We start from the raw sequence: 144,179 nt of genomic DNA, 5'->3' as shown, positions 1-144,179 counted from the left end.
TTCTTTCTACGTTTCTATTTCATCCTCAAACTCACTATACTTGAGACAGTATGAGCATTTTAGTATTGGTACTTCTAACTAAAATGGAACAAAACAGACTTAGGGTTAGTTGAGCACTGGTTGACAGAGGAAGAAGGGTCAGAAGCTAAAGGAACAGTGAGAAGGTCAGCGTGAAGTCAGCACACCCTTCACTCAAAAACCTCGAAGCCTCCGCTGAGCATCTGCATCCAGGGTCGCCCCATCCCAAACCCTCCTCTGGGCACAGGCACTGGCCAGCACCACGTTCATGGGACACTGAAATAAAGTTGACTAGTTTAGAATCTCATCTTCTTCTTTTTTTTTTTAATTTTTATTAGTGAAACACCATGAAGTACAGTTGTAGACTTACAAATTTTTGTGCGTGGGCTTCAATTATACAATGATCGAGTACCACTACTTCAGGAAATAAAAGAGGACACGCGAAAATGGAAAGATATCCCCTGATCATGGATCAGGAGAATTAACATTATCAAAATGGCAATACTTCCCAAAGCACTGTACAAATTCAATGTGATCCCTATAAAGATACCCATGACATTCTTCAAAGAAATGGAACAAACACTCCTGAAATTCATATGGAACAATAAGCCCCCACGAACAGCTAAAGCAATTCTTGGGAAAAAAAGAAAATGGGAGGAATCAACCTCCCTAATTTCAAACTCTACTACAAAGAGTCATAATTAAAACAGCATGGTACTGGAACAAAGGCCGAGCTGCAGACCAATGGAACAGGGTTGAATATACTGACATCTCCCCCCCAAACATATGATCATCTAATCTTTGACAAGGGAGCAAGAAATGTGAAGTGGACCCAGGAAAGCCTCTTTAACAAATTGTGCTGGCAAAACTGGATGGCTACATGCAAAAAAAGTGGGCTCAGATCTTTGCCTAACACCATGAAAGTAAAATCAAAATGGATTAAAGACCTCAACATCAGACCGGAATCCATAAGGTCCATTGAAGATAAAATCTCACCTTCAATTAGTAGAAAAAGCACACGGCTGCAATGATCATCTGCCACATTCTGTGCTTCAGAACCAACAAGCAAAATGAGCACTGCTGGGTCCCCACTGCTTCTTCAGTTTGTTTAGCAGGGGGCAGGGCCGTCTCAGGAACACTTTATATTTCACTGTGGCGGGGTGGTGGGCACCTCAAACAGTAGTCAGTGCTTATTCCCCCAGTGCCCTGGGAAGCATATGCAGTCTCCAGCTCAAGGGATACAATATTTTTAAGTCATATTGTATCTCCTCCCATCCCTTTAAACACTGTTTTACAAAGATGTTCATGATGTACTTGTTACAGGCATTCAATATTCCAATCCAATGCCACCACCACCGTCACCTTCTTTCCCAACCACCCCTCGAGCTTGCCCCCATAAGCAGGCCCAAAAATAACTTATTTCATATTGCTTGTTACCACTAAGTAGCTAATGGAATTATCAAAAAAAAAAAACTTCCAGTAAAAGAAAACTTGTGAAAATTAATTTCACCAAGGGTAAACATTAGGCCCCTGTCTGAGGGTTTACTAAGCTATTGTTGCTAGCTGAGATTCTAGTTTTTGTTTATTGAAGTTAGTTTGCTTCTGTGTTACATTTGGAGATGCTGGGCTGTCCAGAAAATCCAGAATATTTAACTGGGCAGTCAGCTTACATGGCAGTGGTGGTGGAATGTGCCAGGGCTTCCTGAGGACCCCAACCCAACTCCAAGAAGGTCTGGCATTCTCAGCCCAACAAACCAGTGTACCCAAAACTTTAGGCAATTGACATCTCTGTGGAGCTCTGTTGTGAGGTGGAGTCCCGCCATAGGCTTGGTGACAGCTGTTGTGCCATTCAGTCTTTTCTTTTTGGGTTTTGGAGTCACACGTGGCAGTGCTCAGGGGATGTGAACCAGGGTTCCGGCTGCTGTAGTTGTATGCAAGGTCTTTACCATTCTCACCAGGCCAGATTTTAATATTTGATTAAATCACTTCATCATTCGGGGATAGGGTGCCTTCAGCAGGTCAATCTGTACCTGTGTGCCAAGTGCATCAGCAGCCTGATGGCGCCTTCAGACTTCCAGATACCTCAAAATTGCTGATGTGCCTTTGGCCAGACCCCAAAAACTTGGGGCAAAATTTACCAAGAAAGTAAATGGCCAAAAATTAGGTATGTGGGAGACACACTCACAAGTCACCTCGGGAACAGTTATATAATTGGAGGCACGGCCTCTCTGGTTCCTGATTGAACTGCTTAATGGCCATGATCCCAGAGACTCAGAAACAAATCTCGATACCCAATGGTTTTTAGCAGAAATGCATCCAGTCCCTACAGTAGGTTACTGGCACTGAGCTAACCCAGGTGGGAATAGGTTTCGTGCCTTGGCCTATTCCCCCTGGCGGCCCGGATGGCCGCCATCCTCCAGAGGCCACTGGACAGTCATGTTTGGTTGCTCAGTGATAAGACACATGAGGCCTCACGGGATGGGGGTGGAGCTGGCCCTTTCCTCCCCACCCCAAAGAGACCCCGAGTTACCACCCATGAACAGCCTCTCTGGCTCCTGATCAAGCTGCTTAACGGCCATGATCCCAGAAACTCAGAAACAAATCTCAGAACCCAGTGGCTTTTGGAAGAAATGCATCCGGAACCCACAGTCAGTTACTGTCATCGGGCCACCCCAGGGGGAAAGGGTGTTGTCCCTCTGCCTGCTCCCTCTAGGCGGCTCAGTGGCCACCATCCTCCAGAGGCCACTAGACAGTCAGGTTTGGGCCCTCAGTGACAAGACACATGGGGCCTCACGGGATGGGGGTGGAATCAGCCCTTTCCTCCCCACCCCAACGAGACCACGAGTCGCCGCCCATGAACAGCCTCTCTGGCTCCTGATCAAGCTGCTTAATGGCCATGATCCCAGAGACTCAGGAACTAATCTTGGAACCCAGCAGGTTTTGGCAGAAATCCCTCCAGATTTAAGTGTTTAAATTTCAGAATTTCAAAATCGCGCAGCCACTACTGCAGCCACGCGACATCATGTTATTCTTAACCAGCAATAGAAAACAAATTGTCTACTGTTGCCTTTTCAGCAGATCTGAGTGTTGGGGTAAAATTCCAAGTAATAATGGTGGGTCTGGTGTCAAACTATTGAATGTGATCAAAGTAGAGAGAGAGTAATGTGAAAATCATCTGCTCCACAGGCAGGGGGAGGGTGTGGGATGGGGGAACACTGAAGTTTTTGGTGGTGGAGAATGGGCACTTGTGAAATACGGATGTTTTATTGTATGACCGAGACTTAAACCCGAAAGCTTTCTAACTGCTCTCATGGTGATTAAATAAATAAAATTATAAAAAATGAAAAAAAAAGTAAGGTGGAGTTCATGCCCAATTCAATCAGTGGCTGAATAAATAGCAGTACTCCTACATTAAAAAAAAAATCACTTCGTCATTGTGTTTGAGTAATTGTGTTTGCTGGGTCAGAATTCCCCAACAGAAGGCTTCAGAGTTAATGAGATCACCCCACAGGTAAGATCCTAAGATAAGAAAAGTCTGTTCCAAGAAATGGCATTTATGAGCCCCTCGAAGCTAAGACATGAAAAAAACCCTGCTCAAGCCTTCATAAATTATAGGAATTGGCCGAGACAGGCAAGTTCAAATTCCAGCTCTGCCACCAAGCAGCTGGGCGACCGTGGGCAGACCTCAGAGGTCATCTGAGGAAAAACGGCAAGAATGAGCGCCAGCGACATGGTTCCGTGCTGGGATGCATGCCTGGCATATGGAGGTGCCGAGTCTGATCTCCAACACTGAATGGCCTCCCGCGTGTTGCTTGGTAGAGTCTCCCCAGAAAGAACAGAAAATGATGTGGCCAGAGCCACAGCATAGCAGGTAGGGTGTTTTCCTTCCACGTGGCTGACCCGGGTTCAATCCCCAGACCCTCTATGATCCCCCAAGAGGCAATAAGTGATCCCTGAATGCACAGGCAGAAGCCCTGAGCATAGGCAGGTGTGGTCTTTCCCCACCTCCAACAAGAAAGAATGAGGTGTAACCCCCAGGCAGAGAACACTACCACCAGAACTCATAGCATGTGTCCAGTACAACAAGGATGCAGAGCCTGTGGTGAGCACTGGGGCTGAGTACATACACTCTGACCTGATATGTGACCCCAGTGAGCACCATAGTAAGGCAAGTGTGTTCAGGGCTTATTCCTTACACACCACATATGGTGTTCGCATCCCAGCCAGGAGTAAGCCCTGAGCAGTTCAGAAGGCTACATACTTCAGTATGAACAACTCTCTTGGGCTGGTGAGATAGTGCAGCAGGTAAGGCTCTTGCAGCCAACCTGGATTCGATCCCTGGCATCCCACATGGTCACCTGAGCCTACCAGGAATGATCCCTGAACAGAGCCACACTTCAACAATTACAGGGAGGGAGGCAAATTAAAAAAAAAAAAATATATATATATATATATAAGAAACTTTGTATTATACCTCTCCCCTCAAAAAATTTTTTTTTCCTTTTTGGGTCACACCCACCAATGCTCAGGGGTTACTCCTGGCTCTCCACTCAGGAATTACTCCTGGCAGTGCTCTATGTGTCATATCGAATGCTGAGGATAAAACCAGGTTAGCTGCATGCAAGGCGAACATCCTCCCCACTATATTATCACTCCAGTCTCCTCCCTGCAAAATCTTAAGAGGGCTTTCCATTCCCCCTTCCCTTCCCATTCGGTGGGGTTTTATTGGTATGTTTTTGAGTCACATCCAGTAGGCCTCAGGGCTTACTCCTGGCTCTGTGTTCAGGGATCACATGTGGTGGGACCTGCGTGACCATATGAGATGCTGGGGGTTGAACCCAAGGTGGCTGTGTGCAAGGCTGCTGTACTATCTCTAGTCCTCCCCATCCCCCTCCTTGTGATATCAGAGGTCATACACTTGTTCTGTGCTAGGGATTGCCCACCTTATTGCAGCATTAGGGACCCTAATGGCAGTGCTACCTGGATCACATTTGGCACGTGAGACAATGCAGCGGATGGAAATTGTGGCTTCATGCAGCCCCAGGCCCCCAGGAAGCACAAAAGGAGGATACAGAAGAGCAACTCTTTGAATGGTCTCCCGAGTGATGCTTGGAACACATACTGGGAGCTATCAACCAGCACATGATACAGGGATAAAGAAATCTCTAGATTTCCGGCCTGAAGAGACAGTACAGCGGTAGGGCATCTACTTTGATTGACCCGGATTCAATCCCCAGCACCACATATGGTGTCCTCATCCCTGCCAGGAGTAAGCTCTGAGCAGTCCAGAAGACTAGATACTTCAGTAGAACCCACTCTCTTGGACCAGTGTAGTGTAGCTGGTAAGGTTCTTGGAGCCAACCTGGGTTTGATCCCCAGCATCCCACATGGTCACCCGAGCATACCAGGAATGACCCCTGAACACAGAGCCAGGAGTAAACCCTAAGCACAGTCGAGTATGGCCAATCCCCACCTTTACATCTCCCTCCCCCAATAATCACTCTCTCAAGACACAAATTTTCAGTACTTTGTATTGTATAATAGAATGACAATAAATTCCACATAAACCTTCTGTTTTAATAAATAAAGCATATTTGTGGCTTAGATTTTTAAATCACATTTAGACAGGAAAAGGTCTAGGCCCAAAAGTTAACAGTGAAGCTACTATACTCCATGCATTTTAAGCCTTTAAGGACAGAGAAAACCACAAACCTCGATCGCTAGACTGGAAAACAGGAAGCAGAGAAAGAGTAGACAAACTGGTGAGGTTCATGCAACCACCACCGAACCACCACCCGACCACCCCCTCCATGAGAGAGGGTCACTGAAAGCCATGTCGCTTCTTTAAATAAGCTAGTGGTAGTGTTCCTGATTAGAGTAAATGAAACTTCCTCCCACTGTTGACATTTCAGGCAAGAGTATGAGCAACAGAAGGGTAGCTACTGATAAATACAGAATATCAGAACAGGAAAGAAGAAGCTATCTATATAGCTTGGTTTTTTCAAACATCAGAAACTTCCATTATCTCTGAAGTAGGACAACAGAGAATGCCACCTCCCAGCTTAGTCCAAAAACTTCCTGTTGGCATTTGCACCGAACAAGGCTCCCCGTACCTCTGGCATCATCTGCAAAGAAATAAAATTCTTTAGTAAATAAGCTCTTTTTTTTGGGGGGGGTGGGGGGGGCGGGTGGGTAAGGCGGGGGCAGGCAGCATGCCCAGAAGATTTGTTGGGGACTCTATGCAGTTCTGTGATCAAACTGGAGTTAGCCGCGTGCAAGACAAGTGTCTTAACGCCTGCCTGTACTATCTCTCTAGCCCAGGAAGAATTCTCAGTTGGAGAACTTGAAGAGAACTATACTTGGGGGGCCAGAGCAATAGTACAGCGGGTAAGGCGGTTTGCCTTGACGTGGATAACCGGATCAATCCCCAGAATTCCATGTCCCCAGAGCACCTACAGGACTAATTCCTAAGTGCAGAGTCAGAGAGCCACAGCCCTGAGCATCACTGGGTGTGACCCAAGAAGCAAAAACAAAAACAAAAAACCCCCAAAACACCTCCCCCCCACACACAAAAAATCCAACCAACCAACCAACCAAACACACCAGAACTATACTTGGTAGCCATTGGTGGCCAGCTATTAACCCCTATAAGGCCAGCAAAGCTAAACACATATCGAGACTAGAAGGGGTTACTGTGCTTGCCTTGCATGTGGCTGGCCCCATCTGATCCCTGATACTGCATGGTCCTCTGAGAAATGCTGAAGCAACTGGGCAACTGTGTGTGTCCCAAACCTCCTGTCTAGCCCCATCTCCCTGCTCCTCCCCTGAAAAGTCCTAAAGTCATGCTCAAGGGCTTCTGCTGCACTGTGAGGCAGGAAGAAAGGGCCCTTACCAGAAGGGACTGGAGCACATGTGGGGCCCCTGGGTTCAAACCTCAGCATCACACCCCTATCTGCTCCGATCTGTAACACTGGGATTATCTCCTAAGCTCCATCAGGTGAGGAGCCCCTAAATTAATTTTGAAACTTAAAAAAAAAAACACTTTAAAAAATGGGGTGGGAGGGGCTGGAGCAATAGCACAGCGGGTAGGGCGTTTGCCTTGCACACAGCGAACCTGGGTTTGATTCCCAGCACCCCACATGGTCCCCCGAGCACCGTCAGGAGTGATTCCTGAGTGCGAAGCCAGGAGTAACCCCTGAGCATTGCCGGGTGTGACCCAAAAAAGAAAAAAAATGGAGTGGGAGCCATACACCATCAAGAATAATTCCAGAGGATAGCTGGATGTGGCTCAAAAAGCTGAAAGTGGGGTATGGGACAAGGAATGTGGCTCAGTGTTAGAACACAAGCCTTTCACTTTAGAAGTTCTGAGTTTGATGCCCAGTATTATGGACCCTTAAGAATGTTGGAAGTAGCCCCCGTTCACCCCAAGCAATTTTTAGAAGTATATTTCCTTTAGGACCAGAGAGATAGTACAGGAAGGTAGCATGCAGCTGACCCTGATTTGATCCCAGCACCACAATCCCCCAAGCACAGGAGTGACCCCTGAGCACAGAGTCAAGTATCAGCTCTGAACACCCAGATGTGGTCCAAACCCATCACGACCCCCCAAGTGTATTTAGTTGCCATAATTCTTTCTGGAGCTGGAGCTGGAGCGATAGCACAGCAGGTAGAGCGTTCGCCTTACAAGTGGCCAACATGGCCGACCCGAGTTCGATTCCTCCGCCCCTCTCGGAGAGCCCGGCAAGCTACCGAGAGTATTCGATATGCCAGACACAGTAACACCAAAGTCTCCAATGGAGACGTTACTGGGCCCGCTCGAGCAAATCAACGATCAACGGGAGGGTCTTTAATTTAAATTTTAAATAATTCTTTCTAGAGAAAGAATTCTGGTCAACATCTCAACCTGTAGGAAAATGCAAATATTAAAAAACAAAAACCAAACGAACCAAAACATAAGCATTAGAATGTGTATAAACCCAACTCCGGTCCTGATCCCAAATCCTCCCTTCATGTAACACTGTCACCTAAGTAAATGCCGCTAGGTAAGAAAATGTCCAAACTGGAAAGAACAAACCTCAAAAAACAATGAGTGGACACAATATGTTCTCTGTTTTTCTTTTTGGGCCACACCCAGTGATGCACAGGGGTTACTCCTGGCTCCGCACTCAGGAATTACTCTGGCAGTGCTCGGGGGACCATATGGGAAGCTGGGGATTGAACCTGGGTCAGCCGCGTGCAAGGCAAACACCCTAACTGCTGTGCTATGGGAGAGTGTCCAGCCCCTCTCTGTATAACTTGATAGTAGAACAGACTAATGAGAAGTATTCTCTTACTCACCTGCTGGGCTATGAGGTCCAGCCGACTTTCCAGAGTATTGGAAACCTTTATTTTACGATCCCCGTTATAGATCTCAACTCCACCAGCTCTACAATGAACACAACAAAAGGCAATTTTTATAGATTTGAAAAAGACAAAAACACATGGAACCTTTTATTTATTTATTTATTTATTGGTAGGAGTACTGCTATTTATTCAGCCACTGATTAGCTGATTGAATTGGGCATGAACTCACCTTAATTTATTTATTTATTTATTTTCTTTTTATATTTATTTATTGAATCACTCTGGGAAAAGTTACTAAGCTTTCAGGTTTAAGTCTCGGTCATACAATGATCAAACACCTTTCCCTTCACCAGTATTCATTTTTCACCACCAAGAACCCCAGTATACCCCCCCACCACCCCTCCAAAAGCCTGTGAGGCAGATGATTTCTACTTGACTCTTCTCTACATTGATTACATTCATTATTTTGACAAAAGATGCACCATTATTGTTTAAAATTTCCCCCCAAACAATCAGAATTGCTAAAAAGGCATTGTGAATATTTTGTTTTCTATAGCTGGGAAACTTTCTTTTAGTTCATTATGACAAAAGCAGTTTTAATGTATGGAGTATCTATAGAATGGATCAAGAGGCACAAGCTATAAACTTGAGATTCAGAAAACTTCTGAATAGTAAGGGGAGTACGGCATTAGCCTTGCGCATGATCAACTGTTGGTTTAATTCCTGGCACTACATATGGTCTCCTGAGCACTGCAAGGAGCCCTGAGTACCACTGGCTGTGACCCCCAAAACAAAAAAAAACTATAAAAACACTGAAGTATGCATGCTGATAATTACCACTCAGTGAATGATAACCTAATTTTGTTACAGTATCATCTAATTTAATCCTATCAGCCTGTCCCAACAAAATAAAAAGAGGAAGAAACATCAACTAAATGTGTCTTAAAGGTCGATCCTGCTAATAATCAGGCGGGACTCACTATGTGTCAAATAAAAGGAACCATCTGCAAGCTGATACTCAAAAAAGAGAAAGAGGGAAAGAGGTGAGGAAAGGAGAGGAGAGAGATGGGGGTGGGGGAGGCGGGGGGGGGGGTTGGAGGGGGCGGAGAGAGAGGGGGAGGAGTGAGGAAGAGAGAGAGAGAGAGGAGGGAAGGGGAGAGAGAGAGAGAGAAGAAAAGTGCCTGCTATAGAGACAGAGTGGGGTGGGGAGATGGAAGGAGGGAAATTGGGGACATGGGTAGTGGGACAGGTATTGGAACACTGTATGGCCGAAACCCAACCATGAACGACTTTGAAAAAGGTCTCGAGCTGGGGCCAGAGCAATAATACAGGGGGTAGGGTATCTGCATCTAGTAAGCCTGGGTCTGATGCTCAGCACTCCATATGGTCCCCCAATCCCTGCCAGGTTTGATTCCTGAATGGAGAACTAGGAGTAAGCCCTGAGCCCTGCTGGGTATGGCTAAAACAACAACAAAACAACCACAAAAACTGCAAAAAAAACCCTCAAAAACAAAAAGCTGAACTGACCTCCAGTCATTCTGGCAGCAAATGATTAGCAAATCTTGGGCTGAAGAGATAGTACAGTGGGTAAGGCACTTGCCTTGCACACAATCTGGGTCTGATCCCCAGAATCTCATATGGTCCCCCAAATACTGCCAGGAGAAATTCCTGAGTGCGAGCCAGAGCCAGGAGTAACACCCTGAGCATCACTTGGGTGTGACCCCTCCCGCCCCCCAACATGCACACACAAAAGAGAGAGACTAGCAAATCTTTTTTGTGGGGCTGCTGGGGATTGACCTCAGGTTCAGTCACATGCAAGATAAATGCCCTACCCACTGTACTAGCATTCTGGCCCAGCAAATCTTCATGTACTTATCCCTCATGATGTGAATGAGTATTCCTATGTTGCCATTCAGAAATATCAATACCCCAGACCACAAAGTAAATATGGTGTGTACACACATACATACACATACTTTATGGTAAAATAAATAAAAATGGTATATTTATTTTATTACTTTACTAGTCACTGAAATTCAAGTATCTGGCACCAAAGACACGAGGAAATGACAGAAAACTTCCCATACTTCCAACCTTATGTTTCACATTCCACTTGATTTCTACAACAATGATCACCACACAGAGAGGCTATGGATGTGCAAGCCTGAGCCAGCCCAGGCACTGGGATACATCTATGAATGCTGTGAGGGGACGCTGCCAACCTAACTTAGGATGAGAAAATCAAAGTGCAGTGAGATTTAAAGTCACGACCCAAACCAAGTCTAGCGCTTTCAGTAAGTTCAAATGTCCCAAGGACGCTGCTCTCTGAAGGTCAATGGGGTGCCAAGGAAACCTCACAATGTGCGAGAAAATTACAGGAGTTCCCAGTGCCCTTCTCAATGGCACAAGTTTAGCAGGAAGCTGAGGAAACCTCTCACATGCTGTCACGGTCAGCAGAGGTACCACTGGTACGATAATTCTCTATCTAATGAAACTGGGCGGCTGACTTGGGTTTTTCTAATAGGAAGGCCAGTGGATTATTTAGTGAGGAAAAAGATAATCAAGGGAGTGCTCTGATGCTGAAATTATACATGACCCTTATCTTTGATAATGACAGAGATAGAATTTATCTTCCTCCACATCTGACAGAGACCAGGAACCACTCTGACATTTGGATATGGAAATAGGGCTACCTCTTGTGGGATGAAAGAGTGGACAAAAGCAGGTTTGTAAGAACGGAAGACACTCCAGGACACTGAAGCTGAAAGCACCTTCAAGGATGCAACACCAGTGATCAAGCAAGTGGAAACAAACATAAACAAATGGGACTATATCAAATTAAGAAGCTTCTGAACTTTAAAAGAGACAGTGACCAGAATGGGCACTGGTGGAGGGATGGGTACTTGAACACTGTTTGACTGAAACGTAATCACGAAAATATGTAAGTCTGTAACTGTATCTCATGATGATTCACTTAAATAAAAAAAAAGTTATCCTATAATATAACTAAGATGGGCTATAAAAACTGGAAAGAAAGAAAGAAAGAAAGAAAGAAAGAAAGAAAGAAAGAAAGGTAGGTGGCCAGAATACAGAGAGAGCCCACAGAATGGAAAAGAATATTTACCCAATACCCATATGGGCTGGAGCGATAGCACAGCGGGTAGGGCGTTCGCCTTACAAGCGGCCAACATGGCCGACCCGAGTTCGATTCCTCTGCCCCTCTCGGAGAGCCCGGCAAGCTACCGAGAGTATTCGATATGCCAGACACAGTAACAACAAAGTCTCCAATGGAGACGTTACTGGGCCCGCTCGAGCAAATCGACGATCAACGGGAGGGCCTTTACCTTTACCTTTACCCATATGATAAGGGATTAATATACAGAATATACAGGACACTAGTAAAACTGTACAAGGAAAAAACTTCAACCCCATCAAAAAATGGGGAGACGAAATGAACAGAAGCTTCCTCAAAAAAGAAATACAAATGGCTAAAAGGCACATGAAAAAATGTGCCACTTCGCTAATCATCAGGGAGATGCAAATCAAAACAACAAATCAAAACAACAACTAGGGGCTGGAGCAATAGCACAGCGGGTAGGGCGTTTGCCTTACACGCAGCCAACATGGCCGATCCAGGTTCAATTCCCAGCATCCCATATGGTCCCCCGAGCACCGCCAGGAGTAATTCCTGAGTGCATGAGCCAGGAGTAACCCCTGAGCATCACTGGGTGTGGCCCAAAAAGGGAAAAAAAAAAAAACAACTAACTACAGAGACTGGCACACATCCAAAAGAACAAAAGCAACCAGTGCTGGCATAGATGTGGGGAAAAAGGGACACTCTTTCGCTGCTTGGTGGAAATGCCAACTGCTCCAGCCTTTCTGGAAAACAATATGGATATTCCTTCAAAATCTAGAAATTGAGGGACTGGACCGATAGCACAGCAGATAGGGCATTTGCCTTGCACGTGGCTGACCCGGGTTCGATTCCCAGCATCCCACATGGTCCCCCAAGCACCACCAGGAGTAATTTCTCAGTGCAGAGCCAGGAATAACCCTGAGCATCGCTTGGGTGTGACCCAAACAAAGCATAAATAAATAAACAACCAAACCCAAAAATCTAGAAATTGAGCTTCCATATGACCCCGCAACACCACTCTTGGGAATATATCCCGAGGGTGAAAAAAAGCACAGTAGAAATGACATCTACACCTATATGTTACAGCACTGTTCACAATAGCCAGAACCTGGAAACAACCTGAGTGCCCGAGAACAGACGACTGGTTAAAGAAACTTTGGTACATCTACACAATGCAATACTATGCAGCTGTTAGGAGAGACTAAGTCATGAGATTTGCTTCTAAGTGAATGGACATGAAAAGTATCATGAAATGAGTCAGAAAGAGAGGGACAGACATAGAAGGACTGCACTCATTTGTGGAATATAAAATAACATAATATGAGATGGACACCTTGGACAGCAGACACAAGGGTCAGGAACACTGCCCCATAGTTGGAAGCCCGCCTCATGAGCTGGGGGAGAAGCAGCTGGGATAAAGAAGGGATCACTAAGTCAATGATGGTTGGAGGAATCGTTCGGGATGGGAGATGTGTGCTGAAAGTAGATAAAGGACCAAACATGATAACCTCTCGGTATCTGTATTGTAAACCATAATGCCCCAAAGTAGAGAAAGAGTATGGGGGAAATTGTCTGCCATGGTGGAGGCAGGGGGAGGATGGAAAGCGGGGGGATACTGGGGAGATTGGTGGTGGGGAATGTGCACTGGTGGAGGGATTGATCATTGTATGACTGAAACTCAAACATGAAAGTTTTGTAACTGTATCTCACGGTGATTCAGTGATACAAAATTTAAAAATTTTTAAAAAAATAAAAAAATAAGACATGCAGAGAATGCAAAAGCTGCAAGTAGAAGAGAGCCGTACCTCTGTCTCTATGGCTAAAAGTGCCATTGAGAAAAATCCGATTTTCAAAGATCCAGATTAAAGGCAATTCGAGCTCTCAGACAAAAATGTTAAGAACACGAGCAAGAACACTTACATTTCCTCAGGCAGGTAGGCCTCCTGATCAATCTGAACATCCACATCTTTTTTGGTGGCTATTTTGTACATAGGGATTGCTTTCTGCACAGCAGCCTGGAGAAATAGAAAACAATGACAAGCAGAAACTAGAGAAAGGCTTGATTTTTCAATGAGCAACAAACTATACAAGCGAGAATATACTCCTATTTATTTCAAATAGATCATAGATAATAGGTATTGTAACAAAAATAGCTATATTATTGGCAGGAATGTAAAATGATGCAGCCACTGTTGTAAATGTTAAATGGGACAGCAGTTCTTCAAACCATTCAACACAGGGGCTGCAGAGCTGGCTGGAGCACCCAATTCCCAGCATTTCAAGGTCCCTGAGCACCACTGGGTTTGGCCTCAAAACAAAATAGTGTGAGGGGAGAGATAGGAGATAACGTGCTTGCCTTACATGCAGCCAGACCCAGTTCAATCCCTAGTATCACACCATGGTCCACCAAACTGCTAGGACTAGCCCCCGAGCACAGAGCCAGAAGTGGTCCCTGGACATTGCCAGGTGTGACTACCTCCCATAAAAAAGAAATGGAACACGAGCAAGAATACTCACATTTCCTCAGGCAGGTAGGCCTCCTGATCAATCTGAACATCAACATCTTTCTTGGTGGCTATTTTGTACATAGGGATTGCTTTTTGCACAGCAAAAAAAATCCCCCATCCCCCAAAAAAAACATTTTTTTTTTAAAAAGCAAGAGGGGGGTGGGGGAGAAGAGACTGTGGTAGAGGGATCTTGTAAACTATGGTACCACAAAACAAGACAAATTAACCCAAAAATAATGCAGAGGAGAAAATGGAAACTAGACTTTTGGCAGTGATCAGAATACAGTATATGTAAATGCTGAATTAAAATGCTGTGCATATAAAGCTAATATGATATTTAAATCAGTGCTACTTTAATAAATAATCATAATAAAAAGTGAAGCACAGAATTATAGGGCTACTAGCATTCTTATATGGTAACATTGTATCCCCCAAACAAATAAATATTTGTATTCTTGTAAGCTAATGTTACCTTGATAAATTAGTAATAAATATGTACTTTTAAAAAAAGAGTGGATATACCCAGAAGTGGTCAGAAATTATTTTTGGCTGCGTTCACGACTGATTCCTGTTGATGCTTGAGAGACCATATGCGTTGCCTGGGATTCAAGCCACGGCAGACTGCATGCAAGGCTTTGGGGCTGGAACAATTCTATAGTGGGTAGGGTGCTTGCTTTGTACCAATTCAGGTCCAATCCCTGGCACAATATGGTCCCCCTAGCCCAGCCAGGGGTAAAGCCCTGAGTACTGTTCAGTGGGGTCCCCAAAACAAAACATTAAAAAATAAAAAAGCGTCTTACCTGTTGTACTCTCTCCAGCCACAATAAATGAACATTGACTATCTACAATTGTTAGCACTCATTCAATCGTCATGGTTAAGCTGTTATCTGCTGGAGAATTCATCCTAACATTTCGATTGGGCTTTGGGTTTTGTTTCCTGAGTTTTGGCCACACCAAGCTGTGCTCAGGGGCTTCTCACAGCAGTGACAAACAGGGGATATTCCTGGCTCTGTGGTGGGGTCATATACAGACCGGGAAGCCTTCTTTACTCTAAGCTCTTTTACTCTTTCTTCCTAGTCCTTTTGAACTATCTCCCCGGCCTAACATTTCTTTTCTCTTTCTTTCTTTTTCTTCTTTTTCTTTTTTTTTTTTCTTTTGGTGTTTGGGCCATACAAGGCGATATTCAGGAGTTACTCCTGAACATTCAAGAACTGTTCCTGGCAGTCCTTGGGGGACCATACAGGATGCAAGGGATCAAACCCAGATTGGCCATGTGTACGGCAAGCACTATACCTGCTGTACTCTCACTCTAGCCCCAGATTTCTATTGGGTATTTTTTTGCGTGTTAATTCGGGAGCCACGCCCAGAAGTGCTCAGGGGACCATAGGGATACCGGGGAACAAACCTGGGGTTGGGTGCATGCATGGTAAGCACCTTACCCGCTGTACTATCTCTACAGCATCAACGTTTCCAATGTTGAAAAAGAAAGATTACTTCTATAAGCTCTTTACCTTTACCAGAGGGAAATCCTGTTTTCTGCAACGTACAATCATTCGGGGCTCTAACAACTGGTATAAACCCTGTAAAACACAATTAGAAGCAATCAGTATTAAACAGAATAGCCTTTGCTTGAAAATAAAGCTACAGCAAAATGTTTTCATTTATCTAGTTTGGGGAAATGTCTCTTTGTGTGTTGAAGTGATAGGACAATGGGTAAGACACATGCCTCGCACATGGCCAGTCCGGTTCGATCCCTGACATCCCATACGATCCCTCAAATTCCATCCGAGTGCAGAGCCAGGAGTAAGCTCTGAGCACCACCAGTGTGGCAAAAACAAAACAAGTCTCCTTATTTCCCTCAAACACAGCATACATAGTACAAGAACATAGAACCATGACAGTACTGCAGGCAGGGTGCCTTCCTTACACATGGCCAACAGAGATTCAATCCCCAGCATCTCATATGATTCCCCAAACACTGCCAAGAGTGATTCCTGAGCCCAGAGCCAGGAGTGATCCCTGAATATCACCAAAAACAAAAACAAAACAAACAAAACCAAAATCTTTTCATAAAACACTGTCCTCCCATTGTTCATCGATTTGCTCGAGCGGGCCCAGTAACATCTCCATTGTGAGACTTCTTGTTACTGTGTTTGGCATATTGAATACTCTCAGTAGCTTGTCAGGCTCTCCAAGAGGGGCGGAGGAATCGAACCTGGCTTGGCCAGGCTGGCTGCATGCAAGGCAAACGCCCTACTGCTGAAACACTCTTGTAGAAGAACTCAATTTACATGGCTGTCTTTCTTGGTGCTTAAAAATATCTTCAAATTTTGGGAGGTTCTAGGTCTACACCAGCAGTTCTCAGGAATTACTCCAGGTTCTGTGCTCCAGGCCTACTCCCGGCAGTGCTCAGAAGACCAGACGTGGTGCCTGTGATCAAATCAGGATCAGCTGCATGCAAGACCTTAACAGTTGTACTATCTCTCTGACGTCTCACAGGAACAAAGCTTAAAGACAAATATAAGGACCTAATGCCAAAAATCAGTAACAATGGTGGGTCTCATTCTTCTGACCCTGAAAGAGCCTCGAATGTGGCACTTTCTAAAATCTCAGGGCTAGGATAAAGGAGACGTTACTGGTGCCTGCTCAAGGAAATCGATGAACAACAGGATGAAATTGATACAGTGATAAGGACCTAATAGCTAATCTTCAATCAAAATGTACATAGTATTTGTCTGGATGCCAATATCTAAAACAACTATCTTAGGGGTCTGATCAAATTAGGAGGGCTGAAAGCTGGAGGTTCCAAGGAAATATGGACCCTGGATGTAAAACCTAGATCAAAGAGTGGGAAACCTGGATGATCTGAGGAATCATTTATTACTATTCCCCCAGGCAGTCCACATTTCTCTATGGGACAAGGAAAATACCAAGATGATAACAGCCAAGATTAGAAAATGGGGAAAATAAAGCTCATGTATCTTTCACTTTTCTAAGAACAGGTAGATCTGACTGCTAAAGGTACCTGGAGGACCAGTCCATCCAGCAGCACTTGGTACTTGTTTGTATCTTTTACCACCTTGCTGAGTCTTTGTTTTGCTTCAGCCAGTAAGTCCTACAAAAAAGAAAGAAAAATGTTACCTGTACATCTGGATAGTCAGCCGGGAAGTCACCCGGTCCTAGCACATGCCTGATCATGGCACATTCTATTGCTGTTTTCAATCAAGACACACTCTAATTTAAACCTGTTGCTTATTTTATTCAAAAATAGTTTGAACCACAGTGAGCTACAAAGTCACGAGGTTGTCCATGATTGAATTTTAGCTGCATAATGTTCCAGCACCACAATATCCACTCCCTCCACCAATGTCTCCAATTTCCCACGGTCTCCAGCGTGCCTCTGTGGCACTTTTTTTTTTCCTTTAGGCATTGTGGTTTGCAGTATAGTAACTGAAAGGGTATCATGAGTATCATTTTATCTCCTTTCTGCAACAAAACCAGTTGCTTCCATGCTAAGGATTCTAGGAAGCACAAGGCATCATCACAGTCCCAGGGCGCATCAGTTCAGAAACCTCTAATTTCTGTTACAGCTGTGTGACTGACAAGGGAAAGATCGACGTGATTTGATAAAAATCTACTATGCAACATGATCCTTTTTTGGGTTTTCTTTTGTCTGCCTTTGGGGGCCACTTCTGGTGATACTTAGGGCTTACTTCTGGCTCTGCTCTCAGGGATCACTTCTGGACAAGATGCTCCCTTTGTTTAAGTCACAAGAACACCAGCATGACCCCAAAATGAAAGAAAAAAAAATTGAGTGCTGGAGAGAGACTACAGCAGATAGATCACTTGCCTTACACACAGCTCCTCTGGACTCGATCCCTGTCATCCCATATGATCCCCTGAGCACCACCAGGAGTAATTCCTGAGGGCAGAGCCAGGAGTAACCCCTAAGCACCACCGGGTATGGCCCCCAACCCAACTCTGCACCCTCCCTTCTAATTTCCGTGGTCCCTATCACCTTTAGATCTAAGGGAGTCTTATATTCTGTCAATCAGAGAGTCTCCAAAGGTAGACATGGGTTGCATTTTTTTTTTGAGGGGGATTTTGGGCCACACTAGGGGGGGACAATTCCTGCTTAGTGCTTGGGGGTCACTTAGTAGTGGTGCTTGGGGACCAGGTGATGCCGGGAATTAAACCTCCAGGCCTCCTGCATGCAAACTATGAGCTTTAGGCCTTCGCGCTCTCTCTCCAATCCCTCATTTTTATATTTATTATAACATCTAAATCGTAATTTGCTAATCAAATGTTTTCTCCCTGAAAAAGCTAATCAACCCCTTAGTAAGTTAAACTGAATTCTCAATATGTAAATAAAGAAACATAAATTTTACAACTAGTAGGAATTACTCACTGTAATGAGGTCATCTCTTGCTCTGAGGACTTTGAGTCTTGCTTGATTCATCAAATTGGACATCTGGCTAAAAACGGTATCAAAAATAGTATTAGAATACATAAAAACCAAAAACTTAGAGAAAGAATACAACTGTAATGAACGAATATACAGTTTCTTGTTATGTATAAAAAGTTTTCTGGGGCTGGAGCGATAGCACAGCAGGTAGGGCGTTTGCCTTGCACGCAGCCAACATGGCCGACCCAGGTTCGATTCCCAGCATCCCATATGGTCCCCCGAGCACCGCCAGGAGTAATTCCTGAGTGCATGAGCCAGGAGTAACCCCTGAGCATCGCCGGGTGTGACCCAAAAAGCAAAAAAAAAAAAAGTTTTCTTCCTGGGGCTGGAGCGATAGCACAGCGGTTAGGGTGTCTGCCTTGCACGCGGCCGACCAGGGTACGATCATCCCATCATCCATCTGGTTCCCCAAGCACCGCCAGAAGTAACCCCTGAGTGCATGAGCCAGGAGTAACCCCTGTGCATCGATTGCCAGGTGTGACGCAAAAGCAAAAAAAAAAAAAAAGTTTTCTTCCTAATGACCAAAAGAAACCCATTGATATAACCCACTGGTTTCACTGTCTTTTTTTTCAAAGGGTGCCTGTCAAGTAGCAAGTACTTTCCTATCAGTTACTCTAATTTAATCTTCCGGTAACCCTGTGAGATTTCCATTTGAGTTGGGGAAGACCCTAGCCCAAGAGGCTGACAGAAAACCCGGATTCCATCCCCAGCACTGGAAAAAAAAAAATGAAAGAAAAGAAGTTGGAGTTGTGGGGGCTGGAGCAAGAGCACAGCGGGTAGGGCATCTGCCTTGCACATGGCCGACCCGGGTTCGATTCCCAGCATCCCATATTGTCCACCAGGAGTAATTCCTGAGTGCAGAGCCAGGAGTAGCCCCTGTGCATCGCCGGGTGTGACCCAAAAAGCAAAAAAAAAAAAAAAAAAAAGTTGGAGTTGGTTCATACCAGTCTGACTTCAATACATGCTCTGCTCTTGTCCCATAACATTTTTGTGTGTGACTACTAGAAGAGTCCACATCTGCACATCTACGGGAATCAAGCGGTGCAAAGGATCAAGCCTAAGGCTTCTGCTTCAAGGCATATACTCCAGCCCTTTGGCCACCTCTGACTTTTTTTTGGAGGGCAGAGGAGGGATGGAACTACACATAGGGATGCTCAGGGGCTACTCCTGACAAGGCAAGCACCCTAAGGCTTGCACTGTCTCCCTGGCCTCTCTAAACCTTTCTTAGATTAATTCTACAGCCAAAATCAACTTACATTTTCTTCTGCTGTTCAATCTGCTTTTCTTTCTTCTCATAGTATTCCATAATTTTTAGTCTTTGGGTCTGCACCAGACGGCCTTTCTCAATGTTGAACTCTTCTTCTGCCTACAGGGAATTAGTTAATATTGATTCATTATACCAGATCTTAATAATCAGTTTTATTTCAAGCAGCTGGTGATTTGAAATACTTGTGAGCTCCTTTTTCTATATATAAAGATATCTATTATGACTCAGTTTTTCTTGGGGGGGGGGGAATTTTTGAGCCACATGTGACAACATGCAGGGGCTATTTCTGGCTCTGTGCTCAGGAATGCCCCGGCAATGATCAGGACACTATATAAGGCATTTGGATCCAATCAGGGCTCTGCCACAGTGGCTAAAATCAAGCAAACTCTGAGAGCCACTGGGTGTGGCATGTGTGTCCTGCCATGGACACACACAGACACGAAAACACACACTCACACTCACACTCACCAATTGGTTAAGTGGGGACCCAAAGACAGCTCTGTGGTACTGCACCTGCTTTGCAAGCATGAAGCCTTAAGTTCAATTCCTGACATGGTCCATGTGCCTGAATGAGATTCCTATTTGGGAACCATGAAGCTTGTGCTTGAGACCAAAACAAAGTGCAGGTCTCAAGCACACTGCAAACAAGTGCGAAGTGTGTGTGAGCACAACTAAGGCGTGACAACTTTCGGTTATCACAGCATCAAAAAGGAAAAGGAAGAGGGAGAGGAAAATTTTAAATAAGGATTATATAATCTGTCTCGGAAATGGAATAAATACAATAAATCTAACAGTCCTTTAAATATTCTAGCTTAGGGGCTGGAGATGTAGTACAGCAGGCAAGGTTTCTGCCTTGCCCATAGCCGATGTGGGTTTGATTCCTGGCACCCCACAAAATCTCCCAAGCACCTGAGTGCAGAGTCAGGAGTAAGCCCTGAGCTTCACTGGGTGTGGCCCCCCAAAAAAGAAATCATAACTTGTAAGTTACGGAACTGGAGAGCTAGCTCAAAACCCTTAAAGCACCATAAGGACCAACCCCAAGCACCTACATGGTGTGGTAACCCCCACAAAACAAATACATTATATGTATAAGTTGTCAGCTTTATTTTGCAAATTATTAGCTTGTTTACTTTGGGGTTACCCACCCCCTCGCAGTACTCAGGAGATCACGAGGTTCTGGAGATGAAACACAAGACTCCAAACACAAAGCTAGCCCTTTCTTTGAGCCGTCCATACACAGTGGTGCTGAGGGGCTATTCCCAGCACTGTGCTTGAGGGTCACTCAGGTAGTGTTCAGGGAACCATGTGATATCAAGGTCTGCATGTGATATCAAGGTCTGCCAAGTGCAAGGGCATGTATCCCTCTCTAGCCCTCTTACCTTTTTTTTTTTGCCCTCTTACTATCCTAAATAATTAAATCTTTATTGAGATAACACTAGCTTTGTAACAATATATGTTTAAGGTAATCCACAGAGCCAGAAAGCCAGGAGTAAGCCCAACCACTGCCCAGTATGGCCCACAAACAAGCAAACAAAACACACACACACACACAAATCCAAACCCAGGTCGGTTGTACACAAGGCCGCTGGGGCTCCAGTTTCAATGAAGCTTTTTTTTTTTTTTAATTTTGCTTTTTGGGTCACACCCAGCTATGCTCAGGGATACTCCTGGCTCTGCACTCAGGAATTACTCCTGGGGACCATATGGGATGCCAAGGATTGAACCCGGGTTGGCCACGTGCAAGGCAAACGCCCTACCCACTGTACTATCGCTCCGGCCCCTCAATGAAACTATTTTAAAAATTTACTTTTAATAATAGTGTATTGAGGACTGAATACTGAGAGAGAATACTGGCTAAGGAACTTGCCCTGCACATGGCCAACCTCAGTTTAATTCTCAGCATGCCACATAGCTCCCCAAATCCCACTAGGAGTGATCCCTGAGTGCAGAGCCAGGTGTAAGCACAGAGCACTACAGGGTATGGTCAAAAAACAAACCAAAACAAAAACAGTGTATCAGATTCCTGTGATTTTTCAAGCAGTAATAAATTATGATTTTTGAATAGTTTAAGCTGACAATTTACATGTCTAATAACTTGGGTATCTGACCTTTCATATTCTAAATAATAATAAATGCCTAACCGCTATTTCTATGCCTATCATAAGAAGTAAGTACAATAGAAGGTGCTGGACAAATTATAAGGCTACTTAATTTTTCACTTTTTTTCTTGAGTCTCACCAGCAGTGCTCTGGAGCTTAGTGCGGAGGATCACTCTTGGTGATGTTTGGGAGAACACGGGGTGCTAGGAGCCTGGTCTAACACATACAAGGCTCCAGCCCCAAATTAAGACAATTTAAAACAGAAAGTATTTCCCAGCTGAAATAATTCTATATTTGTTGCAGGGAGAAATAAAGAACTAGTACATATAAGAAACTGCAGTCCTTGGGGGCCAGAGTGATAGCACAGCGGGTAGGGCATTTGCCTTGCATGCGGCCGACCCGGGTTCAATCCCCGGCATCCCATATGGTCCCCCGAGCACCGCCAGGAGTAATTCCTGAGTGCAAAGCCAGGAGTAACCCCTGAGAATTGCTGGTTGCGACCCAAAAAGCAAAAAAAAAAAGAAAGAAACTGAAGTGCTCATGTAGTCATCAACATAATATTAAGCAATACCAACTATCATATATTAGAAGCAGACAAAACAATCTTTATGAGATGTTCAAAGCTTCAGGGAGTTTTAGTTCTAGAATACCTAGGCACAAAAGTTTCAGGCTATAGTGGCAACATGCAGTGACAATCAAACTGGACAAATGAGCATATATAATTTTTTTTTTGTTTGTTTTCTGGGTCACACCTGGCGATGCACAGGGCTTACTCCTGGCTCTGCACTCAGGAGTTACTCCTGGCGGTACTCAGGGGACCATATGGGATACTGGGAATCAAACCTGGGTCGGCTGCATGCAAGGCAAACACCCTGCCCGCTGTGCTATTTCTCCAGCCCCGCATATATTAATTTTAAAAAAGCAAAATAACACAAAATTCCACCATTAATCAACCATTAATCATAGTCACCAATGCAAAATGTGTGGATTTTCTATTTGCTACTATAAAATTTTAGGGTACTTATTGGTAATCAGAATATTTAGGGCCAGAGAGCTAGTACAGCAATGAAGGCTTGTACACAACAGACCCAGATTAGATCCCTGCATCCGATAGGGCCCCCTGAGCACCACCAGGGGTGAGGCCTCAGTACAGAGCCAGGAGTAACCCCTGAACATCAGTGGCTGTGGCCAAAAAAACCCAAAAACCAAAAAACCAACCCAGAAAGTTCAGAAAGAATCTGGAGAGATAGTATAATAGTATAAGGGCCTTGGATCCTGCCAAACCAGTTTTAACCCCCAGCTATGCAGATGGTCCCTGAGCACCACTAAGGTCCCAAAACCAAAAACCAAAACATGACTAAAGAAAAAGAATGTTTAGAAAGCAAATTTTATTTTTAGTATGAATAGTTCCATGCATTGCACTAAAAGATTTTCCTAAGTACTAGTAAAGATTTTCCTAACTGGGGCTGGACCCAGATTTGATCCTCAGCATGCCAAGAGAAAGCCTGGGTGAGTCCCAAACATACACACACACAAAAACCCTTTTATTAAAAGAAACTAATTTATTACTTAACAAAATACAAAAATTGGAGATACAGTATAAGTAGTACAACACTTGCATGTCAAATCCTGGGTACCACATATGGTCCCCTAAGCACAGAGATAAGAATCACACCTAATAACTAAATACTATATGAAAATCTGATAATGTTTTGGGTTTTTTTTTTTACTTTTTGGGTCACACCCGGCGATGCACAGGAGTTACCCCTGGCTCATGCACTCAGGGATTACTCCTGGCGATGCTCAGGGGACCATAGGGGATGCTGGGAATCAAACCTGGGTTGGCCGCATGCAAAGCAAAGGCCCTACTCACTATGCTATCACTCCAGACCCCTGATAATGTCTTAAGCCCAGAAAATGTAATCTCACCTTTGCATCAATTTCTTCTGCTTTCTCATTGGCTTCTTGTTCAATGAAAGCCATCATATGCTTTATCTGTAAGAAAAAAAGAAAAGAGTTTCTCATTTTTTAATATAACAAAAGATATTAATATATTTATCTTTTGGAATCATTTAAATCAATCTTTTTTTTCATAATTTTATTTATTTATTTTTCCTCTTATATTTATTGAATCACCGTGGGAAAAGTTACTAAGCTTTGAGGTTTAAGTCTCAGTCATACAATAATCAAATACCTCTCCCTTCACCAGTACTCATTTTTCACCACCAAAAACCCCAATATACCCGCCTCCCTCCCCTCCCATCTGTGAGGCAGATGAAATCAATCTTTTTTTCTTCCTTTTTGGGTCACACCCGGCAATGCACAAGAGTTACGCCTGGCTCTGCACTCAGGAATTACTCCTGGCGGTGCTCAGGGGACCATATGGGATGCTGGGAATTGAACCCGGGTTGGCTGCGTGCAAGGCAAACGCCCTACCTGCTGTGTTACCGCTCCAGTCCCTCAATCAATCTTTTATTGACTGTATATTATGGGCCACATACTGTCTGAAAGAATAAATGAGATCATTTCTATTCTCAGAATTTTCTAGTTAATGGGACCAGTAACACAGGGCCAGTAATAGGACTTGGGCTATCATTAACAGTATTGTAGGGGCTGGAGCAATAGCACATACCCAAAGGCCAAATGTTGCCCCACTCCAACATCTGAATCTTACAGAACTGGGAGAATAGTATAATAGTTCATAATATACTGAGAATAGAAATGATCTCATTTATTCTTTCAGACAGTATGTGGCCCATAATATACAGTCAATAAAAGACTGATTTAGGGACTGGGGCGATAGCACAGCGGTAGGGCATTTGCCTTGCACGCAGCCAACCCGGGTTCAATTCCCAGCATCCCATATGGTCCCTATACTCCAGTATAGCTAGTGTGAGGCCACAAAACAAAACAGGGGCCCGAGGGATAGTTCAGGGATAAGGGCTTTGCTTTGCAGGCAGCCAAATAGAAATGCTCCTATGCGCCTCATAGGCATTGCATTGCTGGGATGATTTCTGAGTGCAGAGACAGGAGAAAACCCTGAGCATAACCAGGTGTGGCTCAAAAACCAAACAAACAAACAAACAACAACAAAAAAACCCACCAAAAAACCAGACAAACAAAATAGTTATGATGGTAAAAGTTAATAAAAATTCAACCTTGGCTCAGCCTTTAACAACATGTTAGTAATTTCTTATAGAAGGGCTTAATGGCCCCTGGGTCAACTACAACCATCTTCTCACTCTTTCCTCTAAGGATACTATTTTGTTACATTTTCAGCAGTTTTTCAATCAAACAATACAAAATATATTTTGGTTCTGCTTTGGGGCAGGGATTGTTATTTTGGATGGAAACATCCAAAATATGGTGGTGGGAAGGTATAATGGTGGTGCGATTGGTGTTTGAATATTAAATGCAATCAAATATTGTGAACTACTTTATAAAGTAAAAAAAAAATTTTAAAAAATTCAACCTTGGGTTCTGGAGAGATATCTCAAAAGCCTTGGGCCATATGCCTCGTATAAGGAATCCCCAGATTTGATTCCCACTACTTGCACCCATGCCCTGGTGGTCCCCAGTACTGTGAGCTAAAGTACAACATTGTGCTTAGGGGCACCATGGTGCTGCCAGGTACGTGGCTTAGTGGTAGAAAGAATGTTTTACATGTGTAAGGCCATGGGTTTAATTCCCAGCACAAGGGAAAAAATATATCTATATCTTAGACACTACCTTACTCTTTAGGAGCCAAAACATTTCACGCAAATCAGAGCCTACTTGATTTCTCAAAGGGTGAGCACATGCTTTGCATGGGGAATACTGGGTGCAATCTTTGGCACGTCATGGTCCCCTAAGCACCACTGAGAATGACCCCCAAGTGCTGTGTGTGCGCGCATGTACAAGTGTATTCGCCAAAAGAATGGTAGCATCACCTCAAGCTCAATTTGAAGCTTCACCTAATTCAGGCTGAAGTTCCTGGCTCTGCACTCAGGAATTACTCCTGGCGGTGCTCAAGGGACCATAAGGGATGCTGGAAATCGAACCCGGGTCGGCCGCATGCAAGGCAAACGCCCTACCCGCTGTGCTATTGCTCCAACCCGACTTATTTTCTTTTGGGGGGTGAGGGGGCACAGCACACTTGGCAGTGCTCAGGGGACCAGATGGGGTCCCAGGGATTGAACTGAGCTTGGCTGTGCAAGGCAAAAAGCCTTACCCAATGTACTGTCGCTCCAGCCCCCAAATTTTGCCATTCTTTTTTGTTCAGTTTTGAAGCAACACCGGGGGCATTCCGGAGTCATGGTTCTGCACTCAGGGAGCCATTGTGTGAGGTTTCACTCCCACTTCTGGTGGGGTCTGGGAACCATATGGAATGCAGGAGATGGAACCTGGATGAATGAGCAAGGCAAATGCCTTGCCCTCTAGACTATCTCTCAGGCCTCCGGGCTGGAATTTTAAAAGGAGTTTATCCCTAAACTAAATACAGTAACCAAAACAGGTATTTATAAATGCTACAGAACTTCTGGCCTTCACTGGAAAACCCTGACTCAAACCTGCATTACCTACTTTATCACTAACTAGACCTTTTGCTACCAGATTTGACTAGATGATACAGCCTGGAGCAAAAAGCACTAATTTTAACTCAGGTCAGAACTCTATTTGCTATCAACACAACTGTTCTCTATAAGAGATTCCTTAAGGACAGTCAATCCCTTAAGGACACATAACTCCACCCCTAAGGCAGAAAACTCTGACCTTTAAAAAGATTTTCTTCCTAATAACTCAGTAATTAAGTTTTTAGAGTCAGATTCCTCTCCAAATCTGATATATAGTGAATTAAGTCACTATATATCTAGGACTGGGGAGATGGATCAAAGGGCTGGAGTGAATTCTTTGCACTAGGGTCTCCCCAGCACTGCCAAAAGTGCATCCCATCGTCGTGCCTGAGAACAGTCCTACTGGTCACACACCCCTCAAAACCAAAAATATATGCAAATATTTTAATAAATTGGGGAAGGAATCAGGGAATAAAGGCTTCATTAAACACCTACTATGGGGCTGGAGCAATAGCACAGCGGGTAGGGCGTTTGCCTTACACGCGGCCGACCCGGGTTCGATTCCCAGCATCCCATATGGTCCCCGAGCACCGTCAGGAGTGATTCCTGAGCGCATGAACCAGGAGTAACCCCTGTGCATCTCTAGGTGTGACCCAAAAAACCAAACCAAACCAAAACAAAACACAAAAACACCTACTATGAGTTGAGAGAGAGTACGGGTGTTAGGTGCCTGCCTACCACACAGCCAAGACCTGGCACCACATATGGTCCCCAAGCAAGGCCAGGAGTAACCCTGAGCACTGCCGTATGTGGCCCCCAGGCCCCCAAAATAAACACCTATAGCCATTATCCTAGATACTGCTAAGAATAGTTAATAAAACACAATGTTCTACAAATATATACTCCTGGCTCTATACACAGGGATCACTCCTATCAGTGCTCAGGAGACCACTTATTGAACCCAGATCAGCTACATGAAAAGCTAGTGCTTACCTGCTTTAAATATCTCTTCAGTCCCAGAAATATATTTTTTAGAAATTCATTGTTCTGGGGCCAGAGAGATAATGGCTCAACGAGCTAAGAACATACACTGTGTACAGGAGGTCCAGGGTTGGATGCTTGGTCCCTAGAGTACTACCAGGTGACCCATGAGCACCACACTGGGAGAGACACCTCTACTTCCCCAGCACCACCAGTTGTGCATGCGATCGACCTGGTTTCAATCCTCGACATCCCATATGGTCCCTGAGAACCGCCAGAAGTGATTCCTGAGTGCAGAGCCTTGAGTAACCCCTGGGCATCTCCAGATGTGACCCAAAAAGAAAAAAAAAAATCACTATTGTTTTATAAGAATAGTTTAAGACTGATTTTGTTTTGTGGTACCTGGGATCAAATACAGGGCCTCCCACATATAAGTCATGTATTCTACCACTGAGCAACCTTCCCAGCCTAGAATAAATCTTTTGTTTTGGTTTGGTTTTGGGTCACACCAGGCAGCGCTCAGGACTTACTTGTGGCTCTGTGCTCAGGGCTCCGTCTGAGATGCGGAGGATAGAACCTGGGTCAGCTGCATATAAGGCAAGCGTCAATACTGCGAGAGTTCTTAAACTGCTCTGTGGATGCTATTTTTGTTATCCTACTTCCCTTTCGTGATCAGTCCAAGAACTCCACTCATCTTGGGTTAAAAATAAAACAAAAGGTCTCTTCTCATGAAAATGGAACTATCCAAGGAAAAAACATCTGATTACTCATCTAAGAAAACTAACAAGCTGTTGAGTGTGCTTTAGTCAGAGAATTTTCCTAGAACTTAGAAGCAAACTGGGACTGGAGCAATAGTACAGCAGGCAGGCACTTGCCTTGCAAGCAGCCAACCGGGTTCAATCCCCAACATCCCATATAGTCCCCCATGGGGAGGAGTGATTCCTGAGGGCAGAGCTAGGAGTAACCCGAAAGCATCACCAAGTGTTGTGGCCCCAAAACAAACAAACAAACAACAAAACAAAAAACCCAAGTACACTTAGTTCTCTAAACCAGTGTTTCTCAACCTTTCCCCAACAGTTCTCCTTCTGACCTTGTTTTTTCCAGTAATCCTCATCCTACTGTATGCCCCCTTAATCTTGTGCTGTGCCTCCCTCGTTTACATGATTTTCTCCTGGGGCCCCTTTAGACTATCCTGGGGACCCATTCGGAGCCACAAAACCCCTGCTCTAAATCATGTAGAGATTTAAGTTTCAGCTGAAGCTTCCTTCTCTGAGAAACCTGCTCATGTTAGACTACTAAATGCAAACTTCCAGTGTAGGAATATCTGCAGGACAAATGGAAATTTTTCAAGTCCAGGTTTCTGCTGGGAAAATTTTACGTAACATTTCTAAAGACAACAAAGAGAAGATAGGGCAGATTAAAAGCGACCAAACAAATTAGTATCCCAGGGCCAGATAAAAGTGTGCAGAGGGTAAGGAGTTTGGCATGTAGCTGACCCCAGTTTGCGGTGGGAGTGTCGTACCGCAGGTAGGACCTTCCACGCCTCATATGCAGAAGACCTAGGTTCCATACCTGGCACCCCAAAGCCCTGCCAGGAGTGCTTCCTAAGTGAAGAGCCCGAAGAAGGCAAACAAACAAAAAGAGACCCCAGTTTAATCATGGGCACAGCTGGTAGTGGCCCAAACTACCTCCCCCGGAAAAAAGATCCCCCAAAAAACCCTAGTTTCCCATATATATGCAAAATTGATCCTGGATCATGAGTGTCATAGCAATTTTTTCCATGAACCTTGACTCCTCTACTTTGTACCAAGTACTGTTAGGAATTGAGGTTTATAAATATTATTGTGTTTTGGTTTTTTTTTTTTGCTTTTTTGGGTCACACCCGGCGATGCACAGAGGTTACTCCTGGCTCATGCACTCAGGTATTACTCCTGGTGGTGCTTGGGGGACCATACGGAATGCTGGAAATCGAACCGGGGTTGGCCGCGTGCAAGGCAAACGCCCTACCCGCTGTGCTATTGCTCCAGCCCCCAATACTGTTTTTTAAAGGAGCGCATCTGCTAAATATTTATCTCCAGTGCTCTACTTGGGGGTACACCCTCACATCTACAGCATTTCACCCTGGGCTTGTTCATGTCCACCCTTTGGGCACAAATTTGCTTTACTTTTGACCTCACTGTTTCCCTCTGGAGAATTTCACATTCTCCTTAGAATTAGTATCCTTCTTGTTCTATCGCCTTAGAATTAAAACTGGGGTTCGGTCCCCAACCCCAGTGTCTCACAAGGTTCCCCGGGCACCGCCAGGAGTAATTCCGAGTGCAGTCAGGACTAATCACCCCTGGCACCCCCCAAAATAATTAGTATCTTCTCACAATGAGCATATTTACTTAATAAATGAAGAATGTTAACTAACCTAGAGACTAGGAGGAGAGCAGCCATTTGAATTCAGAGGCTGCTCCTGCCATAATTAACATCCTCAAATGCTTGAATAACTGCAAAAGAACACAGTGGCAGCACTCTCACCTTACCATTCTTTCAGATAGTAAAACCTCAGGATCACCTTAACGGGGCCGAGCATTTGCTTTGCAGGCAGCCCACCCGGGTTGGAGCCCCCCGCATCCCATTTGGTGGCCCAAGCCTGCTAGGAGTGATTTCCTGAGTGCAGAACCAGAAGATAGGGCCGGCCAATTTTGCATGCAGCTAACCCGGTTCAATCCCGGGGCATCTCATAGGGTCCCAGAGCACGGCCAGGAGTGATTCCTGAGCGCAGAGCCTGAAGTAACCCCTGAGCATCACCGGGTGTGACCCAAAAGGAAAAAAAAAAAGAACTAGAAAATATTCCTGCGCATCACTGGGTGTGGCCCTCAACCGAAACAAACCTCAGGCGTAAAAATCAAGTGAAGAGCAATTCACATTTCAAACGCGTTGTTTTCTTTTCTTTCGCCCGGGGTGGGGGGGTGTCTGCTGGCTAGGGGCACATCCTGAGACTTGCCTGTGGTCCTGGCAACCAGGCGGGCCCAAGTCACGGTGTTAGGAAGCCCCTGAGGTGCCAGGAATCGAAGTGCAGGCCCGCCGTGCAAGGCATGAGCCGGACCCAAATGCAGATCTTCTTGGATCCTTCTTGTTTTCTGCGTGCTGGGAATCGAATCCAAGGCCTCACACAACAGAGGCAAGTGCTCCAGAGTGGAGGGACATTCCTGACAAACCTGTTTTCAGCTCTCGGGTCCACCACGCACAGCAAGTATAGCACTGCACTGCACTGCACTGGCCTCCCGTTGTTCACCGATTTGCTCGAGGGGGCCCCAGTAACATCTCCATTGTGAGACCTGTTGTTACTGTGTTTGGCAGATCGAATACGCCCCGGGGAACTTGCCAGGCTTTGCCCTGCGGGCGAGATACTCTCGGTGGCACAGCAAGTATTCTGGGGACACAGGGGCGGTCACGATTGGAATCAGGACATTCAAGGGGACGGCACGCCACCAGCTAGAAACGCGCAGGATCCGAGCAGCAACGCCCGGAGCTCAGCGAGTGTCCCTTCTGCACAGCTCCTCAGGACCCAGGGTTTGAGGAACTGGACGCTGCGAGTCGCCTCTGGGCCGCCCAAGGCCTCGCTCCCCCCGCGCAGGGCTCCAGCGCCCCACCCAGGAGGGGCACCGCGGCTCTCAAAGACCCCATCCCGGCCCCTCACCTGCTTTTGCACGTCAGCATCGCTGAGGGCCATAGCGAAAGGGACGGTAGGCGAGCGGGCAACCGGCTCGAGTCACGGCCTAAGCAACGGGCAGCAGTGAGAAGGAAAAACGAGACGCAGGGCTCAGCTTCCTCAGCTTTATAACCCCGCTTCCGGTTCCTGACAGGTGATCGCGCAACCCCGCCCCGTGAGTCTTCTCAGCCAATGGGAAGACAGATACTCGCCCCAGTCGCCCGGAAGTTCCGCCCTTTCCCCGCCCCCTCTGGGGGAGGGCGCCTGCATGGGCCGGCCTCCCTTAGTTCTGCGCCTGCGTGCCTTTGCTTATTTACGTTGCGGGCGCGTGACTTCTGGCTTCTTTGTAGGAATAGGCACTTTCTTTTCTGTTCTTGTAATTCTGTCTTAAGTTCTGCTATAAAGCAAAGAGCTACATAGACCAAATTGCATTCTCGTAGTTTTTTAACTGAATTTTGTTGATGTATATATCATCGTTGATATGTACAGTTATAAAATTATTCATGATTGGGTTTCAGACATACAATGTTCTAACACCCGACCCTTTACCAATATACGTTCCCCACGACTGGTGTCCCCAGTTTTCTGATCTTCACCTCCCACCCCTCCACATCCCCGCCCCAGCCAATCTCTATGGCATATTCCTGTCTCTGTCTCTCTGTCTCTCTCCCCTCTTTTTCTCTCTCTCCCTTCCTCCCTCCCTCTATTTTCTTTTGCGTGGTATGGTTTGCAATACAGATTTGAAAAGTTATCATGTATCTCCTTTTACCTATTATCAGCACTCTTTTGTTGTCCAGAGTGATCAAGTCCAACTACCATCGACCATGGTGGTCCCTCCTCTGGCCTAACTGCCCTCTCTCCCACCCCAACTTGTGTCAAGCTTCCAACTGTGAACCAGTCCTCCTGATCCCTGTTTCCACAGTCCTTGAGTATTAGTTTCATACAATTTTTTAATATTCCACAAATGAGTGCAATAAGTCTGTATCTGTCCCTCTCCCTCTAACTCATCTCAGCATGATTCTCTCCATGTTCATCCATTTGTAAGCAACTTTTATAACATTTTTCCTGGAGGTGGAATAGTATTCCATGTATGCACCATAGTTTCTTATTCACCCATCTGCTCTCAGGCACTATGGTTATTTCCAGATTCTGGCTATTGTAAATAGTGTTGCAATGAGCATAAAAATGCAGATGACATCTCTGCGGTATGTTTTTTGGCCCGTAGGGTATATTACCAGGAGTGGTATAGCTGGATCATATGGAGACTCAATTTTTAATTTTTCTGAGGAATGCCCATATAATTTTCTAGTAAGGCTGGACCACATTACTACCAACAATGAATAAAAATTCCTTACTCTCCACATTTGCACATTGGTTGCATTGGTTGTTCCTGTTCTTCTTGATGTGTGCCAGTCTCAGTGGTATGAAATGATATCTCATTTTTGTTTTCACTTGCATCTCCCTAATGATTAGTTATATAGAGCATTTTTCCTTTTTTTTTTTTTGCTATTTGTATTTCTTTGAGGAAATTTCTATTGATTTCTCTCCCCAGTTTTTGATGGGGTTGGATTTTTTCCTTGTAAAGTTCTACCAGTGCCTTATATATCTTTGATATTAACTCTCATCAGATGGGTACTGGGTAAGTAATTTTTCCCAAACTGTAGAGACTATCTTTGTATCTTAGTCACTGTTTCCTTTGAGGTGGAGAAGCTTCTTTATTATTTATTTATTTATTTATTTTTGCTTTTTGGGTCACACCCGGCGATGCTCAGGGGTTACTCCTGGTTCATGCACTCAGGAATCACTCCTGGTGGTGCTCGGGGGACCATATGGGATGCTGGGAATCGAACCTGGGTCGGCCATGTTGGCTGTGTGCAAGGCAAATGCCCTACCCGCTGTGCTATCGCTCCAGCCCCGAAGCTTCTTTATTTTTAAAATTTTTTATTTTAATGAATCATCATGAGGTACAGTTACAGACTTATAAAATTGTGTGACTACATTTCAATCATACAGTGTTCGAGTACCCATCCTTCCACCCGTGTCCGTTCTCTACCAGCAATGTTCCCAGTATACCTCCCACCACCACCACCCCTTCCCCTGCCGACCCCCTCCCCCCCGTGGCAGGCACATTCCCTCTTACTCTCTCTTCCCTTTTGGGTGTTATGGTTTGGTTTGCAATACATTTACTTAGTGGCCATCATGTTTGGTCCATAGTTTGTTTTCAGTGAGGTGCAGAAGCTTCTTTGTCTACTGTAGTCCCATTTGTTTATCGTCACTTCTGTTTACTGGGTCAGTGGTGTTTCATGTTTAAAAATGACTTTAGGGAAGGAACAATAGTATAGCAGGTAGGGCGTTTGCCTTGCACATGGCCAGTCCAAGTTCGATCCCCAGCATCCCACATATGGTCCCCTGAGCACCACCAGAAGGAATTCCTGAGTACAGAGCCAGGAGTAACCGCAGTGTGACCCAAACTGCAGCAAGAGGAGGAGGAGGAGGAGGGAGGAGGAGGAGGAGGAGGAAAATGACTTTAATTTCAATGTCATGGAGCGTTCTGCCTATGTTTTCCTCTATGTACCTTATGGATTAATTCTGATATTAACATTTCTAATCCATTTTGATCTGACTTTCATGCATGGCACTAGATAGAGATCTGAGGGGTCTTTTATTGATGTAGCTGCCCAGTTTTCCCAATACCACTTGTTGAAGATGCTTTCCTTGTGCCACTTCATATTTCTTGCTCCTTTATTAGAGATTAAATGATCATATTTTTATATCTGTTAGGACATTCAAGTCTATTACATTGATCTGAAGATCTGTCTTTATTCAAACACCAGACTGTCTTAATACTAGAGCTTTGTAACACAATTTGAAGTTGGGGAAGGTGATCCCCTCCCATCTTCTTTTTCCCAAGAATTGCTTTAACTATTCATGAAAATTTATTATTCCATATGAATTTCAGGAGTATTTAATAGATTTGTTTGAAAAGTGCCATGGGCATCCTTGTAGAGACTGCCTTGAATCTGTATAAACTTTGGGAACTATTGCCATTTTTGTGATGTCAATCCTTCCAGTCCATGAACAGTGAATGTGTCTTCCATCTCCTTGTGTCCTCTTATTTCTTGAAGTAGTGTTTTGTAGTTTTCTCTGTATAAGTCCTTCAACTCTTTAGTTAAGCTGATTCAAAGGTTCTTGATTTTCTGATGAGAGATTGAACAGCAGGCAGGGCACTTGCCTTGCATGTGGCTGACCCAGGTTCAATCCCTGACAGCGCAAATAGTCCCTTAAGTCCTGCCAATAATGCTCCCCTGAGCACAGCCAAGTGTGCCCTACCGATACCTCCCCACCAAAAGCCAAACAAAACCTCACTCAAACAAAAAGAAGGTTGGAATGATAGTTCAAAGGGCTAAGTTCATGCTTTATATGTGGAAGGTCGAGTTCAATCTGTGCTGTGAAACTATGTGGTCTCACAGCGCTACCATGAGCAACTCCTCAGCACAGAGCTGGGAGTAGTCCTTAGCGCCATTGGGTGAGACTTCAAGACAAAAAACAAAGAAAAATTAACAAACTAGCCAGCATTTTGTCACTCTCCAGTTTAGTTCTCTAGAGCAATGGTTCTCAGCAGCAAGTCTTCACATTAGTGCAGCTCTGCAAGTGTGGAAAAGACTGAAAACCATTCAACTACAGCTTTGGTTGTAATTGCTGGTTCATGGACAGGTGCTGGTCCATAGGAATAAACTGGCAGAAGGGGTCATGTGTTTCCCTATGGGCCCCAGGATATTTCAAAGGGCTCCCCAGTGAAAGTTGTGTAAATGGGCAGTCAATGGCAATCTATAGGATAGGGGGTCCAAAGGAAAGAAATCAGGTCAGTAAGGGACCATGGTCAGAAAAAGGTTAAAAACACTGTTGTTCTGGATGCTTCCATGTGACCCTTACAGATGCCCTCTGTATGATGTCCTACACCAGCCTGCCTACTTATTCGACCTAATCCTAATAATCTTCTTTGCTCACCACCTTGAACTTTACTAGTTTAGTTTCAGTTCCCATTAAACACAACCTTACTAACCTGTAAAGAAAATCTTATTGTACTCCACTTTTATTAGCTTGATTTTCATTCTTTAAATCTCAATAAAAATGTTCCATCTTTGGAGAGAGATTTGTGAATACCGTTTTCTTTATTTACCATTCAAACCCTTTGTCTACTTTCGAACAAGCCACAACTTTTTATTTTATTTTATTTTATTTATTTATTTTTTGCTTTTCGGGTTACACCTGGCGATGCTCAGGGGTTACTCCTGGCTTTGCACTCAGGAATCACTCCTGGCGGTGCTCGGAGGACCATATGGGTTGCTGGGAATCGAACCTGGGTTGGCCGCATGCAAGGCAAACGCCCTACCCGTTGTGCTATTGCTCCAGCCCCAAGCCACAACTTTAAAGTTATTTTCCTTTTTAAAAATTTTTTAAAGATTGAATATTCGTGAGATAGACCATTACAAAGCTGTTCATAATTGGGTTTCAGTCATACAATGATCCAGCGCGCATCCCTCCACTAGTGTACATTTCCCACCACCAGTGTCCCCTGTTTCCCTACCACCCCCCCACACCCCATCTCCCCACCCCCAGCCTCCTTCTGTGGGAGGCACTTTCCTTCTTGCTCTCGCTCCTTTTCCTTTTTTTGTGCACTATGGTTTGCAATTCAGATGCTAAGAGGTCATGGTGTTTGTTTAAGGCATTTGGTATTTTTATAGGGAAGTTAAGGCTGGAGTAGCTTATTAACCGGGTGATAGCTTTGGGGTATGGATGTGGCTGCAGAGGCTTCCAGAACTATAGGAAGGTGGGGAAAGTTAGCCAATCCCAACCCTGAGAAAGCCTGGAGATTTCAGTTACAAAATCTGCACACCAAAATTTTTAGCAGATTATATCTTGGTGAGGTCCCTCCTGAGATTATGGCGTTAGGCCAGGGGTATGGTGGTGATTTTAGATTGTGGAAACAAGCAGCTGCTGAGGACTCTGCTTGGGCAGGCACCAGGCCAACCTGAAACCCCTCCAACTTACCCCAGTCTGTTCAGCCATGTGCAGATTTGAGATTAACTTCGGCTTTTGATGTCTTTCGAGATTTGTTTATGGGCCTCTTGTTTATGAAGCAAGGTCGGCATTAGAGTTTACATGGTGGCACTGGATTTGGTTCGTGGGGCTGACTGCCAGTGCTTCCAGGACTATTGGGAAGTGGGGGAAGGTAGCCCATCCACATTCTGATAAAGCCCGGAGATTTCAGTCACAAAACCCGAATACCCAAATTTTCAGCAGATTATATCTTGGTGAGGTCCATCCTGAGATGGTGGTGTCAGGCCAGGGAGTATGGTGACTGTTTTGAATCATGGAAGCAAGCTGCTTCTGGGGACTTTGCTTGGACAAGCACCAGCCTAACCCACCCTGCTCCACGATTTACCCTGGTCTGTTCAGCCTTGCGTGGGTCCGAGATTAACTGTGACTTTTGATCTCTTTCGAGATTTATTTATGGGTCTCTGAAATAAAGCCAAATAAGGCTTGTATAGCTGAGCTGGAGGTGGTTTGTGCTGTGGCTCCCACATATCTAACTTTTGGCCATTTAATTTCTTGGTAATCTTGGCCCCAAGTTGTTGGGATATGGCAAAAGGCACAGCGGCAATTTTGGGGTATCAAGAAGCCTGAAGGCACCATCAGGCCGCTGATACACTCACCCCCAGATACAGGTTGACCTGCTGGCAGCACCATACCCCAGTTATTTTCCTTTTTAGGACCACAGTATGACTCAATAGTAGAGTGTCTGCCTTGCATGTGTGAGATTCTGGTTTTGATCCCCCGAGCATCACCAAGAGTGACCCCCCAGGAACCATCAAGACCGCTGTGCTGGGAATATGCCTGAGTATGCTGAGGCCCTCAAACAAAAGAAACAGAATATGGGTCAAGGAAATGGTTCAAATGGATGGAGCACATGCTTTCCCCTGGGAGGTCATCCTAGGTTTGATCCCTGATCCTACATGGCACGCTGAGATCCCCCACGACGCACCCCCTGAAAACCAAACTGCTCTATGTGGGGCACTGACCTCAATCTCTGCCACATTGTAAAGGAAGGAAGGAAGGGAGAGAGCGGGGAGGGAGGGAGGGAAGGAAGGGAACAGCAAAGTCTAAAACAAAAAACAATCCTGAAATGAACCTGATCTTGTTTCAAATTGGAACCGTAACTATACAGAATTAATTCACTGGCTTCAAGGCCACACCTACTGATGCTCAGAGGTCCTAATCAGCAGTGTTGAGAAGACCCCAGGTTGGACCCAGGACTACTCCAGCATATAAAGCATGTGTTTAGTCCTCTGGTCCCACAGAATATTTCGTCTTTCTTTGGAGCGATAGCACAGCGGTAGGGCGTTTGCCTTGCATGCAGCCACCATGGCCGACCCGAGTTCGGTTCCTCCGCCCCTCTCGGAGAGCCCGGCAAGCTACCGAGAGTATCTCGCCCGCACGGCAGAGCCTGGCAAGCTCCCCGTGACGTATTAGATATGCCAAACACAGTAACAACAAAGTCTCCAATGGAGACGTTATTGGGCCCGCTCGAGCAACTCGATAACAACTGGAGGACAGTGACAGTGACAGTGACAGTGTAATTTACACAGTGAATTGCACACCTTAAAACAGTACTATTAGGTGAGTTCTGATGAGGAGTACTGACTCTCCCTGATCACCAACCCAATCAAGATATGTAGCATTTCCATCACTCTATAATGAAAGTTCCCTTAATAGCCCTTTTTAGCATTCTTCAACCACAGGTTACAGGGTGCTGATTTCAATCTCCATGGGCTGGTTTTGACTATTTTTGAAAAGAATGTAAATGAACTCACATAGTATGTACAATTTTATGTGTGACTTATTTCACTTAAAACGATTTTTTTTTCTTTTTGGGTCACACCTGGTGAAGCACAGGGTTACTCCTGGCTCTGGACTGAGGAGTTACTCCTGGCGGTGCTCAGGGGACCATATGGGATGCTGGGAATTGAACCCGGGTTGGCTGCATGCAAGGCAAACACCCTACCCGCTGTGCTATCTCTCCAGCCCCTTAACACGATTTTTTGAGATTGATTCATATGCCTATGAGATTAATCAGATATATTGTTGGTTCATTTCTGTTTTATAGCTGAGAAGTAGTTATTGTTATTAATATTTTATTTTGTTATTAATTTTTTGGTCTTTGGGCCACAACTGGCAATTCTCAGAGGTTACTCCTGGCTCTGATCTCAGGAATCATTCCTGGCATGCTCAGGGATGTTGACAATGGAACCTGGGTCAGCTGTGTGCAAGGCAAATGCCCTACTGCTCAATTATCTCTCTAGCCCTTATTTTAATAAAAGTAAATGTTAAAAAATAAGTCTAGGAGGCCAAAGTGATAATATTGTAGGTAGGCTCTTTTATTGCACACTGTTAGCCCATGTTCTTTCCTGCACTTCATATGGGCTGGAGCGATAGTACAGCGGGTAGGGCATTTGCCTTGCACGCGGCCGACCCAGGTTCGATTCTTCCGCCCCTCTTGGAGAGTCCAGCAAGCTATCAAGAGTATCCCGCCCGCACGGCAAAGTCTGGCAAGTTACCCATGACATATTTGATATGCCAAAAAAGTAACAACAGGGAGCTTGAGGGATAGCACAGCGGGTAGGGCGTTTGCCTTGCACGTGGCCGACCGGGGTTCAATTCCCAGCATCCCATATGGTCCCCTGAGCACCGCCAGGAGTAACTCCTGAGTGCAGAGCCAGAAGCAACCCCTGTGCATCGCCAGGTGTGACCCAAAAAGCAAAAAAACAAACAAAAAAAGTAACAAATCTCACAATGGAGACATTACTGGTGCCCGCTTGAGCAAATCAATGAACAATGGGAGGACAGTGCTACAGTGCTACTTCATATGGTCACCCATGCCTGCCTGCGTGATCCCTGAGTGCAAAACCAGGAGTAAGTCCTAGGCACTGCCAGGAGTGGCCCCCAAACCAAACCAAACCAAATCAAAGTCTAGTAAACTTTCAGAAGATATAACAAGGTGACCTGGGAGATCATAGGACCAAAGTGCATGGGTTGCATGTGTTTAATCCTTTAGTTCAATCCCGGCCCCACACAACCCATTGTATCACCACAAAGTGTAGTTAGTCCTGGTGTCCCCCAGCACTGCGGGTCCAAGTACCAAATCCTCCGGCCCACACTCCTATGATGAATGTTGCCAGGAATTGTCCCTGGACTTCCTCCTGCTCCCACAAAATGAAGAAAATTAAAAAAAATTATTTGGACAATTGTGAAAATTATATATGGGCTAGTAACTAATACCAGGTTATTAGGGGCATGTGATAATTTTCTTAGCTCACTAAATTTTTCCTTGGCAAATCTCCATGTAATTTCCACTAATGTAATTTCCACCAGTTTTTTATGTCAGATAGGCTAATGTTGCCTATGAAAGCAGCTCGAACTTTTTAATTTTACATTCTGTCATTAATAGCCCTAATAGCTCACTTTCTTAATAACCCTATTGTGATATAATACACACCATATAATACTCCCTGTGGGTTAAGGGGGCCATATTGCCAGCGATAGCACAGCGGTAGGGTGTTTGCCTTGCGCACAGCCAGCCCGGCCAAGCCGGGTTCAATTCCTCCGCCTCACTCAGAGAGCCCGGCAAGCTACCGAGAGTATCTCACCCACACACAAAGCCTGGCAAGCTACCTGTGATGTATTCAATATATGGCAAACACAATAACAAGTCTCAAAATGGAGACATTTCTGGGCCTGCTCAAGCAAATCGATGAACAACGGGAGGACGGTGCAGTGCTATTGCCAGGGATTGAACCTGGGTTGACTGGGTACAAGGCAAGCACCCTGTCTGCTGTACTATTTCTCCAGCCCTCACCTAAAATATTTTTTTAATTTTTTTATTAGTGAAACACCATGAGGTACAGTTATAGACTTATAAATTTTTGTGCTTGGGTTTCAGTTATACAATGATCAAGTACCCATCCCTCCACCAGCGCCCATCCTCCACCACCACGGGTCCCAGCATCCCTCCCACCCCCCATCCACCCCGACCCACCCTGCCTCTGTGGCAGGGCATTCCCCCTTGTTCTCTCTCTTCTTTTGGGTACTTCACCTAAAATTTTTAATTATATTTAATTATATGGGCTGGAGCGATAGCACAACAGGTAGGGCGTTTGCCTTGCACGCAGCCAACCTGGGTTCGATTCCTCTGTCCTTCTTGGAGAGCCCGGCAAGTCACCGAGAATATCCCGTCCGCACAGCAGAGCCTGTCAAGTTCCCTGTGGTGCATTCAATATGCCAAAAACAGTAACGAGTCTCACACTGGAGATGTTACTGGGCCTGCTCAAGCAAATCGATAAACAACGGGAGGACAGTGCTATAGTGCTAATTATAGACACAGTTGTGCAGCCATCACCACAATCAATTTTTTTTCTTTTTGGGTCACACCCAATGTTGCTCAGGGTTACTCCTGGCTCTGCACTCAGGAATCACTCCTGGAGGTGATTAAGGGACCATATGGTATGCCAGGGATCGAACTTGGGTCAGTCTCATGCAAGGCGAATGCTCTACCCACTGTACTATTGCTCCGGCCCACCATAATCAATTTAAGAATATTTTCATACTCCAAAAGAGATTGTGACCAGGGTGTCACCGCTTCCTGCCTGATTCTTTGTGTGTGGTGGTGATATTGTTAGGCCAGACCTAGCATTTGTCAGAGAGCTCTGTGCAGGGCTAGAGAGACAGCGGGTAGCTCTTGCCTTGTACACTGAGACCAATCAATCCCCAGCATCCGGCATCTCCATATGGTCCCCCTCAAGAATCAGGAGTGAGTTTTGAGTGCAGAGCTCGGAGTAATCCCCGAGCATTGCTGGATGTGACCCAAAAACAAAGTGGGGGGGGGTACTCTGTGCTCATGGATAATTCCTGGCAGTGCTAGGGATTGAACAGGGTCAGACAGGGGAGCAAGGCAAAAACTCTCACTATTTCTCGCTGTTGGAAACTTCTAACTAATTTTCTTTCTATTTTTTTCTTTCTTTCTCCTTCCTTCCTTCCTTCCTTCTTTCTTTCTTTCTTTCTTTCTTTCTTGGAGAATTGGAGTCTGGGGCCACACCAGTGGTACCTAGAGGACTATAAGTGGTGCTGGGGATAGAGCTGGGGTTGGTCACATACTAGGTAAGCACTTCACTTCAGGTTTAATTCCCCATTTTCAAAATGCACCTTCTTTCAGTTTATCTCACCTACATACTATGGCAAATTTGATTTCCCTAAAGCACTTACCCTCTCGGTCCTTCAACGTCTCCCCCCAAGAATGCTTGCATGCAGGCAGACACCCACCTGACACATTTTATTTTATTTTGGTTTTTGCATGGATCTATTTAATTTAATTTAATCACAGTGATATATATATATAATTACAAAGTTGTTCATAATTGGATTTTAATCACATAATGTTCTAACACCCATCCCCTCACCAGTGTAAGGTGAAGGGATGGGTGTTAGGACATTATGTGATTAACATAACTCACCAACCAATGTCCCCAGTTTCCCTACTTTCCCTCCGCCTCTGTGGTAGACAATTCTCTCTCTCTCTCTCTCTCTCTCCCTCTCTCTCTCTCTCTCTCTCTCTCTCTTCCTCCTCTCCTCTCTCTCTCGCTCACTCACTCTCTTCCTTTTGGACCATATGATTTGTAAAACAGATACTGAAGGGTTATCAGGTATACCCCTTTTACCTGCTTTCAATTCTCAGTTCCTGTAAAAAAATTATCATTTACAACTATTATTGTCATACTGACCCCTTCTCTATGCTAACTGCCCTTTGCCCTCCCTGATACCCACCCCCCCATCCACACACACACACTTTTGTGGCAAACTTCCAACCATTGACCAGTCCTCCTGGCTTCAATGTTCCCTGGCTTTGGATATTAATCTCATACTATTTTTGTTATATCCCACAAAGGCATGTCGTCATTCTATGTCTTTCTCTCTCCTTCTGAATCATTTCACTCAGCATGATGCACTCCATGTCCATCCATTGACAGGTAAATTTCATGACTTCATTTTTCTAATAGCTGCACAGTATTCCATTGAATAGAGGTGCCATAGTTTCTTTTCCCAGTCATTTGTTCTCAGGCACAGTGGTTGTTTCCAGATTCCGGATATTGTGAATAGTGCTGTGATGAACACAGAAGTGCAGATGACATCTCTGCTATGTGTTTTGGAACCTTCAGGATATATTCCCAGAAGTGGTATTGCTGGATCAAATGAGAGCTCAATTTCTAGTTTTTTGAGGAATGTCCATATTGTTTTCCAAAATGGCTGAACCAGTTGGCATTCCCACCAATAATGAAGTAGAGTCCTTTCTCACCGGATCTGCGCCAGCACTGGTTGTTCTTGTTCATTTGGATATGTGCCCGTATAAGCGTTGTGAAATGATATCTCACTGTTGTTTTGATTTGCATTTCCCTGATGATTAGTGATGTAGAACATATTTTATGTGCTTTTTGGCCATTTGTATTTCTTCTTTGAGGAAGTTTCTGTTCATTTCATCTTCCCATTTTTTTGATGGGGTTGTTTTCTTATAAATTTCTACATAAGTGTCTATATAAGTGTCTTATATATCTTGGATATTAATCCCTTTTCAGATGGGTATTGGGTAAATAATTTTTTCCATTTCATGAACTATCTTTGTATCTTAGTCACCATTTCTTTTTTTTCTTTTCTAAAATTTATTTTATTTTTATAAAGTTGCTTACAATAATTTATTACATTCAATATTCCAACATCAGGCCCACCACCATTATGCCTTACCACCACCATTATTTTGAGTTTTCCCACCACCATCCAAGCCTGTGCCAAAAGCAGGCCCTAAATAACTTACTTTGTTTTGCTTGCTATGTTATGCTAAAAATGATCCAAAAAAGTTTCCGTAGAGGAAAGAATGTGAAGGTTGTTGTATCTCACCCTGAAGCCATGAAGCTCTTGTATGAGATAATGAACATGTTGCTACAGGTTGAAACTTGTGTGCTTACATATATATAATATGTATATATATTACATATATATTATCGAGATCAGGTGCCTTCTACTTTTATACCCCATCAAACATGGTGTGCTACCCTTGGTACATTAGCAGTATAGACTGTTACCTGACCACGAATATGACTGTGCATTCCAAGAATTCTAACAGTTTAAACAAGGTGATACAGCTGGGGTTAAATTTTTAACTGGATGGTCACTCTGGTGTCCGGAGGCATCTCTGCAGCTTGTTGCTCTCTCCTGAGATTTATTTGTGAGTCTCTGGATCAGGACCATGAATGAGCTTATATGGCACCAGAGGCAGTTCATGGGAGAGTCACCATTTCTTTGGAGGAACTTCTTAGTTTAGTGTGGTCCCACTTGCTTATCTATGCTTTCACTTGCTTCGTCAGTGGTGTTTTATCTTTGAAGATACCTTTAGCTTAAATGTCATGGATAGTTTTGCCTACGTGTTCTTCCATATGCTTTATGAATTCAGGTCTGATGTTGAGATCTTCAATCCATTTTGATCTGACTTTTGTGCATGGCGTTAGAAAGAGTTCTGAGTTCATTATTTTACAAGTAGCTGCCCAGTTTTCCCAGCACCACTTGTTGAAAAGACTTTCCTTGCTCCACTTCAAATTTCTTGCTCCTTTACAAAGATTAGATGATCATTTTATTTGAGGGCATATTTGAGGATATTCGGCTCTCTTCCATCGGTGTGTGGGTCTGTCTTTATTCCAATACCATGTTTTAATTACTACCACTTTGTAGTAGTTTGAAGTTGGGGATGGTAATGCCTCCCATCTTCTTTTTCCGTAGGACTGCTTTAGCTTTTTGTGGGGTTTATTGTTCTATATGAATTTCAGGAGTCACCTGACACATTTTATTCTCAGCACAGTGCAGTTGATGTTGGCGGGTCCCACGGGTGGCTCATGTGAAGTGGGGAGGGGAAAAATAGTCATTTTCTCCTGATTTGCCTCTGCCACCTGGGACCCAGGGTTACTGGGTTCTTGTCTTGCCTCACAGAAAGGAATTTCAGTAGACAAGCAGTGAAATCTGTTTTTATTTGGAGATTTTGAAGAGATGGAGGAAAAGTGGGAGAGAGTTGAGAGTAATGTGCTCAAGAGAAAAGCTGGGCTTCTCCAAGGTTGGAGAGAGCTCCTACACACATCCCAGCATTAGGCATGAAAGTACACATGAAAGGGAAGATGCAGAAGACACATTGGCACCGCGTGTGCTCAGCCATATGTGTGCAAGCAGCATAAGGGCTCAGGAAGCATATGAGTGTGGTTCCTTTGTTCAAGGTGGCCTTGATAGGGTTTCTCCAACCTGTCCTCACTGAGGCTTCTACCTTAGGTCAAAGTCCTTTGCTAAGGTGGTTGCCTAGGGGAGTAGGGTTGGGAGTGATGATGGTCTTCTTTGAAATTTCTTTCTTGGCCTTTTTTTTCTTGCTGGAGCTTTTTCTGAGGGTCCAGCCTCTTCAGGGTTCATGGCTGGCACCAAGTGAGGGTCTTATCAGGCTTTTGTTCCTATTTTCTGCAAGGTTGGCCTTTGCAACTTCAGAGCTATTACTTCCCAGGAAATTCACTGTCATCGCCTGGAGAGGGGGCCTTCCCTTGCTGCATGTCTGCATCGTAGTGAGCAAAAGAACCACTGCTGAAGATCCTTTGGCATCTATACCTGTATTTGGCTTCTATGCCTATACTGAGATTGTTCTTTTTGTTGGGGGGGGGGGTCACATCCCGCGGTGCTGGGGAGCTTCTTCCTGTCTCTGTGCTAGGGGTCATTCCAGGCAGGATTCAGGTGACTAAGAAAGCCAAGTGGCTCACCCAACCTGTCTCATCTTTTCGAACTTCCTTTTGGCATTTGAAAAATCTGCACTGTAGCACTGTTCTCCCATTGTTCTTTTTTTTTTTTTTTTGCTTTTTGGGTCACACCTGGTGATGTACAGGGGTTACTTCTGACTCTGAACTCAGGAATCACCCCTGGAGGTGCTCAGGGGACCATATGGGATGCTGGGAATCGAACCCGGGTTGGCTGCGTGCAAGGCAAACGCCCTACCCGCTGTGCTATCACTCCAGCCCATCTCCCATTGTTCATTGATTTGCTCAAGCGGGCCCAGTAACGTCTCCATCGTGAGACTTGTTACTGTGCTTAGCATGTTGAATATATCCATGGGTAGCTTGCCAGGCTTTCCCGTGAGGGCAAGATGCTCTCGGTAGCTTGCCGAGCTCTCTGAGAAGGGTGGGAGAATCGAATTCGGGTCGTTGGCCACATGGGTTGGGTGCAAGGCAAATGCCCTACCTGCTGTGCTGTCGTTCCCGCCATACTAACTACTAATACAGTAAAATAAATAAATAAATAAATAAATTAAAAAAATTATAAAAGCAGCTGGCTAGAGCGATAGCACAGCGGTAGGGCGTTCGCCTTACACGCGGCCAACATGGCCGACCGGAGTTCGATTCCTCCGCCCCTCTCGGAGAGCCCGGCAAGCTACCGAGAGTATTGGATATGCCAGACACAGTAACAAGAAAGTCTCCGATGGAGACGTTACTGGGCCCGCTCGAGCAAATCGACGATCAACGGGAGGGCCTTTACCTTTACCTTTATAAAAGCAGCACAGTACTGCTTTAAAATCATTTCATTTCTGATAACTATTTTTCAATGTATCTGGTGTTTCCTGTTTGTTTGCAGTTTTTCTTTTTCTTTCCAAAGGCTTTCCAGAGAAGGAATTCACAGTTTATCAGGCAAAGAGGCTAGTGGGAGGACTGAGGAAGCCTTTTTTTGCCGTGGGGCATGAACCAGGCTGTGGCCCGTGGTGGAACGCAGAGTTCACATGTGTGATGGCCTGAGTTTTACCCAGTATCGCAGCCAAGTGAGTGACCCCCAGCCTCACCACAAGCGAGACTCCCAAAGCTGTAACAACCAAAACGCACTCACTGGAAGCTTAAGAACTTCTGTTCTAGAAGCAGTTTTTTTTACACCTCCAGCTTTTTCTTTTTTGCCTATGATCAACACAAAAGAGGTTGTGTGTGTGTATGTGTGTGTGTTGGGGGTGAGGGGGGCACCTGGTAGTGCTCAGGGCTCACTCCTGAAAAATCACTTATTTGCAATTTGCACACACTTGGAACTCAATACTTATAAGTCGTTTTTGATTTGTTTTTGTGGAGTGATGCATAGAACCCAGGACCTCACATACGGTGCCCTAGCGCTGAACTACATCTGGGGCAGAAACTGTATTCGTTTCCTCAATACATCCAGAGAACAATTTCTGTGGCTATAGAACAAGTGCAGTTGACGCCTTAAGGCTCCTTTCAGAGGTGTGTGTGTGTGTGTGTGTGTGTGTGTGTGTGTGTGTGTGTGTGTGTGTGTGCGCGCGTTATGGTGGGGGGCAGGGTAGGTGGGATCGCAAGCCTCTCTCCCCACACCACCGGTTTATCATCACTTCACTTTCTACAGCCAGCAGGTCCCGCTGCAGAACCAGCCACGAGCGGAAGCCGCGTCCGGGAGCGGCCGCCGGCACTTCCGGGTCAGGTCTACGCGGACCTCCGGTCTCTATGGTGCGCGCTTCCGCTCGCGCGCCCGAGCGGCCCCGCCCACCGCGCCGCGGCGCCGCGGGCCCGCCCCGACGCCCGGCGATGACGGAAGCACGCCGCGGGTGACCTCACCCTCCAACATGGCGGCGGCGGTAGATTAGGGCCGCGGGTCGGAGCAGCCACCGCCGCTGGGGGACCCTGTCGGAAACCGCTGCCGCCGCCGCCGCCTCTTTCACGTCTTCTGGGGCAGGGGCCAGGGCCAGGTGAGGGGAGCGGGGCTCCGGGCAGGCCGAGCTGGGTCAGGCGCTTCCCACTGGGTAGGAAGGTCCAGAGGCTGGTTCCGACGACGCGTGAGTGTGCCCGAGCGGACAGCGATCCTCCCCCCGGGGGCGCCCCGAGCGGGCGGGGGCCGTTGCTCTCGGACCCCGCGCCCAGCGCACGCCCGTGAGCGGGACTCGGGGCCGGGGCCGGCGCCCGTCCCCGAGCCCCCCGCCCGCCCCCCGGCCAGCCCTGCCCGCGGGCAGCGCGCCCCCGGCTCCCTCCGGCCTGGGCGAAGGCGCCCCCGGTGCCTCTAGGGCGGGTCTTTCCCCCGATCTTGTTCCCATCGTTTTAGACCCGAGTTCATCCTGACGCCCGTTAGTTTTCCTTCCCAGAAAAAAAAAATATATGTGTGTGTGTGTGTGTGTGTGTGTGTGTGTGTGTGTGTGTATCTGCCGCACTCGTAGGGACAGCACCGACGTTTGTTCCTTGGAATTTTGCCGTCTTCACCAGTGCCAGGCGAGCCCAAGCTTGTTTGCTCACCTGCTAGGAAGGAAGGAAGGAAAACGGTTTTAGTTGAGGCTCGACCCGAGAGGGACAGAGACCCGGCCGGTCTGCTGGATGGGTTGGTTTGTCCGCAACCGCTCCCCGCCGGCGTGTTGATTCATCCCAAGTAGCTTTCAGCTTTCGCACGTCTCTAGCTACTTGGGGAAGCTTTAAGCCAACCGTATCCCAAATCTTTTTTTTTTTTTTTTTTTTGGGTGAGTGTGCACTTTCGGATGTAAAACAAAACAAAGTCTTTTGCGAAATTGCCAGTAATATTTCCCCAGGAGATTTGGTATAAACCAGAATGTTGATCTCTGCCCTGACTTGTGTGACCTTGGATGAATTGCCACACCCTTCTCGAACCTTCTTTTTTTTTTACCAAAAAACTCCCAGGAAATGCAGTGAATGTTTGTGTAGGTAGTCTTATACCTCCCTCAATTAGATAAAGGTACACTGCACATATGCACCTGCAAATTGAACATACTTAAACCATTATGAAATAGTCTGTTTAATAATAGGTAAGGTTTGAAACTTTTAGTTGGATATTCAGTACTTTTCATTTTTAATAGACTTATTTTCTTAAGGTGGTTGTGCTTCATAATTGAATATTGTGGAAGGATATATATATATTTGAGTATTTTCAGTTTTCAAAGAAAACAAATGCTTGGCAGTACATGAGCTAACAATATTTACTAAAAACTTTTCACGGAATTTTTGTAACATGTTTTCCAGCAATGATAACCACTATGTGTGCTTATGTACATATATATTATATATACCCACAGATACAATTTTTTTTCTCGTGAAAGGGATAGCTCATTGATTTGGAACATAGGTTTCTCATGGAAGAAGTTCTTGGTTTAGCCTGTACAAGAACACTCCGCCAGGAACCCCCCCTACCCCCATGAAATAGCTGAGACATAAAAATAGTTTAAGTTTTAAAAATTCAATTTCTTAGTAAAAGTTTAAATGTTAGTGCTCATTTTTATCTTTTTAAAAATTTGCAGTGCCAGTGATCTAACCTGTGTCCTCACATGTGTAAAACGTGTTTTGCTGCAAATCTACACCCTGGGTTCGTGATTTATATCTTATTTCAGATGTTTATCATGAGAAGTTTTATTTGATGTAACAGAATGGGAAGGAGGGACTGATTTTTACAGTGCCTGCATTGAGGGGCTGGAGTAATAGTATAGTGGGTAGAGCACTTGTGTTTCATGGGACTACCCAGGTTTGATCCCTGGCACCCCTCTGGTCCCTCAAGGTCCTCCAGGAGTAAACCCTGAGCATCACCTGGTATTAACCTTCCCCCTCCATAAATAAGATAGCGTTGAGATACACTTACTAGCACATGCAGTTCATTTTCACAGAGTAGGCGGCTACTGCCCCAATTACCACCTCCCAAAGAAACCCTGTACCTACTTGTACCTTTAAGAGTAATTTCTTTTTATTTTAGTTTTTGAGCCATACCCCTCTGTACTTGTTCAAGAGGGCCTTTAGCAGTGTTGTGAGGGAAACCATGTCATTTGAGCATGCGTACTAGTTCTTTGAGCTGTCTCCCCAACTCAGCAGTGTTTCTGTTCTCACTTCAGTCCATCTCCTTTACCTCTAGATTGGCTCGTTTTGGGTGTTCTATTTACATGAAATTATACAATATATGGTCTTTTGTGTTTATTTGGGGCGGGGGGAGGGGGAGGTGCTGGGTGGGATTGGGCACACACCTGGTGTTGCTCAGGGTTTGCTTCTGGTTCTGCACTAAGGAATCACTCCTGGTGGGCTCAGGGCCATATGGAATGCTGGGGATTGAACCCAGATCGGCTGTGTGCGAGGCAAGTGCCTTACTATTGCTCCGGCCCTTTTGTGTTTTAGTATGATGTTTTCAGGGCTTATTCATGATGTAGCACGTATTAGTACTTCATTCCTTTTCATGGCCCCATGTTTGATTTATAGAAAAGGTGCCAAGTTTTCTCTATTAGATTAGTGGCAGTTAGTTACTTATCCTTATGACATAAAATGCTGTATAACCATGTACAAGTTTTTGAGTAAATGTATTTTTATTTTCTCTGCTATATACCTAGGAGTGGACAGTCACAATTTTATGTGTTCCATTTCTACACGTTATCTACATGTCTGGGGATTTCTAGTTATTTGAAAGACTCTGGGGGAGAGAATGAGTTAATCCTCTATTAGGTATGTTTTCTCCTAATGTGGACTGCTGAGTGAAAACATTTTTGGGCAGCTCAATCCAAGATTGAACTAGGATGTTTATATTAGCATGTGTGTTTTGTTGGAAAGGGATTGTCTTCTCTAGGATTCTCAGGTTCTCTTGAGCCAAGATGACACCTGGGACTTGGTCGCTAGTAAAGGGATTGAGATGTTTGCCTGCGTGTGACTCCATCTGGTTCCATCCTCAGCACTGCATGTCTGGGAGCAGTCTCTGAGCACAGGGCCAGGAGTAGCCTCCAGTGCCATAGGTATACCCCCAAAACCAAATAAAAACAAAACAAACCCCAAATGATACCTTGGTTATTAGCTTTTTATGCTTGGGCGGGGTTATATTTTGCAACTTCACAGTTTTTGTTAGGATTACTTAATTTTTTGTGGGGGTTGGAGAGAAAACCTCAACTAGCTGCACTCCTGGCTTGCTTCTACTGGGTTTGAGGAACCATATGTCGTGATGGAGCAGACCAGGGTTGGCTGCATGCAAGGCAAGTGGCCTGCCTGTACTGTCTCTCCGGCCTGAGGTTATTTAATTTTACTTCTTTTGGAGAAAGTCCTGGATGACTATCGAAGCTAATAAAGTATGAAACAGAAACAAGCTGTTGGAGTTAGCTTGTGGATTTTAAAACAAAAATATTCCTTAGGGTTTACCCAGATCACTGAGATTTGAGACTACTATTCTGTTAATGAAGGAACTTTGTTAATCTTTAAAATTTCAGAGTTCAATTTATGAGTTATCTGTGAATTTTAATTTTAAATTTAATTTTTCTCTTTATAAACAAGAATTTATAGATCTATTTAAATCGTTACTGGACTATTTTAAAACTTTATTAGGGTGGTTTAGTGACAGGACTTTTACTAACTAAATATGTCAGGTTATAATGTGTTTTTTATGTTGCTGTGGGACAAAGGAATACGACAGAAGTTATATTCTCTTTAGGGGGGAAGAGCTGGAGCCACATTCAGCAGTGCTTAGGGATTACTCCTGGTTCTGTGCTCAGGGATCATATGTAGTGCCAGGAATCCAACCAGAGTTGCCATGTGCAAGTTAAGTGCCTTACCCACTGTACTCTCCAGGAATGATAGTCTTTTCTTTTTCAGTTTTGGGGCCACACTCTGTGGTGTTCAGGAATTAACTCCTGGCAGGCTGGGGGGTCCATACGGGATGCTGGGGTTTGAACCCTGGTTGGCTGCATGCAAGGCAAGTGTCTTACTTGCTATACTATTACTTTAGCTCCTTTTTTTTTTTAAATGTGGGTCACACCTGGTGGTGCTCAGAACTTATTCCTGGTGCTGTGCTCAGGGACCAATTCTGGTGGTGCTCCAGGGGACCATATGCAGTGCTGGGGATCGGACATGATCGGCCACAGACAAGGCAGTGCTCTGCCCACTGTGCTGGCTCTCGACCAGGAATTATACTCTTTTTCTTGTTGTTTATTTTGGGGGTCACACTTGGCTGTGCTTACTCTTTGCTCTGCTCTCAGGGATCACTCCTGGTTGGGCAACCATATGGGATGCTGAACCCAGGTCAGCTGTGTGCAAGGCGAGTGCCTTACCTGCTGTACTATCACTCTGGCTCCTCAAGCACCTTTTTTTTTTTTGGCTTTTTGGGTCACACCTGGCGATGCTCAGGGGTTACTTATGGCTTTGCACTCAGGAATTACTGCTGGCGGTACCTGGGGACCATTTGGGATGCTGGGAATCGAACCCGGGTCAGCCACATGCAAGGCAAATGCCTTGTTACTGTCAGTGTCCTCCCATTGTTCATTGATTTGCTCTAGCGGGCCCAGTAACATCTCCATTGTGAGACTTGTTGTTACTGTGTTTGACATATCGAATACGTCACAGGGAGCTTGCCAGACTTTGCCGTGCGGGCGAGATACTCGTGGTAGCTTGCCCGGCTCTCTGAAAAGGGCGGAGGAATCGAACCTGGCTTGGCTGACTGCACGCAAGGCAAACGCCCTACTGCTGTGCTATTGCTCCAGCCCTACCTGCTGTATTGTCTCTCCAGCCTTTAAACATTTTTTTTCTATTTTGTTTTTGGGCCTTACACAGGAGTGCTCAGGGCTTACACCTGGCTCTGTGCTCAAGAATCGCTTTTAGGGGTACTAGCGATGCAGTATGTGGTGCCAGGGATCTCACTCATGTCAGCCACATAAAAGACAAGTTCCTTCTCCCACTGTACCATCTCTCTGGCCTCAAAGTAAGCACCTTAACCCTGTACTGTCTCCACCCTAACTTTTCTTTGGTGGGGAGAGGGATGATTTGGCCACACTGGGTGGTACTTGGGGCTACTCCTGACTCTGTCTTCAGGGGTCACTCGTGGTAATCAGGGGTATTGGGAATTGAATGGGGTAAGCAGAGAATTGTTTTTTTTTCCTTTTTGGGTTATACCCAGCAATGCTTTGAGGTTACTTTTGGCTCTACACTCAGGAATTACTCCTGGTGGTACTCAGGGAACCATATGGGATGCCAGGGATTGAACTCGGATCAGCCACGTGTAAGGCAAATTTCCTACCTGCTCTAGCCCTCAGTTCTATTTTTTTCCCCAGAAAGATTTATTTTCAACATACATCTTTTGTAATTATGATGAAACAGGTTTGGAAAACATTTACAAAATTTTATGTTGATAGAAATTTGTTTTTCATAAGAATGTCGAGTTTTTTTGAGCCATATCCACTGGTACTGCAATTGGTTGGGGGGTATTCTTGTGTCCTCTCTGCTCATGGGACCATTCAGTGCCAGGAATTGAATTGTAATCTGCAAAAACATTGAGCTATCTATCTCTCCTCCCCAAGTTTAATAGGTACTGCATACCTTCTGATAGTAGTTCACAAAGTGTACTTAGTTTCAGGGTAGGCTTGAACATTTGTCTTACTTCTAGGAAAGCTCTGGGTGATGGCTTTAGACCTGATTTATTCCTTTTTTCTTTTGTCTCATTCTTTTGTTTGTTTGTTGGCCATACCTGGTGGTGCTCAGGGGTTTTCCCCTGATCATGCCCTCAGAATCACTCTTGGCAGACTGGGTGGACCATATGGGATGGGGGGGGGGGGGGCAGCAGATTGAACCCCCACCACAAAACCCTACCTATTGTACTGTAGGTCCAGACCCTTCTCTGCTCCTTTTGAAACATTGACAGATGAGCTTCTGTCCCTGCCCTAGGTGGAAAGCTACCTTATTTTTCTATCTTTTCTATTCTTAGTGGGCTGGAGCGATAGCACAGTGGGTAGGGCATTTGCCTTGCGTGCAGCCGACCTGGGTTCTATTCCTCCTCCCCTCTTGGCAAGCTGCCAAGAGTATCTCACCCACACAGCAAAGCCTGGCAAGCTCCCCATGACGTTTTCAATATGCCAAAAACAGTAACAAGTCTCACAATGGAGACATTACTGGCGCCCGCTCTAGCAAATTGATGAACAGTGAGGACAGTGCAACAGTGCTTTCTATATTAGTGTTAGTGTTTTCACCTCTGCAGTTCTTCTCCCCCAGCCCTTTACTTGGCATGCAGTATTATGTTGAATGATTGCAGTCAAGGGCTAAGAGTTCAGAAATAAAGAGAATGTACATAAGCAACTGGTTATATTGTATAGTTTTGGGTAAATAAATAGTTTTCCATTCATAAAATTGAAAGTGCTACCTTCCGGCATAGTTATCGTGACAATACATGAAAAAGCGCTTCAAGAGAGGTCTTGTGTAGATAGCATTAGTTTATGATGCAAGCAAGCTAGTTATGTAGGATACATTAAATATTGGAGAATCTTGCAGTGGCTGCCCTGTCTTCCAGTAATACCCATAGGAAGTACATGGTTGTGCTATGGAGATTACATTTGACATGTTCTCAATGCCTTAATGCTATAATCTGATACAGGTGCTCTAGATATAATAATAATATTCTGGGGCTGGAACAATATAGTGGATAAGGCATTTGCCTTGCATGTGGCTGACCTGGGTTCAACCCTTGGCATCCCATATGGTCTTCTGAACTCCAGAAGTGATTCCTGAGTGCAGAGTCAGGAGTAAGCCCTGAACATCATCAGGTGTGGCCCCAAAACAAAACAAGAAAAATAGTATTCCATGGAGTCTATACCACTTAAATAACCAGATCTGAATGAACATTTCATTGCTATAAAATTGTACATTCACACTAAATTCGAAGTTGGTGGAAAATTTCTTAGAAATCAAAATAGAAGATGGGAGTACAGAGTGTAGCACTGTAGCACTGTCCTCCTGTTGTTCATTGATTTGCTCGAGCGGACACCAGTACCGTCTCCATTGTGAGACTTGTTGTTTCAGTGTTTGGCATATCGAATTTGTCACGGGGGAGCTTGCCAGGCTTTGCCGTGTGGGTGAGATACTCGGTAGGTTGCCGGGCTCTCCGAGAGGGGCGGAGGAATCAAACCTGGGTCGGCTGTCTAGGCCGAGTGCAAGGGAAACGCCCTACCCACTGTGCTATCGCTCCAACCCGTGGAGTGTACATGGATGAGTTTAAAGTGCTTTCCTTCCATGCAGCTGACTTCAGGCCATGGCACCGTAGAAGTGACTTCTGAGCACTGTTGGTATGACCCAAATCTTAAAAAGAAAAAATTAGGAATTGGATGGTTATTATTTTTTTATTATTATTAAAAATATTTTGGCGTTTTTTGGTCACACCAGGCAATGCTCAAGTTTACTCTGGACTCATCACTTAGCAATTACTCCTACTGGTACACTGGGGATCATATGGGATACCAGGGAGTGGACCTGGGTTGGCCACGTGCATGGCAAATGCCCTACCGCCTTACTGTCGCTCCAGCCCCTGGGTGGTTATGTTGTAGGTGTGGTATGTTTAGGTCTAGTCCTTGTCATTAGAATGTGAAATACACACTTAAAAATTTAAAAAGACCTAAAAACTGCATACTAAACTTAAATGATTAGTTTGTAATATCTTTATTATCATTGGAAAATGAGTATATAAATATTTAGCATGAATATTAACGTGTATAGTAGAGCTGAGCACTTTATTATAAATAGGGATGTTGAGTGTGAAAGACTGAAAATGATGAAATCCAAGATTAAGATTCCACTTACAGGTATTCAGGACATTGTTCTGTGATAGAGACTTGTGTACAAAATGTACAAAATGTACAAAGTCCAGGATTTAATCCATGGAAGTCCATAAAAAGGATTAAATTTATTTTCATTTATAGATAGGCAGTTAGGATTTGTAAGGACTTCTGAACAGTAGGCTAAAAACAAAACAAAACTACGCTTTATCTATGCCATTTAAAACAGCTGAATATGTTTTCTGCATTTTTGATAAATACAAGAAAAAAATTTTTTTTTCCAGGAGGCCACACAGCTGTTATCAGGGATGACACCTGGCTCTGCAGTCGGGATTACTCCTGGCAGTGCTTGGGGGGGGCCATATGGCATTGAACCCAGGTTGACTGCATGCAGAGCTTACTGCTGTACTATCTCTCTGGCTCCAAATAGAAGAAATTAAAAAAATTTTTTTTAATTGAATAAAGTGAGATACAATTACAAAGTTGTTCATGTTTGGGTTTCAGTCATATAATGTTCCAGCACTGTCCCTTTACCAGTGTATATTTCCCACCACCAGTGTTCCCAGTTTCCCTTCCCCCACCTGAAATTTAAGAAATTTTAATGCAATAAATTTGAAAGCATCAATTTCTGTTGTAAAATGTTAAAAATATGAATCACTGTATCACTGTATTACTGTCATCCCGATGTTCATCGATTTGCTCGAGCAGACACCAGTAACATCTCCATTCGTCCTAGCCCTGAGATTTTAGCAGCCTCTCTTTACTCGTCCTTCCCAACGGTGGCACATTGGAGGCTCTTTCAGTGTCAGAGGGATGAGACCCATCATTGTTATTGGGTTTTGGCACATCAAATACACCACAGGGAACTTGCCAGGCTCCCGAGTGTGTGGGCAGGACACTTGGTAGAGTTGTCCTGCTGGGTTCTCTGAGAGCAAGAACTAGATAATAAGAGGTCATGTGGCTCTGAATGTGGCTGCGTGCTTCCGGGAGCTTGGTTTTATAGTCTCTGGATCTTGGCTGTTGATAGCTCGTCTGAGTGTGTGGAGGGTGGTCTTGAGCATGGCTGTGGCTGGGTTCTGGAGGTCTTCATCTGCCGGGGCTCTGCTCGGGGCGGGGAGGGAAACTCAACCCGTCCCCCCCTCCCTCCCCCAAGGGGCCCCAGTGAAGACAGCCAGGTTCCGCGGCAGGAGACTGCGTTGTTCTCTTCTGGGAGCTTGGTTTTTATAGTCTCTGGATCTTGGCTGTTGATGGGATTACACAGTGCGGGGGGCAGTTGGTGGGTGTAACTGCCTAGCTACTGGAAGATGGGGGATCTGGGTGGAGGAGGCCCAGTTCCTATCCGAGCAGGCTTGGAGATCTCAGCCCCGGATCCTGCACACCTGGGTTCCTCTGCTGGTTCCTTCATGGGTTAGGCTTGTCTGTGTGTGTGGAGAGTGGTCTCGAGCATGGCTATGGCTGGGTTTCAGGGGTCTTCAGCTGCCAGGGCTCTGCTCGGGGTGGAGAGGGAAACTCAACCTGCCTCCTCAATACTTCATTTAATTTTTTTGGGTTTTGAATCACACACAGCAGTTCTTGGGACTTACTCCTAGCTCTGGGCTCAGGGATCACTCCTGGTGGGTTTGGGGGAACATTTGGAGTACCGGGGATCAAACCCGGGTTGGCCACTTACCAGGCAGGCGCTCTACCTGCTGCACTATCACTCTGGCCTCATGATTACCTTTATTTTGAGGCACCTCCCTGCTGGACCCAGTAGTTCGTTATAGCAGTGAGCTCATCCATGCTGAGGATTGACCTCGGGAATTCCAACATGCCACGTGTCCTCCTGTTGTGGACGCTTTCAACCTAGCCTAACCTAATTTTTTATACTCTGCATCTTCATTTCCCATGTAGTCATCAATCATCTCCCTACCCTGCCATTGTCCCTGCCAAACAGAATTATCCTGTCAGAAATCATGGGTGACTTTCTAATGTTAAATCCAGTTGATTTCCCTTCCTTTTCTTTTTCTTTTTGTTGGGTTTTTTTTTTTCTTTTTTTGGTTTTTTGTTTTGGGCCACACCAAGTAATGTTTAGGAGTAGTTACTCCTGCCTTTGCACTTAGGAATTATAGGATGCTGTGGACCAAACCTAGGTCAGCTGCATGCAAGGCAAATGCCATACTTGCTGTACTATCGCTCTTACCCCAAATGACTTCATTTTCATCCCACTTTGACACATTTGTTCAATAATTTTCTTTTGTTTTTTGTTTTAGTCTTTGGGCCACACTCCATGGTGATAAGGGCTGACTCCCATCTCTGCACTTAGGGATCACTCTTGGTGGCTTGGGGCCATTTGTGGTGCTGGGGATTGAACTTGGGCCAGTTGCATGCAAGGCAAGCGCTGTACTATTGCTCTGGCCTTGTTCACTGCTGTCTGTTGCTTTGTATTTTTGGCTACGTCCAGTAGTGCTCTGGGGATAATGTGGTACCTACCAGTGATGGAGTTCAGAGCTCCCACTTGCAGTGCATGCACTCTAGGTCTTTGGGTCATCTTCCCAGCCTGTTACTTATTTTTCCTTTTTGAAGACTCTCTTAACTTTTGCGAATTTAGTCTAAGATCTTTTTTGCTGACTTCTCATTTTTGGCTACCTCTGAAATACTAGTTTTGTCCTAATTTTAAATTGCGGTTTTTTTTTTTTTATCTATAATCAAATAATTCTGAACTTTTTTGTTGTTGTTGTTGTGAGCTCTACATATTGTATTGTTGGAGTTGGGGGGGGGGGGAGTACCTGAAATCAGGCTTGGAGCTTTGCACATCCAAGGCATGTACTCTATGTACTCTACTACTTGAGATACATTCTGATGTTTTTCTAGTGTGAAGTGATCTATCAGCTATGCTTTTTCATCCTATATTACTCCCTCCCTAAAACTTCTGTTATTTTTGCTTTTTTGGACATAATTGGCAGTACTTGGATATTACTCCCGGTAGCTTGGTACTTGGTGGGGAAGGGCATTGCTCCCAGTGGTGCTTGGGAGACCATACAGTGCTGGGGGTCAAATCTAGGCCTCCCTGACTCTGGAAAGATAGTACCACTGGTAAGGCTCTTGGGGCTTGCATGCAGCCAACCTGAGATCACAACCAACACTGTGCATCTGGTCTCCTGAGCACTTCCAGGAGTGATTCCTGAGCAAAAATCTAGGATATAGCCCAGAGAGCTCCTGGGTCTGACTCCAAAACAAGGAAGACAAGCAAATAATCTGGGAAAAGCATGTGTTCCAACTTCCTGGACTATTTTCCCCAATTCCTCTAAAATGTTGGTATATCCTTCTCTTTCCAGATCACGTTCTTCGTTAGTTTGTTCGGGTTACTCCCCCCCCACCCCCCCGTTTGTTATTTGGGCCACACCCAGTGTAGCTCTGGGACTATTACAGCTTTGTGCTCAGGAATAACATCTAGTGGTGCTCAGGGCTTATATGTAGCTCAGTGCTCAGGGGTCACTCCTGGTGGGGCTCACGGGAACTGTATGGTGCCAGGGATTGAACTGTTGGCTGTGTGCAAGGCAAGCACTCTGCCCACTGCAGAATCTCCCTGGCCCCAGAGTACTTTGTATCTCTCTCCTCCAAGAACTTTGTATCTCTTGTACAAAGAGACATTGTGTTAGTCTTCTTTGTGGACTTCTCTGAACATTAGTATACCCCAAAATGAATTTACCCTTCTCCATCAAACTCTTCCTACAATAATCTGATTTGAGAAATGGTCATAACACTTTGCATAAAATTATCTGGATTGCTTTCTCAAAAGAGTACTCATATCTGGAATTTTATGTTTGTTTTTTGGGCCACAGCCAGCTGGGCTCAGGGCTTCATTGTAGTCTTTGCTGAGAAATCACTATTGGTGGTGCTTGGGGCACGATCTGTGATGCCAGGAGTTGAGGTTGTCTAAATGCAAGGTAAGTAACTTACCTGCTATATCATCTCTCTTGCCCCAGATATTTAAATTCTTAAATTTTAGGGGCCATTGAGATAGTACAGCAGGTAGGGTGTTTGCCTTGCATGCACACAGCTAGGTTTGATCCCTGGCATCTCATATAGTCCCTCAAGCGCTGTGAGGAGTAATTCCTGTACAGAGCCTGATACTCCTGCTTTCATGTATCTTTGAGATTTTTCCAACATTCCCCTAAATTTTGTGTGTCCTTGTCTCCAATCGCCATTCTACCTCTTAAACTGTCTCCAGAATGGGTTTTATTTATTTATCATTATTATTATTATTATTATTATTTTGGCTTTTGGGCTACACCTGGAGGTGCTCAGGCCTTACTTCTGGTTTTGCACTCAGTGATCACTCCTGGTAGGCTCAGTACACCTGGAGGTGCTCAGGCCTTACTTCTGGTTTTGCACTCAGTGATCACTCCTGGTAGGCTCAGAGGAGTGTATGTAATGCTGGAGATTGGATATGGGTTGGCTGCATGTAAGATAGGTAACCTGGCTGCTTTTCTATTTTTCTGGCTGAATCAGGAATTATTTTTTTGTCTTTTGATTTTGATTTTTGGGTCACACCTGGTAGTATTCAGGCCTTACTCCTTACTCCTGGCAGTGCTCGGTGGACTAGATGGGAGTGCCTGAACCAAACCCAGGTCAGCTGTGTGCAAGGCAAGGACCCTACTTGCTGTATTATCTCTCAGCTCCAAAGCAAGATAGTTTTTATTGAATGAAATTTACTTAGGCATGATTGGAGAAAAAGAGAAAAGTTCAAGAGAGAACACAATCTTCTCTAGAGTGGGGAAAAAAAAGGAGGAAAAAGACAAGTGAGGACATGAAGAGCAAGCCCAGAATACTTTTTAAAAGATTATTAATATTTTGGGGGGGGGTCAGAGCAATAGTATAGCAGGTAGGGTACTTGCCTTGCATGTGGCCAGCCTGGGTTTAATTCCCAGCACCCCATATTATCTCTCTTTTTTTTTTTGGCTTTTTGGATCACACCCGGCGATGCTCAGGGGTTACTCCTGGCTCATGCACTCAGGAATTGCTCCTGGCGGTGCTTGGGGGACCATATGGGATGCTGGGAATCGAACCTGTGTCGACCATGTTGGCTGCGTGCAAGGCAAACGCCCTACCCGCTGTGCTATCGCTCCAGCCCCCCCATATTATCTCTTGAGCTCACCAGGAGTGGTCCCTGAGCACAGGGCCAGGAGTAAGCCCTGAGTACTGCTGGGTGTAGCCCCCCTCCCCCCCAAAAAAGAAAAAAAATTATCATTATTTTTGTTTGTTTGGGGGCCATACCTGACTCTGCTCGGGGCTAATTCCTGGCTCCATGCTCAGATACTGTCTCTCTGTCCCTTTAAAGGTTATTTTAAAATTTAATTGTTATATGTGTAATTGTTACATGTTTACAATAGTTTACATTTATGGTTTTAATGTACATACTTCCATATCTTACCACCACCAAAGTGCCTAAGACTCTCCTTCAGTGACCTAGGGAATTGTACACAAAGAACACATGTTGATTGGTTCTTACTCCTCCTAAATCTCATTCCACATGTATCTTTGAATTTTGCCATGTCAGATTCCTTGCGTTCATGTTTTTTTCATGTTGTTTTCAAACACTTGTTCTCTTCAGTGGTCTTTACATGTAAAATTCAACCTATTCTGTCTTCCAGCTTATTCAAAATGTGAATACCTTCTTATGTTTCAAGATTGGCTCATGGGGCTGGAGCAATAGCACAGTGGGTAGGGCGTTTGCCTTGCATGCAGCCGACCCGGGTTCGATTCCCAGCATCCCATATGGTCCCCTGAGCACCGCCAGGAGTAACTCCTGAGTGCAGAGCCAGGAGTAACCCCTGTGCATTGCCGGGTGTGACCCAAAAAGCAAAAAAAAAAAAAAAAAAAAAAAAAAAAAAAGATTGGCTCAAATTTTCCATTTTATAAAGATTTACTTTATATACATTCCCAATTTCTGCTTTCTTTTAACCTTTCCCAGGAAGACTTGCTTGCTACCTCTTTTAGGTTGTTCCTCTTTTCTCATTCTGTGGATGTTGACTTGAATCATAGACCTTTATTCTTAGCTGATAGACCTCAGGACTAAGGCCACTCTCAGTGCAATATGCCGGGGGGTGAGAAGGGGATATTTGGTGCCTTGTGCATGTGAGCATCCACAGCTTTGTTGATAAATTTTGTTTTCCTTTACTTGTTTGGAAATTCCTGAGGGAATTTCATTTACCTTAAATTTCTTTGTGCCTAATACCTATAGAATACTTGGTGTCTTCTGACCTAGGCTGCTTCACCCCTCCTTAGGCAACCTAGTGGTTCCCCATCCCAGGATATTGCCGTGTTGATGCTGAGCTTGTGTGGGACTCCTTCCCCCTTTACTATAGCACCCTGCAGCCCAGAGCTCCGGGGCACAAGTAATCCTGCAACCTCAGCGTTGTGAGTAGCTGATTCTATAGGTGTGCACTGCTACACCTGGCAGTGAAAGTGTGTACTGGAGGCTGGAGAGAGAGCTCGGTGCTGAGTACTCTGTATGTGGGAAGCCCAGATTTCATTACTGGTACAAGATCCATCCACGCACTAGTGTGCGTGCGTGTGCGCGCGCGCGCGCACACACACACACACACACACAGCACATGCTGTGTGTGTGTTTTCCAGCACCATCAGCCTTAACATTATTCCATCACTGGGAGTGGTCCTAAGTACCGCAGGGGAATGCCCCTTCCCCTGCCCCCGGAATAGTTAGTGTATGTTGAGGACTGGGGGATATAGCTCAGTGGGAGAGGACATTCCTTGAATGTGTGAGGCCCTGGGTTTGATTCTTTGAATGTGTGAAGCACTGGGGGTAAAATGGGGGAAATGTGTCTTGAACATAAAAAATGTTTATCTTTGTTTGAAAGACAATCTTTCAAAACATTTTCTTCTCTTTCAGTCAATGTAGATCTATATATGAGCTCTGCTGAATTAGGAAATTTTTTCCTAAGTTATAATTTTAGTGTAATAATTTCTATATGAATGTAGTGTGTTATAATTAAGGAAGTGCTATATTTGAAGAGAATTGAATTCTGGTTTTGGTTTTTGTTTCAGCTAAGGTTTTTTTTTTCTTTTTTTGCTTTTTGGGTCATACCCGGCAATGCACAGGGGTTACTCCTGGCTCATGCACTCAGAAATTACTCCCGGCTGTGCTTGGGGGAACCATATAGGATGCTGGGAATCGAACCCAGGTCGGCCGCATGCAAGGCAAACGCCCTACCTGCTGTGCTATTGCTCCAGCCCCAGTTCCAGCTAAGTTTTAGTTTTAAACAGCACAATGCAGTTCTATTATGAGCAGAAATAGAACTTAGAGATAGTTTACAGAATGGATGGAATGGGAAAACTGATGAATTATACATAGGATACAGGCTGGAATCAGAAGGAAACTGCTACAGACTCCGCATCAGGACCTGGGAATGGGATCGTTAGGGCACTGCTGCTGGACCCACATGCTGCCTCTGCTGAATTCTTTCTCTCCCAGATTCCATTCTCGGTGAGATCCTCCACCTTGTCTGGACTTTGGTCATTAAGGAGTCTTAATGATTTAAGATTAGGGACAGAAGGAAATGTCCATTTTAGCCATTTAAGATTGGCACAGGGGGGTGCCATGGAGATAGTATAGCAGATAAGGCACATACCTTGCACGGAGTTGACCTGGGCTCAATTCCCAGCATCCCAAATGATCCCCCAGGCACCACCAGAGTGATTTTTTTTTATTAAGAATAGTTTTTTTTTTTTATCTTATATTTATTTATTGAATCACTGTGGGAGAAGTTACTAACTTTCAGGTTTAACTCTTGGTCATACAATGATCAAACACCTTTCCCTTCACCAGTACTCATTTTTCACCACCAAGAACCCCAATATACCCCCCTCCCACCCCTCCCAATGCCTGTGAGGCAGATGATTTCCACTTAACTCTTCTCTACATTTATTACATTCATTATTTCAACAAAAGATGCACCATTATTGTTTAGAATCCCCCCCCCCCCCCCACAATCAGAATTGCTGTAAAGGCATTGTGAAATACTTTGTTTTCTATAGCTGGTTATGAGAATCATATAATGTAGCGGCCATGCAATTTTGGATTTCTGCAAAGAGCCAGATAATTACGAGATTGGTTTCTGTGTGTCTGGTGTTATGGCTGTGCTGGAGAGCCGCTCATGGAGGGCAACTCAGGACCTCGGTCCAATAAGCTCTGAGGCGGCAGCCACCTTGCTGTGGGGGGAGGGAGGAGGCAGAAGGGAGCAACACCCTTTCCCTCCCCTGGGAGGCATGGTGCCGTAGTTTTATGCATGGTCCATTCACTTTTCTGCCGCAAACTGCTGGGCTCTGGATTAAGTCCTTTTGCCTCTGGAGCCATGGCCGTGCGGAGCGCTGCTCCTGGGGGGCAACTCGTGACCTCGGGCGTGAAGGATGAGCCGGTACCGTCCCCCTTCCCGTGAGATTGCAGTTGGCCCGTCACCGCTGGCTCATACTTGGCTTTCCAAGAAGCTCCACCAGGAGTGATTTTAAGTGCTGCCAGGAGTAACCCCTGAGTGTCGCCAGGTATGGCCCAACAATTAAAAGATCGATGCATGGAATTTCTCTGCAGATAGAAAATTGGGTTCTGATGACAGGTAGGCAGAAAATTGAAAAGGAAATTGTTGAGGCCACAGAGAAAGTACAGGGAGTAAGACTTGCACTCCGCTGACCTGGGTTCAATTCCTGCCCCTGCATATGTAGTCCTCTGGAGTACTGCTAGGAGTGATCCCTGGTGAGTGAGCACTGACAGATGTCGCTCCAACCCTCTTCTACCTCCAGCCCCTGAAAGAAAATGAAAATGTCCACTGCAATGTTTTTTATCAAATACAGACTCAGAAAACTTACTTTATCCGTATGTTGGGAATCACACCCAGCACCTCTCAAATGCTACTTCTGGTGGTGCTCGGGGACTATGCAGTGCCTAATATTGAACTCGGTACTCCTGCATTCAGAGCATTCGGCCCCTTGAATCATTTCCCTGGATGAGGTTGACTTTTTTACTGTGTATTTGGAATTCTATCTTATTAATAAATAGAAATCTAAAAATTTGATCCAGTATACTGTCTTTCAAGAGTAAAGCCACATTGGATTGGAATGAGAGAAAGGGGGTAGGATGTTTGCTTTGCAGGCAGCCGACCCGGGTTTAATCCCCGACATTCCAAATGGTCCTGCCTGAGCACTGCCAGGAGTAATTGCTAAATGCAGAGCCAGGAGTAACCCCTGTCCATCACTCAGTATGACCCAAAAAACAAAAGAGTGAAGCTACAGTATAAGAACACAATGAATGTGAGTTTTCATTCCTATAATGTAAGCCATAACACTACTGCTTTTTTATTGGGGAATGTTAATAATTTTTGAAAGTTTTTTTTTGGGGGGGAACACACTCAGTGATGCTGAGGTATTAGTTCTGGCTTTGTTCAGGAATTACTCTGGTGATGCTCTGGGGGACATACGGAGTGTTGGGGATCAAACTGGGGTTGGTTCTGTGCAAGGCAAGTGCCTTACACACTGAACTATTTCTCTAGTCTCATAATTTATGAAAACTTATAAGTCCAAGGCCTAGTGTTTGAGTTCCTGAATATTTTAATATAATTTGATTGCATTGCTTCCTGAAGATACAAACAAAACTTCGAACTGTTGAACCACAATTACATTACATTTTATTACATTTTATTTATTTATTTTTTTTATGATTACATTTTATTTTTTTTTACAATTCTAGAGTTGAAATTAAGTAGATAACAGAGTTCCAATATTAAAATAGATATGCATAAAAATCAATTTTTTAATGTGAAAATTTTTATCTCTCACTCTAGGTTCAGTCTTTATCTAAGGATTTACTAAGCTGTTGCTAGTTGAGCCTCCTGTGTTAAATTGTTTCTGTTTGTTGAGGTTAGTTGGCTTCTATGTTACTTTCCCATCTGATTTGGTGTGCTCACACTGGAATTTCAGTGTTGAGGAGTTTGGAGTCGTATGTGGTCACGCAGTCCAGAGATTTCAGGATCTATAGTCTGGGCCAGTAAGTTGACATGATGGCAGCTGTGGGAGGTAGGCATGGTCTTGAGAGTGAGTACCCCAGAATTTTCAGCTGTGGGGACCTGTGTGTCCAGGAATTTCAGCTGCTTGGCTTTCGTCTCAGAGTTAACTGTGAATCATTAGAGCAGGGCTGGTGGGTGAGTCAATATGGCCGTGGTTTTGCTGAACCAGAATTTCTTTCTTTTTTATTTTATAACTTTATTAAGTCATCTATTTAGTGGACATGCACTATTCCAACACCAGTCCCACCACCACTGCACCTTCCCACCACTCATATTTCCAATTTCCCAGCCATCCCTTAAGCCTGCCCCCTGAGCAGGCCCTCAATAACTTATTTTGTATTGCTTGCTATAAATAATTTGCTAAAAGGTCGATCAAAAAATGTTTCCTTAGAAGAAAGTGAAGATTGTTGTATTTTCACTATGGAGCCATTAAACCCTTATGTAAGAGATTACTAATACGTTGTTACAGGTTAAACCTTCTGTGTTTATATTTTGTTAATTGAGATTGGTGAACCAGAATTTTTTTTGATTGCCCAAATAAATCTTGATGTCATAACAACCTATAAATGCACTCTGGTTGAGGGGCCGCCCCTGCAGTGTGGGAATCTACTCTTGATTCTGTGCTCTGGAGCTGTTCTTGACGTTGCTTAGGGGATTGAACAGTATTGGGGTTTGAGCTGGGTTTTCCCTTACGCAAGCATGTGCTCAGTCCTTTGAGTTATTTCTCTTTCCCATAAATTTTTTTTGGGGGGGGACCACATCTAGTGATATTTAGAGATTAATTCTGACTCTTTGCTCAGGGATCACTCCTGACAGGGCTCAGGAGGGCCCCTATAGGTGCCAGGGATTGAACCTGGGCTGGCCATGTGCAAGGCAAGTGTCTTTACTCCTGTACTATCTCACCAGCCTGAAAAAGGAATTTTTTTTTTGTTTGTTTTTGTTTTTTGGGTCACACCCAGAGATGCTTAGGAATTACTCCTGGCAATGCTTGGAGGACCATATGGGATGCTGGGGATTGAACCCGGGTCAGCTGTATTATCCCTACGTGCTGTATTATCGCTCTGGCCCCTGAAAAAGTATTTGGAGACAGAGAAGTGATGCAGTGGTAGAGCACAGTCCTGTGCCTGTTTGAGAATCTGAAGAGAGAGAGGGAGAGGGAGGGGGAGGGAGAGGGAGAGAGGGAGAGGGAGAGAGGGAGAGGGAGAGGAGAAGGGAGAGAGGGAAGGGGGACCAGTGTTTGAGTCATACCTGGCAGTGCTTACAGGCTCTTCACAGCTTTGTGCTTCTGGGGTCACTTAAGGCTGTGGATGGAGCAGGACTGATCACATGTAAGGCAATTGCTTTAGCCCCTGTACTGTATCTCCAGTCTCTCCTGCCTCCCACTTTTTTTTTTTTTTTGGCACATCCATCTGTGCTCAGGGCTTACTCCTAGCTCTGCACTCAGGATTACCTGGTGTGTTTTTGCGGACCATATATGGTGCTGGTGATTGAACCTGAATCTGCAATGTGCAAGGCCAGCCCCCTACCTACTGTACTATCTCTCCAGATCCTCCAGTTTCTCTCTCTCTCTCTTTCTCTCTCTCTCTCTCTCTCTCTCTCTCTCTCTATATATATATATATATATATATATATTGCTTTTTTTGGGTCATACCCAGCGATGCACAGGGTTTACTCCTGGCTCTGCATTTAGCAATTACTCCTGGCAGTGCTGGGGGGGGGGGGGGGTCAGCATATGGAATGCTGGGAATCGAACCTGGGTTGGCTGCCCAACCCGCTGTGCTATCACTCCACCCCTCTATAAACTTCTATATATTTCAGGTTTTTCATGAGTTATTTTTGGTATTTTTCTTCTAGGACTTTTTTTGATATTTTAAATTTTGCTTTATTTTCTTGTCTTTGTTTTCTTGTTACTAATTTTCTGAATTTCTTACTGATATTTGTGAACTTAAAGCACTCTGTATTGTTTTTAGTAGAAGGCAACTTATTTGGAAGCCTCTTAAGACATTTCCGTTGACTAGGATGGGGGTGAGAAAGAGGTGTATTGTTCCATGTAGGTGAAAACGGGAACTAAGAAAACTAGGAAGAGAGAGGGGAAACTTACTTTGTTAAAAATGAAAAATTCTTTCTACATGGAACATGTTTGCCCTCTCTGGCTTCAAATAGTTCTATTTGTCTTCTATGGTTTGGGAACTGGCCATGCCTGGTCGTGCTTAGGGCTTACTCTTGACATGGCTTTGTGCTCAGGGATCACTCCTGGTGGAGCTCAAGAGGCCTTGTGGGGTGCTGTGCGTTGAAGCCAGATGTGGCCATGTGCAGGACAGGGCCCTACCTGCTGTACAGTTTCAGGACATTTACTTTGGATAAAAACTTTGAATGAATTCTCACTTGTAAATAAAGTTGCACTATATGTCTTTTTGCTCTTTGGGTCATACCCGGCGATGCTCAGGGGTTACACCTGGCTCTGCACTGAGGAATTACTCCTGGCGGTATGAGGGACCATCTGGGATGCTGGGGATTGTACCTAGGTCAGCCATGTGCAAGGCGAATGCCCAACCCACTGTACTATTGCTCTGGTCCCTGAAGTTGCACTTTTAAAAGATTACTGTAAAGTCAAATATTTTGGCATTTGGTTGATATATATTGATCTGTAATAAACTTTAAGCTGAAAAAAAACACTTTTATGTTTTTAGGTTTTGCTCACCTGTAAATAGACCTTTTTGGAGCTCAATGGCGTCCTCTACTACAGTGCCTCTAGGATTTCACTATGAAACAAAATATGTTGTTCTCAGCTATTTGGGACTCCTCTCTCAGGAGAAGCTGCAAGAGCAAAACCTTTCCTCACCCCAAGGTATTATCTTTGGTTTATGGCGGTTATAAGTGATGAATAATTCTCATATGTATCTAAGAAACTTATATCTATGGTTATCAAATAAAAATATTAATACTCCCGCAGGGGCCTGGAGATAGCTTAGTTGGGAAGGAACCTGTTTTAAGGGGGCGGAGCTTAGAGTTTGATATCTGGTACCATGCCACACGCCCAAATATGATCCCACTGGATCTCCTGTTGAGAATCTCCAGCAGTCTAGAGTATGATCTCTGATGCTTTGCATCCAAATTTGTTCAGGTTTTAAAACTAAAATGTTCTGAGATATTGGCCAACTTGGGTTTGATCCCCAGCACCAAGCCCTCCAGGAGTCATCTTGAGCAAAGAGCCAAGAGTAATCCCTGAGCACAGCCAGGTGTGGCCCTAAAAACAAAACAACGTGTGTGGTCCCTAGTATCACAACCAAGCACACAACCAAGTGCGTGAGGGCTAAAGGGATGGTACAGGGGTTAAGGTGCTTGCCTTGCATGCACCGGACCCAGGTTTCATTTTCCATAGAGCATATGGTTCCTGAGCACAGAGTCAGGAGTAGCACTGCTGGTTGTGCTAAATTTAAAAAAATGACATGAATCTGAATTATTCCTTTTCATTAAAATATAATAACATCATTTTAAATGCTCTTAGTCATATCTTTCTACTATGCAGAAATGTATGTTGAAACCATTTTAACTCAATAAAGTGTAGTGTTGAGAATCCAGAAATAATAGAGTCAAGTTGTCTTTTTTTTTTTTTTTAAGCAAGATAGTTTTTAATTGGTTTGATTTTGGTTTTGGGCCATGTAATGGTGCTCAGGGGTTATTCCTGGCTCTTCCCTCAGGAATCACCCCTAGCCCGCTCAGGGGATCATATATGATACAAGGAATTGAACCTGGATTGGTCACGTGCAAAGCAAGCACGCTATCTACTGCACTATTGCTCTGACCCATAAGGTAATTTTTATTGAACAAAACTTAGATGTGAGAGGAGAGAGGATGTATGTGTTTAAGAGGACACAGACTTCTTTTTCCACAGTGTAAAATGCAAGAGGCAAAGAAACATTTGAAACAAGTAAGCAGGATATGTATTCAGGGTGAGAACATGAGCCTGAATAACCTCGCTTAGTTTTTTGGTGGGGAGGGTCAGACCTGGCTGTGCCTAGGGCTTATTCCTGGCATGGTTTGGGGAATTATATGCAGTCCAGGGATAGAACCCAGGTTGGCTGCTTGCAAGGCAAGCTCTCTACTTATTCTTCTATCGCCCTGGCCCCTAAATATTTACTTTTTTAAAATTTTGAGCCACACTTAGCCGTACTTGGGGGCTTTGTGCTTAGGGATCACTCCTGGTATTGCGTGGGGACTGTCTATAGCATGGGGATTGAACCAGGGTTGGTCACATGCAACCCAAGCATCTTAATTCCTATATAGTTTCTCTGGCCCTAATATACACACAGTTTTTACAGAGTTGTAAGGTAAAGGTAAGGTAAAGGCCCTCCCGTTGATCATCGATTTGCTCGAGCGGGCCCAGTAACGTCTCCATTGGAGACTTTGTTGTTACTCTGTTTGGCATATCGAATACGTCACGGGGAGCTTGCCAGGCTCTGCCGTGTGGGCGAGATACTCTCGGCAGCTTGCTGGGCTCCCCGAGAGGGGCGTTGTAATTAGTGTGATTTTTCTCTTTTTATGGTTTAATTCACAAAGTTCTGCATAGGTAATGTGGAACTTTGTGACCTTGGACTCTGGGCTCAATGGGACGTGGGAGCAGAGATCCTCATCGCTGGCGACCCATAAGCCACTCTCTGCCGGCGGCCTCATCAGCCACCCTCCAGAACTCAGCTGCTTCTCCTGGAAGGGAGCATAAAATGAGGCCCCCATAACATGCCACTGGACATCACGCCAGGCTGTTTTCACTCTGGGCGCCCCAGAGGGGAGTGGGTGAGAGCCCTGTTCCAAGGGACCCAGCCCCGGCAGCCAACCTCCACTATCCAACTGCCGCCATGTTCCAGGCCGCTTTCCATACGCTGGGGCAGAGACTCACATATGAGTGAACATATTCCTGGACACATCATGAGACACTTCCTACCCATTTTCCATAATTACCACACCATATTTGATGGGGTTCAGACAGTAGGCAATAAATTATATTTATATAATTATATATATATAATATACATATATTATATATATTATATATATATGTACCTCTCAGCCTGGCAAGCTACTGAGAGTAACTCGCCCTCATAGGCATAGCCTGGCAAATTCCCCGTGGCTCCTTGGGTAGATAGGCCAAAACCAGTAACAATAATAGGTCTCATTCCCCTGACCTGAGCCTCCAGTTGTTGGGAAAGACGAGTAAGGAGAGGCTGCTAAAATCTCAGGGCTGGAACAATTAGAGACGTTACTGGTGCCCACTCAAGTAAATTGACAAACAGTAGGATGACAGTGATACCGTGATGGTTTAATTCATGTTTACAAATTTCTGTCTTTCCTCTTAGATGTCTAAGCATTTTCTTTTTTTATTGTTGTTATTAATAGGATTGCAGTAAATTTTTATCTTAGTAAAGTCAAGAAGAGGGCTTTTTTTGTTTCTCTTTTGAGACACACCCAACTGTCTCTGGGCTTACTCCTGGTTCTGCACTCAGGAATGACCCTTGGTGGTGCTCAGAGGACAGTATAGGATGCTGAGGATTGAACACGGGTCATCTGTGTGCAAATCCAACATCCTGCCTCCTGTACTATCCCTCTGGCCCCAAGAATAGGGCTTTAATTTGGGGGGGGAAAAGTGAGTGAGTCATAAACAAAGAGGTTGTTGTAATAATTTCAATTTTGAGAGGAGGGGCTGGAGAGAGAGAACAGGTAGGTAGGTAGGGCACTTGCCTTGCTTGTGGCCAGCCCGGGTTTGATCCCCAGCATCCTACATGGTCCTTAAGCATTTCTGTGTGCAGAGCCTGGAGTAACCCCTGAGCATCGCCAGGTAGGTGATCAAAAAACCAAAATAAATAAATAAAAATTGGGGCAGCATATCTGGTAGAGTCAGGCTTTACTCTCAGGGATCACTTCTGATAGGGCTTGGGGAACCGTACATGGTGCCAGGGATAGAGCCCGGGCCGACTGTATGCAATGAAGTGCCTTCTCCACTGTTCTATGTCTCTGGCCTCTATTTTACTCCTTTTTTTTGCTTTTATTTTGCTCTTTGTTTTTGGGCCACACTCAGGCTTATTCATGATATGCTTGGGACTATATGGGGTGCCAGGATTGAACCCAGGTTGGTCATGTGCAAGACAAACACCCTACCCACTCACTATACTATCAGTCCAGCCCAATACTTTTTTTTTTTGTAATAATTTTTATTAGTGCAACACCATGAGGTATACAGTTGTAGGCTTACAAATTTTTGTGCTTGGGTTTCGATCATACAATGATCAAATACCCATCCCTCCACCAGTGCCCATTTTCCACCACCACGGATCCCAGTATCCCTCCCACCCCCATCCTCCCCATCCCACCCTGCCTCTGTGGCAGGGCATTCCCCTCTGTTCTCTCTCTCCTTTTGGGTGTTGTGGTCTGCAAAAGAGGCATTGAGTGGCAGTCATGTTCGGTCCATAGTTTACTTTCAGCATGCATCTCCCATCCTGGGAGGATCCTCCAAACACCCTTTATTTGGTGCTCCCTTCTCTATCTGAGCTGCCCTTTCCCCTAGAATGCCCGACTGGCCTCTAAGCCATGGAGTAATCCTCCTGGTACTTATCTCAGCTATTCTTGGGTGTTAGTCTCCTATTTTGTTACTTTATATTCCCCAGGTGAATGCAATCTTTCTGTGTCTGTCCCTCTCTTTCTGACTCATTTCGCTTAGCATGATTCTTTCCATGTAGTACCACTTGTATACAAATTCCATGACTTCATCTTTTCTAACAGCTACATAGTACTCCATTGTGTAGATGTACCAAAGTTTCTTTAACCAGTCATCTGTTCTCGGGCACTCAGGTTTCTTCCAGTTTCTGGCTATTGTAAAGAGTGCTGCAATGAACAAACAAGTGCAGATGTCACTTCGACTATACATTTTTGCCTCTCTGGGATATATTCCCAGGAGTGGTATTGCTGGGTCAAATGCAGCCCAGTACTTTTTAATTTTAAAAAGTTAATATTGTACACTTACTTAGAAATTTTAATATTGGCTTCCAACAGTTCTCTCTCCCCTTCCCTCGTCTCCCTCCTCTCCCATCCTCTCCTCTCTCCTCTCCTCTCCTCCCCTTTCTCCTTGTGGTGCTCAGGGTGTATGTACTGCTGGCTTAGTGTTGGGGGTAGGAGGTCACCTTTGACGGTGATGGGAGAAAAATATAGGGTTGGAGTGATAGCACAGTGGAAAGGCGTTTGCCTTGCACACAGCCAACATGGCCGACTCGAGTTCGATTCCTCCGCCCCTCTCAGAGAGCCCGGCAAGCTACCAAGAGTATCTCGCCCGCACGGCAAAGCCTGGCAAGCTACCCGTGGCGTATTCGATATGCCAAACACAGTAACAACAAGTCTCATGATAGAGGCGTTACTGGGCCCGCTCGAGCAAATCGATGAACAACGGGAGGACCGTGACCGTGACCGGGAGGAAAATATGATACCAGGGATGTAACCTGGTGCAGGGGGCCCCGCTAACCACTCTCCGGCCCGTGGAGGTGGCCTGAGGATTGATCCAGTGGTGCAAGGAGGGACCAACCAAATGAACACAAGACACAAGAGACAGAGTACAGTTTAGAAGCAGAGAGAAAAAGGGACAGAACTTTATTGGGGGGCTACAGGCTGTTTATATAAGGTCGGGGCAGCCCAATCAGGAGCAGAAGCAATATAACCATACATGGTAAGGTCAGTAAGGAGCTTTTACCTGACATTCAGGGTAAACATTTGTACATCAAAGGGTCTTATGGCAGTAGGTGCATCCTGAGCTTTACATTTGTGTATCAAAGGGTCTTAGGCAGTAGATGCATCCTGGAGGTTACTATAGATAAGGCCAGATAAGATAACTGTCAGCCTGATGTTACTTCGCTATAGATCAGGCATCCGCTGAGGTCAGGAAGCCCTGGGAGACTGTCACCAATGTCTGTCCCAAGCAGTTCCTAACGTGGGAACCATGGCCAGGGTCTATGAGAGGGCTCTTGGCTTCCTATAACCTGGGCCTCTTGCTTGCAAACAAACACCCTCCAATTTATTGAAAGATCTCTAACCACTTTTTTTCCTAACAAGGCTCTGTTCATTGGAATTCTGTATCATCCATATTTATTACTTATAGTTTCTGGTTCATATTTAAGTTAGAAGATAACGATATCTATAAGACAATTGATGGAAGAATCATCCTATTTATTTTTGGGATCAAAGCATTTTATTTATTTACTTGACTTTTTGAGTCACAACTGGCAATGCTCAGGGTTATTCCTGGCTCTGCCCTCAGGAATTACTCCTGGTGGTGCTCAGGGCCCATATGGGACACTGTAGTCAAATCTGGATTGTGCAAGGCAGATGCCCTACCTGCTGTATTATTGCTGCAGTCCCAAGAGATCAAAGCATTTTATTGGGGGTCTTCAGGAGAGGATCGAAAGCCGATGTCTTTGGCCAGGCAGGATCTCCACGGTAGAACAGCCACAGAAACCTATTCTGTGTATTTATGATTCATCCCTATCTGAAATACTTTGTCTCCCATTTTGGGAAATATTTAATTGTTGTTGGATTTAGGAGGGCAACATTAGATGGTGCTCAGAGGGGTACTGAGGATTGAACTTGGGGCCTTGCATGTGCGAGGCATGTGCTCTATCCCTTGAACTATCTCCCTAGGATTTTGACGAGATTTTATTTTTGGGAGGGTAGCCTACTTACAGTGCTCATGAGCCACCAAGGGCTGTGACTGTTAGTGCTTTGGGACTAGGTAGTAACAGAGATTCATGCAAGACTTTACCCCTTTAAGTTATCTTCCTGTCCCCTTGGTGATTTTTTTGGTGGGAGTGGGAGGAAACTACCTAGCAGTGCTCAGGGGACGTGGGGTCCATTCCTGGTGATACTTGGCCGGTTAAGCAGATAGTTCATTGCTTGCTCTCCTCAGTGCTAGTGGACGAGTGGGCCACCCTATCGGTGCTTGGAGGCCACTAGATCAACCCAGTGATTCTTGGGGAAACTTGTGGTGCTGGGGATTGAATTTGGGTTCTTGCATATAGAAAACATGTACTTCAGCTGTTTGAACATTTCCCCAGCCCATGGCAAGGGTTTTTTTTTTTTTTTTTGTGGGTCCAGACCTAGTGGTACTCAAGGGACTACTCTTGACTCTATGCTTGGGATTACACCAGGTGCTATCAGGGGTCTATTCAGTGCTGGGGACTAAATTTTGTCTCCCACATGCAAAGCAGGGTGAGATGTTTTGCTTCATTTTTTTTTTTCATTTTGGGTCACATCCAGCAATGCTCAGGGGTTATTCCTGACTCATACACTCAGGAATTACTCCTGGCACAGGGCCTGGAGATGCTGGGAATCGAACCCAGGTTGGCCGCGTGCAAGACAAATGCCCTACCCGCTCTGCTGTTGCTCCAGCCTCTGAGATGTTTTTTGTTTTGTTTTGTTTTTTCCTTACCACACCTGGTGGAACTCAGGACTTACTCTTTTTTTTTTTCTTAAATTTTTATTAGTGAAACACCATGAGGTACAGTTGTAGACTTACAAATTTTTGTGCTTGGGTTTCAGTTATACAATGATCAAGCACCCATCCCTCCACCAGTGCCCATCCTCCACCAACACCAGTCCCAGTATCCCTCCCACCCCCCACCCCACGCATTCCCTTTTGTTCTCTCTCTCCTTTTGAATGCTGTGGTTTGCAAAAGAGACATTGAGTGACAATCTTGTTTGGTCTGTAGTCTACTCTCATCACGCATTTCCCTTCCTGAGAGGAACCTCCCAACACCCTTTATTTGGTGCTCCCTTCTCTATCTGAGCTGTCAGGACTTACTCTTGGCTCTGCACTCACTTATTATACCAGGCAGTGCTTGGGGGCCCAAATGAGGTGCCACGGATTGAGCCTGGATCAGTTGTGTGCCAGGCAAGTGTACCAGCTGTAATGTCTCTCCAGGACCGTGATTGTAAAAAACTATGCACTCTGAAGGTTGTGTGTTTGCGGGCACCGCCTGTGTTCGGTGCCCTAGAGCCACTATGTGTGGCCTGGATTGGGACGGTTGTTGGCCAAGGACAGACGAAGGAAAAGATGAGGGCCAGGCTGGTTGGTCTTTGTAGCAGTTTATTACAAGGAAGTTTATCCCATAGAAGAAATTTATGTTATGGAGGGCCCAGGTTCTCTCAAGCACATGTTCCCCTTGCTAGTCTCTCTGCGGCCCATCTTGCTGCCCTGGCCCTGTGCTCTCTCCTCTCTGTGGCTCTCTTGCCTCCAACTCCTGCACTCTGGGCTGACACTGCACCCAGTCAGGCAGGTAGCAAAATCAACATAAGAAAGCCCTTCCTGAGGACCCACCTAAAAGGTATGCTAAAGCCCTTCCTGACTGCCCAAGGGCAAAATACCTCCTAAGCTGTTTTTCTCTTTTCCTCAGTCCAATAACTATCAACATATCAATACTAGCTATTTTTGTATGGACACAGTAACAGATAACATTGAGGCTTGTAGGGCAGCTTTCCCGGGAACATCTTGCCATAGACTCAGACTACAGTGCTCAGGCCAGATTAATCATTCCTAACCCTAGCAGGGTCCAAATCTAGTTATTACTTTTTGGATGATGACAGCATTTGTCCATGACCAAGCTCTTATAGGTGAGCATTATGGTGCTTTGGCCAGGCCCATCTTGATGCCAGGGTAGCACATAGCTTACCATTTGCCCTGGTTCCATCCAGTCTCTCGTTGGGACCCTGCTTTTGGGGGTGCTAGGAAGTAAAGGCAGCTGAGGCTTAGGTGAGAGAACAGATGCCCAAGAGGGAAATATTATTGAGAGTCACATTACAAAAGCATGTCTTCTTGTGTCCATACAAAAAGGACATTGCTTTGAATAAACTATGCAAAGGACTTAGGGAGAAGAGAAAAACAATATTTACAAGTCAACAGAGCACAAAGAAAGTTAATAACACAGAGGAATGGGAGCACTGTGATGGGAGCAACCCAATCAACCTAAACTACCTGAGGCTATGCAGGAAGGACAAAACAATGTTATTCTACACTAATAATATCCTACAATAATAATAACAATAATAACAACAATAATAATAACAAAAAAGAATGTGTAAGAGAGGGGGAAACTTCTGCTTTGTATGCCAAAACAATGTGTGACCAGGCAGACGTATGAGAGCATGCTGTACTTTTCTAAATCATCCCAGCTTAGCTTGCCCACTTAACTCAAAATGGGACTTCGGTTCTGCTTCCAGCTTGCAGGGCAGCATCCAGAGACTCCTCCTAATGACCTGGCACCAACAGTGTTCTTTGTTATGAATAATCTTGCTAAAAGGTAAAGGTAAAGGTAAAGGCCCTCCCGTTGTTCGTCGATTTGCTCGAGCGGGCCCAGTAACGTCTCCATTGGAGACTTTGTTGTTACTGTGTCTGGCATATCGAATACGTCACGGGGAGCTTGCCAGGCTCTGCCGTGCGGGCGAGATACTCTCGGTAGCTTGCCGGGCTCTCCGAGAGGGGTGGAGGAATCGAACTCGGGTCGGCCATGTTGGCTGCGTGCAAGGCAAACGCCCTACCGCTGTGCTATCGCTCCAGCCCCATCTTGCTAAAAATGATCCCTAAAGTTTTTCCTTAAAGGAAGTTGTGTGAAAATTGTTGTATCTCACCTTCGAGCCATTAAATCCTTGTATAAGAGATAATTGTTGTAGCTCGAGCCTTTTGTGTGCATATTACATATATATATATGTTTGTGTGTGTGTGTGTGTGTATATATATATATATATAGTGATAAGTTGCCTTCTGCTTTACACCCCATCAAATGTGGTGTGTTGCTCTTGGTATGTCTTGGTATGTCAGTGGCATAGAGTATGAGATGTTGCTCCAGGAATTCTGAAATTTTTAATAGGGTGATAGAGTTGGAATTAAATTTTTAACTGGATGGTGACTTTGGAATCTGGAGGCATCTCTGCAGCTTGTGGCTCTCTTCCCGGATTTATTTGTGAGTCTCTGGATCATGGCCATTAATGAGCTTATGTGGTGCCAGAGGCAGTTTGTGGGCGTGATTGCTAGGCTCCCGAAAGAACAGGGAAATGTGGGGAGGTTACCCAGTCCCGACTCGTGGGATGCGGAGTCATCTGTGTTGCTTGTGACTCTCTTTAGAGATTTATTTGGGTCTCTGGATCATGGCTGTTAATGAGCTTCTCTGGTGCCAGAAGCAGTTCATGGAAGATGTTTAGTTTTATATGAAACAGTCTTGATAAGTCTGGGAATTTGTTCAGTGGTAGAAGGCCTAACTTGCAGACATGAGCCCAATCTCACCCCTGGCATAGCCCGACATATTGATTGCAATGATCCTGGCACTTCTTTCTGTGATCCCTCATATCACAATCATATTTGCAATTCCTGGCAAGCACCGTAAGCCTAGTATTATAACTAATCTACAATATGTTCTTCATTACTCTGAACACTGGTGAGTGACACCAGATCATCCTTATTTTGGGGGGAATTGGGGGCACACCTGATGGTGCTCAGGGCTCTTCACTCGGAACACTTCTGGCAGGCTCAGGGACCATATTGGGTGCTCGGGATTCAACCCAGGTTGGCTGCATGCAAGGCAAATACCCTGCCTGCTCCACTATTTCTCTGGCCCCCAAATCACTCTTCTTAAAAGTGACCGCACTTTAAATGTCTTCCTTCAGGGCCGGTTACCCAAACAGAGCCTTGGCAGTTGCTCACTCTTGCACTGCAAAACTGCCACCTTGCCTCCAGCAGGACTCCATTGTCCTAAGACAGAGTCTCACCCAGAAATTAACCTGCTAAAAATTCAGATGTGCAGGTCTTTCTAAGAGTCCAGATGGGCTGCCTCCCCCCCACCTCCCTGTAATTCCAAAAGTCCTAGCACACATCCACAGTCCAAGGCAGCTGCCCAGTTCAAAATTTTACTTAAGCCGTACCAACCAGTTAAAAGTTCTGGACTCCCTGCACTCTACAATACTGATAATCCAGTAGTAGCATTCCAGATCGGATGGGATGTAACAAGAGGCAGCCAATCGTGGCTAACCAAATAGTAACACAGAAGGAGGCTTAACCTGTAACAACATTTCAGTAATCCCTCATACTTAATGTCTCCCTGATCCACGGTGAGATACAATTTACAGTAATTTTCTTCTAAGAAAATATTTTTTCTTCATTCTATTAGAAATGTATTGATATCAAGCAATGTAAAATACATTCTGCTATGGCGACAGGCTTGAGGGGTGGTTGGGAAAAATGGAGAAGTGGTGGAGGGAAGGTGATATGGTGGAGAGATTGATTTGGAATATTGAATGCCTATAACAAATCATCATGAACAACCTTGCAAACCACAGTTATTTATGTAAATGTAGGGGAAAAATTACATAAGTAGGCCTTACCTATTTAACGTAAACGCAAATAATTTAGCACAGAATTTCTTTAAAGATTTTATTAAAGACAGGTAAGGTATGATTATTACCATAAATAAGATCCAAATCTGTTACTGTCACTGTCCTCCCATTGTTCATCAATTTGCTCGAACGGGCCCAGTAACGTCTCCATTGTGACACTTGTTATAGTGTTTGGCATATCAAATACGTCACGGGGAGCTTGCCAGGCTCTGCCATGCGGGCGAGATACTCTCGGTAGCTTGCCGGGCTCTCCGAGAGGAGCGGAGGAATCGAACTCGGGTCGGCCATGTTGGCTGCGTGCAAGGCAAACGCCCTACCGCTGTGCTATCGCTCCAGCCCTGATAAGATCCAAATATGAAATAAAATTTAATGCGATATATTTTAGATTTCAGAGTTGAGAAGTTACTTATGTAAACAAGAATAATCATTGTATTATATTGTATTAAGTGGTTTATTTTTCTTGTTTTTTTTAATTTAATTTATTTATTTATTTATTTTTTTGGCTTTTTCGGTCACACTTAGTGATGCTCAGGGTTACTCCTGGATCTGCGTTCAGGAAATACTGCTGGGGAGCTTGGGGGACCTTCTGGGATGTGGAGGATCGAACCCGGGTCAGCCATGTGCAAGGCAAATGCTTACCTCTGTACCATCTCTTTGACCTCTTATTTTCCTTGTTTAAATAGGTTAAAATCATATAGCAATCACAAACTGGTCTTTCTGATTTATTTTCTGATCATTCTATTTGCCGTGTTTTTGAACCAGCAATATAGAGTAAATTTGTAGCTAAGCCGGCAGGTTGGGGTTGGGAGGGAAACTGGGGACATGGTGGAGGGAAGGTCACAGTGTTGGAACACAAAATGCCCTCAATCAGTGTTCGCAGATTCCCTCTCCCACCCTACCTGTCTCGGCACCAGCCTGCCAGCTTGACAGCTTCTTTTATGTTTGGTTATTATAGTTTGTGTCTCGTTATTACAGTGTTGTTGGCTCTATGGTTTGGATACTTAGCCCTGTCATTCCTTAGCACCACCGATGTACCTGAATCCCTTATTGCTTCTTACCTATCTCTTCAGGCAAGAAGCCGCCAAATCTTTCCTTACTTAACTCTATTTCTTTCCTTCTCATCCCTATACTCTGGGGCAAAAGGTGATGTAGGCATCCCCCTTTAAGCCAGTGCATTTCCTCACCCAGTTATTCTAAATTCCACATATAAGTGATATCATCCTGTGTTTGTCCTTCTGGCTTGCTTTATTTAACATGATACCTTCCAGTTTCATCTATATTGTAACAAATTGCCTTTTGTCCTTTTCAGCTATTTGTGTTGATTTGTGAGAGTTCTTTATATCTTCTTCATGCCAAACCCTTATCAGATACTAGATTTCTAGAAACTTTCTTTTATAATTTGTCTTTTCTTTTTATTTATTTTCTCTTTTCCATCCATTTTTTGGTTATTGTCGCAATCACTGTGGAACACAGTGGATCATAGGCTGTGTGTATGTCACTTGCATATTTTCTGGTTCTGGTGCTTGCTGTGGGTTGAATACACGGTCGATGCTGCAGAACTCACTAGAGTGGGGCACTGTTGCATTGTGGAGGGTTCTAAACAGCAACGCTGTGGACCTTACCCAGCATATGTCCCCTTAGAATCTTTGGGTTCTCATATGTGGAACTCAGAATCTGTGGCCTCTTGCTTACAAAGTAGATGAGTTTTGCCACTGAGCTTTCTGTGGCCCGATAGTAAGTTTTTATTTATTTGCTTACTTAATTTATTTTTGGTGTTTGGGTCACACTCAGCAGTGGTCAGGGGATACTCCTGGCTCTGCACTCAGGTATCACCCCTGTCAGTGTTTGGGGAACCCTGTAGCGTGCCAGGGATTGAACCCGGTTGGCCGGGTTCAAGGCAAGCACCTTACCTTCTGTACTCTCTCTCCAGCCTCAATCAATAGTACTTTTTTAAAAAATGTTTTAAATTGAATCCCTGTGAGATACAGTTACAAAGCTTTTATGATTGAGTTTCAGCCATACAATGATCGAACACCTGTGCCTCCACCAGTGCTATTTTCCACCACCAATGTCCCTCCATTTGCCCCTACCAATATAGGAAACATTGTTCCTGGCATTGTTCAGGGCTAATCCTTACAATGTTTAGGGGACCATGTGATACCAGAGATTGAATCCGGGGCTCCTGTCATAAAGCATTTACTTTAGCTCCTTGAGCTATCTCCCTGGCTTTTCTTATTTTATTGATTTGTTTTATTTTCATAAAGTTGTTCACAGCAGTTGTTTACATTCTGTGTGTGTGTGTGTGTGTGTGTGTGTGTATTCATTGAATCAGCATGAGATACAGTTATAAGCTTTCATGTTTGAACTACAGTCACACAGTGATCAAACACCCCTCCTTCCACCAGTGCACATTCTCCACCACCAGTGTCCCCAGTATCCCCCCCATCCAACCCTCCCCCTGCCTCCATGGCAGGCAATTTCCCCCATACTCTCTTTCTACTTTTGGGCATTATGGTATGCAATACAGATACTGAGAGGTTATCGTGTTTGGTCCTTTAGTTACTTTCAGCACACATCTCCTATCCTGATCAATCCCTCCAACCATCATTATTTTAGTGATCCCTTCTCTATTCCATCTGCCTTCTCCCCAAATCATGAGGCAGGCTTCCAGTATGGAGCAGTTTTTCTGGCCCTTGGGTTTACTCTCCTTGGGTGTCAGTCTCATGTTATTTTATATTTCACAAATGAGTGCAGTCCTTCTATATCTGTCCTTCTCTTTCAAACTCATTTCACTTAGCATGATACGCTCCATGTCTATCCATTTATAAGCAAATTTTATGACTATCTCTCCTAAGAGCTGCATAGTATTCCACTGAGTAGATGTACCAAAGTTTCGTTAACTGGTCATTTGGTTTTGGGCACTCGGGTTGTTTCCAGGTTCTGGCTATTGTGAACAGTGCTGCAACGAACATATAGGTGCAGATGCCATTTCTACTGTGCTGTTTTGCACCCTCGGGATATATTCCCAGAAGTGGTATTGTGGGGTCATATGGAAGCTCAGTTTCTAGTTTTTGATGGAATGTCCATATTGTTTTCCAAAAAGGCTGGACCAGTCGGCATTCCCACCAACAGTGAAAGAGCATTCCTTTTTCCCCACATCCATGTCAGTGCTGGTTACTTTTGTTCTTTGAATGTGTGCCAGATTCTTTGGTGTGAAATGATATCTCATTGTTGTTTTGATTTGCATCCCTAATGATTAGCATTGTGGAGCATTTTTTCATATACCTTTTGGCTACTTGTATTTCTTTTTTGAGGAAGCTTCTGTGCATTTCTTCTCCCCATTTTTTGATGGGGTTGGAGGTTTTTTCCTTGTACAATTCCACTAATGTCTTGTATATCCTGGATATCAATTCCTTATCAGATGGGTATTAGGTAAATATTTTTTTCCATTCTGTGGGCTCTCTCTGTATTTTGGTCACTGTTTCTTTTGAGGTTCAGAAGCTTCTTAGTTTGATGTAATCTCGTTTGTTTATGTTTGTTTCTACTTGCTTGGTCAGTGGTGTTTCATCCTTAAAGATGCTTCTAGCTTCAATGTCATGGAGGGTTCTGCGTACATTTTCTTCTGTGTATCTTATGGATTCGTGTCTGATATTGAGGTCTTTAATCCAGTTTGATCTGACTTTTGTGCCTGGCGTTAGACAGAGGTGAGAGTTCATTTTTTTGCAGGTAGTTTTCCAGTTTTTCCAGCACCGCTTGTTGAAGAGCCTTTCCTTGTTCTATTTCATATTTCTTGCTCCTTTGTATATATATTTGTATATATGAGAATCTGGGACAGAATATTCAACTCTGTTCCAATTGTCTGCAGTTCTCTTTCTTGCCCAATACCAGGCTGTTTTAATTATTACTGCTTTGTAGTACAACTTGAAGTTGGGGAAGGTGATGCCACCCATCTTCTTTTTCCCAAGGATTGCTTTAGCTGTTCGGGGGAGTTTATTGTTCCATATGAATTTCAGAAGTGTTTTGTCTATTTCTTTGAAAAATGCCATGGATATCCTGATAGAGACCGCATTAAATCTGTATGTATAGTGCTTGGGGGTGGGGGGAGGTATTGCCATTTTGATTAATCTTCCCTAAGGATGCGTCTCCTTTTCCTAGTGTCCTCTTTTATTTCTTAAGGTAATATTTTATAATTTTCCTTGCATAGGTCCTTCACCTCTTTAGTTAAGCTGATTCCGATGTACTTGATTTTCTGAGGTACTGTTGTGAACAGGACTTTTTTTTTTTCTTTTTGGGTCACACCTGGTGATGCACACAGGGGATACTCCTGGCTCTGCACTCAGGAATTACTCCTGGTGGTGCTCGGGGGACTATATGGGATGCTGGGGATTGAACCTGGGTTGGCCACGTGCAAGGCAAACTCCCTCCCCGCTGTGCTATTGCTCCACCCCCCACCCCCCCCCCCCACTGGTTTTTTTTTTAATCTCTCTTTCTTCTCTTTCATTATTTGTATGTAGGAAAGCCATGAACTTTTGGGTGTTGATTTTGTAGCCTGCCACTTGACTATACAAACCTATTGTTTCAAGGAGCTTTTCTGTAGAATCTTCAGGATTTTCTAAGCATAGTATCATGTCCTCTGCAGACATCCAATATTTCAACACCACTCCTACCACCATTACACCTTCCCACTACCATTATTTCAAATTTTCCCACCACCACCCAAGCCTGCCCCATAGGCAGATGCTAAATAGTATATTTTGTATTGCTTGTTACAAATAGTATGAGATATCATGCAGTTGCAAAAGTGGAGGTGCGCTCCTGGAATTCTAACACTTGTATCACTTCACTTCATCGATTTGCTCAAGTGGGCACCAGTAACATCTCCATTCGTGTCTGTTGCGTGCTAGTGTAGCCCAATGGTGTACTGGGGGCTCTTTCAGGGTCAGGGGAATGAGACCCGTTATTGTTACTGTTTTTGGCATATTGAATATGTCACAGATAGCTTGCCAGGCTCTGCTGTGTGGGCGGGATACTCTTGGTGGCTTGCTGAGCTCTCTGAGAGGGAGAAACTGCATCACTCTCTTCTGGGAGCTTTGTTTTATAGTCTCTGGATCTTGGCTGTTGATGAGATTACATGGTGCTAGGGGCAGTTTGTGGGTGTGACTGCCAAGCTACTGGGAAAGTGGGATCTGGGTGGAGGGGGCCAAGTCCCAATCTGAGCAGGCCTGGAGATCTCATCTACGAGTCCCGCATACCTGGGTTCCTCTGCCAGTTCCTTCATCCAAGTGTGTGGAGAGTGACCTTGAGCATGGCTGTGGTTGAGTTCTGGAGGTTTTTGACTGCCGGGGTTCTGCTTGGGGCCGAGAAGGAGACTTAACCTGCCCTCCTCCAAATGGCCCCGGTGGACAGCCTGGTGCGGGTGCAGGAGATTCTGCCCTGGAATTCTAAAATTTTTAAAATATTTGGGGTCCAGAGGCATCTTTGTGGCATGCTGTTTTCTTTCGAGATTCATTTGTGATTCTTTGAATCATGGTTAATGTGCTTAAATGGTGCCCAGAGGCAGTTCTTGGGTGTGATTGTCAGGGAACTGGAAGGGCAGGGAGATGGGGGGGGGAGGTCACTCATTTCCGACTCCATCAAGCCTGGAATTTTCAGTCACTGGTTCCGCATACCTGGGTTTTTTAGTGGATTCATTATCATGCTTGGGGGGCTTGGGATGAGCCTGTGATAATTGGCTGTGAATGTGGTGGCGATTGGGTTCTGGAGATTTGTGACTGTCAGGGTTCATTTGGGGCATTTGGAGGGACAGTCCTACTCCTTGCTGAGGTGCCCTGGTGAAATCAGCCTGACGTGGGGTGGGGAGATATCTCTGTGGCATGCAGCACTCTTCAGAGATTCATCTGTGAGTCTCTCTTTTTTATTTTTGATTCGTGTCGTTGAACTATTCCGGGATATGTGGTAACTAATATACTAATAGTTCTTGGGCTACACCCAGTAGTATTCAGGGGTTACTCCTGGCTCTGCACTCAGGGATCACTCCTGATGGTGCTTGGGGGATCATATGGGATGCTTAAGATTGAACCTGGGTTGAACACGTGCAAGGCAACCCACTGTGCTACCGCTCTTGCCCCCTATACTACTAGTATTTTTTTTTTTTAATTCTTTTGTATTTGTATGGGGCTGGAGCAATAGCACAGCCGTAGGGTGTTTACCTTGCATGAAGCTGGCCCGGCTGAGCCGGGTTTGATTCCTCCGCCCCCCTCTCGGAGAGCCTGGCAAGCTACTGAGAGTATCTTGCCCGCACGGCAAAGCCTGGCAAACTACCCGTGACGTATTTAGTATGCCAAACACAGTAACAACAAGTGTCACAATGGAGACGTTACTGGGCTTGCTCGAGCAAATTGATGAACAACGGGAGGACAGTGACACTGACAGTGCATTTGTATATAACTTTAGTGTTGGTGATGTATTTCGGCCACATTCACTGGCTCACTTGTATCTCACACTTGGAGATATGTGGTGCTGGGGATTGGGCCTGGGTTGGCCACATGTAGGGCAAATGCCTGAACCCTTGCCTGTCTCTCCAGCCTTGAGCTTTTTGATTTGGGGCCACACCTGACTGTTGTCGGCACTTACTCTTGGCTCTCGCTCAGGGAGCACTCCTGGCGGGGCTCTGTGGACCATATGGTGTGCTGGGAATCAAACCCAGATTGGCATGTGCAAGACAAGCACCTTATCTGCTGTTCTACTTTCCAGCTCTCTCCTTGAGTGTTTTCTGGTTTTTGAAGTAAAAACAGGTTTTATTTGGAAGGTCTAAGGAAAGAGGTAGGGTATGAACTGCAGATTAAGTTTAGGACCTCACACTTGCCCTGGACCCTTATCACTGGAGATCCCTAACAGTATTGCCTCAGTGTTTCCAGGCTTAGAACTTTTAGTTTCGTTTTTTCTGGGCAATGCTTTAAGCCTTCCTCATTTTTCAGACCTCAGTTACTGGGAATAACAAGCAGTAGGACTGTCCTTATCACCGAGGTTTGAACTCAAGACTGTGCTTACCAACCAAATTTGCCTACTTGTAACCTTCAGAATAGTTCTGATTTTCTTTTAGGGGTGGGAGACTTGGGCTATATCCGGTGCTGCTCAGGACTTTTCTCCTGTCTCTGCTCAGGTGTAACTCCTGACAGTGCTTGAGGGACTGTATGTGTTGCTGAATATCAAACTAGGTTTGGCCACATGCAAGGCAAGCACCTTAACCTCTATACTATCTCTCAGGCGCAATTCTCATATTTTATATGCTATTATCTAGTGCATAATTTTTTTTCTTCTTTTGCCCTCAAACCTCCCCATGTAGATTACTCTTCTTGATTTATCTCCCTAGAGCTCTTTTAGTGCTGATTACTGCACATTGTCAAGCGACCTAGCAACACAAAACTGTTGTGTATTAACTGAATGTATGATGACTCTGTCATACAGTGAGTGTGGTTGTAGGTGGAAGGAAATAAGGGAGAAGGAGAATTAGGTGAAAAACTAATGAAGGTTTAAAAGCAAAGACTTAGGGGCTGGAGTGATAGCACAGCATGTAGGGCGTTTTCCTTGCATGTGGCCAACCTGGGTTCGATTCCCAGTATCCCATATGGTATCCCGATTTCCCAAGCACCGCTAGCAGTAATTACTGAGTGCATGAGTCAGGAGTAACCCCTGTGCATCACTGGGTGTGACCCAAGAAGCAAAAAAAAAAAAAGCAAACCAAAAACCAAATGTTAATGTTCTTTAGAAATGCCATAAACACTCTGGAACTGCTTGTGAACATTCTGGAACAAAAGTCATTGGGCCATTAAGGGACCAAAATTCAAAAAGTCTTAAGAATAGGGCTGGCCAAAATAGCACATGGGTCTTAGAGCTTCTGCCTTACAAGCAGGAATATGGTTACAAGTTCAGATCCCTGGTGTCTCACATTTGCTGAGCATGATCCTCTGCTGCTTGAACCTGGCTGCTGTTATGTCTGTGATTCCTGGTGCTGCAAGCAATTTTTATCCACACCATAGCCTGTGTTAGCACTACCAAACAAAAAAGAGCGGGGGAGGCGTACCCCAGGTGAGTATCACAACAGAAACAAAGAATGAGTACCAAGACTAGGAAGTGTGACCTGTTGACTACCAGAGCAACCCATGGAGAGCACGATACATAACTGTGTGCCTCAATTAAGAGTGCTTTCTCCAGCAGCTGTGTGTGCAAGCCCTGCAGCTAAAGGAATGCAAAACCTCTTGGACACCATAGTAAAAAATGGTGAGGACCGTAGCCTGATGTCTATGCAATACCCAACCCCCATCTTGGAAACAGCAGTGTAGCACTGTAGCACTGTCCTCCCGTTGTTCATCCATTTGCTCGAGCGGGCCCAGCAACATCTCCATTGTGACACTTGTTACCGTATTTGGCTTATCGAATATGTCACGGGTAGCTTGCCAGTGTGGGTGAGATACTCTCGGTAGCTTGCCAGGCTCTTCGAGAGGAGCAGAAGAATCGAACCCGGCTTGGCTGGGCTGGCCACGTGCAAGGCAAATGCCCTACCACTGTGCTATTGCTCCAGCCCGGAAATAGCAATATCAATATTAATAACAACATTCATATAAAAGGGATGTGTGGGGTGTGAATTTAAAAAAAAATTTAAGGATGCAGGAACCCTGAGAGTACAGAGAGCAAGGTGCTTGCCTAGCACGTGACTGACCTGGTTTTTATCCCCAGCACTGCATATGGTGCCCCGGAACCACCAGGAACGCTCTCTGAGCACCTAGTCAGGATTAAGCCTGAAACACTGCCGGTTATGACCCCAAATCCAAATAATTAAAACAAAAAAAGTCTTAAGAATTCTTGTTACTAGGAGATCATTCTTGTAGAAGAGTCTTTGACTTTTGGGTGTTTGATTTTATATAGCCTGCACTTTTAAGCATGCTGAGAGGTAATTAGTGTAGTGGTGAGTCCAGACCTTAAAACTAGAATGCTTGGCTTGCTGTCTGGATGACATTGGTCAGATCTCTTTTCTCTGCCTCAGTTCTCATTATAGGGATAATAGTGCCGTACATCGCAAGGGATTGTTATGGGGTCTAACAAATATACACAAAGTGATTGGTATATTGTGCAAAACTTTAGCGTTGGCCATGATGCAGGTGATGCATTGAAGTTGCTAAAATTAACTTATTTTGCAAATTTGAATATGATGTGAAACTGAAGGGAAACTTCATTTGGCAGCGGTACCTTCTCTTTGTACATCAGTTCATACACAGTTACATAACTATTTTGTTGCACTTTGAAAAATCAGTAAAAAATGTAGGTGAGCATAAGAGACTGACAATGACTTTCATAAATATTAATATATTTTTATTTGGGGGCCACACCTGGCGAAGCTCAAGGGTTACTCCTGGCTTTGCACTCAGGAATTACTCGTGGCAGTGCTCGGGACCGTATGGGGTACCAGGTATGTCATGTGCAAGGCAAGTATCCTTGCTACTCTTCAGCCCTAAATCTAATATGTTTGAGACAAAGAGACCTTTCTACCCAAAGTGGTAGACTTTTTGCTTCAGTTTTATATTTTGTGGATCCAAGCAAATATTAACTATATCCAAATAAGAACACAAATTATAAAGCATGTCTAAAATCCTAGTACTATATCATTTAAGTTATGTCCAGGGCTAGAGAGATAAACAGCAAACAAGAGCATGCTTTGCATTCATGAGGCCCAAGTTCAATCCCTGGCACTTCCCAGGATCACTGATCACATGATCACCACCTGATCACTGCTGGGAGTGGTCCTGAGCACAGAGACAGGAATCTTCTGAGGTACTGCTTGGTGTGCGCCTCTCTGAAAAATTGTGTCCAAGAGACCAGGGATATGACTCAACAGCAGAGCACGACTAGCTTTGCTTGCGGGCCCCACTCTGCAACTGGGGCGGAGTGAAGTGTACAGATGTGACATGCAGTTAGGGATCTATATAGCACTGTAGCACTGTCCTCCCTTTGTTCACGGATTTACTCAAGTGGGCCAGTAACATCTCCATCGTGAGACTTGTTACTGTTTTTGGCATATTAAATACGTCACGGTTAGCTTGCCAGGCTTTGCCGTGTAGACGGGATACTCCCGGTAGCTTGCTGGGGTCTCCGAGAGGGGCGAAGGAATCGAACCTGGGTCCGCTGGTGGCAAGGCAAACGCCTTACCTGCTGTGCTATCGCTCCAGCCCTGGGATCTGTCTATATATATACATATTAATATGATGATATGTAATATCATACTATATATAGGAGGGTGGATGGGTACCACCAAAATAATGTAATTTCTTTTTTTTTTCCCTTTTTCATATTAGGTTTCATGCAGAATATTTTAGAATACATTATAAACAAAAACCCCTAATATACTTAATGCATATTAATACTAGTCTTTTTCCCAACCTTCTTTTGTGCTGCTTTTTTCTCCTTTTCTTCCTCCCTTCTTCCTTCCCTCCCCCCAACCTTTCATACCCGGCAGTGCTCAGGGGTTACTCCTGGTTATGTTACTCAGGAATCACTACTGGTCGGCTTGGGGTGCTATATAGGTAGGATGCTGGGATCAAACCCAGGTTGGTCACCTGCTGTACTATCTCTTTAGCCCTTTTCTCCTTTTCTGAAAGACACGTCTGAACAAATGGAGATACATTCATTTTTATTTGGGTTCACTCCCACTGGCACTCAGGGGACTGTGCAGGATTGGGGATTGAACCTGGCCTCTTTGCAAGAGCTTAGCCCACTAAGTTTTCTTTCCAATACTATTTTTTTTCTTTTTGGTCAGTGGCGGGATTTGCACCAACCTTGCTTGCTCCTGGCTTACTTCTGGCTCTGTGCTTAGGGATCACTCCTCTTGGTACTCAGGGGGACTGTAAGTGGTGCTGGAGATAAAATCCACGTTGGCCACATTCAAGACAAGTGTCTTACCTACTGTACTATATCTCTAGTCCACAGACTATTTTATTTTTAGTTTTTAGGCATTAAAAAATTTTTTTATAGGGGGGAGTACACATAGCAGTTGTTGGGGGACCCTGTGGTGCTGGGGGTCAAACTTCGGGCCTTTCACATTCTCTTCATGTGCTCTAGCACTTGAGTTAGCTATCTCCCGGGCCTGATATACTTTAATTTTTTTCCCCAGTAGATAGGAGCAAACACTTTTAAGGATTTAAAAATAGGGATCGTAAAAACTGTTCCCGAATCCTCCTACTTTTAATTTTCTGTTTTCTGATTTAATAAAGTAGTTCTGTACTCTAATAATTTCTCTAATTATTTTCATCTTTTTTTTTTAAATTTTATTGAATCACCGTGAGATAGTTACAAGCTTTCATGTTTGGGTTACAGTCACACAATGATCAAACACCCATCCCTCCACCAGTGCACATTCCCCACCACCAATATCCCCAGTGTACCCACCCTTTCCCACCCTCCCCCTGCGTCCATGGCAGACATGATTCCCCATACTCTCTCCTTACTTTTGGGCATTATGGCTTGCAGTACAGACACCGAGAGGTCATCATGTTTGGTCCCTTATCTACTTTCTGCACACATCTCCCATCCCGACCGATTCCTCAAACCACCATTTTCTTAGTGATCCCTTCTCTATTCCAGCTGCCTTCTCCCCTTTGCTCATGAGGCAGGCTTCCAGCTATGGAGCAGTCTGTCTGTCCCGTGTATCTACTGTCCTTAGGTGTCAGCCTCATGTTACGTTGTTTTATACTCCAAATGAGTGCAGTCCTTTTAAGTCTGTCCCTCTCTTTCTGACTCATTTCACTTAGCCTGATATTCTCCATGTCTGTCTATTTATAAGCAATTTCTCTCTCTTTTAATGGTAAACTTTTTTGTTGATTTCAGGAGTTCAGCCAGATGAAGCTTCACAACTTCTGGATCAAGAAATTTTATTAAAAATTAAAATTGAAATTGAAAAGGAATTAAAATCCCTGGATAAAGAAATTTCTGAAGGTCTGTTTATTTTTATTTTCCTAATAAGTAGATTCTGTGTGGTGTGGTTTGCTGTTGGGTTAATTTGATTTTTACAGTAGATTGCTCTAAACATTACACAACTTGTATTAATATAGTAGCATACACGGGTGACCTGGACAATATTCATTTTCTTCCCTGAGGGACATATTTGTGAGTTTCCCAACTAGGGGCAGGAGCGGTAACTCAAAGGGCAGAGCATCTGCTTTGTAAGCTGGAGCCCTGGGTTGATTCCTGAAATTACAGAAAGTACTTTTCATTTGATTTATATGAATTTCATTGCTTTTAGGGTTCTTGCAGGTTTCTTCCAATGTGGAGGCTTTCCTGCAACAACAAGCGATTCTTTTTTTTTTTTTTAATTTTTATTAATGAAACCCCATGAGGTACAGTTGTAGACTTACAAATTTTTGTGCTTGGGTTTCAGTTATACAATGATCGAGTACCCATCCCTCCACCAGTGCCCATTCTCCACCACCACTGATCCCAGTATCCCTCCCACCCCCCATTCCCCCGTCCCACCCTACTTCTGTGGCAGGGCATTCCCTTTTGTTCTCTCTCTCCTTTTGGGTGCTGTAGTTTGCAAAAGAGGCATTGAGTGGCAGTCATGTTCGGTCTATAGTCTACTTTCAGCATGCATCTCCCATCCTGGGAGGATCCTCCCAGCACCCTTTATTTGGTGCTCCCTTCTCTATCTGAGCTCCTATTTTGTTACTTTAACAACAAGCGATTCTTAAAAAACAGCAAGTGTTTCAGAATTAAATCAGTTCTTACGTTACTTTCCATCGGATTTCAAAGGTTAGAGGTTCAGTCTCTCAAGATTACCTTAATTTTGGGCATCAATTGCAAGCTTATGCATTACCTCTGCATCTAAACAATTTGCTATAATTCAAAGTTTGGATCAATGTAGTAGAGTAGTATCACTGATTTACCCTGACTGTGACTATCCTAGTATCACTGACTTCACCCCTGACTTACCCTGACTGTGTCTATCCTTGCATCACTGATTTGTTTCAAAGACTGTAACTTGGAAATAGCCAAATTGAAGAGACGCATAGTCATGCTATCCTGAAAGGTATCCTCACCAGGCATGGCATCCTACCCAAATTTCCACATTTTTACCAACCCAGAAACTCTCTGAAGCACCCTCCTCTTACTATTTTCTTGTGGGTGGGGTGCTGAGGCCACATCTGGCAGTGCTCATGGGGGGTTTTCCTTGCTCTGTGTTCAGGAGTGACCTCTGACTGTGCTGGGGGACCAGATGTACCCAGGATTTGAACAGTTTTGCTTCCTGCAGGCAGTACTGCTGGTACTGCCTCTCTGGTCCTGTTTGTGGTTTTTCTTCTTTTTTTTTTTTTTTTGTTGTTGTGGTACGGTTACTTCACATATGCAAGGCAAATGCTGAGTAAGCTACATCCCTAGTCACCTCTTTTTCTTTCTTTTAGTTCTTTTATATTTGCATTGTAAATAAGAATGTTTGATTAAGTATTGGCTATTTGCAATTAAACTCAACCTTTAATCCTTCTCCCCTCCAAGGAAGTTATAGATCTAGACCAGAAGTTCCACCTTCTGTTATTGGATTCCCTTGGTAAATCCTCCTCTTCCAACCATGTGCTTGTAATATTACACGTTATAAACTTTTTTTTTGTGGGGGCCACACCCCAAGGTTCTCAGTGCTTACTCCTTTCTGGGTGCCCAGATACCACTCCTGGGAGGTTTGGGGACCATATGGGGTGCCATGGGTCAAGCCTCGGGTTACTGTGTTCAAGGCAAGTCCCCTTTCCACCATACTCTTGCTATGACCCTACACGTTATAAACTTTACAAATATTTGACATTCTACTAGCTAGAAAATCCCACTCACTGAATGAATATATATTTAATCATTCCCCCTTTTTTGTTTGCAAAAATCAAAAGCATGAAATTTCAGCTAGCCCTGAACCCTGAGCAGTACTTGCTATAAAATGTCTAATCGTTGCTTGATATCTCGGTTAATAGCAGCCTGCACTGTTCAGAAGTGGTGAGAGTCATTTTGCCATGTTTTGATAAAATCATGCATCTGGATTGAGGTTTGAAGAGCTGTTCCTGCAATATCAGTGGTAGTGGTCACAGCAGTGAGTTTCAGGAGAACTACAATCAGTAATCCAACGAATCGTCAGAAATGACAGAGCAGTCTTGTGCTCTGATGCTGACTCCTTCTCTGACTTCCTTGTGACTTCTAGCTGAAATTGGTTTGGCAGGGCTGGAATTTGGAGGATTTAGGCATCTCTGGTGGTCTGAGGGCCAAATCTGGTGGATGAAATTTGGAGGGATACGGAGTCTCTGACAGCCTGGGGGCTGAACTCGTGGATGAAGTTGACTCCAGATGAGGCATAGTGGGACCTAGACTTTCTTGCGGGTCTGTTATCTATTAAAGTATAATCATAGACCTTTCCTCCTGCAAGGAGTTTCCCTGCTACACTCAAGCGGGGGCATACCTCCTTTTTGTTTTTTAACATGGAGGGGTGGTGGACGTAAGCCGCAGTGGCCCCATTAAAACAGGGTGGCCTGTTAGAGTCTACAGGGATGGAGGAGTGGGAACTTTAAGCTCCGCTTGCCACTGTTCATGTAAATCTCATCCCCATGACTTCAGGGCTGCGGGTGCTACATAGGGCTGGAAAGTGACTGTGACTCCCTCTGGGCCAAGACATTTGAGCCATCTGGCACTCTGCCAGATGGAGGAAGAGGGCATCATGGCCTACTCCGTCCAGATTGTAGGATATTGCCTTTGTGGCTCAGTTATCGGGTCAGTATTGGGCAGAGAGGATAGAAACATTGGCTTCCGAGTCAGTCATTCCCTTAAATTTTTTCTCTGGATCTCGTGGTTGCCTTCTGTAAGGGGCGGGGTGGGGGGGGGCGATACAGGCGATAATCAAAGGGTCGGTGCTGCCCAAACCTCCTGTCCAAGGGTCAGTGGATTGATGGGCATAACAAAAGGAAGTAAGAGAAGCTAAGCAGTGAGCTCTCCCTTATCAAATGTCCGAACAGTTGGCACCATAAGAATAATCACTGTTTTCCCAACATAATGAGAATCAGTGCCCCCAGTATGAACAGTGATTCCTTTAACAGTCAGACTACTTCTCCTAAGAGTAGCCTTACAGTGCTGGTGGGATTGATCCCCTTACACCAGAATTTAATTTCTAGGGACACTGTATCAGGGTAGGGAATATCTAAGGCAGCTCCCTGCTGTGGCTGACTTCAGCGAATCTACTGATTGAAACTTTGAAACACCATGTTTGGAAGAGGGACTGCAATCCGAAATGTCCTCAGGCTGGCCCCCTTGCTGGTTTCCCGAGATTAGGTTACCCGTAGCATCAAATCTGGCATGGCAGTCCCCAGTGGTTACAGTCTTACACTGGGGACAGGAACCAGGTGGTGCTTTCAGAGAAACAGGGCCTGGGGTTCCCTGCAGTCCTTCTGATTTCCTGCAATTGAAACATTCAGTCCAACAATTGAAATGTTGTTTATCCTGAGCGTGTAACTATGCTGCATAGACCTCAGTAGCGTTCATCTGCACCCGATGTTTAACAGAACCAACAATACAACACACCTTCATGTACCCCATTACATCCTTCTAATGGGGTATACAACAGCCTAATGATCCTTGTTAGCATTTTTTATTTTGCTTTTTGGGTCACACCCAGCAATGCTCAGGTGTTACTCCTGGCTCTGCACCCAGGAATTACTCCTGGCGGTGCATGGGGGACCATATGGGATGCCAGGGATCGAACCTGGGTCGGCTTGTGCAAGGCAAACTCCCTACCTGCTGCACTATCATTCCAACCCTGGTTAGTATTTTCAAAAGCCAATTATTTCAACAGGTTCTTCTGAGTTTCCTTACCCTTAATCTGTTGTTTAATAAAGCCTCTGACAACCTCCCTATAAAGTCTATATATGTTCTGAGGCCCCCTGAACAATTTTTGTATAGCTTCCCATAAATTCGGCATCTGTATTTGTCATCTCCCAAACCCACAGGGCTGTCTTGCAGACATGAGCAAAACCAGTATGAGGGAAGGTGACTTTCCTTTTTGGGTTGTGCCATTTCCCTTCGCCTATTAACATCTCATAAGTCAATTTGATCCCTGAACATTTTTGTACAGAATGAATGAAGAATGCATAAAGTTTTGCCTTGGCCTCATCACTGAACCACACCCTCCGTTGCATGCACTGAGAAGGGCTTAAGCACATTTTAGTGACCAGGTGAAAATCTTGGGGTACCAAATAGGCACTTTTACTCTAGTAGGTAAGATATTCCTTACAGTACAGAGATGTAGGTCTGTATGAGGCACAAGGACTTTTGTAAAATGACTGAGTGAATCCATTCTTAATCCTCATAAGATGGAGGCTGATTGTCCTCCAGCTGGATCCGGAAAAAGAGATGAAACTCGTGTGGTCTAGGTGGAATCAAACACTTGAGGTCAAGAGGTCTCAGCTCTAAGCTTTGATGGAGGAAAAGTCTATGATTATATGTGAGTGGCCTGGAGGCTGCTTGGCTGGAGGGCGGCAGTCTCTGGGGAGCCCTCTCTGCCTATCACTCTCAACTCAGAATCTGAGAAAGCGGAAGCCGACTCCTCATCCACATCACTTTCATCGGATGCACTGGGAGTGGAGCCATACAGGGGAGATGGGATTCTCTCTGGCTTGACATCAGTGGGGAACATTAATTCACCAGCATCAGAAAGATTTTTACTTTGAGAACGCGTTTCCAACATGTTGAGCTTCTTTTCGGGGTTTGGTATGGGAGGAGCCGAGGGTGTCTTATCCCTAATATTCTCCTTCTCAAGTGTACCTTCCCCTAACTGGAGAACAGAATGAATAGGCTCCCATGTAACCCAGAATTCCCTGGGGATCTGAGTAACCTCCTTAGATGGCATGTAGACATTTTCCTTAACTTATTCCCAAATCTTGGTCTCTAGAGTTCTTTCTTCTGGGAACCATGGGTTTATTTTGTAAACAACTTTAAAGCAGGCCCAGGAAATACAGTCTCCCTGCTGTCCCTTGCAGGAGAGATGCTGAATCAAATCCATAAATGGCTCAGCCTGTTCAGTCTGGCTCGAGATCTATTGATCTGGGGCGACCCTGATTATGTCCCATCTTAGTGGGGGGTTGCGGGTTACCGCTTGGATTCTAACTCAGCACCCCAAAAAACTACTATCCCACTCTCCTCTGAGTGGGGGATATGGATAGGATTTTAAAGTCCCCAGTACCCCCAAAAACATGCTTTCCCACTCACCTCTGTAAGTGGGGGGGTGGGGGTCCACCTAATGCAGTCTGTATCTTAGATGCCCACCCAGGCATACCAACTGTGAGTTCAAGGTGTGGGTGTGTTTGGTGGCCGAGAACCATCCCCCAGACCATCAACAAATAGTGACAGATGAAGGAAGGAACAGACCACAGGCCAGTTGGTAGTCAGTGAACATTTATTCTCTACAGTGTAGTTATATGTAAATCATGAAGGGTGGGGTACACATAGTGTGTTTGAGCATTATCATAACAATAAACAGATTCCTTCAAGGGAATCTTCTAGGAGATTAACTCAAGGACAAAATTTTACCCTGGGGGTTCAGCACTCTAGATTACTATTTGTGCTCAAAGGCAGATCCATCAAAGGGCATATTGCTTTCTCTTTTCCTTAGCTAGTAATTCATTTAAATAGTCATAGTAAATTTACTTCTTACTAATAATTTTAGTCATTTTGTGTGAATACAGTTAGAGGCATATTAAGCTTAAAGGGTGGCTATTCCTGGGGACATCTCACTATATACCCCAGACTACAGTCCTTAGACCAGGTTCCCCGTCACTGTCACTTTCCTCCCATTTTCCATCGATTTGCTCTAGTGGGCCCAGTAACATCTCAGTGTGACACCTGTTACTGTGTTTGGCATATCGAATACATCACGGGGAGCTTGCCAGGCTTTGCCGTGCGGGCGAGATACTCTGGGTAGCTTGCTGGGCTCTTTGAGAGGGGTGGAGGAATCGAACTCGGGCCGGCAGAGTGGGCTGTGTGCAAGGCAAATGCCCTACTTGCTGTGCTATCGCTCCAACCAGGCCAGGTTAGTCTTTCCTTTCCCAGCAGAGTCCGTTTTCAGTTACTTCTTTTTGTGTCATGACAGAGTTTGTTCCATGACTGGGCTCTTACCTTGTAACACTTATTTTTTGTTTGTTTGTTTTTGGCTTTTTGGGTCACACCCAGCGATGCTCAGTGGTTACTTCTGGCTCTGCACTCAGGAATTACTCCTGGTGGTGCCCAGGGGACCATATAGGATGCCGGGGATCGAACTTGGGTTGGCTGCATGCAGGGAAAACGCCCTACCCACTGTACTATCACTCTGGCCCCAACTTATTATATTTCTTATGGTACTTAGCATGTCTCTTTTGATGCCATGGCAGCTTACAGCTTGCCCTGGATCCATCCTTGCCTCTCAGAGATATCCCCTTTTGGGGTGTTAGTCACTAAGGGCAACTGAGGTTTAAGTCAAGTATATGATGGATGCCCGAGAGTAAATATTATTCAGAGTCAATTAACTCCCGTGTTACAAAAGCATAGCATCGGCTGTCTTCCTGTGTCTATACAAAGAAGCCATTGCTAAATCATGCATAGGACATAAAGGAAAGAGAAAAGCAATATAGGATTAGAAGAGCTTGATGAAATTGGGTGTGCCTTGGGAGCACTGTGATGGGTGCAACTCAGTAAACCTAAGCTCCCTGCAGGAGCAAGGACAAACCAGTGTTACCCAACATCCATGTCCTTTTATTGAGGGGAAAAGTTAATTTTATATCTTGTTTTGCTTTCTATAAATAGCACTTCATTGAACATTTTGCCCCAGGATTTTTTTTACAGCTTTATGGAGATAATATTTCTCATATCAGAAAATTTACCCAAAGGGTATAGTTTTTAATATATTCACAGATTGTATAACCATTACCACAAACTAAATTTAGAGTGTCTTAGAATTTTTTTTTATTGAATATCTGTGAGATGGACTATTATGAAGCTGTTCATGATTGGATTTCAGTCATAAATGATCCAACACCCATCCCTCCACCAGTACACAGTTCCCACTACCAATGTCCCCCGTTTACCTCCTGCCATCCCCCAACACCCACCTCCACCTCTAGCCTTGCCTCTTGCTTTCTTCTCTCTCTCTCTCTCTCTCTCTCTCTCTCTCTCCGCCCCCCCCCCTTCCTTTTGTGCATTATGGTTTGCAATACAGGTGCGAAGAGGACATTGTGTTTGTTCAGGTTGTTCAGCGGTTTTTCTCAGGAAGTGAGGCTGGAGTAGCTTTTTTGACTGGGTGGGAACTTTGGAATGTGGACGTGACTGATGAGGTTTCTGGCAGGACAGGGAGGTTGGGGGAGATAGCCTCTCTCAACCCCGAGAAAGCCTGGGGATTTCAGTCACAAAACCTACACACCCAAGTTTTCAGCAGATTATATCTTGGTGAGTTCTGTCCTGAAACAGTGGAGTCAGACTGGGAACATGGTGATGATTTTGGATTGTGGGAACAAGTGGCTGCTGGGGGCTCCGCTTGGGCAGGCACCAGGCCAACCCGTCCCCCTCTGATTTACCCCAGTCTGTTCAGGCATGCATGGGTCCAAGATTAACTGCGACCAGTAGAAGAGCTTATATGGTGGCACTGCAGTTGGTTCAGGGGGGTGGCTCCCACATATCTAAGTTTTGGTCTTTTAATTTCTTGGGAATCTTGGTCCTGAGTTGTTGTGGTCCTGCCAGAAGCACAGTGACAATTTTTGGGTATCAGAAAGCCTGAAGGCACCATCAGGCTGTTGATGCATTTGCCCCTCCGGGTACAGGTTGGCTTACTGATGGCACTGCACCCTCATTTAGGGTGTGTTCAACATCCCTGAGATAATAATACAACAATACAACATATAATGAGTTAGTTCCCATTCTACCTTGTATCCTGTTGACTTCTTGTCTCTTTATAGCCAAAACAATCTATTTTCTATCTATGTATATTTTCCAACCTGCAGTGATATGTGGACTTTTGGGTCATAGTTCATTTAACAGTATGCTGCTTTCCTTTGGGAGGGATTACTGGGGGAGCACCCCAAAGTGTGCTTGGAGAACCCAGGGGCCGCTTCTACTGATCCTGGTGATAGTCAACAGATCTGACTGTTGCCTGGCAATGCAGTGCTGCTTGGGTTCAGCGGGTCAGGGGACTCTCTGGGGCTATGCCCACCAGCAGTGCTCAGGGACCATACAATATCAGAGCTCAAACTTCATTCCTTGCACATGCAAGGCATGTACCCCAATTCTTGAGTTCTCTCTCTCACATGATATTTCAAGTTCTATGTAGAGCAGGCATCAATACCAAATCCTGTTTTATGGTCAAATTATATTTCATTCTATGGATATATACCACATTTTGTTTACCCATTTATAGTTGCTGGACATTTTGTTTATTTCTACTTTGGGGCTGTTACGTTAATGCTACTGTAAATAGTCCTGTATAGTAACATTGTAGTTCCAGTTCTCTGAGCTATCTCCTCAGCCTATTATTAAAAATTAATAATTTTTAATAAAAAATATGTCTTGTTCACAAATCATTCCTTGTTGGTAGGAAAGACTAACTAGAAACTAGAGATAAGGGCCGGAGCAATAGTACAGTGTAGAGGGCATTTGCCTTGTACGTGGCTGACGTGGGTTCTATCTCCAGCACCCTATATCGACCCCTGAGCAACACCAGGAATAATTCCTGAGTGCGGAGCCAGGAGTAACCCCTGAGCAATACCCAGATGTGCCCCCCAAAGCCAGAAAGCCAAAAAATAAAAAAAGAGAGAGAGAGACTTAGAGATAATCCAGAAACCTCATTTTTTTTTGGGGGGGTGACCTGGCTTACCTCTGGCTCTGTGCTCAGATACCACTCCTGGCGGGGCTCAGGGGACCAAATAGGGCACTAGGGATTGAACCCAGGTTAGCTGCGTGCAAAGCAAGCACCCTACCCACTGTACTATTGCTCTTGCCCCAGAAATCTAATTTTATTTATTTTTGTTTGGGGGCCATGCTAGTGGTGCTCAGGACTTATTCCTGGCTCTGTGCTCAGGAACCATATGAGGTGCTGGGAATCAATCTGGGCTTGATCACATGAAGGCAAGCATCTTTATCATCTCTTTAGAGCTCTTTCTTTCTCTGCTCTCAGAAACTTTACTTTAGTCTTTTTTTTTTTTTATAATGTAGGAGTACTGCCCATGGCAGAGCCTGGCAAGCTTCCTGTGGCGTATTCAATATGCCAAAAACAGTAACAGTAATGGGTCTCATTCCCCTGACCCTGAAAGAATCTCCAGTATGGCACTGTTGGGAAGGATGAGTAAGGAGAGGCTGCGAAAATCTCAGGGCTGGGACGAATGGAGACGTTACTGGTGCCTGCTCGAGCAAATCGGTGAACAATGGGATGACAGTGATACAGGAGTACTGCTGTTTATTCAGCCATTGATTAAGCTGGTTGACTTGGGCATGAACTCCACATGATTTTTTTTTTATTCAGAATGTTAATTTTATTTATTATTTTATTATTATTATTTCCCCTCCCCCCCACCCCGTTTTTGATTCACTTTGAGGTAGAGTTACAAAGCTTCATGTTTGAGTTTTGGTCATATAATCATCAAACACCCATCCCTTCAGCAGTGCTCATTTTCCACCACGAAAATCCACAGTATTCCCCCCCCCACCCCGTTCCCACCCTTCCCCTGCCTGTGTAGCAGTCAATTTCCCCCATACTCTCTCTCTCAACTTCGGTTGCGTTCGGTATTTTGACACTAGTCCCACCACCACTCAAACCTTCCGAAAAGGCAATACTGGATGATTTGTTTTGTGTTGTTGGTCATGGATAGAATGTCCAGGAAATTCTGTGTTGTTCTCTTCTGGGATTTAGTATTCTTTTTTTTTTTTTTTTATCTTTAGCAACAATTTTTCAGGAGGGTACTGGGAATTGAGTCCAAGACCTGACCTCATATGTGCAAAGCATGCATTCCGTGCCAACATTTTAAACTAATTAACGTTCCACTTCTATTTGAAGCCTTTCTTCATATTTTGATAGCCACACTTATATGAGGTAAAATGGAAAGAAAGGGAAAAAGCAACAAAAGATAGCTTACTGAGTGAACCTCCTATTATACAGAATAGATCATGGAAATGGAGACTTTCAGGCTTGCTTAACACATGTTTGTGAACTTTGACAACAAGATATATGGGGATTTGCAACCAGTTGAATCTCTTTTTTTTCATAATTTTATTTATTTTTTCTTACATATATTTATTGAATCACTGTGGGAAAAGTTACAAAGCTTTCAGGTTTAAGTCTCGGTCATACAATGATCAAACACCTTTCCCTTCACCAATACTCTTTTTTCACCACCAAGAACCCCAATATACCCCCCTCCACCCCTCCCAATGCCTGTGAGGCAGATGGTTTCTACTTAACTCTTCTCTACATTGATTACATTCATTATTTCAACAAAAGATGCACCATTATTGTCTAGAATTCCCCCCTCCCCCAACAATCAGAATTGCTGAAAAGGCATTGTGAAATACTTTTTTTTTCTATAGCTGGTTATGAGAATCATACAATGTCACACAGCCACGATTTTGGATTTCTGCAAAGAGCCAGATAATTACGAGATTGGTTTCTGTGTGTCTGGTGTTATGGCTGTGCGGAGAGCCACTTGTGGGGGGCAACTTGTGACGTCGGTAGGACGTGAAGCCAATTGAATCTTTTATGCATCTTTTAAAATTATTTATTTATTGATTGGTTGGTTGATTTTTGGACCACACCTGGTGGTGCTCTGGGCCTACTCCTGGTCGGCCGCAGGGATCATTCCTGTTGGATTTGGGAGACTATTTGTGGTGGCAGGGATCAGACCCAGGTCAGCTGTGTGCAAGGCAAATGTTCTACCCACCGTACTAACACTCTGACTTGCAATTTTTTAAAGAAATCCATATTTTGGTGCGCTAGAGCAATAGTACAGTTGGGTAAGGCACTTGCCAACCCAAATATGATCAAACTTCAGACATGCGAGTTAATTTGCAAGATAAGTGAATTATCCACTATTACTGATCTATCTCTCTGCTCCCAAGCTTTTGATAGTTTGATAGTGGGGAACCAGGTGAAATAGAAGTAACCTTCTTTTTAAAACCACTTACTTTTTCTGGAAGGCCAGAGAGATAGCTCAGTGGCCTGAGCCCCTGCTTTTGTGTGCCCAAACTGCGTGTTTCTCCAGCACTGCCAGGACTGACTTCTGAGTGTTGAGCACTGCTGGGTGTGATCCCAAAATAAACAAACCCCCCAAAATTAGAAACAAAGCAAAACTTTTTCCTAAAATAGACACTCTAGGCCCCCCAAACAAAAACAAACAAAAAGCCCTAAATTTAGGATCTATTCATTTTCATGTACTAGTAAAAAATTCCATGATAATCTGACCCTTTCAAGTGGTTTATAATTTGTTTCCAAATGATAGGGTCTTAAGCTTTTTGTTTTGCTTTTATTTTAGGGCTACACCTGGCAGTCCTTGGGTAACTCCTGGCTCTGCACTCAGGAATTACTCCTGGAGGTGCTAGGATATGAGATGTGTGGAATCGAACCTGGATCAGGGTGTACAAAACAAAATACTATCGATATATTGTCGCTCTGGCCCCTTGAGCCTTTATTTTTTTTGTTTTTTGGGCCGTATTCAGTGGTGCTCAGTGTTTATTCCTGGCTGTGCACTCAGGGATCACTCCCGGCAGGGCTTGGGGGACCATACGGGATGCCAGAGATTAAACCCAGGTCAGCTGCCTGCAAGGCACGAGACCTGTCCACTATACTGTCGCTTCATCCCACCCTCTTGAGAGTTTATAGTACAATTATTAATATTGCTTACTAAGTTGAGAATTTGTCCCCCTTCTGTTTAGCCTTTCCCAGCACAGGCTTTGACCGTCATACTTCTCCAGTATTCAGCCCTGCTAACCCCGAGAGCTCAGTAGAAGACTGCTTGGTTCATCTTGGAGAAAAAGTGTTACAGGAACTGAAGGAACCTCTGCGGAAAGCTGTGCAAAAGCTCCTTGACCAGTGAGTTACATTGCTGAGTGGGAAAGTTTGTCCCTGCGTAACTGTGGACTTTATCGGTGTCACTTTTTCTGTTTGTTCGTTGTTTGGGCCACACCTGGTGGCACTCAGGGCTTACTCTTGGCTCTGTGCTCAGGAATTACTCTTGACAGTGTTCCGGGGACCACATGGGGTGCTGCAGATCAAACGGGTTGATTGTGTGTAAGGCAAGCACCTTACCCGCTACTGTCTTCAGCCCCATGTGTCACTTCTTTTCTCAGCGTACTTTCTTGACTTCTTTTTTCCTTTTGCTTTCCCAAAGTATTTTTATTTAAAAAAAAAGGGGAAAGGAAAGGGGCTTGCTTTTTCAAGTCTGTGTTCTCCTTTCAATACAGTTGCTTGCTTGTCTCTCTGGCTTGCTTTTGCTTGGAGAAGCCGTGTACTTGTACATGTACCCTTGCACATGTGCTTCTTCCCTTTCTCTCCCCTCACATCTTTCTAAGCAAGTTTTGTTCAATAAAAACTATCTTGCTTCAGAGAGAGAGAGAGAGAAGGGGGTAGCGAGATGGAGAAGGAGGGAGAGGGAGAAGGAGAGAGGGAGGGGACTCATACGTGAGCCAGATCGGATCCCATACTCTCGATTTGTGAAGTTTTGTTTTCGTCCCCTTTTGTGCCTCACTCAGCAAAGCTCTGGGCATCAGGGGTTACTCCTGGCTCTGCACTAAGGAATTACTTTTGTGGTGCTTGGGGGACCATATGGGATGCTGGGGATTGATTGAACCCAAGTTGGCCTCCATGCAAGGCAAACACCCACTGTACTATTGTTCCAGCTCCTTTTATTTGTGTTTTTACTAAGAATTTTTCTTGCATCAAAGCATTGATTTAACTATTCCAACTTGGATTCCAATTTGGACTCTCTGAATTGTGTGATTTTCACAGATCCTTCTACTGAGCTATAAATTTGTCTTGAGCACTCCTTTCCATGTAAATTTACCATTTCATAATTCCTTTTGAAATTTTTTTTGTGGGGCATCCTGGGCATAGCTTGGGACCTAGGGGCCACTTCCAGCATTACTCAGTCAAATGGGCTACTCAGACCCCAGGGTGATGGGGATCACCAGGACCATTCTGGAAGTACTGGGGGCCTTGAGTACTGTACTCAGAGGTACTTGAAGGTCCATGAAGTGCTAGGGTTCAAATTTGGTTATAGCACATGCAGAGAGCATGCAAAAATGCACCACAGTCACAGTCTTCCCGTTGTTCATCGATTTGCTCGAGCGGGCCCAGTAACATCTCCATTGTAGACTTTGTTGTTACTGTGTTTGGCATATCGAATACGTCACGGGTAGCTTACCAGGCTCTGCCCTGCGGGCGAGATCCTCTCGGTAGCTTGCCGGGCTCTCCGAGAGGGGCGGAGGAATCGAACTCGGGTCGGCCATGTTGGCCGCTTGTAAGGCAAACGCCCTACCCGCTGTGCTATCGCTCCAGCCCTATTGCATAATAGAGCAAAAATATCTCTATATTATGAAAGTACTTCCATTTTCTTTTCTCTTTTATTCCTCATATTTTTTGGGCCACACCCAGTGGTGCTCAGGATTTATTCTTGGTTCTCTACTCAGGGATCACTACTAGCAGGGGTTGGGGGACCATATGTGATGCTGGAGATTGAACCTGGGTTAATCAAGTACCAAGGCAAATGCCCTACCTGCTGCGCACTCTAGCCCTACTTTCTTTTCTTTTTTTTTTTTTTTAATTTTTATTAGTGAAACACCATGAGGTACAGTTGTAGACTTACAGATTTTGTGCTTGGGTTTCAGTTATACAATGATCGAGTACCCATCCCTTCACTAGTGCCCATTCTCCACCTCCAGTGCTCCCTTATTTTCTTATAGCGGGAGTGTCTCCTGGTTATGATTCTGTTAAAGCTAAAAACAAGAAGCTAGTTATAATGAAAGTATGTTAACTTACAATTTATTGTAAATATTAGAATATTTCCCTTAGTTCTCTGAAAATTGTGAGGAATTGTCATAAATTAGAATAAGGTTTGGCATATCAAGTACGTCATGGGTAGCTTGCCAGGCTTTGCTGTGCGGGCAAGATACTCTTGGTAGATTGCTGGGCTCTCCGAGAGGGGCGGAGGAATCGAACTCGGGTCAGCCATGTTGGCTGCGTGCAAGGCAAACGCCCTACCTGCTGTGCTATTGCCCGGCAAGCTACCGAGAGTATTCGATATGCCAGACACAGTAACAACAAAGTCTCCAATGGAGACGTTACTGGGCCCGCTCGAGCAAATCAATGATCAACGGGAGGGCCTTTATTTTATTATTTATTTAGAATAAGGTATTTGTTTCGGTGATAGGCACCTAGAATAGCATGATGTCTTGGGTTGAAGTGATAGTATAGTGGGTAGGATGCTTGCCTTGCACACAGCCAACCCGAGTTGGTTCCCAGCATCCACATGGTCCTCTAACCGCAGACTACAAAGCATTTTGGGTTTTGGGTTCAGCCCAGCAGTGCTCAAGGGCTGTTCTGGGTTCATGATCAAGGGTTGCCATCAGCAGTGCTCATGAAGGCATGCAGTGCCAGGGATCAGAGCATATACTGAGCCTGTTGAGTTTATCTCTCCAGCCCATGTGCGGTGTGTTTTAAACTTCATGATACAAGTTTGTTGTCACAGATATCCTACCCATGGTGCTCTTTCCTCAGTTCCTGAAATGTATCTTTTTTGAGGGGGCTGGAGAGACACACACAGTGGTGCTCAGGGCTTATTTCTGGCTGTGTCTTCAGAAGGAACTGCTGGAAGTAACCGTGTGTGGTGCCAGGGATCAAACCAGGTCTCTTTGTGTGCAAGGTCAGTGCCTTACCTCCAGTACTGTTCTCCATCTTCTGCAGTGTATCTTGTTTTATATGGGGCAAACCCAAGTTGAATTCCTGAGCACCACCAGGAGTGATCCCGAATCCAAAGCTGAAATAAGCCTTTCTCACTGCCTGGTATGACAAAAAAAAAAAAAAAAGAACAAAAGAAAAAAATGTTATCCGGGAATGTGGTTTTATTATTAACTAATTGTGTGTTTAAAGTAAGATGAAAGAGTGAAACGCAAAAGAAGAAACGCAAAGTGAAAATGTCCCCTTCACTAAAAAAAAAAATTAGGTACCAAATTGTTGAAGTAATGCAATTAAATTTTTACTTTTACAAAGTCATTGTTAAGATTTTACAGTTTATTAGAAGGCAGCAGTTGTGTTTAAGGAGAATTAAGTCTATTTTTGCATATTTTTTCATGACATGAACCAGTGTTAAAGCAGAAAACAGGTTTGGAGGATGGCTCAACTGCTGGAGAACATGCCTTTCATGTATGAGACCCTGAATTCCAGCCCTCGAACTGTATCGCACTCCATAACCCCTGAGCATTGTCAGTTGGCCGAAGCATCCCTGGGTCAGCACTAATGGCCCTCAGTACCGCCTCCTTGGCTTTGGTGTCCTTCAAGCACTGCATCACCAGCTCACACTAAACCATCACGCCTGTATTGTTATGAGGGACCCCTTCCTATTCAGACAAAAAAAGATAGGAAACAGTGAAGTGAAAACAATATTTGAAGTATATATAGAAAAATGTGATGTAAGTGTGGAGGACCAGGGAGATGGCTTAAAGGGCCAGAGCACATGCTTTGCATGCGGCTTTGATCCCTTGGTATCACGTGTTCTGCCAATCACCTCAAAGAGTAGGACATCTTGAGCACCACTGGATGCGAACCCACTCGCCCCCTAAAACACTGGTGAGAGAAGATTTTGGGTTTCAGTAAAACTTGAATAGGAAATTTGGATTTACAGCAGAAGCTTACAAAGTGTTAGGAGCCCTGAATAGGTGTGAAATAAGGGACCGAATAGCTGAATGTATAGGGCTCATTAGGGTCCCTCCACTCTTCAGCTAGGGCAGCCATATTTTCATATGTTTTAGATATTGTAGTGTCACAAAGCTGTTTGAACTCGGAACAGAATAACAGAAGTGTAAGGCAAAAAGATTTGCTCCCAATTTTCAGGTGTGACCCCAAGACAAAAAAACAAAACAAAACACTTTAAAAAGTTTATCCTTGATGTCTTAGCTGTTTTTAGTATCACTATACTGATATACTGATTTTATATTAACTTACCTAAAAGAAAAGATGTATGATCAGAACTGATTTTTGAAATATTTAGACAAGCCCTGTTTAAAGATATAATGCAAAATATGTCATTTTAAATTCTCTAGCAACCACATAAAGTTGAATTTAAAATTTTAATAATATATTAACCCTGTCATGCAACAATACATTAATTTTCATATATATGCAATATAAAATTGTTAGCACTGTAGCACTGTCCTCCTGTTGTTCATCGATTTGCTCTAGTGGGCACCAGTAACATCTCCATTGTGAGACTTGGTGTTACTGTTTTTGGCATATCGAATATATCATGGGTAGCTTGCTAGGCTTTGCTGTGCAGGCGAGATAACTCTTGGTAGCTCGCCAGGCTCTCTGAGAGGGATGGAAGAATCGAACCCGGGTCGGCCGCGTGCAAGGCAAACACCCTACCTGCTATGCTATTGCTCTGGCCCATAAAATTATTAATAAAAATGTTTCATTAAGTCTTTGAAATCTAGTGTATATTACACTTTTACATTGGTTTTTTTTTAATTTTTTTAAAGTTTGGTTTTTGTTTTTGGGACACACTCAGCAGTGCTCAAGGCTTACTTCTGGCTCTGGGTTCAGGGATCACTCCTGGTGGGTTTGGGCACTTGATATGTATGCCAGTATCGAATTGAGGTTGGCTATGTGCAAGGTAAAACAACCTTTCTGCGAGGCTGGCTATGTGCAAGGCAAACAACCTTTCTGCTATGCTATTGCTTCAGGCCCAACTGGTCGCATTTAAAATGGTCATTTATGGGCCAGAACAATAGTACAGTGGGTGGGTGCTTATTTGTTGGTGGTTGATACAGGTTCAATCCCCCAGCATCACCAGGAGTGATCCCTGAGCTCAGAGTCAGGAGTAAGTGGGTGTGGTCCACCGCCCTCCTCACCGCCAAAAAAGCTCATTACTCACATGTGATATCTAGCTATACATTACTTAAAAATATGTTAAAATCCTAACTTAAAATAGGAGTAATGTGAGGGCCTGGAGGTAGGGTGCTTGTTCTGCATGCAGCTGATCTGGGTTCGGTGCCCAGCCCCTCATATGTTCCCCTAAGCCCTGCTCAGAGTGATCCCAGAGCCTGGAGACAAGAGTTTCCCCTGAACACCGCTGAGCGTGACCCCAAAACTGAAACAAAGAAATAGCAGTGTGGACTTTAGAACCAGATCTTATTGGATGTATATTCCTGTATTGGCTGTTTGTCAACTATTTGAAATAGTCTCTTTAGTCTTCTGAGCTTTGTTTCCTAGTGCATAAGAGGATGTGTAAATTATATAAAAATATAGGCCCTAATAAATGACATTGTTGAATATTCATAGAATGGGGAGATTATAGAACAGAGTAGTTAGAGCAGAAAATGCTCTTTGGAATTGACTTTTTAATTTTTAAACGTTTTGTATTTTTGTCTTTGAAAAAACGTAAGCACTTCAATTGAGATAATTTTGTAATTATTTGATCCTAAATTGATAAGCCAAGGATTTATTGTAAATTCAAAAACCTGTTAGATGAACTTCAAGTTATAATTAAATTTTTTCATTATTGTGTCCTGTTTTTAACTGCTTTCCCAGATTGGTAGCATACGTCTCAATCTCTAGAGAATACTTGAAGACATCATACAGAACAATATATTGAATAATCTTTATTAGTTTAGCAAAATGTTCAACAGTAGTGAATATTTATTCATCTGAAAATCTAGAATTTTCCTTCTGATGACACAGATTTTTAAAAAAAATCTCTGCAGGCCAGTGACATATCAGTCATACCGGGAATGTACGTTGGAGACTGAAGTTCATGCCAGCGGCTGGAATAAGGTATTAACTAAAGTAACTTTTCTTTTACAAGATTTTATAGATTTTAATTTTATATTGATATAGACCAAATTGCTAGCATATTATAAGAGAAACTGTTAGGACTTGTTAAGTATTTTTTGATTTGTGGGGCACATCTGGCAGTGCTCAGGACTTATTCCTAGCTTTGTACTCGAGAATCATTCCCTGGAGGTGCCTGGGGGACCGTACGGGGTGCCAGGGATCAAACCCAGGTTGGCAGACGCCTGCCTCCTGTCCTATCTCTCCAATCCGTTTCTTTACTTTTTGTTTTTTTGTTTTTTGGGGGATGTACCTGGCAGTGCTCAGGGCTTATTCCTGGTTTTGTGCTTATGAATCACTCCTGGTGGGTCTAAGGGAACCATATGGGGTGCCAGAGAGTGAACTCAGGTCGGCAAATGCCCTATCTGCTGTACTGTCTCTCTAGCCTGTTTCTTTTCTTTTTCTGTTGTTTTGTTTTGTTTTGTTGGGACATACCTGGATGTGCTTATTCTTGGCCCTGTGCTCAGGAATCACTCCTGGCAGGGCTAGGAGAACCATATGTGGTGCCAGTGATCCAACATGGATTGGCTGCATGCAAGGCGAGCACCCTGCCCGCTGTACTATCACTCTGGCCCTGTTTCATTTTTTTGTTTGATTTAGTCCCTCATCTGAAGCAAAGGGCAACTACTGATTTTCAAGGCTGTGGCCTGAATACCTAATATAAATGAAGCATGCCAGTTAGTTATGCATCCATAAATAATACTTGCTCCACTTAATTTTTTGACTCACTGAATATTACTTCATGGCCAAAAAGAACTGACTTACGTTTTAATAGTCAACTTAAATCATGAAAACCTTCCCCTCAACTCCTAGTCAAAGTCAGGTTTGCTAATTTAACATAGCTAACTCAAACTTTACATGTAACATAAGTGTTTGCAAAATTCTGGTAGCACCGTCCTCCCGTCGTTCATCAGTTTGCTCGAGCAGGCCCAGTAACATCTCCATTGTGAGACTTCTTGTTTCTGTGTTTGGCATGTTGAATACATCACGGGTAGCTTGCCAGGCTCTGCTGTGCAGGCGAGATACTCTCGGTAGCTTGCCGGGCTCTCCAAGAGGGGCAGAGGAATCGAACCTGGGCTGACCAGGTCAGCTGTGTGTAAGGCAGACGCCTTACCCACTGTGCTATTGCGCCAGCAAAATTCTGGTACAACATTTTATTTTATTTTATTTTGCTTTTTGGGAATCACACCCAGTGATGCTCAGGGGTTACTCCTGGCTCTGCACTCAGGAATTATTCCTGGCAGTGCTGGGGGGCCATATGGGATGCCCGGGATCGAACCTGGGTCAGCCATGTGCAAGGCAAATGCCCTACCCGCTGTACTATCGCTCCGGCCCCTGTTACAACATTTTAGTAATATTCTTATATGAACATGGCTGATGACAGATGAATGAGCTTACCACCCAAAAAGAAGTTTTTATTAATTTTGGGTGTTTGGCAGTGGCCAAGAGCTACTCCTGGCTCTCTCTGTGTTCAGGGGTCATTTATGGTAGTGCTTAGGGAATCATATTTGTTGCTCGGGATTGAACTGATATTAGCTACATACAAGGCAAGAGATTTAACCCTTGTGCTAACACTCCAGCCCCCCAAATAGATTTTAAAATAATCTCTTAGAGGCTCCACAGAGATAATACAACAGGTAAGGTGCTTGCCTTGCATGCAGTTCATCTGGGCTCAATTTCTGGTGCCCTATATGGTCCCTCAGGCCCTGTCAAGGCTCTAGGTCACAGAGCCAGGACTAGGCCCTGAGCACAGCTGGATGTGGCCCAAAAAACAAGTGAATAAAAAATTTAAATAATCTTTTAGAATGCTATTTAAATGTATCAAAAAATTGAGGGGAAAATGATAAAAATATATGAACTATTTTAAAATATCTTTGTACGTGTAGATTGTGTAACATGTATATGCCTAAGAAAAGTAATTGAAATATGTGCCCCAAATGCTAAATAATACATAGTAGTTATCTCAGAATTATAGGTGAGTTCATTTTGCTTTTTCACCATGGACACTACTTTTTCCTATGTACTTGCCTGCTTATCTATCAGACAAAAAAAAATGAGTCAAAGAGCGACAGCTAGAATTTTAGTGCAGTTTATATGATGTTTAAGGCATTGCTTTAGGAAATAGCAAAGATAAGAGAATTCTTTTTTGGGTCACACCCAGCGATGCTTGGGTTACTCCTGGATCTGTGCTCAGAAATTATTCCTGGCAATGCTTGGGGGACCATATGGGATGCGGGGGGGTTGAACCTGGGGGTTGAACCTAGGGTTTGAACCCGGGTCAACCCCATGCAAGGCAAACACTTTACCTGCTGTACTATTGCTCCAGCCCAATAAATGAATTCTTTACCTTGGTTAATTAGTCTTTTGTCTCAAATGTATTCTTTCAAACCCGTGTTTGAATTGTGATCCCGAGACCAAACATTTAATTTGCTGTGTTACTAATTTGATGTCAGGGATTGAACCCAGTTGACTGCATGCAAGGCAAGGAATTTACACTCTGTACTATCTTTCTGACCCTTGGTATCTACTTTTTGGAACATGAAAGATGTAGTAGATTGTTAGGGGAAATTGGAATGTTTTCAGTTATATTCATTACATTCCAGGCCTTTGCAGTTATTCTGATATTGTCCCTACTTAGACAATGAAGAAAAGAAAGACAAAATACTGGTACTAAATGAACAGTTTTGTTTTTAATAGTATAAGTTACTTTAAAAAATATGTAATACATCCTATATAGCCTTAATTGTTCCTCTTAAGTTTTTAGGGTTCTAGGCTGGGGATGCGATTCAGTGAAGGAATATTAGACTTTCATGTGAGCCTCTACCCACAACTTTGATCCTTGTCACCTCCAAAAGGTGTCATTTATTTTCGTTATTTATTTTGTTCTTTGTGCCACACTGAGTGCTGTTCGAGGTTTGCTCCTGGCTCTGTGCTTAGGGACCACTTGTGGTGGTGCTCAGGTACCATCTGTGGATCAAACTGGGATCAAACCCAGGTTTGCTGCAAATAAAGCAAGTGCTTTAATTTCTGTACTCTCGGCCCCAAAATGTGTTTTTAATTTATTTTGAGCTAGAATTTTATTAGGCTGTGAAAAATTGAACACATATTTGTTATGCTTTTTCAGACTTGATCTATATTTCCTTATATGCCAATATAATGTAAACATAAGCTCATTTTTTTTCTGTTTGCCCTCTCTGCAGAAACATAATGCTCAGTTATTACCTTGGCAGTTCTGTAACAGAAAATGGAATTGATTTCATTTCCTCTATCATTCCTTTTCTAGTCACGAGGAGACCTTTTTATATTAACTACAAAAGAGATACCATATAGTTAACTGAACATATCTAGTTTGTTTTAATATGCAATGTTTCTTAGAAGGCAAGAGACTTGAGTTTCTGTCATGAATTTTGATGGCTTTTAGATATTTGGAATGACAGTAATCCTTTGGTTTTTGATGACTTATAGAACTTCAGACTTTCTAATTTTCATATAAAAGCACGTGATATAAAGTACAAACAGTACAGAAAGATGCGCATCTAAAGATGTGTTTCTCCTGTGGCTGGAGCAATAGCACAGCGGGTAGGACATTTTGCCTTGCATGCGGCTGACCCGGGTTCAATTCCCAGCATCCCATATGGTCCCCTGAGCACCACGAGGAATAATTCCTGAGTGCATGAGTTAGGAGTAACCCCTCCCTGTGCATCGCCAGGTGTGACCCAAAAAGCCAAAAAAAAAAAGAAAAAAAGAAAAATAAAGTTTTTCCTGCTGGGGTTTTTGCTCAGTGGTAAGACTGCATGCTTTGCATGTTTGAGGCCCTGCACCAAATAAAGTTAGCACTGTCCTCCCGTTGTTCATCCATTTGCTCCAGCAGGCCCAGTCTCTCCATGGTGAGACTTGTTGTTACTGTGTTTGGCATATGAAGACATCACAGGTAGCTTGCTGGGCTCTCTGAGAAGGGCGGAGGGATCGAACCCGGCTTGGCCGGGCCGGCTGCACGCAAGGCAAACGCCCTACCACTGTGCTATTGCTCCAGCCCAAATAAAGTCAAAGTTATGAAAATTTATATAGACAAACTATAAAAAACAACAGAGGCTGGAGCCATAATACACTGAGTAGGGCACTTGCCTTGCATGCGGCTGAGTGGGCTTAATCCCTGGCACCCTGTTTGTCCCCAAAGCCCACCAGGAGCGGTCCCTGAGCATAGAGCCAGGAGTAAGCTGTGAGTGCTGTCAGATGTTGCCTAGAAACCAAACCAAAACAAGACAAAAAACAACAACAAAAACTGAATCAGAGCGATGGTATCTACCTTGCATACAGCTGACCAGGTTGGAACCGCTGGCCTTCCATTGGTCCCAAGAGCACTACTAGGAGTGATTCCTTTGCACAGAGCTAGGAGTAAGCCCCAAGCTTCTCTGTACGTGGTCCCCAAAAGTCTACTGAAATAAAACATAAAATTAACAACCTTGTTCACAGTTGTGTAGTTTTTCCTGTTTTTAGGCAACCTCTATTATCAGTTCTTTTTTTCAGATACAGGAAAGTATCTAGTATACACACATATATGTGTATGTATGGTTTTATTTGTTTCCTTACAACTAGTATCATTATTGTATCGTATGTTTTACTTAAAATAAATCTTAGTCATTTGGCAGTGAAAAGATCTAATTAAAAAATATTAGGTGACCTAGGGCTGGAGCGACAGCACAGCGGGTAGGGCGTTCGCCTTACAAGCGGCCAACATGGCCGACCCGAGTTCGATTCCTCCGCCCCTCTCGGAGAGCCCGGCAAGCTACCGAGAGTATTCGATATGCCAGACACAGTAGCAACAAAGTCTCCAATGGAGACGTTACTGGGCCCGCTCGAGCAAATCGACGATCAACGGGAGGGCCTTTACCTTTACCTTTAGGTGACCTTTGGGCTAGAGCCATAGTACAGCTGGTAGGGCATATGTTCCTTTGGGTCCCACATGAGTTATCTCTAAGCACAGAACCTGGAATAAACCTTGAGCACGTCTGGTTGTGGTCCTAGAACACAACAAAGAAAATTAGGTGATATTGGATTATGTGACTAAAATTTACTTATTCAAGCTTTCCTGGGATGTTTCCAATTTTACGCTATTATAATACTGCTTTAGTGAATTTTTTATGCAATATGTTGTTTTCAGTTTATTTAAAATGTTTTATTTAATAACATTTCTCTCTTGCTTTCTCTCTTTCACATACACATATATGAATCTAATTTCTTCCATAGAATTATTTCTACCACCCAGTAGTACAAAATCTACCATAGTCACAAAAATGCAATAGCTGTTAAAATTTTAGCAGCGGGGGCCAGAGCAATAGTACAATGTGTAGGGAATCAAAGTAATCCGGTTTGATTCCCAGCACCCAGCACCTGAGCTCACCAGGAATGATCCCTGAGCATTGAGCATGACTAGGTGTGAACCAGAAACAAAACCAAAAATTTTATTAGGAACCAGTGGTTTATTTTCTTTAGTTATAATAAAAATGAAATATTGTAATAATGAATACACTATACTAATAATGATTTTCTAACAGTTGATGAATACAAGATGAATTATAAAAATTTCAATTTGTATTTTTTTTTTACTTTCATTGTTCCGTTGAAGATTTTGGTGCCCCTGGTTTTGCTACAGCAAATGCTTTTGGAGTTGGCAAGACGTGGTCAAGAACCTTTGAGTGCATTGCTGCAGTTTGGTGTGACATATTTGGAGGATTGTGCAGCAGAATACATCATTCAGCAAGGTGGCTGGGTATGAATTGTAATTAAAAAAATCATTTTTTAATTAAAAATCAAGTCCCTCATTAAAGCATTTTAATGCTTTATTGCTATTTTAATAGTATAGCAATCATATTGAAAACTAATAAATGGAAAGGATAGTCATACAGTTTAAGATTTTACTTACAGTAAGTGATGTGATACTTTAAAAATGGTTCTTAATTTTGAAAACTGTATGTTAACGAAACTTTAGGTGGTAAGGAATAATAAAATGAACACTTAGATATTTGCTATCTCCAAGAACACAATCAGTACTTTTGAATCTCCTTATACATCTTTTTGATATTTGAATCTGCTTCATAAGAATAACTTCTACTTTAAACATTAGTTGCATTTAATTATGTATCATTTAATTATGGTTTAATGCTGTACATTCATATATAGCTAAGTAGTATATTTTGGACTATATATACATACTTTCATACTATATATATTTGTCTATCACTTTTTTCCCAATTTTTTGAGGGGGGAGCCAAAAATAAATACAGCCGCGGCTTTGGGATTTCTCCTGGTTCTTTGCTCTAGGATCACTCCTGGTGGTAGTAAGGGGACCACACGTAGTGCTGGGGATTGAACCTGGGTTGGCTGCATGCAAGGCAAGCACCTCAACCTCGGTACTATCTCTCTGGTTCTAAACTTGGTTTCCCTTGCACCCCCCACTGCACACACACTCTTGTTTTTGAGATTCATTAGGTCATTGTTTTTCAGTACTCTTTTTATTAATACTTCTCATTGGATCCTATTTGTACATTTTCCCCCTAATGATTTTACCTTCAGACTCTGTGCCAGGCTGTGGGGCGGGTGAGAGCCCTCCCCACCCCAAGGGACCCAGCCCCTGCAACCGACCTCTACTACCCCGTCACAGCCACGCTCCAGGCTGCTTTCCGGACACATTATAAGACACTTCCTACCCATTTCCCACAATCACTGCACCATATCTGATGGGATTCAGACAATAGGCAACAAATATTAGAGAGAAATACACAAATGTATGCCTCTTGGAGAGCCCGGCAAGCTCCCGAGAGTATACCGCCCGCATGGGCAGAGCCTGGCAAGCTCCCCGTGGCATATTCGATATGCCAAAACTAGTAATGACAACAGGTCTCATTTCCCTGACCCTGAAAGAGCCTCTAATCGTTAGGAAAAGACGAGTAAGAGGCTGCTAAAATCTCTGGGCTGGAAGGAATAGAGACGCCCGCTTGAGTAATTCAGTGATTAATGGGATGACAGTGATACAGTGATTTTTACATTGCCACTATAAAACTTTCATTTTTCCACTGACTAATGATGCAGAAACACCATGGAATCATAATACTATGGCCTAAGCTGTTTATGTACCATGACCTATTTTTGGTTTATTTGGTGGGCCGCACCCTGCAGTGCTTGAGGGATCATATAGTGCTGGGGAGTAAACCCAGACCTCTTGCTTGCAAAGCATGCAGTTAGCCCACTGAGTCTCTGGCCTCTGCTTAGTGCTTGATGTTATCAGGGAACCATGCAGTTCTGAGGATCAAACTCGGGAGTGTTGTGAACCTTTAGAAGATCACAAACCATTGTAAGAATTTTGTCTCCAAAAACCAGTTTTCCTTTTTTGGGGAGTAGGGTGTTTGGGGCCACACACAGCAGTGCTACGGGGCTATTCCTGGCTCTGTACTTGGGGGTTTGCTCCCTAGCAGAAGTCAGGGGACTGTGCTATGCTGGGGATTGACCCAAGGTTGGCCATTTACAAAGCAAGTGCCTTAACTCCTAGCTCTCTAAACCCAGCTCAATTTTTGTTTTCAAAATCATATTGTTTGAAAATGCATGCTCTAGTATGTTGTTTGTATTTGGTATTCCTTGTGTAAATATATCACTGTTTATGGTCTGACCAGTAAAGAGTTTCTATTTTTGCTATTTCAAATTTTGTTGTATGAACTTTTTGTTGTTGGCTCACATACAAACGGTGCTTAGGGCTAAGTCCTGACTGACTCTCCACTCAAGGATCAGGAGACCTATGGGGTGCAGGGAATCAAACCTGGCTTCAGCTGTGTACATGGCAGTTAGTTGCCTTACCTGCTATACCATCTCTCTGACCCCATTCTATTTTTTTTTTTTCCTTTTTGGGCCATACCCGGCAATACTCAGGGCGAAGACCTGACTCTGTGCTCAGGATCACTCTTGGTGGAGCTTAGACTTAGGAGACCAAGAAAATAGAAATAATTTATAATGTCAACATTTTGTTTGAAATAGTTTTCTAATTAACACTGTCAGTAAATTTATAACGAATTTTGTTATTTTGTGTCTTTTTTTCTTGACCCTTTAGTGTTGCTTGATTTACTAATGTTTAAATGATTAAATAAGACTACTTTTTTGACTTTTGGGCCATAGCTGGCAGTGTTCAGGACTTACTTCAGGGTCCGGAGCGATAGCACAACTGGTAGGGCGTTTGCCTTGCATGCAGCCGACCAGGATTCAGTTCCTCCATTCCTCTTGGAGAGCCCAGCAAGCTACCAAGAGTATCCCACCCACACGGCAGAGCCTGGCAAGCTCCCCGTGGCGTATTCTATATGCCAAAAGCAGTAACAAGTCTCACAATGGAGACGTTACTGGTGCCTGCTCGAGCAAATCGATGAACAATGGGAGGACAGTGGTACAGTGCAGTGCTACTTCAGGGTCAGAGCTTAAAGATCACTCCTGATGGGGCTCAAAGAACCGTATGTGGTTCCCGGAACTGAATCCAGTTTGGCCATATCAAGGCACGTACCCTCTCCACTATATTATTTCTCTGGCCCCAAAATGATACTAAAAATTTGGAATAATTTCAGATTTATTAAAATTTTACAAAGATAAAGATATAACTTCCAACTTGTTTCAACTAGCATTAACATTTTACATAACGATGCAACTTTGTTTTTGTTTTTGTCTTTTTGGGCCACACCAGAGAGTGCTCAGGATATACTTCTTGTGGACTTGGGGGACCATGTGGGGTGGTGGGGATTGAATCAGGTTGGTCACCTGCAGGGCAAGTACAACTACCTGTTGTACTGTCTCTTGCCCCATAGCTATGCTACTTTTGTCAAAACTAAGAGGTTAGAATTTGTGCATTAAATCGACTAATTTCTTTTTTTTTTGTTATTTAAAATTTTTTCTCTTTTCATCTTTTTATAAAGTTGCTCACCATAATTTATTACATTAAATATTCCAACACCATTCCCAGCACCATTATTACACTTTGCCATCACCATTATTTTGAATTTTCCCACCACCACCCAAGCTGTCCCTAAAGCAGGTCTTGAATAATTTATTTTGTATTGCTTGTTATGAATAATCCATTAAAAATTATTTAAAAAGTTTTCAGAGAAACTGTGTAAAGATTGTTGTATCTCACCCTGGAGCCATTTAGCCCTTGTATAAGAGATTCTAACATGGTGTTACAGGTTGAACCTCATATGCTTATATATATATATATATATATATGTATACATATATATATATGCACATATATATATAATTTTTTTTAATTGAGATTGGTTGCCTTTTACCTTACTCTCCATTCAGTGTGGTATGCTACCCTTGGTACATCAGTGGAATAGAGTATGAGATGTCGTGTGGCTGCATGCTCCAGGAATTCTAAAATTTTAAATAGGGTGATGCAGCTGGAGGTGACTTTGGGGTCCAGAGGCATCTCTGCAGCTTGCGGCTCTTTTCTGAGTTTTATTTGTGAGTTTCTGGATCATGGCCATTAATGAGCTATATGGCAGCAGAGGCAATTCATGGGCATGGCTGCCAAGCTCCTGGAACAACAGGGAGATATGGGAAGAGTGCCCATTCCTAACTCTGTAAGACCTTGGAGATTTCAGTCACAAAAGCCGCACACCTGAGTTTTTCAGTAGATTTATTCTCATGGGTGAGGCTTGTCCTGAGCCTGTGAACATGGCGGCAGTTGGGTTCTGGAGGTTTTTGGCTGCCAGGGCTCTGTTGGGACGGGGGCCGGGAGGGCTCACATGCCCTGCCCCCCAGGTTGCCCCGGATGAGACTCAGCATGGTGTGGTGTCTGGGGGCATCTCTGCAGCTTGTGGCTCTCTTCTGAGATTTATTTGTGGGTCTCTGGATCATGCAATCAACTAATCTCGAGACTTTATATTATTTTATGTTTTCCAAATAATGACACTTTTCTGTTTCAGGATTAATACAGGTTACTACAAGATATAGTATAGTTCTATAATAATTGTATTATATACTCAAATTTAGAGACTTACTAATTTTTCACTAATTGTGGATATAAAAATGATTTATGTTGTATCTCTGTGAAGCTTTGACCTTTAATCATGTTTGTATTTCTTCCACTAAGTACCTTAGTTTTGAATCATTTTTTCCTTTCAATTGAACTGTTTTTTTTTTGGGGGGGGGGCACACCTGGCAGTGTTCAGGGTTTACTTCTGGCTCTGAGCTTAGGATCATTCCTGTCAGGCTATGGGGAGCATCCTACCCTCTGTACTGTCTCTAAGGCCCCTTGTATTCATTCATATGTGTGTATATATATATATATATATATGAATATATACATATAGTAGTTGTTTATCAGGTATTTATTATAAATATATTCCTTTAATTTGTGACTTCACTTTTAAAATTATTATTGATCAGTCTAAAATTTTAAATTTCTATGTATTTTATAAATATTTTTCCTTACTGTTTATGGCTTTTTTTTTTCAACATAGGTTTTTGTTGTTTGGGACCACGCTTGACTAAAGTTAGGTCTTTCTGTTGTCTCTGTGCCCAGGGACCAATTCTGGTAGTGTTCGGGGGACGTATGTGGTACTGGTGATCAAACTTGGATCAGCCTTGTGCATGGCAAGCACCCTTCCCCTGTATCTCCCAACATAGCTTTAGTTTTTTCATCTTCCTTTCCCTTTGTCGTTGTGTGTACTGGGGTTTATACATGTTCTGGAAGTGATACTTGTACTTTTTAGTTGTGTATCTTGCTGGAGCTGCACATCTGCTTGTGCTGAGTCACTGAGATGCATACTCCTTGACACACAATTTGGTTGTAGTACTTTTGTGGGGGCCACAATGATGTTTCAATGCTGGTGCTCCTCACGGGTCATACTTCTGGCCTTGGTGTTTGCATGTCTCTATTAGTGGTGCTCATATGGGTTCCACTCCTTTAGTAGCAGTGCTCACCTACACACTGCGTTGAGGCCAGAAATTGCTTGCTTTACTAGGGATCATGACCAGCACAGGTGACAACACTGATGATTGAACATGTGAGAATTAAGCTTCAAAAGCATAAGCCAATAGAAGCCATGTAGCTGTTTCCTGGATCTCATATTTATCTCTTGCATGTGTATGTGGTACTGAGGATCAAACCTAAGGTCTTACATATGCAAAGCAAGTACTCTGGTAATGTGCTATCTCCAGTGGGACCTATTATTTAAACATTTTTTTTTTTTTTGCTTTTTGGGTCACACCTGGCGACGCACAGGGGTTACTCCTGGCTCTGCACTCAGGAATCAGCCCTGGCAGTGTTCAGGGGACCATATGGGATGCTGGGAATCGAACCTGGGTTGGCTGCGTGCAAGGCAAACGCCCTACCCGCTGTGCTATTGCTCCAGCCCCTAAACATATTTTTTATATAATTTTATTTATTGAATCACCATGAGACCAGCTACAAAGCTTTCGGGTTTAAGGCTCAGTCATACAATGAAACACCTGTCCCTTCACCAGTGCCCGTTCTCCACCCCCAAAAGCCCCAGTATACCCCATCCACACCCTCTCACTACCTGTGGGGCAGATGATCTCCACATTACTCTCTCTCTACTTTGATTACATTCAGTATTTTGACACCAGGCCCACATTATTATTTGGGATTTTACCCCAACACTCAGATCTGCTGAAAAGGCAACAGTAGACAATTTGTTTTCTATTGCTGGTTAAGAATAACATATGGTGTCGCGTGGCTGCAGTAGTGGCCACGCAATTTTGAAATTCCAAAATAGCACAGCGGTAGGGCATTCGCCTTACAAGCGGCCAACATGGCCGACCCGAGTTCGATTCCTCCGCCCCTCTCGGAGAGCCCGGCAAGCTACCGAGAGTATTGGATATGCCAGACACAGTAACAACAAAGTCTCCAATGAGACGTTACTGGGCCTGCTCGAGCAAATCGACGATCAACGGGAGGGCCTTTACCTTAAACCATGGAGGTATTTCTGCCAAAACCTGCTGGGTTCCGAGATTTGTTCCTGAGTCTCTGGGATCATGGCCGTTAAGCAGTTTGATCAGGAGCCAGAAAGGCCATTTGTGGGCGGCGACTCAGGGTCTCGATGGGACGGGGAGGAAAGGGCCGGCTCCACCCCCATCCCTTGAGGCCCCATGTGTCTCATCACTGAGGACCCAAACCTGACTGTCCAATGGCCTCTGGCGGATGGCAGCCACCGAGCCGCCAAGGGGGAGCAGATGGAGGGACAGCACCCTTTCCCCTCTTGGGTGGCCCGGCGACCATAACCTACTGCAGGGTATGGATGCATTTCTGCCGAAAGCCGCTGGGTTTCAAAATTTGTTTCTGAGTCTCTGGGATCATGGCCATTAAGCAGCTTGATCAGGAGCCAGAGAGGCTGTGTGTGAGAAATGACTCAAGGTCTTGTTGTGATGGGGAGGAAATGGCCGGTTCCACCCCCATCCCGTGAGGCCCCGCGTATCTCATCACTGCGGGCCCAAACCTAACTGTCCAGTGGCCTCTGAAGGATAGCGGCCACCAGGCTGCCAGGGGGAACAGGCCAAGGCATGAAACCTATTCCCACCTGGGGTGGCTTGGCACCAGTAATCTACTGCAGGGACCAGACACATTTCTGCCAAAAGCCATTGGGTTTCGAGATTTGTTTCTGAGTCCCTGGGATCATGGCCATTAAGCAGTTTGATCAGGAACCAGAGAGGCCTTGCCTCCAGTTATATAGCTGAGGTGGTTTGTGGGTATGTCTCCCACTTACCTAATTTTTGGCTCTTTACTTTCTTGGTAAACTTGGTCCCAAGTTGTTGGGGTCTGGCCAAAGGCACAGCAGCAATTTTGGGGTATCCAGAATCCTGAAGGCACCATCAGGTTGCGGATATACTCGCCTCACAGGTACAAATTGACCTGCTGGTGGCACCATACCCCAACAAGATAGAAATCTTTAACAGAATCTTAGTCCACTGAATCCAACAGAATATCAAAAAAGTGTACACACACACACACACACACACACATACATATTACTGTCACTATCACTGTCCTCCTGTTGTTCATCGATTTGCTCGAGCGGGCCCAGTAATGTTTCCATCGTGAGACTTGTTACTGTGTTTGGCATATCGAATACGTCACGGGCAGCTTCCCAGGCTTTGCTGTATGGGCAAGATACTCTCGGTAGCTTGCCAGGCTCTCCAAGAGGGGCGGAGGAATCGAACTCGGGTCGGCCATGTTGGCTGCGTGCAAGGCAAACGCCCGACCCGCTGTGCTATCGCTCCAGCCCATTATATATATATATATAATCAAAGCCCATATGTATATATAATCAATGGGGTTCATCAATAAAAAGAAAGATAAAAATCATATGATCAAATGAGTCTCTGCACAGAAAGTTTTTTAACAAGATTCATGATACGGAACCTCAACAAAATAGGGGTGGAAGGAACTTTCCTTAAAGTAGTAGTGACTGTCTATAACAAGTCCACAGGTACTATCCTCCTCCTCTCCTCCTTCGAAATCCATCTGTGCTTAGGGTGTACTCCTGGCTCAGAGATTACACACCGGTGCTACGAGGACTGTTTGAACTTGGGTCAGTCATATGCAAGGCAGATGCCCTATACACTGTACTATATTTTCAGCACTTCCAGTACCATTAAAGATGGAAAGCATTCCCTCTGAGATCAGATACAAGGCAAGGATGTCCACTGTCTCCACTTATATTTAGTATGTTATTAGAAATTCTAGCTACAGCAATCAGGCAAGAAAAAGAAATCAAATGTATCTAAATTGGAAAAGAAGAAGACATATTATTCTCACTATTTTCAGATACATAGAAGACCCTAAAGAGTCCACAAAAAAAGCTTCTAGAAATAAAAAAAACATAATAACAGCAAAGTGGCTAGCTGCAAAGTCAGTACACATAAATTGGTTACATTCATATATGCAAATATTGAGTTAAGGGAGAAAGCAATCAAAGAGTCTATCCCATTCAAAGTAGTGTCCAAAAATATCAGTTACCTAGCAATCATCTTAACAAAAGACTTTGGAGATCTGTACCATGAAGACTTTAATTACTTAAGAAAGGGAAGACCTTAGGGAATTCAGTGGACTAAGGACTCAATGAAGTTCCCATTCAGATTCACAAACATTCTTAAAAGACTTAGAACAGTCAGTAATAAGATATGTATGGAATTATAAGAGATACCAAATAGCCAAAACCGTACTGAAAATAAAAAACTGGAATGTGTCTCATGACCTAACTTGAAACTATACTATAAAGTTGTAGTACTGAAAACAGCATGGGACTAGATAGGCTCTCAGAATTGAACATCCAAGGACAAGTCTATGATTAGTTAAATTTTGTCAGAGTAGATGAGAACATTGGAATAAAGACAGCTTCTTCTGAGAAAAATGGAAAACAATGTGTAAAAAATTAAAGCTGCATTCATATCTCACAAAAGTCATTTGAAAGTGAATCAGAGACCTTGAGATCAGACCAGAATCTCTAAGTACATTGGAGAAAATAGAGGCAAAATGCTCCAAGAGTTCAACCTCAAAGGCTGATATGATGTCCTTTACAAAGACAGCAAAATAGAAAGTAAACAAATGGACAATAGCAAATAAAAGAATTTCTGCATGGCAAAAGAAACACAGGCTAAAAACACTAAAAGTAAAAACACAGACTAAAAAAACACAGGCTTGGGGCCGGAGCGATATAGTACAGCGGGTAGGGTGTTTGCCTAGCACACGGCTTACCCATGCTCAGACCAGTTGACATTCCCACCAGCCTCTCTCTACATCCATGCCAGCACTAACCATTGTATCTATACACTGTTCTTGTTATTTTTTTTTTTTTGCTTTTTGGGTCACACCCGGCGATTCTCAGGGGTTACTCCTGGCTCATGCACTCAGGAATCACTCCTGGCGTGCTCGGGGGACCATATGGGATGCTGGGAATCGAACCTGTATTGGCCATGTTGGCTGTGTGCAAGGCAAACGCCCTACCCGCTGTGCTATCGCTCCAGCTCTGTTCTTGTTATTTTTTTATGTGTGATATCTAATTGTTATGACTTAAAGAGCATTTTTTCATAGGCCATTTTTCTTTGAGGAATTTTCTGTTCTCATCTCTTCTCATTTTTTTTGATGGGCCGGATTTTTTTTTTATTGTAAAGTTCTACTAAAGGCACTAAAGTGGGTAGTGCCTTATGTATCTTGGCTCCCATATCAGATGAGTGTTGGATAAATAATTCCTCTCATTCTGTGGGCTGTCTTTGTATCCTGCAAAGATTATGGAAAGGTCAGCATTTCCTGTGAGGTGCAGAAGCTTCTTAATTGAATGTAGTCCCATTTCTTTATCTTTACTTGGTCAGTGGTGTTTCATCCTTGAAGATATCTTTCGCTAAAATGTCATGGAGCGTTCCGCCTACATTCCCCTCTGTGTACTTCATAGATTCAGGTCTGATATCAAGGTCTGTAATCCATTTTGATTTTACTTCTGTGCTCAGCATTAGAGGTCTGAGCTCGTTCTGAGTTCAAACTCAGTTCTTTAGAGGTCTGAGTTTCTTTCTTTTCTTTTTTATTTCCCTCCCTCCCTCCCTCCCTCCCTCCCTTCCTTCCTTCCTTCCTTCCTTCCTTTCTCTCTCTCCCTCCCTCCCTCCCTCCCCCTTCCTCCCTCCCTCCCTCCCTCCCTCCCTCCCTCCCTCCCTCCCTCCCTCCCTTCCTCCCTTCCTTCCTTCCTTCCTTCCTTCCTTCCTTCCTTCCTTCCTTCCTTCCTTCTTGTAGCTGACCAGTTTTCTCAATACCACTTGTTGAAGAGATAGGGACCTTTCCTTACTCCACTTCATTTATTAAAGATTAACTAACTAGTCATTGGGGCTGGAGTGACAGTACAGTGGGTAGGGCGTTTGCCTTGCACACGGCCGACCCAGGTTCGATTCCCAGCATCCCATATGGTCCCCTGAGCAATGCCAGGAGTAATTCCTGAGTACATGAGCCAGGAGTAACCCATGTGCAAAGCCGGGTGTGACCCAAAAAGAAAAAAACGTTAACTAGCCATATACCTGAGGGTCTGTCTCAGGATATTCAACTCTATTCCACTGATCTGAGAGTTTGTCTTTATTGCAAAACCACACTGTTTCAATTACTGTTGCTTTGTAGTACAGTTTGAAATTGGGGAAAGAGATGCCTCCCATCTTCTTTTTCCCACAGATTGCTTTAGCTGTTTGGGTTGGGGGTGGGGTCCATATTAATTTCAGGAGTGTTTTCTTTCTTTGAAAAATGTCATGGGTATCCTTATAGGGACTGCATTGTATCTATACACTGCTTCGGAGAGTATTGCCATTTAATGATATTAACCCTCCCAGTCCATGAGAAGGGGATGAAAAGTATGGAACACTTCATGAATTTTCATGTCATCTTGTGCAGGGGTCATGTTAATCTACTCTGTGTCATTCCAATTTTAGTATATATACTGCCAAAGTGAGCACTGGAACTTACAGTTTAAGAAAGTTTTTTTCTCCGACATTTACATTTATTTTAAATATACTTACTGTTCTTTGTATTGATTCCTCTTTTCTAGGGTACTGTGTTTAATCTTGAACCAGAGGAAGAATACCCTGGTATCATTGTAGAAGACAGCAATGACATTTATATTCTTCCCAGTGACAACTCTGGACAAATCAGCCCTCCAGAGTCTCCAACTGTGACCACATCTTGGCAGTCAGAGAGCTTACCTGTTTCACTCTCGGCAAGTCAGAGTTGGCACACAGAAAACTTACCTGTGTCCCTCGGTCCGGAGTCCTGGCAGCAGATTGCTATGGATCCTGAAGAAGTCAAAAGCTTAGATAGCAACGGGGCTGGAGAGAAGAGTGAGAATAACTCTTCCAATTCTGATATTGTGCATGTGGAGAAAGAAGAAATCCCCGAGGGGATGGAAGAGGCTGCTTTGACTTCGGAAGACTTATTTCCGGAAGCCCCAGCATCCTTGCTTCCGGATATCACTGCCACTTCCTTGCTGGAAACACGGGAACCTGACACAGAAATCATTGCAGTGGAGAAAGTCAGCCCTCCTACGTCTTTGTTTGTAGTGCTAGATGAAGAAGAGTTGAAAGCAGCAACAACGGAACCCATTGAACTGGAGGCGGGGGGGACAGCCGTACTGAAACGCACGAAAACGGGGCTGAGTGGCGAGGTAACTCTAGTAGAAAAAAGTTCTGGGGCAGGGCCCTCCCCAGCTGGGGAAGAGAAAGTCATCCCGCTCTCTGAGGGGAAGTCTGTGCTGCTGTTTGGAGGGGCTGCTGCCGTTGCCTTCTTAGCAATGGCAGTGGGGGTCGCACTGGCTCTGAGAAAGAAATAGATTCTTCAGAAGAGAGAAGACAAGGATGCAGGGTTTTGGTGGTACTGCCTGAGTGTGAACTGCCAGCAGCTCATTGAACATTTGTGGAACTCCGGTAATTGGAGACTGCACTAACCAAGATGTGGCTTGATCACCGTTAAGGACTGAGAAGGAAGGTGTTCACCTTTGTCTGATGTCGGTTTCAAGGGCCATGGCTCATACTCGATTTAGAATCTTATGAGTAAAGTGTTCCCTCTAGGCCAGGGCTTTTCAGCCCTGGCATTAATGGCATCTTGGCAGTTTAAGAAACGGGTCTGTGCACTGAAGGACATTTAGCAACACCCCTGGCCTCTACCCACAGAATACCAGTAGCACCATCCCCCCCCAAATTGTGACAGCCAGAAATGTCTCCTAACATTGCCAAACATCCCCTGAGGATAAAATTGTTCCCTGTGGAGCACCGTAGCTTGAGAGGGTTGGGGTTTAACTTAGAAGAATCTGGGATAGAAGTTCCTAGGCAAGAGGGCTCGGCACTAATGACCCGCCCCGGGGATGTCTTTCCTGACGAACAAACATGCTGTTCTGTAGCTGGGCTTCGGGCTCTTCCTTTCTTCCTCATCGTTGGTCCTGTAGTGTGAGGGTGCTCTCCCTTCTGTCTCAGCTCTCTCAGGTTACCACCGTACTCTCCTCTGCACCCCAGGTTCCCTCTAAGACCCCACCCCACCCCTCCCTGAGAGGTGCTTGCACCTTTCAGATCCCTGGCAGATCTCCTACTCCCTCCTTGTAAAGAGGCTGCCTTTAGTAATCTTTCAAATACAAGAGACCCAGGCCTCCCTCCCTGTGAGAGAACAGCCTGGTGACTAGCTAAAGAAGAGATTTGTCTCGAAGCGCAGTGGCTTGGATGGCCAATTGAGGTCTGTTCCAGACCAATCGAAGCCTCTTGTTCTGTGACCACACAACTGAGATTTCAGTGATTCCCCCCCCCCCCGCCCCCCCAGCATTTCTGTTGGTGGAGGGTCACTGTATGTATCCTGTGCTGGGGTAAAACTGTCTGGTCTGTCTTGTTCACTGGTCAGCCAACTCCTCTGTGATCTCTTGCCATGTAGCAAGAATTTTCATACTTTGGCTTATAAATCAGTTGAATCACAGTTCAGATATAGAAAGACACCTAAATATTGAAGTAAAAAAAAATAGGAAATTCAAGAAATTCAAGCACTTTGAGTTTCTGTAGGCTATGTTCAAGATTCTAGTTTGGCTGAGAATGAAGTTCCAGAAAGAGTTCCAGAATGGAGCCTTCTTTTCCTAATTCTTGTTCAATCAATGTGAGCTACGAAAATCAGCATGATTTTCCATCCTCTGGAAGATCCCATGCCTGTAGGCAATGGGACTGTGTCCTTTCATGCCTGAGTGCCTGAGGATGAGTCATTTATGCAGGACACACAATTCAGGTCATATTTATCTATTTTTTTTGCTTTTTGGGTCACACCTGGCGATGCTCAGGGGACCATATGGGATGCTGGGAATCGAACCCGGGTCGGCCGCGTGCAAGGCAAATGCCCTTCCTGCTGTGCTATCACTCCAGCTCCTCATATTTATCTTAGTTAAATACAACAAATTACATTTTCGATCCTGAAATTTGTAATAAACTTACCTACCCAGGTCACCAAAATTTGATATTTTAACTGTGCTTTCTTTTTCTAACTAATTTTTAAAAATTAAATCTTTTAGAAGCTGAAGATAGTAGAGTGGGTACGGTGCTTGCTTTGCATGCCACACAGCCAGGTTTGATGCCAGCCCCTTACCTGCTCCCCTGAGCCCACCACGAGTGGGCATTGAGCGCAGTGCCAGCAGTGAGCCCTAAGTACAGCTGGGAGTGACGCCCCCCACTCCACCCAATTTTTTTTAGGCCAGAGAGTTTAGGAGCCGTTGTGCTTGCCTTTCATATGGTTGACCCTGGTTCAATCCCCAGTATCACATGGTCCCTTGAGCACTACAGGGAGCAGTGTTCAATCACAGAGCCAAGAGTAGCCTCTGCCCACCACTGGGTGTTGTCCAAACTACCCACGCCCCCACCAAAAAAATTCTCCCTACAGCAGTTCTATCTCAAGAAAACATCTGTGTGTCAAGAATGTAGCTCAGTGGCAGAGCACAAACTTTACACGTGTGAGGCACTCTGGATTTGACCTTGGCACCAAAATCAAAGTTCTTTATTTTTGAGGTTTTAGTGTCCCATTTAGAGCATGCTGGGGTTTTTTGTTGGTTGGTTGGTTGGTTTGGTTTGGTTTGTTTTTTTGGGCCACATATGCTACTCAGGGCTTACTCCTGGCTCTGTGCTCAGGTATTACTTATGGAGGGCTTGGGGGATCATATGGGGGGCTAGGGATCGAACCCAAGTTTGCTGTAAGGCAAGCACCTTACCCATCGAACTATTGCTCCGGCCCTGGCCATACTCTCTTCAACGGTTTCCGTACTCCCTGATTAATGCAGTAAGAGGTGAGGAGATGGAGTAAAGATTTCTTTTCCTCTTGGGGCTCCGGTAATTGTATTACTCTGCTACATTTATATTTTCATAGTGTAAAACAAACTGGTGGGTTATCTAAATTCTACGCTTTTTATAGTAAAATAATTTTCTTTCAGCATATCACATTTTTAACTCTAGATCCAGACTCATTGGCTGAACACATTTAAGTAGAACTAGAAACATGGTTCATTTCTGAGCTGCTACATGAGGCTTAGGGCAGAGGTATTCGGGTCTGTGTCTCCGTGAAGGACGTGTGGGGTGATGCTGTCACATGCTCATTTATTTTCCTCCTAGTTGGACATTCATCCAGAGTGATTTTGGCCAGTTATATTTTGCTGGATAATGGCAAATTCTTTTTTCCATTTATTTTTTCTAGGGTGAATCTGGTCGTTCCTGAGTATTAGGATATGTCGGTGTTCCCATTCTTTTTTCCTCATTCTCTCTCTGGCAATAGAATGGAGTCAGCCTATTAAGGACAGGTTTTTTGTTTGTTTGGGGATCACACAGGTTACAGTCTGGATCACTCCTTGTGGGCTATGTGGCACCATGTGGGGTTCATGGGGGCGTCAAACCTGGGTCGGACCCATGGAAGGCAAATGCCCTACCCTCTGTACTCTAGCTCTGGCCCCATTGCGGACAGTTTCTTAACAGCAGTGCCTGTTTTTCCACACACGTGCGCACACTCAACTGTTTCACCTCCTATCTCTCATACACACACACCACTTAATGCATCCCTCTCCTTTTTGGTGGGAGCTAGAAGCCATTCTTTCTAGTCCTTTCCCCATCAAAATTGATGGTGAAGGGAAAATTTAGAATTACTCAAATGAAGAATTACAAATATCTTCCAAGCCTGGAGTGATGCTGTAGGGAGGTACTTGCCTTAGATGTAGGTGAGTTCAATCCCTGGTTCCCTAACCCCACCAGGTGTGGCCAAAAAAAAAAAAAGAAAGAAAAAACCTCCAAAACAAAATATTATTCGCTTTTTTAACCTCTTCAGTAAAAATTCTAAGTCCTTCTAAAACTCTTCTTAATGCACCATTAAATGTAATTTATTTTAATCATGGGGGGGCAGTAAAGGGCTTAAAAATATATAATCAAATAAAGTTTTTTCCCATTCAAATGAAATAGCACTGTACCCTACAAAAACCTGTCCTTGTGCCTTAAGGGGACTCTCAATAATAATTGCCCTCCAGAGAGCTTTCTAGGGAAAGGAAACTACTGAGTAGTTCACAGACTCACCACCCAAAGCATCCTTGATGTATCTTCTCGCCTGGTTCTGTCCTGTCTTGTCTATCAGAACATGTTTGATGAGACACACCTGGTTGTTTTCAAGGGTTGCTCCCGCCGGGGCTTACACCATGTGCTGAGATCAGACTGGGCCTTCGAGATAAGTCCCTTCCTGAAGAATTTCATTTCCTAACCTTATTTTAACACCCTTTAATATAAAAAGTAACTTGCCTTTCCTTCTTTCTTGATAGCATGTCATTTGGACAAAGTTACACCCATAGAAATATTCAATTACTTTAGAAGTTTAATAGAAAGAAAAGATAGGTAATATTGTTTCTTTCTGTCTTTTTAAAAATTATTTTTAAAAAGTTTTTTAGTATTTGGACCACACCAGCTGTGTTCAGATGACCACATGGGGTGCTGGAGATTGAACCTACCTGCTATACTCTCCGGCCCCTTTTCTCTCTTTTTATTTATTTATTTTTTTTGTGCACAAATTTTGCTTTCTAAAAATTTGAAGTAGCAAGGGCCAGAGATCTAGGTTAGTCTTGCATGTGGCTGAGCCTAGTTCAGTTGCCGAATGGTACCACCAGGGGTCACTCCTGAGCACAACCAGGAGTAGCCCTTGAGCCACATTGTGTGTGGCCCAAAGACCTAAAAAATGATTTTGAAGTGACATAATCATGAGGACTAGTTCATCGAGAGGACTTTCTGATCATTTATAGCAAGAACAATTGGCCTCTGAGAATATTCCCTCACAGGCGTTATTTTACTTAGTAACACACTTGATGCCAGATGTTTCCTATTGGAAATGTTTTCTGTTTCCAGCTGTGACAAGTTTAAAACTGTAAAATGTTTCCTATTTCCACTGAGTTGCTCAGACTGTGACAAGGGTGTAGTTTTTCCACACAAGAATCTTTTTCCTTAAAAAAAAAGATAACTAATTTTTAGCATATGTATGAGCACTTCTCTAGCTGTTTCCCTTTCACAGTTCTACTGGGTAATTATCCCCTTTTTACAGATTGAGGACATCTTTTTAAAGTCTCCTCGTTTACGAGATGCAAGGCAATGGTTTAAATTTTTCTGGCTTCCAAACCGAATGCAATTGTAGTGCATGTTCCAGTTCTTACCTCTTTTGTGACCCTGCAAAGCAGTATTAATAGCCTGTCTGCAAATGGTTGTGCCAGCTGAACACTGCACAGGGCAACAAGTGCTCTCTAAACCAAGTGTCCTGAAAGGAGAGGAGCCTTTCTCTGCTTCCTACCTACAGAAGAGTCTGAATATTGAGCATGAACTTAGAACGATTTTTCCTCACTTCTAATTATATGGACGGGGATGTTTTCCCTTTTCAAAAAAAAATTTAGGCACTGCGGTTAACAAAACTGTTGATAGGGTTCGGGGTGTTTTCCCTTGAAATACCGAATGAAATGCCTTATATTGAATTAGTAATGGTGGTGTAGATCACACATTTGCTTTCTTGTTTAGATACATACTTCTCTTGTAAGTAAGGGGAAGGCAGTCTAACGAAGGAATAATCAATGAATTTTCCCTTTTCCTTTTCGTCCGTCCTTGCCTCTCAACACTCAGAAGTCACAGTCTCAAGTAGTATTGAGCAGGAGTGAGCCACTGGCAAAGCTTGCTCAAAATTCTGCAGGTGATTTCCCAGTGAAAAACTATCCGCTCCACTCCACTGTTCACTGGAGAACGTCAAACTAAGTCTTGACCACACACTACTTCTGAGAGTCAGTCAACTGTTCTTGCTTACCTCGTTTTCATTGCTTCACCGAAAATCTAATTGTTTCTACTAAAATACTAATAAATCCCTTCCCTTTCCTTCCACCTCTCCCTGAAATGTCATGCGTTGAAACCACAGGGATCCTCCCATTTATGTTTACACTTCAAGAGCCCTTGCCAGGCAGCAGCTTGGTCGAAGCTCAGGTTGGAGTTGTTCTCAGGGATACTTGCAAGGCCTTGTATAAGCAGCAGCTGGCGCGACGGATTCCTGCCCTCTCTCCTAAGGGGAATTTGATATCGCTCACTTCTGTGAGTGTTCTTTGCACCACTAGAAGTCACTGGTTCATTAGTGTGCTGTTTAGAAAAGTTTTGACATTCTGGAAGTACCAGTTGCTCTCTTCCCTAGGAATAAAAGAAAGACCCCGAAGTGTAAGCTTCCCCATCAGAGGCTGGATAACGGTTGCTCCTGATGATTCCTAGCAAGGGAATAGCAACGTATAGCTCAGACTTTGGCCAGGACCAAAGGAAAAGATAGAGTTCGTTTTTTCCTTAGAACTTATGTTATCAGAGTCTTCCACTTTCCTCTTCCGATTAAAAGTGCCTCTTGCTTATTTATCCCTTGTCTGAGTTTCAATTTATGATTGGTTCTGATGCCTCAAAATGACTGGAATTAAACATGCTTACAATTAAGTCAACATAAACATTTCTCTTAAGTATCTCATTTACCTTAAAAAAAAAAAAAAGAAACCCCAGTGGCTCTTCTTGATACAGCCCAGATTCTCTCCCTTTATTACTCTTCCCTTCTTTTATTCCGTGCCCTCTTTTCTTGCCCCCTCCTGTTACTTGCCTTTTAGCCAACTGACTTGTCACTGAAAGGAACAAAGTTTTATTCTATGGATTGTGTTTTCAGTTAGAAGAATATGTTGGGGGTAAGAAACTGGAGATTGAAATAAAATGAGATCTTGAAGATACTTGGCTGGCTCGTCTTTCTACCTCATGGTAGCCATATGCCCGTACTTCACGTAGGATTGCGTTAGATAATGTTGAAGTGTTTGTATGTACATGTTTATTGGGCTTGACCTTGACCTCACGCTCTGAAAACATGTTTTTTCATCCAGAGGACGCTCCATATTCAAGCTCTCAGTCAGCACAGCACATGAAGTAGTTGGAAAATAAGAGCAGGCTCTGGTGCTACAAACCATGCAGGAGTCCTGAAAACCAGCAGCTGACGGCGAGGCCCTAGAGAGGCAAGATTGGGCTCAAGCTGGTTTCAGAACATACCGAATACACCACTCGACTGTTAGACACACCTAGCATCCTGTTTTGGACTAGGAGGTGCTGATGGTGAACCAAAGCCTCACGTAGGAAGAATGCTCTCTGCCACAACATGGCCTTCCAGTCACAAATACTTAGCAGTTATGAGGAAAGACATTCTTTATTCATTTCTCAGTGCATGGAGATTGTAAAATCTACCAACTTCAGGTTGGGGAGTGAGTGCTGATGGTCTCCAAAATACCGTCAGGTATAGCACATACTTTGCCTAGGACTTAAGACGGGAAAAATGTGAGATTTTTGAGCAACGGTCAAGGTTTGGGGTTTAGCTGTGCTCAGCGTTTACTCTTGGCTTCACTTAAGAATCACTCATTTTTTGGGGGGGTGGGGGAGTAGAGGATGTTTATATGTGGAGCAATGGTTTATACTTTATCTCCTCTTTAATCTCTGGCCCTATTCTTTGATTCAATGAAGTCTTTTTAGAATGCTAGATTAGCTTAGGTTTTTTTTTTTTAATCAAAGCTTGGATTTCTTGCGAAAAGGTGTTTAAGTACCTGATTTTGAAAAGTGTGTTAACACAGGCTCCTTCCTGTTATTTCTGACTCAAAAGGAAATCAAGAAATGGATAAGAAATAAAGTGAAAAAAGTCAAACCAGTTTGAGGCCTGACAGTCCCATTGTTTGAGTACAGAACTTTGGTCCAGAACTTCTTGAGCCACCTGGTTTTTATTTTTCAGTGTTTTTGGTTTGGGGGGCTCCCCCAACCGATGACTAGGGTTTACTTCTGGCTTTGCACTCAGAGTCATTATTGGTGAGGCTCGGGACAACATGGGGTGCTGGGGACCGAACTCTGGTGAGTCACCTGGAAGGCCAGTGCCCTGCCCGCTGTGCTATCACTCTAGACCCCATCCATCTGTTAGACAGACCACACTCAGCTCCTCAGTGTCAGTGGAGGAAGACTGAACCTGTACATTTCTTCTTTTATCCTGTTCTTCTCGAACATGGTATCATTACTGCCATAAAGACCAAAGTTGCACTAAAGGTTTTTTGTTTTTCCTTTTGCCCAAAAGTCTGCTTTTACATTTAATCTTCAAGGCTGGGAGAATGCTCAAGAGGCTGGCGTGCATGCTTTGCATGCAGGAGTCTTGGATTTGATCCTTGGCATCATGGACCCCTGAGCACCATGTCGCGTGGCATCCAAGTACCCCTGCTCCATATTATTCAAGTAGGAATTCATACAGTTGAATTAAGGGCATGATATGTAGATGGATTTAGGGGGTAGGAAATGCATTCAAAAATATGCACACTGACATTTTCATTCAAGTATATTAATGTAGAGATCTCTGAATCAGTCACAAGTTGAAAATATTGTCCTGAAAACGAAACACATTTTCTCATGCCGATCCTAAGAACTGTTTGGTTACTGTGGCTCCCATCGCCACTTCAGGCAGCTCTCTTCTGTCACCATGCCAAGTGTTAGCCAGTCATGCTCTTCCAGAGTCATCTGTTCAATCTGTGTCCTACAGTGAGAAAGGAAGACAAGCAGATTTAGCCAGCCTGTTTCATAAACCAGCACAGTACTGAGAGGTCTGATGGCAAAGTCACAGAAACAAAGTGTAAAACACAGAAACAGTCTTAGGACCCCCCTTTCCCATCTCACACCCTATTTTTCACCGAATGTGTGCAACAGCCAAAATGGGATTTTAAGGTGCTCATTTAGTAACACCTAGCAAATCACTTATAGCACCAAGGGCATCTTCGTGGGACTGAGGTGCCAGGAACAGGTAGCAATCCTTAATCTGAGGTTGCAGGTAAAAGCTCTATAGGTACTTTCTCAATTGTCCTTCCAACAATTATGCCCTTCCAAGCTTAGTTTAACACCAATTTGACATTTATATTCATTCTCCTGTTTAAAAATGTTTATAGGGGCCGGAGTGATAGTTACAGCACGTAGTGAACTTCCCTTGCACACAGCCAACTGGGATTTGATCCCTGGAATCACTTACAGTCCCTCAGCCCTACCAGACTGAGCCCTGAGTACAGAGCCAGGAGTAAGCTTTGGGCACCACTCAAAATAAAGACTTAAAAAATGTTTTTTGTGGGGATGGGAAATGGCTTAAAGTGCCGAACACATATTTTGCACGCAGGAGGCCCAATATGACCCCCTGGTGCCAGCATCATGCTGGGAATAGCCCTTGAGCACCGCCTGTGTGGCTCAGACACGCCCTTCAATTTTAAACACTTCAAATGTTTACACAACTGAAGACCACAGTACATAGAGAATGCTTTTAAGGCACAGCAATAAATATTAAGACAACTGCCTGACAAAATGATCTCAGATATTGCTCACACTTTCAAGTCTACAGATTGAGATATTCACTGAACTCACCATTGGGTCTAACGAATTATCCTGAGGCCTTGGGCAGCATTATGAAGTGCATAATACTGAGCATCCTGGTTTTAGGCAAAGAGGTTATCTGGGAAAGAGGTAGATTTTTGTTCATTCTTTTCTTTTTGGGCTCTCTCCACATCATCTTTGACAAGCACATTTAAAAAAAATTTTTTTTTTGCTTTTTGGGTCACAGCTGGCGATGCACAGGGGTTACTCCTGGTTCTGCACTCAGGAATTACCCCTGGCAGTGCTCAAGGGACCATATGGGATGCTGGGTATCGAACCCGGGTTGGCTGCGTGCAAGGCAAACACCCTACCCGCTATGCTACTGCTCCAGCCCCCGACAAGCACATTTTAAAAGAAATTTTGGCTACACTTTTTTTCTGACATTGAAGCTGAGACAGACTAAGGAGACTCAGCGTGGGTCCCTCCTCCTACTACTTGGGGTCCACATCACACCCCCTCATATTCCCTCCCTGCTGCTACATGTCCACATTATGCTGCCACTGTCACATACCCACACAATACAGGAACACATCTCCAGCATACTATTATGAATCTATCAATAGTATTAGATATGTTTCACTGCCCCTCTAACAGTACAAGTCTTAAAAAGTAAAACTGATCCAAGTTCGAGAGGATACCTTCCGCAGAATTTTCTGGCGACAAGTAAAACCAAGTTGAGGTTTACTTAGGTTTTACTCAAGTCAAACTTGAGCAAGGATTCTGCTCTGTAACAACCTTCAATATGGTTTGGTTCTCAGAAGCAGGGGAAGGTGCCGTGCAGAGAGCTCCATGGCACTGCCAACCCTCGGAGGAAAATGGGCATGGGCAGAGGCCCAGAGGATTCCGTGACGGGGCCAGGGGTTGACCATCTCTTACATTTCTGACTAAGGTCCTCACACAGGAAAGCAGGTTCTGGTTGATAAAGTTCGCTGTTGTGTGGAAGACATCCCGCAGCAAAGAGGGTGTGTGATCGGCCACCCTTTTGGCCAGCAGCATGGTCATCGTCAGCATGATCTTCTCCTGCTCCATGTCTTTAGGGTAAGTCTGCAGGATCTGTCTCAGCGCATCTCCCAGGCACTTCCCTCTCTCCTGTAGGGACACAGAGCCCAGTCACCAACACTCTTTCCTCTTACAGGAGAAGCTCTCTAATGGTAAGTGTAAAGTAGCAGGATCTCCTTTAGATGCAAGGTTCATTAAATAGCTAAAGAGATGATTCTAAAGTTTGGAGTGTGTAGTCTGCATGCTGGAGGTCCAGGTTCGATCTCGCAAGCACCCCCTGGAGCATCCCCCAAGCTGGGAGGAGTCTCTGAGCACCATCAGGTGTGACCCTAAAACTGAAAGAAAACTTACAAAGCAACCAACAAAAACACTTAAGGAGAAGTTGGAAAACAATGACAATTAAGTGGCAACACAGTGAGGAGCAGGCAGATGAGACCCTGGCCCTGTTGGGGCTCGGTAGCCACACGCAGCCGGTGAGCATGTTGCTTTCAAACTTCCAGTGTTTGTAACGAGACTAGAATGAACAGAAGCTAGTCGATCCTTGCCTCTAAAGCACTGAAAATCAAAAACCAGTTGAAAAGTCAGGATGCATCAGAGCTACCTTAATGGTGCAGACTTAGATAAAGGAGATAAGTGACTCCCTCTCTCAATAGGACAGAAAAGGACCTTGCAGCTGACTGATTCACAAACAACACTGTCTACACTGCAGGAGAGGTGTGCGGCCATGCCTGGAAGCTGGGGAACAGCAGATGGGGAGAGATCACTAGAACAAGGCGTGTCTTAAAGGTGGAAGAACCCTGGAAGATTCAATTTCTTATCCTTTTTGAAGCTTTAATCCCCAAACTCTTGATTCTGGCTTTAAGATTCAAGTTTCCTAGGTGTTCTTCAGAATGACCCATACTACAGATCAACTTCCCATTCTCTGCAGACAGCTCTGATCTAAGTCACCTCACTGGCCACAGGTCTGACAGGGAAGAAATTTTACTAGTTCAGCTAACAACTGAACAACCCTCACACTTCCCAAGTGACCCTGCACAGGTACGTGGGGGGTTTCGAACTTACTTCCTCGGACAGGTTCCCATTCATAAACCGTGCTGCCAGGTCCTGCACCAGTGCCGGGTGGATTTTGCGGTCCATGCTGTCCCCAATGTGGGCAAGCTGCCTGGCAATGTCCTGGATGATTTCTTCCTGGCTTTCAGAATCTGAATGATCAAACGAAGCAGCAGAGAGAAAAGCAGATCGAGACCCTGGCCCTGCTCGGCGTCCTCAACCCACAAACCTCCCAGTAAAAGGCCAAGATTCTATTTCGAAACAAAGCCAACTCTCACTTCTGTGGCAGACCACAGCGGTCCCTGCTGAGCCCACACGGCTGTCCCTTCTATGCAGGCTTCTGGAGTAGGTCTGGGAACAGAGGCTGTTCAGGAGCTGGGCTGAGGACGGGGTCAGGATGGTGTGGAACAGCGAGTAGCCCAGGGCACAGATTCGGACAGTCCCTCAAGCTCCTGTCCCTGCTCTCCTGGGGCTTCAGAACAGCGCCAGGTGCCCGATTCCACATTAGGGTTGGGCAGACAACATGCTCACAACATGCTCAAAGAAAAAGTCTCTGAAACCTCTTAGCAAGTGGGAACCTCCTGTCAGTCCCCCTAGACAACTTAGGCCACAGCTGGAGGTGCAAAGGCTGACCTGGCACACTCCATCCTGGAGAGTAAGGGTGTGCATTTCTTCTTCTTACTTCACAGTGCTCAATGCTCGAGTGGCCCCAGCTTTGGCCCATTAAATGATGGCGAGAATTTCCATTACTCGTTTGGGGAGAGCCTGTCTTCCTCTGGAGAAGCCCCACAGTGGTTGACTTTGCTGTTGGTCTCCCCAGGGCCACCAGAGGGCAGCATGACCTCATGGGTCTTGATGACTAGGTTAAATTGAGTCATTCTGGGCTTCGAGGGCAGTGATTCTAACCAGACCTGTACACTGTGAAAAATTTCCTCGCAGAACACCCAGTATACTTTACTATGAATCATGATTCTGGGCAATCTGGGTGAGACTCAACAGTCCCCATTTCTGGCTCTCAGCCTCAGTCAGGCCAGAGAGTCGCTGTGAGGGCAGCAAGGAGTCAAACGCAAGGGCCGGGGGTCATCACAGTGCGTGAAGATGACAGTGGAGCCGCCTGACACCGCCCTCTGCTCGCTGTGACCTCCTGCCTCTGGCCAAGAACCCCCATAACGCCTCTGAACACTCCAAGGCCCCAGTGCTGTGGGCGGTCTCGGGAAATGAAAGTACTAACAGGACTCACACAGAGAAACGGTGCACTCAGGCCAGAAAATGACGAGAAAATGGGACAAGGCACAGACAGAGTCACAGAGTGCAGCGACTGGAGTGGCATCTGCACGCTCAGCGGGCCCCCCAGTCTACCTGTCTCTCCGTCCACGAGCAGCTGACTGCAGTGGTTGCCGTCGGTCTGCAGCTCTGGGCCCTGCAGCTGTACCCGCAGGCCCTGCCGCTGCAGCCGACACGTGGAGGGAGCAGGCCCCGGCAGCTGGAACTGCAGCTCCTCCAGCTCTTCACGGAAATTAAGGTTGGAGCAGTTTTGGAGGAAACCGAACAAGAGCAAGTTGGTGATGTGCTCATCGTGGAGGCCAGAACGGTTGTTGATCTACAACAAAAGCAGGTGAGAGACGGGCGGGTCTGGCACAGCACTGGAGCCAGAGAGCCCCTCCCGACTGCCCAGGCGTCAGCAGTGCCTACTTGGATTCCTGCTCTCACCCACAAGAGCTGGTAGGCCTCACAGCACCCAAAGGAGAGAGAGAATAAAGGGGAATGCCCAGCCACAGAGGCAGGGGGGATGGGGGGGATAGGGGGTGGGAGGGATGCTGGGATCATTGGTGGTGAAGGGTGGGCACTGGTGGAGGGATGGGTACTCGATCATTGTATAACTGAAACCCTGTCACTGTCACTATCCTCCCGTTGTTCATCGATTTGCTCGAGCGGGCCCAGTAATGTCTTCATTGTGACAATTGTTACTGCGTTTGGCATATCGAATACATCACTGGTAGCTTGCGAGATACTCTCGGTAGCTTGCCGGGCTCTCCGAGAGGGGTGGTGGAATTGAACTTGGGTTGGCCATGTTGGCCGCTTGCAAGGCAAATGCCCTACCCGCTGTGCTATCGCTCCAGCCCAACTGAAACCCAAGCACAAAAATGTGTAAGTCTACAACTGTACCTTATGGTGTTTCACTAATAAAAATTTTTTAAAAAAGGCTGGTAGGCCTGACTCTCTGGATCTAGCCACAGCCAAGCTTCCCTTTGGGACAAGAAACTTTGCACGTTTTGCATGCAGGAGTCCGGCATTCAATCCTGGCACCACACAGCACCCCAAGCACTGCCAGATGTGGCCCCCAATATAAACAGAGCAAAACTTCAATTTTTTGGGGGGGAAGGGCAGTGCTTATGTTTCAATTCTTGCTCTGTGCTCAGGAATCATTCCTGGCAGGGCTCAGGAGACCATATTTTCGGCTGGGGATCAGATGCAGGTTGGCTGTGTGCCAGGCAAGAGCCCGACCTGCTGGGCTGATATCCTGATAAGAGGAAGGCGAGGGAGATTTACTTACAGAATCAACATACACACTTAGGCAGGAGCTGACTACTGGTGTGCTTCTAAGCCAAGAAACATCAGCAGCTGAGAGGGGCACAGACAGATTCCCTCAGAGCCCCTGGGAGAAGCCAACCCAGATATGACAGTTTTTTTTGGGGGGGGGTCACATCCAGCAATGCACAGGGGTTCCTCCTGGCTCTGCACTCAGGAATTACTCCTGGCTGTGCTCAGGGGACCATATGGGATGCAAGGAATTGAACCTGGGTCGGCCGCGTGCAAGGCAAATGCCCTCCTGCCGTGCTATCGCTCCAGCCCCACATATGACATTTCTGGCCTCCAGAACTGTGAGGAAGAAACTGTGGCTATTTAAGTCATCCAGTTGGTGATGTTTTGTTACAGCAGCACCGGGACGCAAATGCCGGGCATCACTGCTCTTCTGATGAAAGGCTGGTGATCTGGCATCCCGAGTGTGGGCAGAGCAGCAGTTACAGAATATCAGTGTCAGGGTCTGTCTCTCACACAGCCACTAAAGACAGAGGACCGGCAGTGAGGGAGAGAGCAAAGATCCTCACAGTGGCTGGAGTGGGCAGCTCAGGTGGACACAGGCAGCCTGGAGTCCTGCTCCGACAGGGACTGCAAATGGGAAGCTGTGCGAGTTTTATTTTATTTTTTTGCTTTTTGGGGTCACACCCAGTGATGCACAGGAGTTACTCCTGGTTCATGCATTCAGAAATCTCTCCTGGCAGTGCTCGGGGGGCCATATGGGATGCTGGGAATTGAACCTGGGTCTGCCGCGTGCAAGGCAAATGCCCTACCCGCTGTGCTATTGCTCCAGCCCCAAGCCGTGCGAGTTTTACTCTCGAGAACAGAGGGTCAGAGTGATGGCAGTACTCGGGTAGGGCACTTGCCTTGCATGTGGTTGATGAGCATTTGATTCCCAGCACCAACGCATGGTCCCCCGACCCTGTCAGGACTGATCCCAGAGCACTGAGCCAGGAGTGAGCTGCATCACAGATTGTGAACCAAAAATAAACAACACACACATACACACACATTACAAAGGCCTGTGAGCAGCTAAGAATGGAACTATAACTTTTTTTTTTTAAATTTCCAGTGCATAAAGTTAAACTGGATGGGGCAGAGAAACAGTATAGCACTAGGGCGCTTGCCTTGCAGGTGTTCAACATGGGTTTGATCCCCAACACCACAAATGGTCTTCTGAGCCCTGCCAGGAATGATCCCTGATTCTGAGCACAGAGCCAGGAGCAAGCCCTGGGCACTGCTGGGTATGGACCCAAAACAAAACAAAAAAATGTTGAAATGGATAGAAGATGGATGATTTCATTTGACAGCTGTTTATCCTTTTTAGAGTACAGGACAATACCTAACAAGAAATTACACAAACTTCAGCAATCTTGGTGAACAGGGAATGAAACCTGAAAGAAGCAAAGGTAGCTGTCCACTGCAACATTAGTCCCAACAGAGAAAGGCCAGAAAGCTCTCCAATGCAACCGAACAAACAGACTAGCCCGCGTGTCCAAACCTGGTAAAACCAGGACCAGACAGTAAGAAAAACAAAACCAGGGGGCCGGAGAAATAGCACAGCGGGTAGGGAGTTTACCTTGCACGCGGCCGACCCAGGTTCGATTCCCAGCATCCCATATGGTCCCCTGAGCACCGCCAGGAGTGAGTCCTGAGTGCAGAGCCAGGAGTAACCCCTGTGCATCGCCAGGTGTGATCCAAAAAGCAAAAAAAAAAAAAAAAAAAACCTCAAAGGCAATTTCACTTTTTAATGTTTTTGCTTTTGTTTTGGGGTAACACCGGGTGGTACTCAGAGCTGCTTACTCCTGGCTCTGCTTTCAAGGACTTGGGGAACTGTCTGTGGTGCTGGGGACCAAATTCAGGTTAAGCATGTCCAACAAACAAACGCAGGCTCTAGGGAGGCAGCTCAAAAGCTGTAGCGTGTGGCCATGTACACGCGGCCATCCCAGCACCCAACCAGCCCGCCCGAGCAGCTGAGCTGAGTGACCCCGGGCGCCTGAGGAGTCCCCACCAAAAAAAAAAAAACATTCATAGGACTCCGATATGAACAGTACCACAAAAATAGCTACAGGAAAACCAAAGCTCACAGAGCAAGAAGTGAAAGTGCCTGACAAAAGCAGACACGTGTGGCTCGTGTCTTCGTGGACTCTGAAGGGGTGACTTTCCAAGCAAGGCTAAACTGGTACATGTTATCACAGCTCTTTTGAAAGCTGGAAACAGATCCAAGGGAAAAAAATCCAGAAAACTCAGTGAGGGCTGTGGCTGAGCAGTGGAGCACAGGCCCAGCATACAAATAAACACACCAGGATGATTCTGATGGAGAAAGTTTCCGGCTTCTTGGAACACTAGGAAATTTCTGGATCTATTTTCTCATTGAAGAAAAAGAAAACACTAGGAGGAATTGTATCCACCTCCACACAATGAAGGGGTGTCAGGAAAAAAAAACATGAAACAATGTGGGGTGAGGCAATTCTATTGAGGGGTGGTCACATATGGTAGTTTGCGGATGGATCCTCAGGCTTCCACAGGTGAAGCGTGCACTCGGGTCATCTGAGCTAGATCCCCGCCCAGGGAGGCATAGGGACCACATGCAGGGGGTGTGTGTGTGTGTGTGTGTGTGTGTGTGTGTGTACACACATATACCTGCGTGTATGGGTGTTTTGCGGGATTGATGAGGATGGAACCCAGGGCCCCATACATAAAAAACATCTACATCCACATCTTTTCTTTTTGTTTTTAATTCACAGGTATCCTGGAAATATGAAGAGGAAGCAGCAGCTATAAGCGGAAAGACAATATAGGGCAGGCAACAGCAGTACCGAGCAAGAAAGTGTTTTGAACACTGAGGACAGTCCAAAGGGAGTCCCAAGTCACCTCTGCTCAAGCAAGCGACTTTTCTTTGCTGCCTGCAAAGTGTTAGACCTCCCATTTCCAAGCAGCGGGTGCATGGATCTGAAGAATTCACGGTGAATGCACAGTCGGCTGAGAAGGAGACTGACATGAAAGCACGAGAGGCACCTCTAGGCACTGCTGGGAGCACTGAGTGTGGCAGCAACGGCCCATGGAAGTTTCTAAAGCCAAACCAGAAATGCCTCCCGCCACGGATGAGGAGAACCAGACACTGTTATGTTTGGAGAGGGCGCAGAGAGGTCCCTGGGACTGGGTGCAGGGAAGACATGAGGTAATTTAGCCAAAGGGGAGACAGCGAGCTTGGGAACACTGGAAAGAAGTGGCTCCCACTGCATGGGCCTTCACTTCCTCTCCCCAACAGAAGCAAACAAGGTAACACCACCTAGGTATTATCCTGCTGAAGATAGAGGACTGGGCTAGATGACCTTGGGATGTCCCTGCCTAAGGAAACTAGAGCTATTTCTTTTTCTTTCTTTCTTTTTTTTTTCTTTTTGGGTCACACCCAATGATGCAAAGGGGTTCCTCCTGGTTCATGCACTCAGGAATTACTCCTGGCGGTGCTCAGGGGACCCTGTGGGATGCTGGGAATCGAACCCGGGTCGGCCGCATGCAAGGCAAACGCCCTACCGGCTGTGCTATTGCTCCAGCCCCAAAACTAGAGCTATTAAACCATCTTAAATTTGAAAGCGTCCTTTGCCCTTCCCGTTAGCAAGCAGGCACCAGGTGCAGCGGGAAGGGGTGGAAGTTGGGGACTGTTTTCCTCTTGACTATGAATGTGCAGCTCCTCTCAGCAGCACTTCGGTCAGGCCAGGTCCACACTATGGGCACCCACAGGGCTGCCTGGCCTCGCCCTCCCCGGGGTCTGACCTGAGAGTCCATCATGCGGGCCGCTGGTGGGACTCTGACTTGCTTGTAGCACGGGTGTCGAGGCTGGAAGAGAGAACGCACACACACATACGCACGTCAGGTGGCTGATCAGTCGAGCTCAGCCGCACGCCAGCCCCGGGTCTCACCACACCCAACCCCCAAGCATGCCGCCCGGTCCTCTTCCTTCCTGGCATGGCGCCTGGGTGGCCAACCCCAAGATAAAATCCTTATTGCATATGTTCCAGGGCACAGGGAACTGCCTAGAGTGAGTCAACCCTCCCAGCTTGTGTATCAAAAGAACCCAGTGACAGGCAGAAAGGATAGGCAGGCGTATTTAAAATAATCATTTACTGAATTTCCTATAAGAACAAGTATTACTTTGCTGGGGATATAGCTTGGTGACAGGGCACATGCTTTGCATGTGTGAAACCCTGAGTTCCATTCCCAGCAGTGTAAAAGGGAAAAAAGGGAAGAAACACTGATGATGCATTTGCAAGGCTCAAAGGGCTGCAGTCGATGGGAGCCCTGGTCTGGACACCACCAGGAGTATCTGCCTCCTCTCCCAAAGAATAAAATTTGCTAATAAAATCTAATTAGAATTCACTGGAAATCTCTTTCTTACCAGGGCTTATAACTAATATGGCTACTGAATTCTTGAATTCAATATAAAAAAATCAGAAAACCTGTCTGATCAGGAGTGGTTAAAAATGCTGTGAATATTTCACATATCTTGTCCTAAAGGACAAGTGGAGGAAGCCTTAACCAGAAATCTTCTTTTGCTGTTACACTGTATCTCAGTTACAGTGTATCTCAGGGGATCAACCCTCAAGAGAATTCAGACCCCTTGGTGCCCACCAGTCTATGTCCCAACTTTCATGGACCATGCTTTCCTTTTCTCCTTTTCTTAGAAAGCTGTTTCTACTGTTCTTTTTGTTTTATATTGTTTTGGGCTTTTAGGGTCACACCCGGTGATGCTCAGGGGTTATT

General features: G+C 44.6%; 4 protein-coding genes and 1 non-coding gene across 5 annotated transcripts in view; 2 read left to right on the top strand and 3 right to left on the bottom strand.

The window, feature by feature from the left end:
* The window catches only part of SLC25A18 (solute carrier family 25 member 18), a 24,806-nt gene extending 21,449 nt beyond the window's left edge, over window positions 1-3,357 (top strand). The window contains exon 10 of the mRNA XM_056120277.1: window positions 1-3,357. This exon is cut by the window's left edge and continues 412 nt beyond it. The gene's annotated coding sequence lies outside the window, so the exon portion shown is untranslated.
* Window positions 3,358-5,574: 2,217 nt separating this feature from the next.
* Window positions 5,575-31,165, bottom strand: ATP6V1E1 (ATPase H+ transporting V1 subunit E1). Its single transcript, XM_056120113.1, has 9 exons — window positions 31,055-31,165; window positions 23,765-23,830; window positions 19,726-19,835; window positions 18,413-18,479; window positions 17,030-17,119; window positions 15,516-15,584; window positions 13,418-13,512; window positions 8,356-8,443; window positions 5,575-6,143 (listed from the first exon to the last, which is right to left on the bottom strand). The coding sequence occupies exons 1-9, from the start codon at window positions 31,085-31,087 to the stop codon at window positions 6,081-6,083; spliced, it is 681 nt and encodes a 226-aa protein (XP_055976088.1). The 5' UTR covers window positions 31,088-31,165; the 3' UTR covers window positions 5,575-6,080.
* A 15,660-nt stretch (window positions 31,166-46,825) lies between these two features.
* Window positions 46,826-131,881, top strand: BCL2L13 (BCL2 like 13). The gene is made up of 7 exons (XM_056120210.1): window positions 46,826-46,925; window positions 67,468-67,625; window positions 90,071-90,178; window positions 102,140-102,296; window positions 108,179-108,248; window positions 113,932-114,075; window positions 124,880-131,881. Exons 2-7 carry the CDS (start codon window positions 67,505-67,507, stop codon window positions 125,654-125,656), a joined length of 1,377 nt encoding a protein of 458 aa, XP_055976185.1. The 5' UTR covers window positions 46,826-46,925; window positions 67,468-67,504; the 3' UTR covers window positions 125,657-131,881.
* LOC130029372 (U6 spliceosomal RNA) lies at window positions 124,682-124,787 on the bottom strand. The gene has a single exon (XR_008793326.1). It is a non-coding gene; the product is annotated as a U6 spliceosomal RNA (small nuclear RNA).
* Window positions 131,882-133,599: 1,718 nt separating the features above from the next.
* BID (BH3 interacting domain death agonist) lies at window positions 133,600-143,204 on the bottom strand. The gene is made up of 5 exons (XM_056119983.1): window positions 143,193-143,204; window positions 138,195-138,435; window positions 136,848-136,987; window positions 135,663-135,875; window positions 133,600-133,908 (listed from the first exon to the last, which is right to left on the bottom strand). The coding sequence occupies exons 1-5, from the start codon at window positions 143,202-143,204 to the stop codon at window positions 133,897-133,899; spliced, it is 618 nt and encodes a 205-aa protein (XP_055975958.1). The 3' UTR covers window positions 133,600-133,896.
* Window positions 143,205-144,179: the final 975 nt, after the last annotated feature.

Source organism: Sorex fumeus, unplaced genomic scaffold (assembly GCF_029834395.1).
Source record: "Sorex fumeus unplaced genomic scaffold, SorFum_2.1 ptg000042l, whole genome shotgun sequence".
Taxonomy (NCBI): Eukaryota; Metazoa; Chordata; class Mammalia; order Eulipotyphla; family Soricidae; genus Sorex; species Sorex fumeus.
The sequence above is the reverse complement of the archived record's forward strand: the minus strand, read 5'-3'. Positions and strand labels throughout refer to the sequence as shown.

Excerpts from the sequence above, each read along its gene's own strand:
- ATP6V1E1 (XM_056120113.1), bottom strand. The coding sequence starts at position 31,087 with ATGGCCCTCAGCGATGCTGACGTGCAAAAGCAG. Across the intron at positions 17,120-18,412 it reads CAAGAGATGACCTCATTACA|GACTTACTGGCTGAAGCAAA; the intron begins GTGAGTAATTCC and ends TCTTTTTTGTAG. Across the intron at positions 15,585-17,029 it reads TGGATGGACTGGTCCTCCAG|GGTTTATACCAGTTGTTAGA; the intron begins GTACCTTTAGCA and ends TGTGTTTTACAG.
- BCL2L13 (XM_056120210.1), top strand. The coding sequence starts at position 67,505 with ATGGCGTCCTCTACTACAGTGCCTCTAGGATTTCACTATGAAACAAAA. Across the intron at positions 90,179-102,139 it reads GGATAAAGAAATTTCTGAAG|CCTTTCCCAGCACAGGCTTT; the intron begins GTCTGTTTATTT and ends CCTTCTGTTTAG. Across the intron at positions 114,076-124,879 it reads TCATTCAGCAAGGTGGCTGG|GGTACTGTGTTTAATCTTGA; the intron begins GTATGAATTGTA and ends CCTCTTTTCTAG.
- BID (XM_056119983.1), bottom strand. Across the intron at positions 136,988-138,194 it reads GCTCGTGGACGGAGAGACAG|ATTCTGAAAGCCAGGAAGAA; the intron begins GTAGACTGGGGG and ends TTGATCATTCAG. Across the intron at positions 135,876-136,847 it reads ATGGGAACCTGTCCGAGGAA|GAGAGAGGGAAGTGCCTGGG; the intron begins GTAAGTTCGAAA and ends GTGTCCCTACAG.